At 41.2% G+C, this 144,179-nt stretch overlaps 5 protein-coding genes across 13 annotated transcripts in view; 4 read left to right on the top strand and 1 right to left on the bottom strand.

The window, feature by feature from the left end:
• The window catches only part of unc5db (unc-5 netrin receptor Db), an 87,258-nt gene extending 49,175 nt beyond the window's left edge, over positions 1–38,083 (top strand). The window contains exons 7-17 of the mRNA XM_030059180.1: positions 520–684; positions 1,467–1,499; positions 2,766–2,951; positions 5,816–6,178; positions 7,924–8,008; positions 19,706–19,877; positions 27,666–27,893; positions 31,959–32,108; positions 34,295–34,459; positions 35,542–35,720; positions 37,706–38,083. Of these exons, the coding sequence (XP_029915040.1) occupies positions 520–684; positions 1,467–1,499; positions 2,766–2,951; positions 5,816–6,178; positions 7,924–8,008; positions 19,706–19,877; positions 27,666–27,893; positions 31,959–32,108; positions 34,295–34,459; positions 35,542–35,720; positions 37,706–37,967 (1,988 nt within the window). The 3' untranslated portion in view covers positions 37,968–38,083. The remainder of the gene's footprint in view (positions 1–519; positions 685–1,466; positions 1,500–2,765; positions 2,952–5,815; positions 6,179–7,923; positions 8,009–19,705; positions 19,878–27,665; positions 27,894–31,958; positions 32,109–34,294; positions 34,460–35,541; positions 35,721–37,705) is intronic.
• Positions 38,084–49,864: 11,781 nt separating this feature from the next.
• Positions 49,865–58,481, top strand: hdr (hematopoietic death receptor). 3 transcript variants are annotated; one of them, XM_030059222.1, is made up of 10 exons: positions 49,865–49,991; positions 54,013–54,175; positions 54,402–54,530; positions 54,659–54,770; positions 54,943–55,040; positions 55,490–55,582; positions 56,203–56,243; positions 56,515–56,772; positions 57,694–57,730; positions 58,086–58,481. In XM_030059222.1, the coding sequence occupies exons 1-10, from the start codon at positions 49,971–49,973 to the stop codon at positions 58,376–58,378; spliced, it is 1,245 nt and encodes a 414-aa protein (XP_029915082.1). In that variant the 5' UTR covers positions 49,865–49,970; the 3' UTR covers positions 58,379–58,481. The 3 variants fall into 3 exon arrangements, with proteins under 3 accessions (XP_029915082.1, XP_029915081.1, XP_029915083.1); XM_030059221.1 differs by having other exon boundaries at positions 56,185–56,243; XM_030059223.1 differs by lacking the exon at positions 56,515–56,772 and having other exon boundaries at positions 56,185–56,243.
• A 12,080-nt stretch (positions 58,482–70,561) lies between these two features.
• On the top strand, positions 70,562–75,298 carry cyb561a3a (cytochrome b561 family, member A3a). 5 transcript variants are annotated; one of them, XM_030060579.1, is made up of 7 exons: positions 70,562–70,684; positions 71,851–71,977; positions 72,547–72,751; positions 74,150–74,358; positions 74,497–74,651; positions 74,775–74,937; positions 75,036–75,298. In XM_030060579.1, the coding sequence occupies exons 2-7, from the start codon at positions 71,858–71,860 to the stop codon at positions 75,057–75,059; spliced, it is 876 nt and encodes a 291-aa protein (XP_029916439.1). In that variant the 5' UTR covers positions 70,562–70,684; positions 71,851–71,857; the 3' UTR covers positions 75,060–75,298. The 5 variants fall into 5 exon arrangements, with proteins under 5 accessions (XP_029916439.1, XP_029916442.1, XP_029916440.1 ...); XM_030060582.1 differs by having other exon boundaries at positions 70,660–70,684; positions 71,887–71,977; XM_030060580.1 differs by having other exon boundaries at positions 70,666–70,789.
• A 4,627-nt stretch (positions 75,299–79,925) lies between these two features.
• Positions 79,926–123,124, top strand: loxl2b (lysyl oxidase-like 2b). The gene is made up of 14 exons (XM_030060577.1): positions 79,926–80,079; positions 82,594–82,966; positions 84,220–84,395; positions 96,715–96,926; positions 100,676–100,892; positions 104,995–105,178; positions 108,635–108,786; positions 110,227–110,394; positions 114,031–114,196; positions 117,042–117,282; positions 118,526–118,641; positions 118,942–119,078; positions 119,359–119,470; positions 120,891–123,124. Exons 2-14 carry the CDS (start codon positions 82,618–82,620, stop codon positions 120,959–120,961), a joined length of 2,301 nt encoding a protein of 766 aa, XP_029916437.1. The 5' UTR covers positions 79,926–80,079; positions 82,594–82,617; the 3' UTR covers positions 120,962–123,124.
• Positions 123,125–128,244: 5,120 nt separating this feature from the next.
• LOC115365513 (golgin subfamily A member 7) lies at positions 128,245–143,184 on the bottom strand. 3 transcript variants are annotated; one of them, XM_030060558.1, is made up of 6 exons: positions 143,108–143,184; positions 141,557–141,682; positions 137,082–137,234; positions 135,135–135,236; positions 132,967–133,019; positions 128,245–129,351 (listed from the first exon to the last, which is right to left on the bottom strand). In XM_030060558.1, the coding sequence occupies exons 1-5, from the start codon at positions 143,114–143,116 to the stop codon at positions 132,978–132,980; spliced, it is 432 nt and encodes a 143-aa protein (XP_029916418.1). In that variant the 5' UTR covers positions 143,117–143,184; the 3' UTR covers positions 128,245–129,351; positions 132,967–132,977. The 3 variants fall into 3 exon arrangements, with proteins under 3 accessions (XP_029916418.1, XP_029916417.1, XP_029916419.1); XM_030060557.1 differs by having other exon boundaries at positions 128,245–129,348; XM_030060559.1 differs by lacking the exon at positions 128,245–129,351 and adding an exon at positions 129,794–130,994.
• Between the last annotated feature and the right edge of the window lie 995 nt (positions 143,185–144,179).

Genomic DNA, 144,179 nt, shown 5'->3' with positions numbered 1-144,179 from the left:
CCCGCATCAAATCCCATTATATAAACAGGCTTGGGGGTTAATGGGGAGAAAATATCTCTCAAGCTGCACCACCTCATCACCCTGTGAGCTGTGGGTACGTGTGCGTGTGTGTGATTGCACGTGCACGTACGCCCAGCAGACATTCTGACGTTGCATTCGATGGGCTGCACGTGCGTTAAAAACCAAATATCACTCCAGAATGAAATTTATGACATCTGTAGTTATCCAGAGCTGCTACCTGCATTGTTTTGTAAAATTGGCACACAGATTTCCTCCTCAAATCTGTTCAAAGTTTCCTGTTTGCATATGATTTTTTACTGAGCCGTAATATAATATTGTGCTTGTCTGGGTTGCTGTTGAACTTGGCTTCCTGCTGCACCTCACCGTCTGTCGGACGCTCGCCACATGTCTTTTTGTATTTCTTTCCTGTGTGCATGTCTACATAGGCGTCTGCCAGTCTTTCTGTCCACATGTGTGTATATATATATGTTCATCCATGTGTTGCGCTTCTGTCCTCAGTTGACGGAGGCTGGGACGAGTGGAGTGAATGGACGGTGTGCAGCAGTCAATGCGAGAGGCAGCGCAGCAGGGAGTGCAATTCTCCAGCACCCAGACACCGAGGCAAGATGTGCGAGGGGAACAGCGAGGCCACCGAGAACTGCACCGATGGACTGTGCACCCAGAGTAAGGCCTTTCTCCCAGCTTGACATCATCATCGCCATCATCATAGTCATCATCATCATCATTTCACTGTCACCGTCACATTCGGTAACCCTACGCGGAACACACAGTAACATGGCAAGTCATCACAAGCATGTTTGAGCAGTAGGTATCTACTATATTGCAATCTGGATTGACATGGGTGCCCAATGCATGATAACGCCAATGCTAATCTCGCCTGCGTGCCGTTCACGTGACATATTATATGTCATTTCAAGTGAAATCTATCACAGAGTAAGAACTGCAGACTTTTTTTAGGAAAACTCTTGAATGATGCCTGAAGTTTGGAATGGAACATCATTACAGTGCTCACAGCCTCGATGTATTTCAAACTTCCTGACACAGACACCAGTTAAATCATGGCTAGAATATTCTCTAATTGTAATATTAATTTCAAAATGTAGTTTTTTTTTTTTGAGCCAGTGTGGAAAAGTCACTAACTTAATTCCTCCTAAATTATTTTCCTAATGCCTTTTCATCCAGTGGCAGGAGATGATAACCCCATTCAGAGGCATTTTCGAGTCATTGAGCAGTGTGCACCTTTTCACCTTTATGTATGGTGATGTGAGGACAGTAACAGTGCCTGCCTGGTATCATTATGTAGTCTATTGGCATAGTCAGCAGAAGTGCATCTCTCTCCACAGGGCGCTGGATCTGAGACCGAACTTGCTAGTCACTTCACATAGGCTTGGACTTTAATCACCACTTTCTCTCCTCTGTTTCATGCTATCTCTCTGTCTTTGCAGATCGAAAGCTGCTACATGATGTAAAACCTCAAAGTGAGTCTTCCTTTGTGGATTTCTTTCATCTTCAGCTCCCCCCACCTGTCACTAAAACTAGCGCCCTAAATTTTTGGGGGCAAGAAATGACAACTGTATTCTCAGTTCAAAGTTAACTGACAAGCGAGGGGAGCCAGACTCATGAGCATTTTCTCAGTGCATACTGTAAAGTTTATGTTTTCTGTAAGCAGTGAACACCATGAATTGCCACCTTTTAGTTCACCTTGAAACCCCATTTTAACCCAGCAAGTGATCATTATACATTTATGTCTTTACTCAGCACCCACCATTTATGACAACCGTGACATCACAGCTGCGGTCCCGCTCTGAGCCAAGATATATATTGGTTGTGACAAGTGAACATGTGCTATATTGCGGAAGATTAATGGGTCGTAATGGTTGCAAATGAGGTAATTTGACCAATTTGTGGCGCTGTCCTCACATTCCTGTGGTGGCTCTCAGTCACTCGCTGGCGTTAGCCAGGCTAAGTGATTGTCAGGTGCTAGCTTGCATGCTTTCAGTAGCCTGCCACATTGGTGTGAGGTGCCATTACCTTCTTTGTAAACTATGGCCAACCTGAATGACTCAGTGGAGAGCGCATTAAAAGAAAACCAAGCTGGCATGGTATCTGGCACCTGAACACTGTGGTAGGATTCCTCTAAATTAATTTGCTTCTGATCGTTCCTTGCAACTGTTGGTGACCACGGGTTACACAGCATGGACTCCGATTTCCTTCTCTGTGAGACATCCATCACTGCTATTGGATATAGACCGGGTGGGTCGAATGGCTGTTTTAGTATGTTAGCAGCTTGAGTGTGATGTGCAACAGTTTAGAGTAACTACTGGACATGATTTTATTCCTATCCATGGTGCAGAAGACTGCACAGGGGTGCATAGAGGGATAAGACTGACGGTCCACTCCATCCCACCTCATTCCATCTTTCTTATTTCATTTTCTAACATTTTCATGCCATAGCCAAAGTAAACACTGTTATTCTTGCCTACGTTTGCCCTTGAGTGTCTACATAATAACATTATCTCTGTTTCTTTTTGTTCCATCTCCTACTCAATGTCTTCTGGTTTGTTTTCACAAGAAGAAGACAAGGCTCTTTTATGTGCAAAACTTAAGAAACCTTTGCTTATTCCAAGTTTCAGTAAAGCTGTCTTCATCACAGTAAAAGTGAAAAGCCCATGTGCCTTACGTTTTTCCTGTCTCTGGAGAACACATTCAAATAGCCCCCCTTTCATGTGCTTTGTGTGCCTCAGGTATGGACAGCTCCAACGATGTGGCTCTGTATTCTGGCCTGGGAGCCGGCATCATCGCCGTGGCCATACTGGTGGTGGCGGTCATGCTGTACAGGAAGAACCAGAGCGAGTACGGCGTGGACGTCATCGACTCCTCGGCACTCACCGGGGGTTTCCAGTCTTTCAACTTCAAGACCACTAGACAAGGTGAGAGAGCGAGAGCGTGTTGTCAGCTTCGTGCAGACACGGGCCGACGCCCACAAGGCCAAAAGGCAGCGTCATCAAGGACCCCTCAGACAGGGCCACCCCGGTGATTGATGGCATTTGTTTGCATTGAGCAGCACGGTGCGTAGCCTCCCTATCTGCTTAGGATTTATACCCCCATAATCAGTGAAAGGACCTGTCCTTCTATTTTGACAGACCTGCTCGTCTGTTATTGTGAAGCTGGAGATAATCAATCTCTTATAGACACTGGCTATGTTCAGCCCCCCTCCCCGCGGACCACACATTTGACTGTCAGGCAACCAATCTCCTCCATCAGATTGCACTGGCTAAAGCCGCTGATGGATAAACGCGAGGGGTATGGAACAGTGAACATCAATTCCATTTTTGTTGTGCACAGCAATAACTTCTGTTGGTAAAGGCGTGCGGGGCTATGGCTGTCCCAGGCAGCCTTGCTACGGGCATTCATATTACTGTCACTGACACTTCTGGGTTAGCGCAAGTGATAGCCATCGTGGCGAGGGGTGATCCATCCTCGCCGCCGCGGTGACAGTGCTGTGAAAAGCCCCGTTTGAGCCCACACTGTGCTCGGACCACATCACTGGTCCCTCCAAGGCCTGGGGAGTCACTCATGCCCCACCATCGTCATTGAATTGAAGGAGGGTGGGGTTGTGTGTTGGGCGGGGGTTGAGCAAAGGGGGGCGAGCTGGGTCTTCATCCGGCAGGTCATCCATCCTATTTAAATAGGCCAGCTCTCCCCACAGCCCGCCTGCTGTGCCCTCCACCGGCCACAATCACTCCTTCCCATTTTCATCTCTATCAGCTGGGCCAAAGGTGCCCCTGAAATATGGAGCACTTCTTCTCCCTTATTATTCCAGCTCCAGTGTGTTTTAAAGGCAGTTGTTGTAGCATTTTATATTAACCTACTTTTGTGCTGATTGCATTATTACCATTTCACCATCAAATAGCATGGGGTGATAATTGTCTCTGGAGGGGGAACACCTTTAAAAGGTGTGTGTTTAATTGCAAATCAGTAGCTTTCCATGTCTAATAATTGACAGAAAAAAGCTCCTAAATACTTAAAGAAGTTCTTAAACGCTTTCGGATGGCTCTCCGCTGCAGGAGCCAGTGTATGGCAGGGTACTGAATGAGTCTTTGGACCTGACCCTGTCTCTCCACATTACTTCTGCTTCTGAGTGATTTTTAATCAGAGGCCCAATTCCAGACCTATCCCTCAAGGTATTCAACCTGAGGTCCATTTCATTAACTTCTCTCATCTCACCACCGCCATTCCATTTCGCGGGACCATTCTTAAAGATGCACACTCAAGCGATAATCAGATTATTCTCCACTCGACTGGAGGGGAGAGATGGGGGAAATTCTGCAGTGATCGAATGTCGGCACTGAGGGGCAATGTCCACTGGGCTGCCTTTTTGGCCAAATGCATACAAGGTGGAATATCCTTAAAGTCCCTTATGGTTTTGCTGAAAAATGAAAAATGCATGTTCATAGCATTCCTCTTCTGTGCAACATAAGCTTATCAGAGATTATCTGATTTTATTCCTTGTCCCCCCCCACCTGCTGATATTAAGTCACTCTGGATAACAGCTACAACCGAATGGCTATTGTGTCAATAAAGTGCTAGTTGTGTTGCATGCTTTAATGTGATGAATTTTGACGGAAAGATGAAACAGATGAGAAAAGTTGAAATTTGAAGAACAAGTCACAACAAACACACCCCAGAAAAGCTCATCATAGATTATGCCCCCGGTAATTAACGATTTCCCTAAAAATAAAACAACATTAGCCTCCTGCCTTGCACCCCTTGCCAGGCAACAGCTGGGCAGCAAGGACTCTGTGACTTCGCCGTTATCTTGGCACGATGAATTCAGGGGCACCGTGTGGCTGAGGCTGCCAGATCGATGCGGTGCATCCCTCGGTCCGTTTGGCAGCATTGTCAGATCTAATGGCCACAGATGAAGACCCCACTCCACGGTCTGCTGGGTCCACACTGGGAGCTGAAGGACTCCCCTCATTTACAGAGCAGTCACCTGGACCCCTTCAGGCCCTCCCTCTCTCTCCCTCTGTCCTTCAGGAGGACGACTCTGTGTCCAGAGGAGCTGACTCCAGCAGATGGATTATGGAGATCAAGCTGTGTGTGCTTGGTAATTAAATCCAATGCTCTGACCATGGCTCTGAGCCCTGGACCTTCTGTCCAGGTTGCGCTCCCTTACCTCTTATACACTGGTCACTTGCCCAGACATGTTGTTTTAATCAGTGCTGGAGTTTAACTTTACTGGTCAGGTGCATGGAAATTCAGTATAAGGGATCCAGGAATGGGGGATTTGCACAGAACTAATACTACCTGGGGACATCCAGTGATTTGTAATAATTCTGGGGATTGGAGCAGATTGACTATAGTCCCATACAAATGTGAATTTCCCTCAGGATGAATAAAGTACCTATCTATCTATCTATCTATCTATCTATCTATCTATCTATCTATCTATCTATCTATCTAAATCTGCTACATATGCAATTTGTAGAGTAAAAATCCTAGCACAAATTTATTTTTATTTTTCTAGGCATGATTTTTTCTGTCATGAAAACCGAAGGCAATAGTGGTGTCTACAGAGGAGCATGATGAAAGCATTATTGGTGCGTCTCCTTTGCTTAATCAGGAGCCTTATACAATTGTAATCAGGGCACCAGCAATTTCGGCAAATGCCATTATCCCGTGTGAATGTGTTTCACAAGATGTAGCTCCCCAAATAATGCTTGTCCCATGTGAATACAGGGCTCTAGATGACAGTATGACTGTGTGGCTGTGTATTTCTCCATCTCTGTAGGCAACCCGCTGCTTCTGAACTCCTCGATGCAGCCAGACTTAACAGTGGGACGGACATACAGCACTCCCCTCTGCTTCCAGGACACCACAGACAAAGAGCTCTTTGACCCTCTGCCAGACATCAAGGTCAAAGTTCAGAGCTCCTTTATGGTTTCACTAGGTGTGGCAGAGCGGGCAGAGTTCCATGCCAAAGCCCCTCCGGAGACCTTCCCTCGGGGCCTGGGTCGAGACTGCTGCAGCACTGTGGAGAGGCGCAAGAAGGGCCTGCTCACGCCCAACGGGCCCTTCACCCCCACTAAAGAGCTGCTGAGAACCACAGGCATGTTTGGCCACCCTGGAGGACGACTGGTAGTGCCAAATACAGGCAAGTAGACAGCAAATAGACAAAGGTGTGGGCTCAGGGTGTGTCTTTACTGTAGAAAAACCCTGCTGTATTCGTGAAGATTCACTCAAGTCTTCTTTGCTGTGTTTCATGGACTCAAAAAAGTAGTGCAGTGAACTTTTCGCAGCTTTAGAAAGTGTTCTGCTCTGCCTAAAAAACATATCCAAATCAGTTGCTTTCCATCTGCCTTGGAGGCACAGCCTTGCCCTCAGTGTAAAAAAAATGAAAAAGGTGTGAAAAAAGTATAACACAGTCTTAAGAGAGAAGTAAGAAAAAATAAGTTGAGCACAAATGTGTGTTCCCTCACCTTAAGACCCCCTAATTAGAGAATAACTCTGTGCTACAGTATGTGCTTTAAATTCAGTGAGAAGTCACGTTCTTACTATGTTGCCACTCTTAAACGTCATTAAGCCACCAATCTTATAATCCATGTAATTTATGTAAGCTGTTGCTAGGACCTGTCAGAGCTGTTGCCAAGGCAGGTAGCTGTTTGTTATTCCTCTACATTCTCACCAGCTCTCTCCAGCAAACAGGGGTCATCATGGCCCGCCAACACAAATGGAGCGATTGGAGGAGTTTGCGTGGACCGCTACAGTTGTCATGAGGTCAACAGTCTGTGTGAACCGTTGCACTTACATTCCTCTCCTGTGGTCCTTGTGTATGTAGCGGTGGCCTTCTGCTTGTATGGAGAGGTGAATTGAAATCAGCCTCCTCCAGTCTTCGTTCGGGCTGAGGGTCTAAGTGGAAGAGTCAGTGCTGTCAAGTACAGCACTCACGTATCCTCTCTGCGGTGGCCACTATTCATTAGTGTTGAATGGCTGGCCATACATAGCACTCCACTGCAGATTACTGAAGCTCTCTTTTCAAGTGATATTTAACCAAAGGAGTGAAGTAGAAATTCTCTGTAAGAGACCTCATGCAATTTCATCGTGCATACCATTTCAAAATTATGCTCTTTAAATTTTGGATAAACACCGGTTATAGCCCGCACCTATTTTACCCCATTTCCATGATAGAGATGTACAGTGCTATCGGATTGAATTGTTGTATCACATTCCTTTTTTTGTTCCACAAGGTACCAACAGAACAATCAGCACTAACATGCGAGACAGGATGGCAGATGTTTATTTAATGCAAGCTAACTGGTTGAAATGTGCAGTGTGGAGATGGCAGAGGCATTACAAAATATTCACTTTCCATAGACCTGCCAAAATCCTTGTTTATCTGTCATCTCCCACTGCTCTTGTAAACCTATTTTTTTTTTTTTTTTTTTTGTGTGTGTGTAAAGCAGAGCTTTTATATGCTCTTTGCTCTTCACTGCGAATGTCTTTCCATTCGCATAGTAGCAGATGAATAGTGTCAGGCAACAGTGTTGGTCCGGTATTGTTCTGTTGACACTCCGCAGAAATCTCCACTCACATCTTGAAAGATGTTGCATAAGCATAAGATTCATGAACATTGCCACTTAGGAGGTCAAAATGAAGAGAAAGACTGTCGCAGTTGCTCAGGAGTGACAGATGAAAGGGCCTCATTCACAACATGTCCTTGCAGACAAACTGTGCTCACAGAAGAATCCAAACCAAGTACTGATCTTAAATACCGGTCTTAAAAAAAAAGTGAATAAAATTACAAATCAGACCCCTGTGTATAATAGATAAGACATCAGTTTGCCCTATTCTGTCAGGCCGGTGTTGTTGTTGCTATTGACACGTGTGTTTGTTTTCCAGGGGTCAGTCTTCTGGTGCCCCATGGTGCGGTGGCTGAAGATATGTCCTGGGAGATGTACATGGTGATCAATCAGGGAGAGGCAAGGTGAGGCCACAGTTTACCCAAATATCATTTGAACCATCTATCCATCTGTCACTCTTCCTTTATCTTATCATTCATCTCCTCTGGCTTTGTCTCTTTTGTCCTTACTGTCCTGTTGTCTGTAATTTCTCTCATTCTCTCGTTGCGGGAGCATTTAGTCTTGTAAGCCCAGTAGGTTCTCAATAGCTCTTTCACTCCTGAACTCCTGATTGTCTTATAAGCACCAGTGAAGCAGATTACAAAGTTAGACGTTTAACAGGCTCTGCTCTTGGTGTCTTAATTACCGCAGAATTAGATTCAAGCAAATTGATGTCAAAGAAATATAGCTTTCCTTGTTTATGGTCTTTGCCGCAAAGTGCTTTCAGTTTAATGAGCCTGTGCTTGCTTTTCTATACAAACTTAGTCCTCTTTCTTTTTCAAGTGTTAATGAAGTGATATTAGGGCATAAAAGATATATGGCAGAGTGTTCTTTCAGCGTGGTTTTATTTAAACACTGCTGTAAAAGAAATTTGGAGGCAAGCTAAGCAGGAAAAACATGTTGCAGTATATATTCATTGTAGATTCCCATCCAAACCTTGTGTTTTCTGGATCATTAAGAATTTCCCCCCGTTGTGACATTTCCCATATGGCTTTTACTCATGCACATTTGGCTGTCTCTGCTGTCAGTAGCCTGCAAAATGAAAAGTATTTGTAATGCTAACAGGCAGAAAGAAGAATTGGTCGTGCCGCTGTTAGCTGTACCCCAGCAAGTGCTTCTGGCCAATGTGGATCTATGCAATTCTTACAAAGACCATGAAGATACACTTGAGCCTCATCAAAGTTTAACATTAGACAAGATTAGTGTGTATTTTCGTCTGTTAGAAATAGACAGGTATATCACTTTTTGATATATCTGTCTGTGTTGTGTTTTATGGGGTATTGCTCAGTTAGTGTCAGTATGTGTGATGGATGTGGTGCAGTTTATTTAATGACATATTATTTAGGCTTAGATTTACCAAAACCATTAGTGGGTGATAAAATGTTTTCAGTGTTCATCATTTGCATTTAAGGTTGTCACTGGTGCAAGGCAATCTTCTTTATCAATCAGAGGTTATGTTGCTGGTTTTGAACATGCTAATGCTTGTCCTTAGTGGATTTAGTGTAAAATTACACTTTTTGTTCGCCAGAAACACTGAATCTGAAGTGATTTTAATGCAGCATTTGACATCATTCCATGTAAGTATCGATGGAGGAAGCATATTATTATCTCCGCCAGGCAGCAGCCTAGAGGAGCTCATGTGTTTGCTCCTCTGGGTGTGTGTGTGTGTGTCTTTGTGTATGTCTGTCCACAACTAACCTTTGACTTGAATTTGGCTTCCTCTGTTCTCTCTCTTCATTCACTTTCTAGCTCGCTTGACCACCTCTGCTGTCTCTGTCTCTCTCTCTCTTTTCCAGGGTTGGGCTGTACCCCTCCCTCTCTACATTCTCTGTTTAGTTTGCTCATTTTTGTATCCTGTTGTTGCTGTGTTCACTTTGATCATGGGTAAAAAAAAAAAAAAAAAAAAAATCCAGGACATGCATTGAGTTTTGTGAGCGACTTTGCACACAACACACACAAAAATGCTGCTTCACAACTATAAAAAATGAAGAGTAAAACAGCTCTCAGTTTTATATGTCATCGGGTCTTTAGTGTGTGATTGTGTGTATGTATGTGTGTGTATGTGTGTGGTATAATGTGTGTAATAAAGTGAAACAGATAAAAACAGACCAAGAAAAGGCTAAACTTGAGAGGCTCTGGGAGTTTTGCTGTATATTTTCTATACTGTGCTGTATTATATTTGAATCATACAGCAAGTTAATTTGTAATTACAAAAGCGTTTGACAATACAGTTGGCTGCTGAGTCTCTGCCAAGTTTTGCTCAGCACATAGGGTAGCCTGATAATCTGGAAAAAGATACACCCGGCCAAGATCTGCACTCTACTGAGTACACTCTTTTAGTTGTTATTATTATTATTGTTATCATTATTAGTCATGTACTCATAATAGTAGCAGCAATGTAGCAGTAGTAGTAGTTACAATAGTGATATTAATAGTAACCTGGGTTTCAGTGGAGAGTTTTAGCATGGGCATGGGCATCTTTCAAAGCATCTTCTTCCAATCTTTTTCCTTTTTTTATCAAAAGATAAAATTCTGAACATTTGTTATGTAAAAAATGTCAGAAAAAGATAAAATTTTAAAATACTGAATACCATATTTCACCAATTAATTGCCGGGCCGCAAATAGCCGCCTGGTTCTTTTAATCACCTGGGGTCTGCACCCATTTTGCATAAACGCCCACCCGAATAACCGTCGGGGCGATTATTTGCATTATATTGAGGTAAACCCAAAATAAGGCTATTCACCTTATTTTTGCAGAAGTAAACAGTTAGCCGTACAATAACTGTGCGGCACTTAAGTTTTCTGTCAAAATAAGAGAGCTAGCTAACGTTAGAAAAAAGGGTGTACCGTAATATTAAATCGACCGACGGTAAATATGTTGGACAGTAACTGTCATCACAATAATGGCCTGGTGCAGGTCTGTGTAAAAATAAATAAAGGCCTGCAGCGAATAGCCGCCTGGTTCTTTTAAACGCCCGGGGTCCAAGTTGATTTTGCGTATTAAACGCCCGGGCGATTAATTGGGGAAATACGGTATCTGCCGAGAACATCAGCTATTGAAGGCTTTAACGTATTGGTACTGGCCTTCAGAAAAACCTAATCTGTCCAACCCTAGTATGTATACAAGGAAAGAGCATTGGAAATAGACTTACAAAGGGTAGATTTTTGTGACCCTCCCCATGGCCGTTCTCCCACCTCTTTCTGTTTACCACCGGCTCTGTGACAGATGGGCCCAGCGAGCACCGCAGCCTATCTCCTGCTCTCTATAGGAGTCCTCTAGGTGTCACGATATGGGTGTTCATTTCTAGAAACTCCTCGCAGGTGGTAGTCGGGGCTTTGATCTCCCAGCCACTGTGGAGAAAGTCAAGTTCATGCAGAGCGACCCTGGGGGGAGCGGGTGGGAGGTTGGTGGGGGGGGGGGATGTGCAATATACTCCTTAATTTAGCCAACGGACTCGGAGGAGGCAAAGTCAAACCTCCAATCTCTCTTTTGTCCCCGCTACTCTGCTGAGAGTCAATATGTAGTTATATACTCGGCATGCTGTCAACAATGCGACGCTCTGGGAGAGAGTCACGGCCTAGGGTGCTTGTTTAAGCAGTCATGAATGCTGTGATGAATGGAGCATGGTGCACTGATGGACACGCACTGCGGAGTAGAAAGCGTAGACGTCTCCCGAGGCCTTTCATCTTGGCAGTACGCGCATTATGCATTCCGATCACAACTAGGTAATGACCCTTCGATGGACTGAGCTTCTCCCCGTGGGGTGGGTTTGTACGCCCTTCCCCGCGGAGAGCCATGAGGGCTTCCAGTTTCTTCTGAAGTGTCACTGTTTATTCACACCGCTCCGCATGAACAAAGTCACAGAAGAAAGAGACCCCCAAAATGCGCGCATTAGTGGTGAAAATGACAGGACTGTGGATAATCTTGACAGGGCGGCGCAACGCCGCTGACTCAATGCTGAAATATTTCGCCGCAAAACAAGTGCCTGAAACGGTGAATCGCGCTTGTCGTGAAACTGAGTTGTATTGGAAGATGATTCAAAAAGCAGCTTTTTCTATATTACATTTAATTTAATAACATATTTTCTCACCGACCTAAAAGAAGTGCTTCTATCAGATAAGCTCTACTCTGAATTCACTGCGTTTGCAATATATATACTGTACAGTGAAATGGAAATCCATGACTCACACATTTTGCATTTGTAGGCAGCAAATCCTCTTTAGGCAATGTTGTTGAGATGTGTAGTGCATGTGTAAGCCATGATTTGCCCTTGTAACTCTTTACAAGCAAGCCGAGAGTTTATACTGTATGTACAGTATCACACCAGCTCGCCTCAGCTCCTTTTATAGATTCTTCCCTGGCAGTATAGGGGGTCTGGTTTCTCCCACTGCTTTATCTACCGCATTCACCTTTGAAATACTTGAAAATATTTCAGACCCAAACCCGACAGTGTTTGGTTTTGGCCACAGCGGTGCTTTTCAAGTGCTTATTTTTCCCCGTCGCTCTGTGTGAGTGAAAATATGTTTACTGTAGACACCTATTTCTCCCTGTGGTCTGCTGTGCTTGTCATCTTGCGAGCTGTCAATCACTGTCTATATCCTGGCAGAGCAGACGACCTGCAGAGAATTGTATCCTTTCTTCCATTGCATCCAGCCAATCCCTATCCAACCCACTTCTCCACACGCTGATAGAATCCCATTAAAGCTTATTTTTAAGATGTGTTCTTGAAGTTTTTCAAAGGCTCATCTAAATCTTTTGAAGGCACGATTTTGCTTAGGTCAGACATATTTTCCTTTGCCTCCAAGGTTTTATGAGCGCTTTGTGTTGTAAGATAAATCCCTCAACCTACTGAGGCAGAAACAGCTCTGTCCTGGTAGGAAATGAGCTTTTAAGGGTGAAACTGGAGTTTCAGTATGTGTATTTTATAAAAGAGGTGCAGACGAACATTTCAGGCATAATAGGTTATTTGTTGCTGTCTAGACGCCTCCCAGTGTGTGTTTTTTTTTTTTTTTTTTTTAATAGTGAAAAGGCGCTTCTACACAAATCAAGCACTCACAAAGTGAATCGAGGAATCAAATATAGAGTTGGAGGGCTTCTACGATAATCTCATATATGTGCTTGTCAGAAGAAGTGCAACAGTGCGTAGGTGTGACATGACTGTCTGTCTGGATGCTTCATCCTCTGGCCAGAGTCAAAACTGCCCACAGAGACGGGACTAGCCGGCCAGTTTTTCTGGATGGAAAGCTGTGGCTTTAAGCCCTCGGCTCTCATGGTCCATAGATCGCACAGCGGAACGTGCCGTTCTCTGGCAAGATACTTTGTTCATGGTTCTGGTCCAGAGCGCACAACTCCATGTTGCCTGGAAGGTGAAATTACAATCTGCAATAAAAGCTGTCAAAATTCAAACTGTTACTCATCTTCATCGAAGAGGTTTGATGTTCTCGTGGGGTAAGAGAGTCTATCCGTCCACAGTATCTTCACAGAAATTACACTGAGTTGTTTCAGGTCATCGTCGCATATCAGCCCTTCCTTTTCAGACTTGTTTTTCTGTTTAGATGAATGAATAAAACATAGTGGATAACGAGTAACTCAATCTAACGCAAAAAAATCTCAGAAATGAGTTATTTTGCTGCAGCGACTATAAATTGTCAGCTATTTTCACACTTCCCATTAGCGCTGACTTTTTCCTGTCAACTTAATAAAGGAGGATGTTGAGAAACTACTCAATCACATGCAAATACAGAGGCTACTTAGGCCTAATCATCAAGGACATTGCAGATCTGTAATTGAGTGATCATTATCAAAGAGCTCTGAAAAAAAAATATAAAAGGACTATACCGGTGTTTGTGCATTTTTCAGTCCATCTAGTATTCATATACTTTATACCACTACCGGCATGTTTCCTGCAGTTTGCCATTTGTTCCTATTAATTTCAGTACAGCATTAAACTCATAGAGACTTGATAGCTAATCCCTCACAAGTAATTTCATACCCAGATTTATTATTCTCAAAACTACTTATTTTGCTCTTTATTGTTGTTTGTTGTCATGCTTAACTTTGGTAGAGTGTTGGCTTGTATAGTTACCTGGATGCGATTTGAGTTCACATTGTGGTGAAGCATCCTCACTGGTTTCTCCACGCCCTGTTAATCCAGAATATTGGATTTGTGTCGCACCATTCACTTCTATAGTGCAGCAAACAGCAAACAGACAAAGCAGATTATGCCAGTATAAAAACAAGATTTTTCTGTAGTTAAAATTATTTGTGAAAGCACGAACAGGTTATTTCTACCTGGTGCGAGGCGACCATGCTGAAATTACCTGCGCACGCCACCTGCTGGATCTCTTTTCCAATTAAAAGAAGAAAATAACAAGAAAAGTTAAATCTTCTTCAAGAAATGCGTACCAGGACTTCTTGCATTTCATATTGGTTTAATCTGCTTAGTTCTGTTTCGTTTATGTGCTAAAAGTGTTATTTTGGGAGCTGTTTTGCTATGGAAGTGAATGGACAGACAGAAATATCTTAATCTAGATTAGCAGCTCAGACAGAAGAGCACAGAGCAGCTAATGAGGATGTTTCACCCAGGTAACCATATACAACCCAACACTCTTATCATAGTTCAATTTTGCTGTAACACATGCATTACTTTAAAATAATAATAATAATAATAATAATAATAATAATAATAATAATAAAGATGACAATAATAATAATTATGATCATAATGTATGATAAAGTGATCATAAATGATCATAAAGTGTTCTGGTGCGTTCACATGCCAGTGGGAAGCTCTGACATCCCAGCATTCATCCCAGCATTGCATTCATGGGATGTTTGTTCTGAAAATCAAACCTAGAGGACAAACTATAAGCAAACATGGATATCATAAAAAGGAAGCTGTCGATTTGAATGCCAACTAGGGCTACACTTATTTCTGTTTATTCAGTAGCACATGAATGCGCCATCCTTTTTTGTGGCAGCCGGAAACCCATGCAACATAATGTCCCCGGAGAAAAAGGCTGTTTTACAAACTAAATTCAAACATTCATGACTTCTAAACCCAGGTATGAATGTTAGCTGGAGCTGGGACAATTTTAGTAATTTACAGTTTATCACTTGAACAGCTAAATTAAGGAAACAATAGGGAAATGAATCAAACATTTGAATATCTAAAGCAGCATCGTACAAATGGTAATGAGAGGAGTAAATTGTGAGGGAGTGTCTTGACAGGTATAAGTGTGTTTTCTGTGATGACTGTCGTGAGTACAGACACCTCTGATCCTTTAATGGCACCTTGTGTTAACACACCAAAGAAGACGGAGTAGAAATATTTCACCCCCCTCAGACAGCTTCTCCAGCACGTCTCCTCATCACTTCCCACACCAGGTTGTGCACTGTGGAGGGCAGGTGGGGGTGGGGGTGGGGGGGGCAGAGCCTTTATTGCAGCTGCTTCTAGCCTCTGGAATGCCCTCTCTGCTTCCTTCTGCAATGCCGAGTCCATCTCTATTTTTATATCGAGACTGAAACCTCGCTTTTGCAGCCAGGCTGTTCTTGGAGAGAATTATTTAGACCTGCGCCTCGCTGGAATTCCCCTAGTTTGTTCTCTCTGCTAGGACTCTTGTGCCGTGGTACATGTTGTCTTGCATTTAATTATGTTCTCTTTTGTGTTGTATGGTGCCCTTGGGTTCCTTGAAGGGTGCGTTAAATAAAGTGCGGTGTTATTATTGTTCCTGTTACTCCATGTAGAGATGTACTGACTCACCTTTGGGTACTTGCCAATACCGAGAACCAAATTACCCACTTCATAAAACTTCAACACCACTGACATTTTAATCTCATTTGAATGTTCAGGGTTTTTTTTTTGTTTTTTTTTTTGTTTGTTTTGTTTTCATGCTCTGCACGCATGACAGTGCAACAATCTGTGTACATGTTAGTGTTTTGTCACTCACTCGGTGGCATAACATAGTGATATTCATAATGTTGGTTTTGATTTGGACATTGGAGTATTTTCATGTTAGATATCATTACTTAGTGGTCTTGCAAATTGAACCTTGAAATGTTATTTTTGACCAGTAATTTTAGCCGTGGACTGAAGAAGCAGCAAACCTACCGTACTCATGTGCTTACCTGATCTGGTAGTTGCCCAAATATGCTTAAATATCAGAAAACAAATAAACAAATATTTGCACAATTTCAGCTACAGCTACTAGGACTGGACCAACGAGGTGCTATAAAACACAACCTTTGATATGAAACCATTATTGATGACACGTGTTTACATTTTCAGTTTGAAGACTTCTATTGACCAGGTAATAGCCCTCCATGGTACCTGCTGGAATAATAATTCTTCTTTGTAATTTGCTTTTTTGGCTTGAGAATGGATTTCTTTAGCTGGCAAGGCTGAAATGTCTGAAGTGGCAGTAGCTTGTTTGTATCACTGGTCAGAAAACGTCCAAATAAAAAAGTAAATCTACATAAAACTTAATTTGGGTTTGACCAGTGTGACTTTTGACAGCCAGTACTGTATTTACAGTAAAAACTGAATCTGCCAGTAGCCCTTTTTTCTTTTACTTTTCTTTGCTGATGTTCAGTATCTTTACCTATTTCTTTGACCACTCAAATCTGTATTCATTTTTTAACCATCTCTACTGAACAATGTCATATCTCTGACCAAAACATTTTTATTGTACTCTAAGTAGTCAGTGTTTCCTTTTATGCAAAAACACCATGGAGCACAAAAAGTGGAAAAGATTAAAAGATCAGAAGACCTGGAAATGTTTATTCTGTTCATTTAAACCCATTATTAGTAGAAGTAGTTGAAGAAGTGGTAGTAGCAGTGACAGTAGTAGTATCAGATCTTGACTTTTATGTATTTTCTATATTAAACAGCCAATATAGGCCTTGTACACTCATATCAGATATGCGTCTCAACATATAATGTCTAGTTTTTATTTTTTTATTTTTTACTTTTAATTATTTTTTAAATGTCAAAAAATTTAAGAAGTAAATGCCTTTAGTACCAATGCAAAATAAATACATGAGGGGGGACGTCTCAGTGAATACAACTGTGTGTTTAATGGTAGACCTTTGCTTTTATTTATGTATATATGACTCCTAATGCTAAGTGAACAAGCAACATTTTTCAGGTGATTAGCTTTATTGCTTCCACTCACTTCCACTCAAGCCAAGTGCCCCGCAACACACCACAGCCCGGTGATCTGGAAGTTAGTTATATAGTCATTATGAAGGCATTATTAATCAAGGCGCTAAATGCAATTTGAAATATTTTCAAACTGATTAGTGACACTCCTAGTTTAGTGTGGATGTTTTACCAAGCTGTGCTTTGAGCTAATCAAGTAATTTTATTTGACAGTCCTTGATCACGGACGCTGTTCTGATGTATGTTTTACGCAGTTAGAGGGACAGGGAGGAAGAGATAGAGGGAGACAGTCAAGAGAGAATTTATTCCACGATTTGCATTTCTGTATAGAGTGAGAGAGAGAGAGAGAGAGAGAGATGGAGAGAGAGATGTTACAAAAGCATCAAAAGAGGAGCACTAAAATCACCAACACTGGATATGAAGCCTCACCTCTAGATGCCTGCCAGATTAATGTATCCATGCGGTGCGTGGGGCATCTGCATCGCCTTCAAAACGGACAAAAGCACAGTGGGACAAACAGGTGGGAGACTACAAGCAAATAAAGGTGAGGCTAATGGAGCGTATTAATGTGTGCATTTATTAAGCCCGCCGTCTCCTTCGCTGGCCCAATCTGCCACTTTGCGCGGCTCCCGGGTCCCCGAGGAGTGAGTCATCGCTCACTTTAAATAATGCACCTCATCTAGGGGCTCGGGAAGCTGCCGTATAGAGCCCTTCATCGTGATGACAAGTGGAATTGAGAAAGGAGGCCGGGAGCCGCGGATGCTTCTTTTAGGTCGCCGCCGGACTCTCATGCCGAGCGGCTGGCTACTTAAGGCGCGGGTAATCTGCTCCCTGCCTACACTCTGCATTAAACGTGTGATCAGCCTCAGCGTTGTCGGCGGCGGGATCGAGGGCTCTCGCTGGACCACTCCAGAGCCGGGCCACTGTTGACATAACAGAAAAACCCACCGTGAGCCAGGAGTCTTTATCTAAGTAGGGAAGAGGGCAAGGTGCGATGAGATGCTACCTGCAAGGCCCGGCAGTCAGAATAAATGAGAATATCATCCCCTCAGGTCAGATGTTGAGACAGTAATTGGGAAGTCTGGAGTGTGTGTCAGCACCTGGAGAGCGCATTTACCATTAAGGTGTTCCAAGAGACAGCAGCAGCCTTTAATACAGATAAGCAACTGTAATGGCTCAGAAGCTTACATAACGTGTCTCTTAAGAAGAAAAAAAAGACAGAAAACTTTCCACAAGCTGGGGGCGGGAATGAAAAAAAAAAAAAAAAAAAAAAAAAAAACACGACAACGCAGTTGGAGTGTCATTTGCAAGGCCACTCACACAGACAATTAAAAGTGTATGAATCATTGCACTTTACTCTCCAAGTAAACAATCGATCCTTATGCAGTAAAGCATATGCTGTTTGTTGGAGGCTTTTATCCAAATGCGGCGCCGTGAGAGCTGCATTTGTAGCGCTGGGTGGCCCCAGCAGGAAACAACGCCACCCCCAGCTTTGGTGATGCTGGTACCATGCTGTGGGGGAAAAAAAAATAACACCCAAATTCCAAGTGACTGTGTTAGATGTTGACATAAGAGAAGATGTGCGTGAGCTTAGTCCCATATTGAATAATGTGAAATATGAATTAGCATGCCGGTTCTGTTTACCAGCAGATTGTGTTGAATCACACATTAACAGGATGAAAAGTAAAAAAACAGCTGCCGCACTAATACGTCCGGGCATCATTAGCTATTCCTCCTGACTCTCTACCTGTTTGTTTAAAGTCACTGCGTACTGCACTGTACGCCAGAGCCGCAAACTTAAAGCCCCTGCTCCCTTGAGGACCATAAATCACTTCTCATTCTGGGGAGGAAATCTCGACAAATCAGCGTTCTCAGATCTCTGATCTGCGATGACTGATATGAGCTTAGAGAGCTTTGCCGAGGCGTCGCTCTGCACCGCCTTGATCTCGCCTGCCCTTTTTCCTACCGCCACAGCCAGCCGCCTCTGCCACTGTCCACGAGCAAGACTTGTTTGTTCTAATCCCACCTTAATGAGCACACTCCAACTGGAAGGGAAAATTGCACTGACGTTTTTTTACCTGCACTTGCGTCAAGTCCACCGTGCTGGCTTTGAGGCAGCACCTTGAACTTGACGAGCTCAAACTTGAACTGGAATCCGCAGCTGTAGCACTTCAAGGGAGTCAAACTCCTGTAAGCATGTGTTGTTTACATGGCAGCCCACCTAAGCTTTTTTTTTTTTTTTCCCTCATTCATTTGTTGTTTCATGCAGCAGCAGGAGCGCAAAGATGTTAAGTACATATAATGGCTCTGAGACAACAAACACCAAATGATAAATATGCAAAGTCATGCAGAGATCAATACCCTGCTTAAAGCATATACACAACAACAGGTTTACTGTGGATGATTTGAGATGTTCCCACTTGTTCCCCAGTTTGAGTTTTGAGACTTTGTTTTCTGCAGGTTACAGAATGTGCCAATGAGATAAAAAAAAAAAAAAGCAGGACTCATTAAAGCATCGCACCTCAGAACAAAGTGTTGTTTTTCACTCTTGCACCCTATTCTAATTCATTACACAGCGATTTAAAGTAATACAAAGAACACATTTGCACGCAGGACGCCGCAGTGCAGTTCCTACCGCACATATTAAAAATGAATGCATTTACGATGCTGTAAGGTGCAAGAAAAGAATAAAAGTATTCATCAAAAGGCCCATTTGCAGGACGTCTACACCAGGAGTCTTTCCGCTCGCATGTATCACAATGTGAAAGCACAGGCTGTATCTTTTCGCTGCAGGGGTACAATGTCTTTTATCTTGCCTTTTGCTATGTGTCAATTTCACTGTTTGTTCCTCTCTCTCTCTCTCTGTCTGTGTGTGTGTGTGTGTCCTCTGGTGTGTTTAGCGTTCAAACAGAGGAAGGCTGTGAAATCCTACTGGGCCCAGAGGTGACATACGGTCCTCCAGGGCTGGACCTCTTCAGCCCAGTGGCCATGACCATAGCTCACTGCGCTGAGATCGACGCCGAGAACTGGAACATCCAGCTCAAGAGAAAAACCCAGGACAGCAAATGGGAGGTGAGAGCTGCTGCCCCAGGCCTGTCAAGTGCAGTGCAACCCTTCAACATCTCGGCCCGGCCCAGACATGGCGTTTTCTCCTACCCGGTTGTCTTTTCCTAAATGGCTCTATTCTTTTTTTTTTTTTTTTTTTTTTTTTTCTTACTGGGTAAATGTCACCAGAGATGTAGTGCCGGGTAAGCCCACCTTACCTCAGTTTACTGGCCTTTTATATTTGCAGAACACGGGCTGTCACTCTGAAAGGGTTGTCCGTAAATACTGTTGAACTGCAGGCGCATCAGTTCAAAATACAGTGGCACAAGCCAGAAGCTGGATCACACCAGGAATAGTTGACAAACACATCGTGTAGAGGCATAGTACTAACTTTTGATTTAATTGCATCTTTGTCAGTGACACAATACCCCTGGTTCAGCCTTCACCGCATATAAGGAAAACGTTTTTTGCACACAATTAACGTCAGTTAGCATCAATTCTGCAAGTCACCGCCATCCATTCAGGCGAAGTGGTTAAGTATGATGTGTTTGATTAAGAAGAGCCTGGCTACACTCGGAAAGCCCGAGCCACTGCAGATGAGAAACAGCAGATTCATTCTATAACAGATGCCAGAGCAAGACTAGTGGTTGTTCAGCTGGCTGTTCAACTCATGACAATCACCGACTAGACGTCATAGTTAACCCATCATTTTATTTACCACTACATCACTAAATGTCACCCAGTGCAAACACTCCCTATGGGATTGTGGGTTTGTAAATGGTGAGAAAAGACATGTTCCTCAACGTAAGATGTCACAGGTCGTTGACTCTGTTTTTTTTTTCCCCCCGTTCACTGACCTCTATGTATTTGTTTTATGTGGTAAAAGGTCCAGTTAGTCACAGTGAGACGTGACCGGTGAGTTGTGTGTGAGCAGTAAGGGGGTATTGACGGCAGCGGGGGTGTTGTGATTGATCCAGCCTTGCAGCCTCTGTGGGTCCAGGAGGTGACATAAGGCCACCTAAAGGTAACACCGCTGGGTCCAGCTGGGGGGAAATAAAAAAACAATTACAGTGTGTAATAGAGAGGAAGAGGCATGGCCACTGTCAGTCAGTGGAGAGCGGTGGTGTTGGCGGATGGGAGTGTGTGTGTGGGGGTGTGGGGGTGGGGAGGGGCATAAGGGCCCCCGTTAGACAAGGGAAAGACAAGGGAAGTATCGATTAGTGGATCAGGATGGACACGGCACGATGAACGTCGACACAAGGCAATCAGGAACAGAGCCATGGAAAGGGTTTCTCTGCTGACCGCGACTCCCTATTTGCCTTATCTAACAACCCCCCACACACACACCTCAACACCACCACCATACACACCCCCCTCCACTGAACACACCGTTAAACACGACACAACCAAGCAGGGCAACGCTCACTCGATATTTTGCTTTCCTTGTTAGCCTCACTCTGATGCCTTTGAAGGGGGTTGCAGTGAAATGAAACAAACACATTTTATGTCATTCGGTATTTATGTAGTATACATGTTTTTTTCACTCCAACAATGTTTTTTTGTTTTTTGTTTTTTTTTTTTCAATTTTATTTTCTTCTGGTGAAAAGGGTTTTTTAGCTGGTCTGGATGTAGTCCCAAGAGCTTAATCCAAAACCCAAAGGCATAACAAACCCCATCGCTGACATCACTTTGCATTATTTGCTTCCGTTTTTGAATAGTAGCAGGAAAGGAGATGCTAATAAGAGAACAGGGGGGAGGATGCAGAGAATTTCCAGTCAGGCAATAATGTAAATGTAAATCTGATGTAAAGTTTTGGCAAGCAAAGCATAGGTCAGAATAATGAATACCGCAGGTTTGCCCCTGGCTGCTGTTGTAGTTGTCAGTGCTTAAAAGAGCTTGTTCTTTAAAGGAAGACCAGACAGATTTGCCTGCACCCTAGAATCCCTTCTTTGTCCTAAATAATGTTGTTCTAAGCGATGGGGATGGCTGGAAGATGGGCCTCTGGTATGGTGATTATACAAGTGGCATAGTAATGCATTAATGTCTTACCCTAAGCAAGGGGCACAATGAGATGCAACATCATAGACGTTCATCTGCAGTTAAATGGAAAATCCACCCTTGGATACACTGTATATTATCAATTTGTGATGCTCAGTGCATTCAGTATTATGTTTTTATTGTACCCACTTTCCTTCAGCCTGCTTTGTCTACGTCTTCTTAAGCTGTTGATTTCTAACATTAGCCAGAATGCCTTCAAAAATTCCCACAGAACATAAATGAACATTGAGGTGTGTTAGTGATCGCTCAAAACACAACATGCATGGCTGCATTGCAAGAGTGAGTTTTTTTCTGCTCTTAGACTCATTGTAGCTGAAAGTGTCTCCATGTTGCACCATGTCATCTGCAGTATATTTAACTACTTAGCTTAGGAATAAGACAAACTCACCACCAAACAAAAGAATGGACCCAGATATCCAAAAGCTGTATTTCAACAAAGAATCCATGTAGAACATGGGAACAATGGCACTCCACAATAGAGCAGTTTTACCATGTTTATTTATGGCCACATCAAGCATTTTTGGCAAGAGCCGTCATCAGAGAATCACAAAGTATGCTATATTGTCCAACATTTATATAGCACCACTCACACACAGTTGTGGATAATTGTAACCAAACATATCCATGTAAAAATATGGCTTTGTATCATGCCTCAAAGTCTTGAGCCTGAAAACATGTTTTGGAGTGTCATCATTCCCATGTTCTACCTGGAATCATTGTGAGGATTATTTGTAGCAGAGGGCCCAGCCAGGAGGCTGTGTGAGGAGGCGCCCCTGTTTGACAGCTGTTTTGTAACGTTAAAAGGATTTTAGGGTGGATTTGTCCTTTAAAGTAATAATCCATGACATTTCTGTGTAAATAAATGCACATTTACATATTACCTGTCACACCAGTTGACAAAATACAGTCAACCTATATCCAGTTAATGAAATATTTCACCTGTGTTATTCTAAATAGTCTTTCCTAGCCTTAGCCACCACAGCTGAACAGTCAAGAAAAGAGGACCGCATGCCGAAACCCAGTCCTTATCAACCCAAAAGGAAAATGCCACAGCACTGAACACACTGATTGATTGGCGATGTGTTGAATGCACAGTGCAGTGGCACCACAGCAAAAACAGGAGAAAATGAATTAAACAAGGGTCTTGCACATAACCACTTTAAGTGTCCGCCTCTCTTGACCCTTTTGTTCATTCTTCTCCCATGCCCATCTTTATAATCTCCTGCTGAGATGCCACCAGGTGCTGCCACAGATTAGAAACCCTGTCGACTCTCTTGAGGTCATTCAGTCAGAGATTAGTGTCGCTTTAAAGAGCTCTTCTACTGACACCTTGTTTGCTCAGACAACATTAGAGGGAGAGGTGTCACTGCTTCCCGTCAGTCCATTTTTCACCTTTTTTTTTTTTTGAGTTCAACCTCAGGTTTACCTAACCTTGTCTCTTAAAAGTGTTCTACGTTTGCTGTTGTGTGTCAAACAGATATCTATTGAGTGTTAGCGGGCAGTGTCTCAAGACAGGGGCGAGTGGTGTGAAGAAAATAACAAAGGAGACCAGAGGGGATATGAATGAAGACAAGATTCCTGTTGCTTTGAGATTTCACTCCAATATCAAAGAGGCTTGGAGATCATCATAGGTTCTTGGTTGGAAATAATAACTTAGCACTGAGGTTAACCAAAGAACAGATAGGGGGATTTTGAGGATGTATTATATCTTCAAGTGCATGGTCTTATTAAAATAACCCTATTTCATCGTTGAAGGTGCAAAAGGATTTATTGAAGTGAGAACCTTCTGACTCAACAGACAAAGAATGTCAATAAGCACATAATCTAACAGTGAGCCGGCCCGATGATGAGGACCACCTAGACTCAAACATCTACCTTTTTTGTCATTTGAGTCTAAGTGGTCTCAATTAAACTGACCTGTTGAGATACACTCTACCCAAAGAGAACTTAAAAACCACAGAAAACTGAAAGCTGGCATTTCTCTCTCCATTTGTGTTTTCTTACCTTTTGGGATTTAATAAAGACTGCTAAGGTTTGAAAAAGAAGCAGTATTTCTATATAGAAACATAGATTGGCCTGTAATTGGATGATTTTCCCTGAAACTGCCATCTCAGGTTCTCAGCCGGCAGGATACGTGGTATGAGTACACACAGAGCACACAATATCTTCCTTCATTATGTACTGAATACAGTAGCCACCCTTTGGAGCTGTCAGTCATCTACTGACTAGGTGATAGTTTTTTTTTTTTTTTATCCACATAGTGGTTCTTGCTCCTCCATACGAGTGTAACAGATCCTTAAAGTTTGACCTATCAGCTTCTTCCCTGTCACAAGAGTGAGTGTATCACCGGTGCTGTTTGTCTCAAAAATGAATGAAGTACATCTTGCAGTAAACAACACAATTTCGAGCGGTGACGCAAAGTTGAAATGTGTTTTGAAGGATGCACAGCAACACCTGTTTGTTGGGGATTCTTTACAATGCTCTTACTATCTTGTGGAACTACTTAGTTTCGGTATCACTACGCAACAGCTTTGTGTAGCGGGTGGGTGAACAAACATACAATGCTAATGGGAGCTGTTGCATAATGACACCAAAAAAAAGTAGTTCCACTTGTGGAACAAACTTGGATTATATATTACACTTGGATGGAGAAGCAAATACCACTACATAGGGAAAAAACCCAAACTATCACGTCAACCAAGATAGATTTATGAATATAACTAAAGCGCAACATCACTGGTTTGCAATATGAGTCAATGTTATATTATTCTACTATACTGCTTTTAACAGGAGGAATGTGTTCCACACTGAAATGCAGTAATTATAGTGGAACCACGAGACATTGCAAACAGCATTAAGTTTCAGTAGTGATGGGAATAAAACAATACAAGCACAAAAGTTTGCATGTCATTTCATCTCTGTCCTAAAAACAGAGAGCTGGGATTTGTTCATAGAGACTGAAATACTGAAACTGTATCAATATTGAATGCAAGCCACCACTATCAAGAATATGGTGAGGGGTTTACATATGATGGGTGCTTGGGTACCTCACTCAGGCTGCAGCTATAGTTCAGGTACTTCAGCTACCATCTACTTTGTTATCAGGAGAAAAAAAATGCTATTGAATTCCAGTTTCCCATGGCTTTATGCAGAGTTAGCCCACACCATTACAAATTAATCCATGTTTTATTTCCATTTAGTGTACTGTGTATTTACCTATAAAAAGAACTGTTAGTTGCTGATGTAGTAGTATGCAATAATACCCTATAATGACAAAGGTGTAGAAAAATGCGAGAACAAACCCTTACTATACATTATGAGGTATTAAAATCACAGAAAACCCGGCAGTAACACATGATATAAATGATGATAAATATTGATGAGCAGTGTTGCAATGTTTCTCACTTTTTTCTTAACTGGAAAAAAAAAACATCCCATTGAGCTATTAGATTCTGGAGTATAATGTATAAGAGGATAAATTATGTAAATTTTTGGCCAGCAGAAAATAAAGTAGGCCACATACTTGTATGTTTTCCATACAATCCATACCAAGTCTTTTTTTTTCCCTAATAAATTCTGATATAATACTGGGCAGCTGCCAACAAGCTAGTCAAAATAATTTATTACTGAAGAGTGCTGGAACATTTCTCTGAAAGTATTTATTTTAGCACATAGCACGTGTGCACTTCATACTTAACCTTGTGATGTTATATCCATTTAGGCATGTTGTGTATAAGTGAGGAAGGTTTCTACAGAATACTTGAGTTTTGACATGTTGTTACAAGACTTCCTCACAGGTTAAAACCTAGGTTGATACAGAAAAACAACACTGTTGACTACATATTACGTATTTAGCTGATGTTAAATAATAAGTGAGCAGGTATGCGTTGGGTGCTTTGATAGTCTGTCTATCCATGCAAAAAGAGAGAAATTAAAATATATCTGGATGCACATGGTAATCAGGACCAAATCTTATGTGCTGCTTTTTGCTGTTTATGAGTGAAAACGGTTTCATGTGGCTGGGTAATTACTGCTCTGTCTTGCAGACCTTCATCAAATGGTATTTTCCTACATGTATCATGGATTATTTGGCTTGCCAAGGAAGTTGTAAGAGTGTTAAGATAATCACAGGAAGGTATATGAAAGTCAGCGTAGTATACTTCTCTGTGGTTGACAGTGGAATTGTTCTCATGCAGTAGCCCATTCTTGTTAGTGTATTTGATCTTCTCTGAGCTTTTTTTTTTTTTACCTTCTGTGCAAGCGTGTTTCATTTAAGATAGTCTTTGCCTACTGTTTTCTTATGTTGCCGAGTGTCAAACCATCCTTCCAACAGGACTTAAATGCATGACACGTCGTATTTATGACCATCAAAGTCAAAACAAGGAGCTCTGCTAGAGCACTTGATAGCAGTATCAGAACCATGCAAGGGCTGGTCTCGGTTAAAACACACACTGAAGTTACCACTTTGAGGCGTTTCACTTGGCATGTCATTACTTCCTATTTGTATGATAAAACTCCCATTTTCAGTCGGCTTACTTATAATGTTTTCTTATTCTTTTCATTGGATAAAAGAAAAGGAAAGGGTAGGAAAGGGTGCATATAAAAGATACATTCCTTCATTTCAGTTGGAAATAATGAAGTGCTTTCCAGCTGCTGGTGTTGTTTCATAAATAAAACAATGTATTGTTCGTAATGACTATTTTGTGTCTTGCTATGTACTAACACCATAACTCATGTAGGAAATGGTTTTCCACGTTCTCGAGAGACTAGTCACAAACTGTGTAGTCTTAGCTTTGAGATTTAGACTTCTGTAACGTGGGCTACATCATTTTTCAACAGCAGCATACAACTTAGAGATTCAATACATAATGCATTCCATACAGTAGTTCATTTGCAGAATTTTCCAGGCATGCTTTCCAGGCAGTTGCAAGCATGAATATATTTCTTGCTTAAGCTTATTGTGCAAATACAATAAGCTTAAGAAACAACACTGTGTATTTTTGTGGGGTTGTGATTAAAACTACTACAGCCTCTCACTTGTTTTCCTAATAAACCGCAAAGAAATTAGGGATTTAGCGAATGGTATGTCAAGCCAAGCATAATGTAGTGTACACAAAACAGAATAAAACAACTTCAGCATCACAGGCAGCATGTTAAAGGGCTCTTATGCAGGTAAGAGAGGTCTTTGTTAACTTCCAGGACTCTGAATGTTCAAAAACTGCACCATTAAGTTTGGGAAAGCTATGAAAATGGCTGTTCAGTCCTGACACACATATCAACTACACTTGTTTTATAACTGTAGAACCTCTGTCTTTAACTATGAGATTATCACTCAACTATTATGGATCTCTCACAGAGTGATAGTGCTATATTTGACTGACACTGTTAATAGATGAAATTTTGTGTTGTATGCAGTATCTTTACATTTTGCCAATACCAAAAAATTATTATACACATATTTCTTCAACTTTTTGGTACCCTCCTCATGACATCTTAACAAAAGTAAACTTAGCAACATGACTTGTTTCAAGGCAGTACCAATATTGACACTAGATGTATTGAAACCAGTATTTTGTGTTGTCTTGAAATTTGACCGCTTTCATGCTTGATCAGTCTGCAAACAAGTATTCAGTGTTTCACCCAGTGGAAAAGCCACTGAAACAGCTTTTGGGACCGTGAGACACTCAGTGTCTCCGCGGTGTTCAACTAGAATTCTGATTGTGTCTTCAAGGGGACGGTGTCTGTCCTTCATTGCAGGAAGTGATGTCAGTGGAGGAGGAGTCCAGTTCCTGCTACTGCCTAATGGACTCGACGAGCTGCCACTTGCTGCTGGACCAGCCAGGCTCATACGCCCTGGTCGGCGAGCCGCTGACCCAGGCAGCCATCAAGAGGCTGAAGCTGGCTGTGTTTGGGAGCATGGAGGTCAGCTCCATGGACTACAGCCTGCGAGTCTACTGTGTGGACGACACACCACACGCCTTTCAGGTGAGGAAGGTGTTTTGATAGTATTATTTCCCCCTTTATTTACCCAGACAGGTTCACTGAGCATTCAGGACTTTTCCTAGCAACGCCACGCTTCACAGTCACAGTGGTTCATACATGCACACAGAGAAAGTGCCCAGTAACAATAATCTACAAGTAATTTTTGTCCATAGAGTACTTCCCACACAAGTACAAAACACAAAACAAAACCAACAAAATGACCGATAATCAAGTAAAGGATAGTTAGATATAGAGAAGCCAATAGAAACCTCTTGTTTTAAATCTAGACTATGGAAAAGCCAACATAAATTCTTGTTTTAAATACAGACTTTGGAAGAGCCAAATGAAACCTCATGTTTTTAATCTAGGCTGTAGAATCAGCTGATAGGAACCACAGGAACCTGTCACAGGCCACAGGTTTGGACATGGTTCATTTGAGGTGAAACGATTTGTGATCTAGCTTGGGGTCTCTAAAGTGCTCTGAAAAGTCTTAAAAATCAACCCTTAAACAGCCAACTAACCGATATAAAGATGCTACAGTTTGGGGAGATGTGATCTTTTCTTCCTCTATTGTTAACCACGGAGCTGCTCCAGTGGCACAAATGGAGATTATGTGCCTTGCTCATGGGTATTAGCCAGTAGCTATAGAGAGAGGGGTGAACTTTTCTCATTAACTTTCCCCACCATCTTGGAGTCAAACTGTCAAAACTCAAGCCACCAGCCTGCTTGTCAGCCACTGCCCATCACTATCTTTACTTGATTCTACGCTGTCAAAGGACATTGGAAAGACAGGAGAGGAGGGATAACAAAGGTCAGACAGCCCAGATTCAAACCTGCAACCTTGTATGTACAGTACATGGCATCTGCCTCAGCTCCCTGAGCCACTAGGCCACCACTAACACGTGTTCTGTACCAGTTAAACCATGTGAGTGATTGCAGATTCATTGCCCTTGTGAAACAATACAGCAGCGTTGATGGGGGGACTTTGTAACAGCCTGACAGATTCTCATCCAGTGTTTTTTATAGATGGAGACAAAGCTGATCGTACTGTAATCACTGCCATTCAAATGTTAACCAATCATTCTTTTTTATCGCGCTTGACTTGATTATCCTTCAGCGACCTATAGGGTATTTAGGCATTGAGATCTCATCAGCGAACATCAGGGAAATCAAGCTTCCTCTTCCCTGGAGAGACAAGCCTAACAGAATGGAGCTGAGCCTAGCTGAACAGAGCATAGTGAGCCTCGGGACTGACTCAGCCTCCCGACCGCCTTTCTGTCATGTAGCAGCCGTCAGCGGCAGCTGGCTTTAAAATGCATTCTGGATTTAGTTTATGAATTCCCAGCCTGCCGAGCAGATGCCAGACTTTTGTATGTCCCTTGGGCTCTGGTCTGCAAGCACCACATCACCACTGTGTGTTTTCCAAGCTCCGGCACAAAGTCAATCACAGGCCAAATTCTGGATCAACAGGAGGCCCTTTGCAACACAAACACTCACATGAGGAAGACATTTCCTCCAAATGCAGCCGTTACTGTGACAAAGTGGTAGCATTCGCTACAACACTGCGCAACACTGCTGTCGGATCCAGACCTTGTGTCTTCAAAAAGTGTGCTTTAAAAAAAAAGAAGAAGAAGAAGTCTGGTTTGAAAAAAAAAAAAAAAAAAACATTATTTCCACCCTGATGACCGTGTGCTTTTTAAATTCCATGGGCTTTGAATAGTTTTCGCTGGTCCCCATGTTTGTGACACTTTCCCCACCATTAAAGCACCATGTAAACATTTAGTTCAAGTGCAACGATTAAAATCACCAAAAGTGGAGTTAAGAGAATTTCCTGTGGCAGCTGTGATAAGAAATACAGGGAAAAGCTCTTTGCTTTCATATCAGATTGGACAGGAAATGTTGCTTCTGCAACAGCAAGTCTTTTTCCAAGGTCAGGCCTTTTGCTGCATTCAGGTCGTACGGGAAAGACAGTAGATGTGAGCTCCCTTCCTTAAAATACCATCCATGTCAGTTTTCTGATGGTAAACATTACAAGTAAATACCATTCACTTCAGCTTTCAGTGAGGAAATACTTGTGGAATATACTATTGCCATCACCTTTCAACAGGTAAATTCTACTTAGCAATTTTGGATATGATGAAGGATGCCCATTTCATTTACCGTCTAAATTCTGATGTTAGCAACAAGGAAATAGCTATGTTTTCATCAAATAAGTCATATTGTGGTAGCAGCATAAAATCTATAGCAGAAGGTTGCTGGATTTTTCATTTGTGGTTGACATTTGAAAAAATGCAAATCAGATGGACTGCATGCCCATAAGTATAAATATAATATCCTTGTGAAGGGATATTTGCAAGAATGACTCCGTGTCTTTTGCCCAGTGCATCCTGAGATAGACTCTTGTCCCTCATACCCCACAACCAGGATAAAACTATTAGCCAGATTTTTTGGCAGTGTTTGACATTGCAGTGTTTGGTTTTCTTTAAAACCTGAACAAAAATGCATCATTAATTGCATGTGTGTTAAGTGGGAAACAGCTGACCAGGAGCAAAACCGTCTAGAAAACTTCCTTCAGGCCTTTGATGACTGCTCTATTCTCATGGGACTAGTATTACCTGGGGACCATAAGTAATTTGTAATAACACGCGCAGGTCGTCTGTGATCCTTATCCCTTGTGAATCGGCCATGTCCATAATTTGTAAAGTAAAAATTCCAGCACACACTGCCTACCATAGTTCACCAAGCACAGAAGTCCTCTGGTAATCGTCCCATGAGAATCAACATCTCAGCAATTTGGAGCCGTATTTTTTTTTTTTTTAGCAAGGATTTTTTTTTTCCCTTCCTTTTTTCTGCCTCTTGAAATCTCAGAAGATGATGAGATGCCATGCGCGGCAGCATGCAGGAAGGAGCGTTTTTCTATCTTACAACAGGGTCAATACAAACACCTTTAGTTACTCAGAGCCTTGACATTTTCAATCATATCCGGGGGGATAATGTCAGTAAATTAGAGCAAAATGCAGACCTTGTTTGTCCCATGAGAATGCAGCGCAGGAAACACAGACATGAGGGGGTAATTTCTAAATCACATGAGGTCCCCAGGTAATACGAGTCCCATGTGGGCTTTAAAATGAGCAAGCATGTGCGATTCTTTTTTAATTGCCGAGTTGTTTTGACAGTTATTCCCATATGACCTGAATGCACTATTGTCATAGACTCAAGCTGATACAAGGGAAACCCAAAGAGAGCTTCTTAACTTTGGTACTGTCCAACTGCTTAGTGGCTAACAGATTTGAAAGATAAAGCCAGATGGCAGAGGAGGCTCATCATATTTCATCCAACAGGTTCCCTGCTGTCATATTTGTTTTTTCTACCAGCATCTTTCATCTGCATTTTACCAACAGTCGATTGTTTTCACACCTACAGTGATGACAGATATGCAGCACACCACAGACACACTTTTCTAAAAACACGTGCCCATGAGCGCGCGCACACACACACACACAGGCACATGCACACACCAACACTTAGTCAGAATCAATCAGTGTGGCCTGGCATTAGTCACAGCTCTGTTCCCTGTCTTTTCCTTTTGTGATTGAGATGGCTAAGGATAGACAGCCCAGACACTGAACCATCCCACTGGGACAGAGAACAATGATGACAGATGAATACCTGCGAGCGACAATCAAAGAGCTCTTTCATCATCACAAATTCAATTTGGGACATGGCCGTTAGCTCCCGATGCATGCTTTTCCAGTGCATTAAATTGAAACTTCAATCTGTCATGGTGAGGCTGCAAATGTGATGCTAATGGAGGACCCGAATTGTATGTTTTGTTCAATGGCGATTTGATGGCATTTCACACAGCGCTCTGTTTTTTGTGTTAATATTTGTGATGAGTCAATTAGTGGATGTGACAGAGGAAGACTTGGCACCAGGTGGAGAGGTGCGTTCAAAGGATTGGACTCTTGTTTTCTCTCTCATTTATCTCTTCTCTTTGCTGCCTCACCTTTCATCACATTCCTTTCCTCTCCTCTCCTCTCCTCTCCTTTCCTCTCCTCTCCTCCTCAGGGAGTGGTGGCCACAGAGAAGAGCAGAGGGGGTCAGCTCCTCGAGGAGCCAAAGATGTTGCCTTTCCGAGCGAACACCTTTAGCCTCCAGGTGTCCATCCAGGATGTTCCCCAGTTTCTGTGGAGCATCAAACCCTTTACCACATGTCAGGTACTGACGCCTTTAGCATTCCATGATGCAGATCAGACCTTAACCCTTTATAGGGCAAGTGACTATTTTTGGTAATTTCAGAAATTTTACATATCAGGCCCATCCCCTGTCTCAGTTAGTTCAATAATCATTTGGTCTTCACCCAGCCAATCAGCAAAGATGGCTCTACATCCCAGGTCACATGATTGTGGCATTTGACCAATCTCAATGGCTTTGATTTTCAATTACAAAATGAAAATTTTAGAAAAATTTTATAGAAGTAATAAAGTCCTGTCATGTTCTCTAATAACAATCTAGGGTTGATTTTTTGAATTTCAAAGTATTTCAATGAGTGCCCAATAAAGGGTTAAAGCAGTTTTTTTTTTTTTTTTTTCAATTTTGTTTCCGTCTTTGGCACCAAGTCTTTAGTGCTGTGGTGTTTCTGTGCTGCACTCCCCACAGATCACCTGTCAGTCAAACGGTGTGTGTGGGCCGTGATGTCTTTGTCCTTGGATGTTTTGCTGATGACATTTCGCTTCCTGTATGTGGCGCTCCCTTCTTTTTTTCTTTTTAGCCATGGTGGCTATCACTGCTCATGCTAACTGCCCAGTTCTTCTTCTTATTATTATTCCAAACAAAGTGGAGTTGGTCCTGCAGGAAATGTACATCTGGGCATTTTTTTTTCCCAGGAAAGAGCTACCAAATGCAAAAGCTTTCATAAACTAGATATCAGTTGAATCACAGTTGTCTTACATCAGTTGGCAAGCAGGAGTAGCAAAATGGACAGATGTTTTTGTGGAAATTTCAGGAGTATTTGAATTCATTTTGATGTCAAACCTCAAACGTCAATAGCAATGTAGCAACAGCAGTAGCAGCAATTTATTTGTCAGTGGATTGTTTACAGCACCGACTTACCAATATATAACCAAGATACACATTTCAGTAGAAAACAAGTTTGGAAAACAACATTCAGAGTTGGCGGCGTATTTGCTGTTTGCATTCATATGCTCCATTAATTTAAGGCAAATCTATCTTTATTATCCATAAGAGGGAGCTTTGTGGATTAATTTCTGTTTATTAATTAATTAATTAATTTACTTTTATGTTATTTTTTTTTCCCATCATGTGTAACATTTTGTTCTTCAAGACTGTTTTTTTCTGTTGTGAATCTTTTTTCAGCGATAAAGATGGACTTGACTTAACCCGAGATTAATATTTTTTTCTGTTTGTTTTGCTTTGTTTTGCTGCAGTAGCATATGGATGCAAGCAGCAATAAATCGAGTTACAGCCCAGCACTCAGTGAATGTCGTACAGGCTGTACACGCTGCTTTTTGCAGAGCGGTCCAGCCGCGTCCCCCCACCGCACAGCATTATGGTTTAAACATCTGAATGCAGTGTGAAGGCTCCACACTCCGGAGACATCCCCGTGCCTCCGCCCCTCCCCCCCCCCCCCCCCCCCCTCAGGCCTTATTTATGAGGGTCTTAGGAAGGAGACAGGCACTGTGAACCTCCTTCTATGGTGAAGCAGGTGTAGAATAATGGCTGCGTGCTGTGCCATACATCAAGTCAGCTTTTAGTGCTAAAAAGCATCCAGGCTCTCCACGTCCATCAGCAACAACCCCCCCCTCCCACACCCCCATTCCCCTGCTCCATTATCTGCTGTGTGCCGGCAAGATCAAAGCCACAAGGGTTAAGTCTTGGGTAGGCACGCCAGCCGTCACTTTTAATGCTGTGGTCTTTGCTCAGAATTGTTTACGGGTCACTTTTAATATGCAGATATGGCAGAGAAGGAGTCTGCCAGAGGTCAAGGACATTTCTCCACAGATGTGCCCGTTCCCCGGAAATTAATTATACATCAAAGGCTATCATTTTCCCCGTTCCTCCCATTCCCACATATATTGCCTACGCTACTTAGCCCGCAAGCAGCTTCTATTATCAGAATTAAGTGGGATTTGGGCTATATTTGTAAATGATTTCAGAGCTTCTTTCTTTCGCTCCTCTACAAATAGTTATTTCCATACATAAAGCTATCACGCTGCGGCATCGTCGAGACTTCAAAGCCAACTCTTACCTTTTATCTCGCTTTATGCGAATGCCTTCGCATGTGACAGTGTTGCCCCACATGAAGAACAGGAGCTGAACAGAGCACGCATTAAGATTACTGTACCGTGTGCCTCATCACCCTCTTCCTCCCCGTGCCTCCGCAGGAATTCTCCTTCCCCCAAGTGTGGTGCAGCAACCAGCAGCCCCTGCACTGTGCCTTCTCTCTGGAGAGATACAGCCCTGCCACCACCCAGCTCTCCTGCAAAATCAGCGTCCGCCAGGTCAAAGGCCACGAGCAGATTCTGCAGGTCTACACGGCTGTGGCCGAGGTGAGGCTTGGCAGGCGGAGGACATTTTACTTTCTCACGCGACCTTTATCTAACCTTCCTGCAGTGTGTCCACTGACAGCAGGGCCAACTCTCCTGAGCTTGCATTCTGTATTAATAGAGAGAGGAGGACACGCACTCTAAAGTGCACACAGACCTATACTTAGCTTGTATTGTGCTGCTAGACATCAGACATCCACCTGTATTGTGCCACATTATGTGTGTGACATATTATGTGTGTGTATATATATATATATGTATATATACATACACACACACACACACACACACACATATATATATATAGAGAGAGAGAGAGAGAGAGAGAGAGAGAGAATCATAGATAGTGATAGATATTGATATAGATATAAAGATATATATTTATGCAGGGAAACATGCTCTTTTGCAGCAAATACTGCTGCACTTCACACATATCCACACTTGGAAGATTCTCAATACAATCACAGTCATGTACTTGTTGAGCGGCGCCATTGAGGTGGCTGGGGATTGAATGCCTTGCTCAAGAGTACCTTGAAAGTAGTTGTTAAGGTAGAGGAAAGCATCAGTCGATGACTTCATACAACCAGTTTCTCACAGCCATTTGTGATTAAATAATATCCACAGTTACTTTTAATGGTGTGTTTTTTCTTCCTTAAGTGCTACATTGTTAGGATTTGTCAGCTTTCACAGTTTCAAAGTGAAGGCTCAGTGGGAAAATCATATCTACTGTGTTGATCCTGTTAAGTACCAAAAGACGCCGCGGAGGCAGAAATGGGATAGAAAGCAACAGGGTTTGTGGGAAACGCTTTCAATGTTGAGAAACAACAAGTCATCTTCACCAATACCTAATTTGTTTACAGTAATTATTTTAAGATATTATGATTCATTTTCTTGTAATGATTTGATTTTTTAAAATGTTAACGTTCGACTTCAAAATTCTGATTGACTTTTATCACTTACTTGGCACCGTCTGAATTGTGGGGATGCATTACACCATCTGGTCCGCAAAGCAGGTTCGAAGAATTATTTGCAAATAATATTCGACCCAGGTCTGATTGCAGTCTGTCTCTGTTTTGTTCTTTCAGACTGAAAAAGAGTCAGTCCCATTTTTTATGCAGACAGACTGCACCATCACGTCCCAGACGGGGCCCAAGGCCTTCAAAATCCCCCTGTCCATCCGCCAGAGGATCTGTGCCACCTTCGACACTGCCAACGCCAAGGGCAAGGACTGGCAGCTCTTAGCCCAGAAACTCCACTTAGATCGGTGAGCTTCCTCTCTGAGCGTATGATGTGCATCCTATCTAAGAGTGCATGATGTGCACCATATTCTCTGTACTGGCTTCCCCGTGAGCACGGGCTGACCAGAATGATAACAATACCGTGAATGTTGTTAACCTCATGAATGTCACTTTATATGCAGCTCACTGCTGAGTACCTTTTATACTCGGCAGTGGGAGACTGACAGGATTGATTATTTAACTTTATACAAGTGAATGCTTTGTCTGCTGACCGCTGTTGCATATGATGTGCACTGTTATTTTCTGCTGGCCTTGAAAACTCCATTTCCCTCAGGACAATAAATAGTATAATTTCATATTCTCCTCTAACATTACCACCTATGTCAGACAGTTAGCAAACACCAGTCAGTCTAATGTATATGCGGTGACTTATTCATGCAGGGTGTGGGTGGCTTATGCTTTTATCTTTACAAACAAAAAGTGTGCATTTATTATGAGACATTAAACTGATATTTACTTGATCCACTCGTTGTCTTCGCTTTGGTATTGGCTCGTGGCAACCATAATCTCCAGTTAAGTGCATGATTCATGCGAAGTTGGTATCTAAGAGTCCTTTGGGGTTCCAAATTACCCAGATAAGCTTTCCTCTCTAAGTTGGGTTGCTTTGAACTGAGCCTGATGTGACCAATGGCTGCAGCCTTTTATGTTGGGTGGGTTATTTCTCTTGTGCCAGATAAAGCACCATAGAGAGGCAGTGAAATACTGCCCCCCACTGGACTCAGCCCCCCGTGATGTGTCCCATGTTTGCATGACAGCAAGCTCTCCTGGACTTTGACAGCATCTGAAAATTGAATCACACTCAAATTATTGATAATTTGTGAGGATAATTTATTCTTGATTCGATTTTGGATTGTCTTAAAGGGTCATAATTTTGGTTTTAACCGTGTTTCCTGCGCTGGCACTACTCAGTTAGTGTCAAATAAATTTTCAGTCACAGAGATGTATACTAAGCAGACTTCCAAATTGTGGGCTTCAGGGCTTCTCAAACAGACACACACCAGAGCAAGAACTGCATTAAGAATTCACCCTAGGGACAAATATTGGAAGATTTGTGTTGTTTTTGGTTTAGTATTGAATTGCAGTGTCATGAGCTGTGTACACTTACGGAAACAGTAGCGCTGAAAGTTGAGAGTCATTCTTATACATCCTCTAATCCGTGTAATCTCTAGTAAATTAAATTATTGTAAATATTAAAAGTGTCCTAATTTTATATGAGACCACATGAAAATATAGAACCCTTGCCTGGAGGTTTCTGGACTCCACTTTGGGAACCGTTGGTCTAGTTATGTCCTTTGTAGCCTATATGTATTATCCTGTTTGAAAAAAAAAAAAAAAAAAAAAAAAACACCCAGCACACTCAAACCAGGTTACAAAAATTCTGCTCACACTTTCTTTAAATAATCCACTATAGGTATTCAACAGAAGGTCAGTTCATATATTTATATGTTAAATATATGTTATATCTTAAATATCAGCAAGAGTTCAATAGAATATCAATAAGCTATAAGTTATATTTCAACCTTTCTGTAAAGCGTTGTTGTGGATCCCCCCAGAGTTCTGGGCAAGATAGTGCTAAGACTGGTCATAAACTTTGTTGGCCTGTTGCCCATTTGATAAAACAGGCTTGATATACACTAGCCCTCAAGCACCAAAACCTTATTCTTAACACTGTGGGTGGCTCTTGCCTAATAGATATGTCAATAGACAATTGATATGCCAATATGTTGTTGATCAACTGATAATCTGTTGAACATTTATAGAGGACAGTCCAAAGTGTGACCAAAATGCTCCAAATTATTCACAGATACTGTCTGACCTATGTCTGATTTCAAGGCAAACCTCTGAGGATCAATCCGGAGGCCCCTCACTGCATTACTCTGACCTGTTTTCTCTTACTGAGTGTGAGCTCTTGCTGCATTGTGCATTGACATGGCTTTGCCCCCTCCCACAGAAACCTGTGTTATTTTGCAAAGCAGCGGAGTCCATCAGCAGTCATATTGAGCCTGTGGGAGGCTCGTCACCAGGACACTGGTGACCTTGACTCTCTGGCCAGCGCCCTAGAGGAGATTGGCAAGATCCACTCCAAAAGCTCCCCCAAGAGCCAGGATGAGCCAGAGTCTGACTTCAATCATATACAAGCAGGCAGCCTGTGCGGAACGGGCAAACTAACAAGTCACGAGACAGAGGACACAGCTCCGGAGTACACAGGCTGAAATCAAAGGGACACTGCTGGAAGTCTGAAAATGATGAACTAAGCGTAAGGAGTATCCGTGTATGCCCACAGCCAGTGACAGACAACACACTGTGGCGGTGCATTGAAAGGTCACGAGGGTGTCGGTGAGTCGACGGAGCCGTCGACATGCCGACCAATCACAACTGCTAGAAGAGATGAGCCGCTGCCTGGTATGGATCTACCCCTCTCTTTCAAGAATTTGTCTGAGGATTGACTGTAAATCTCTTTCTGCCTTTCCACTCTGTTTCTTCGGGGGGGGATTTTTTTTTCCCCTTTAAGGTCAGGCTGCCCTTCATCTGAGTGGTGCACTGTGTATTCTTTCCTCCCCTAGCTCTGTGGGTGAGTGCTGGGGTATTTTCTGCACTGTTGTGTCAATTATTTTCTGAACAATATGCTCTTTAAGAGATGGGGACTCCTCTCCTCGCTCCCCCCTCGGGGTCTTCCCTCCCTCTCCCTGTCGGTTTTTGCGGCATCTGGACATATTTGCATATTAGTTCTGATATGCAAATAGGGCGATACAATGGTGGCACCATTTCGGTGGAAAGTGCAAATGAGACACATCTTTCATCTACTTTTGGGTTGTTTGGAAATGATATCCTTGCTTCAGCGATAGGTATCTTGAGAGTAGTCATGCGAGTGAGGAGAGTGTGCAGCTTTTTGGAAGGCGGATGCAGATATTTGTGATTGATGCTGGTATTTTGTGCTGGTTTTCTGCTTTAAATTTGACTATTATCATCCCTGAAAATAAAAAAAAGAGTATTAAACATTTTCCCTTGAATTTTATTCTTGGCAAAGTGGGAAAAAAACACCTCTGAAACAGGATAAGATGAATAAGAATGACTGTCCAAAATGTGATTTCAGAAAGGCCAGTGTCAGCCCCATCTAATGGTCCAACCCGAGCGGATGGAGAGGCCAGTCAGAGGCTGACTCACCTACATACTGTCAGGAAAACTGTGGTTTTTGGTGTAATGTGCTGGTGTGAGATTTCCAACCGTGGCGTTACAGTTCTGGTGTGGCTTCCTCTGCGCAGTGATAGAAGGAGAGGAAGCGGTAAAACATCATTTCCTGGCACCGCGGGGAAACCATCACAGTGTCTTATCACCCAATTCCAACCATTAACACCCATCACATAGCTTCGTATCTGGCCTCAGCACACCCGATGCCCCCCATCACACACACACACACACACACATACACACACACACACACACATACAACAGAAGCACGCCATTTCATAGCTATACAAGATATCTGTAAATGGAATGGAAGTTGGCTTACATGAAAAAAGAGATATCAAGGGTAACAGTGTCAACAGTAAAAATATGCAGTGACATTTCTGGGCAAAACAACACGGAGCATGCTCTGTGTTGAAAATAAAGACAAGAGAATGATGCCGTGGACATGTTAGGCTTGCAAACATATCAAGATGTCATATGTCAGCCAGCAATATAGTTAAAAATAATAATAAAAAAAAAAGAAGTAGGTAAACAAACACCAGTATCAAACAAAGAAAAAAAAGATATTGTCAAGAAAAATGTTAATTTATACTTTTTTTTTTTAAACCATAAAAGTCCATATCCTCATACAACTCACATCAGTTTGGCACTTCTTACCATGATACTATCAGTTACAATACACCAGGCTGAAAAATGCAGGTAAAGTCAATCTGTCGAATAAAAACACCGGAAAACAGTCGGAGTGAAACCTCCCCGCCATCAGCCGAGTAAATAGTTCCCAGCTTTGACCCATGATTCTTTTTTTTTTTTTTTTTCTCACCTTCAAATTAAAATCTTGGGGATCACAGTATCTCTCGCCTATGCTGATTTCAGTTCCGTCGACTTGTTTTTTAAGATAAGAAGGCTAAATGTGTTGTGAGAATGCCCTTCAAAGATATGGTGACATTTAACTCAGTGGATGGTGTTGTACACGGCGCCGGGGCTAAGTATTGCTGACCTGACACGTGGATGTTTTTATGCTGCTGTGATTAAAAAAAAAAAAAAAAAAAAAAAAAAGCCCCTGTTTTTTTCCCTCTGTGCATCATCTCCATGCACTTCTAATCAAATTATCCTCATCTTTAACGTAATTTCAGCTGGTAAGTGAAGAATGCGAAAGGTAATGTTTTTTCTCTTTTTTTTCCCCCCCAATATGATTGTTTCCTTAATTGTGACTAATGGGATTCTCGTTTTTCATTCCTGCAAGCAAAAGAGTGTCAAAAATGGAAATGTGTGCTTTTGTAATGCTTAGCGGTGGCTTATGTTGCATCGAGTGCATCCTGTCTGTGCAACACACTCACCATCTCACCCGAGACCCGCCATCCTTTTCGATATATTTCAGCTATGTCTATTTTCCATAATCAAACGTGTTGAAGTTCTGTTCTTAAATGTGAAGTCAGAAACACACGCACACACACACACACACACACAAACATATACACACTATGTATAATGCTTTGGTGTAAGACTAATCCTGTTTCATGAGCTAAAGAAGTTTACTGTTGCGTCCATGATTTTCTCTCACCTGAGTTGGTCCCATGCTCTTTTTTGCTTCACGCATGGCCTTTGGCTTCATATCACTATTCTTGTGCCTTGTTTAACTACTGTAAATGGTGAATGTTGTAAAGTACAGATGGGACTGAAAAAAAAAACAAAAAAACTTAATCATACTGACATACATTTAAAGGTATTAGTTGAAAAAGTATTAAAGATTATAATATTGAATAGGCTGCAGAGCTTTTCTAGTGCTGAACATCTATGTTTGGTAATGCCAGGGCAGCTTTGTGGTATATTGTATCTATAATTATGGACATTTTGGATGTTTTCTGTACAGTAGAATTTGCAAATGTATATGCAGCCTTTTGGAAATAAATGTACAGTTGAAAGATCTCAACTTGTCACGTTGCATCTTGTACAGGCGGTCGATTCAAAATTGGTTCATAATTGTGTGAGCTGCGTCTTTACCACTGCCGAGGCTGAGCAATTATTCCCAGTGGAGGCCCTCATGCTAAAAATGTACAGTATGCTCTCAAGACACAGTGGAAATGAACGCATCCATCACACATTATCATTTATGATAACACTAAGGAATACTTTATTGCAAAAGTGGAAGTAAGAGATTATATTTGCTCTTAGTGTGACTGAATAACTTTTATCAACTTGTGCTTGAGGATTTTTTTTTCTCTCAGCCATTTAATTTTAACAGCTTTCACTACTTCAGCTGCTTCTACCCTGTTGGTCCCATGGGTGGGTTTATCGTTGCAGCGCAGCCTAGCTTTATTTTTTCTTTATTTTAAATTCTAGCGGAGATTCCAAAGTTTTCACGTCCTGCTGAATCCCAGGGAAATATGTCTAAAATGATGCACAAGACATCTAGATATTTTCTATTTGATGTAGCTGCAGCCGTAAAACGATGGCATCTCGGCTTGGAATATTTCACTCAATGTAAGTGTGATGGAGCTTCAGTGAAACTGCAATCAGCAGATGTGTGACATCATTGTATAAAACAATTTATAGTTCATGACATTTTAAATCACATCTGCTATTACCACATGTTATGACCCTGGCTCGTGGGCAGCAACATGAAGTGGAGACAGACGGCAGATCAGACATCATTTTATTTCCACAGATAAATAACTAAAGTTAAAATCAAATCTAGGGGAGCAGTGCAAAAGGCAAAGCACCAAGGAGAGCATGGGGAGAGTGCAGCCTCACTCAGGAGACAGGTGTACAGGTAATTCTGAGCCTGAAAAAAATCAACACTGTAGAGGGTAATAAAGAGGAGAGAGCTCATATTGAAGAACATGAATCAGCATTAGTCTAGAAACGTTAAGGCTTAAGCAATACCTCCGCCCGCCATGCCTAAATGCCGCTCACTAATCAACGGCCAGAGTCCAAGATCTACAAACCCAAGGTAAATTGGGCCCAATTAAAAACTGTTATCTCAACAGCAAGCCTAACACTGGCACTGCTACTCTTGTGATCATGTATGATCTCTTTGTTATGAACACAATCGCTGACATGATAGTTGGGAGGACATAAAACAAGTGCACAAACTAAGAATGTCAATCGTCTTCCTTTGTGATCGACTCACTGTTTGTTTCCATTTGAGATCTCGAACGAAAATAAACCTGCCTGCTTGAGACTCTGCCTGGTTTTTTAGTCTTAATTGTGAAGCCTCCAAGCCTTATTTTATTGGTGTTTTTGGTACCAAGTCTGAGAAGTTTTTTGAAGTCAATCTGGCCTGACTTGGACCCAAGTTTCCACATCACAGGCTCCCTGGCTTTTGTCCACACCCTCTCAGGTGAGGACAATTGAGACAGTTTAGCCCATGCACCACCCCGAGACTGCCACTGGGGGGCCAGCAGGGGGTCAGAGGGGCGTAAGAGTGCGCAAATGTTGATGGTGCTTCATTAGCAATGCATCAGAAACTGGCTTAAATGGACACGCATCAAACTTGCACAAGCAGTGGGGGCAGAGTTACAAGATGGGAATGACTAAACTGTGGAACCAGAGGCTTAAAACTGTTGCATTCTGAAGAAAATTATCATACAAAATTGAATGAAGAAAAACCACAGGTGGAGGTGTGAAATGTCACAAAAAAGTGTATGTATTGTGTCTGACGCTGTATACTCACATACTGTAGCCCAGGGGTCGGTGACCTTTTTGTTAATCAGTGTGCCATATCAACATTACCATTACGTTTAATTATGACACCAGCTGGAAATCAAAATCTCCAACCGATCTGTAATTTCATTCCGTCCATATAGGCAGCATTAGACTTTGAGGGTTGAATGAAGACAAATTGTGACGTGCTCATTGGCTGAGTAACACTTTGAGGACGCTGCCTTGTTTCCTGTGCCTGGACACAGCATGTCTGATGGACTCTGCCTCATCTGCCTCATCTTTAAATGTTTTCTCACGTTTTGTCTCAAAATGGTGTTTCACATGAGAGTGTAGATTGGGCTTTTTTTTTTTTTTTTTTTCTTTTTTTTTTTTTCCAAACCTGACTCGAGTCTGAAAGCATAATAACTGAGCACGACCCAGACAGGCATTCATTTTTTGTGTCTGAACCCGACCCGAGCCCCAGATTTTGCTTGTCCTCCATCATTAACTAGTTTACATTTACCGCCTGAAATAGCATAAAATACATGTTGCCTTCAGCGTCATCATGTAAACTCCAGCACTATACAGGAAGCTGCCCAGAGCAGACAGTGAGTCCATCACTTTATTTATTTTATCCTAGAGTTTCACTAAAATAACGCTGACGTGACCCGAGCTGAGCAGGATATTATACCAGCAGTCTCACTAAATAACACAGACCAGATAACAGCTGATGGCTGTGTGAGAGGTAGGCACTGTGATGTGTGGATGAGAGGGCACTTCAGGAAATTCATCTCCTAAAAAAAATCATCTCTTGCACACTGTTGGTGTGCCAATGCTTAATCTACCGTGTGCCAGTGGTGGCACACGTGCCTAAGGTCGCTGACCCCTGGTCTGTCCAACTGGAAGAGCCACACAGCAGGAGAAAACATTTCACTGGCTCACAGCATTGGACTGTGGGAGCCTGACATGCTCTCACTGCCATGGCTGTGCACACGTCAAGCAGCAACAAGGATAAAAGATTCACTGAATACTTAATAGATGTGATTTTGAATGTCTTGTCCCGTGAGCACAGATCTAGGATCAGATTTCTCTAACGCTATACACTCTCAGTGTCCACCTCCTCAGCTCCACCTGTCCAGTCTAATGCAGTTCAGGTCAGCAGCTCTGCCATAAATTCTACCTTTTAAAAAAAGTTTATAATTTTTTTAGTTTTTGTTGACATTGTGCAGAATGTGTAAATTTAATTCTATGTTTATTATTAAGGTTGTAGTTTGCAGAGGTCTTGTGCTGGATTACATTATGCTGACAGGTGTTTCTAATTTTTTTGTCCTCTCTACCGGACCCGCTGCATCCGGAGGGCTAAGGGCATCATTAAAGACAGCACACACCCTGGGCACTACCTTTTCACCCCCCTCCCCTCAGGTAGGCGCTAGAGAGTACTGAGCGCCCGCACAACAAGACTAAAAAACAGCTTCTACAATAGAGCTGTGATTCTACTAAACTCTACCCCCCTCCCACACTGATGCCCCCCCTCCCCTCTCTCAGGAATCCTCCCCACCCACCTGGTCATACACATGTATACATAATAAACATTTTGGTTTGTTATAAGCAGATATGCATGCAAACATGTTACATTATAATGAATTTCCAGGGAATTTTCCAGGGGGTGGGGGGCAATTACTTTTTCAAATAGGGCCAGGTAGGTTTTGATAGCCTTTTTCCCTTAATAAACGAAATCATCATTTAAAAACTGTATTTTGTATTTACTCGGGTTATCTTTGTCTAATATCAGAATTTGTTTGATGATCTGAAACATTTAAGTGTGACAAATATGCAAAAAAATAAGAAATCAGGAATGGGGCAAATACTTTTTCACAGCACTGTATGTCCCCCTCAGCAACTAAAAAAAGTGGTGATATTGATGCTGACATTCATTTTACTGATTATTGTTTATTTTTTTCCCATTCACCTTAAGTTAACAACAACAAAAAAGAAAATTTCCAAAATTCCCAAGCTTAAATTTCCATGGAAATTTTTTAAACACCTCATTCTAATGGATAACAAGAAAAAAAAAAAAAAAAAAAACGAAAATTCCCAAAATTCCCGAGCCGAATATTCCTGGGAATTTTCGGAAAAATTGGAGAAAGGGTGAAAGCAAAAATCTCCTGAAAATTTCCAATATTCCAGAGTGAAAATTCTCATGGGGATTTTCGGAAACTTTCCGGGAAATTTACCGGAAACTTTCCACCCCTTTGCAACATTAGCGATGACAATAAAGATTATCTTATCTTATCTTATCTGTTTATATACATGAGGGCATTGCGGGTGGACAGAATAGTAGAAACAACTCTCAATAAAATGCAGCCCAGTCCAACAGCAGCACTAACTATGGGCTCAATGCCAAACATAGTAACTGAATTATCACCTCTGTTACTGTGACAACAAGAAAACCTGAGCATTATAGTGTAAGTGGCCAATGAGTGCATGATAAAAAGAAAAACTGATCATTAATGAGCATCCAGGGATTTAAGTTAATTCATGCATGCTTGGCATGGTGAAATTATCATGCCTTTGGCCACTTTTTGGCATTATTAATTGTACATTGTACAAAGAAGGAAAATCTACCATACAAATACAATAATTATCATACATCAGGCAGCACTGAGTGGAGGAAACATCAGCAAACGTTTGAAATTTGTCACGAGAATGACTCAGTCAGTGTTAACCAAAAATAACCCCAGCTACAGTTTTACAGGTTTGTATCAACCTGTTCTTTGTTCAGCTCGTTCACAACACGACAGACATGAACTTCATAACCTTTCATGCTCAGCCTAGTTTATAAAGATGTGTAGTATTACATAATCAATTATCTGTATTTGACTTTTTGCACTTTTAACTCTGTAAGTTGTGCTTTTCCAGCTGTAGTGGCACAAAGTAACAGTTCTTCTACACACTTAAGAAAATCCAGTCTTTCCACCACTGTTTGGTTCATGCAGCGATGACTATAAACTGTTCCTCTAAACTCTGTGAAGCTGACGTTAGGGTTGTTTTACTCAAAAGAACCTTACTACTCGGAGGTTTTGGGCTTGTATTATTTCTCTAATCTCAGTACAATGAGACACTGGCCCGCTCTGAGCATACCACAGCTCAGGAATTAAGACTGACACTCCCTGGCCAAACAAAATACCTGGCAACTGTGTACATGCCGATAGCATTAATATGGTTCAAAAAAAAAAAAAAAAAAAAAAAAATGAACAATGGGCTGGAGCCGCTCTTCCTGAGAAGTGACAGGTGTTAACTTGTCTGCAGCGCGGTGCCATTTTATGTTTTGCTCGTCTCAAAGTGACAAACATTATAAAAATGCTAATGAAACGCTTGGGTATAGTGCTGGTGGCCTGATAAGTGAGTTTGCAGCAGGAGAGTCATTAGTCTAAATCCCCCTCAAGAAACTGCCGATGAAACCGTGAGCAGGGACTTCCCCCGGCCGCTGCTGCCAAAGTGCCCTCGAGCAAGGTATCCAACCTCAGCGACTAACTGTCACTGCGACTCAGCTGCTTAAGCCCCTGAGCTGCTGCTGAAGCCAGACGCTGAATTCAAAGTTTCTCGGTAAAAGCAGGGGGGGCTCTCCTGAGATGACGAGCACATCAGTGGAGAGAGTCAGGTTGCTTTTGGAGGCTGACCATAAGTGAGGAAATCATTGCGTGAAACAACTCTCTTTTATGCAAATCCCCATTTTTCATCCTTGAGAGAAGATCAAGCAAACAATAACGGCAGTGGAGAGCCTGTCTCGCTGCTAAAGATACGGATTGATGTGGATTCAGAGGCATTTGACACATTTTTGTGGGCCTAATTTTTTTTTTTTTTTTGCTTGCTTGCTGTTTCTGCTCCTTAATATCATTTTTGAGGCATGATGGCCTGACCATCTGGCACACTTTGCCCTTTTCCTTTTTGCCGGTGTCCCTCTGTCCTACAAATTTTTTAAAAATGATCAAAAAATTTGCAACACAAGTCATTTTTGTCCTCATTTTATTTTGTTTTGTTTTATTTTATTTTGCAGCATATCAAATAGGCTTTTTTTGCTCGCTGCTTCTGTTGTCATGATGGTGCACTTTACCCCTTTTTCCTTTTAATGGGGTTTTTACACAAATAAAAAAATAGACCAAAAAATGAAATACAACTCTTTTTTGTCTTCATTTACTTTATTTATTTGTTTATTTTGCCCCATATCAAATAACCTTTGTTTGCTTGCAGTTTCTGCTCCTTAACATTGTATTTGAGGTGTGGTGGCCCAACCGTCTGGTGCACTTTCCCCTTTTCCCTTCCGATGGTGTTCTTACCCTCTATTCCACAAGTTAAAAAAGCCGGATAGCCTGGCTTTGAGTGGGTAAACATTCCCGCTGGCACTTTATGTGAAAAAAGACTCTGTGGATGAAGAAAAAAAATAATTCCTTATCAGTGGAATTGATCTTGACCTCAATGCAGCAGATGAGCAGAAAGCAGTGCAGTCAGCCTGAATGCAAAGTTTGCGGCCTTATCTAGGAATAAGTGGCTTAGGGACTTTAGCCTCCTCCCCTGCCTTATCACCAAAAACACAAGTTCCAGTAGTATAAGCCACACAGTAGTAAACATGGTGGAAACTCCCGAATCGCCCGTGCAGAGGCAGAGTCCGCCACACAGACTATGCAAATATCGATGCAATCTGCTAATAAGATGTTAATGAGCTGGTCCAGTGCACGGCGGCATCGCACACACACGGCTCCTCCGTGCAGTAAATCCCGTCCCTGTCCCACAGTCTGCCTGGCAGGCCGTGAGAGCAGCAGCCGTCCAGACGTAGCTATTAGTCACAGGTACGACCACGGCCGCGTGCTCACGGCCTACCTCTCCCAAAACTCAGATCTCACTCTCAGAGACGGGCCGCCATTTCTGCTTCTGCATGGGGAAGAGCTGCCACTGCCAAACTGCATTTGTTTCAACTCCACCGTGTGTTCTCCAGCCCGCTCCAACATTAGTCAGGGATTTATACAACGACATTTACACAAAATCTTGCAAGGATGTTGAGTTTGAACCCAGCCCTTCCTGTTTGACAGGATATCTGTCTCCTGCAGACAACTGTTCACCAGATAATGTTAAGCTGGCCCACCCGGGAGAATGATGCATACTTCACCTTACTACAGCAATAGTAATAACAGCACTAATAACCACTGACTTCATGTAGGTTCATATGAGAGGCTTTAAATCAAACATTTTCCCCAGAACACTGACAGCACAGAGGAGCCATTCAGAACTGTTAGCAGAATTTGTCCCTACTCTGCTTCAGACTGAGGTTTTTGAGGGTTTAGTTACTGCTCCTATCACAATGATGTGCAACGTGTGCAACAACAGAATATTTATTTGACTTGAACTTATTGGAGTCATATTTTTGCTCTGGCCGGGGGACAACACCATTTCAGAATGGAGAGCTTCAACAACAAATTCAAGCTCAGAATAATAGTTGAACACTTCAAAATTAAATATTCAGTTATAAATGCCTTTATAAGTATAGATTAACATAATAAATTGGAATTTAATTTGCAATAAGAGAATATCTTAAAAAAAAAAAAAAAAAAAAAAAAAAAGGCAGATCAGTGAGCATTTACAAGGATATCACACTGGTTTACAGCCAAACAGCTTTTGTTATTGCTGTTTATGCATGCACGAGTCACCCAGTTAGGCAAATTCCAATTCAAATGAGAGAATTTGGGGTGTATAGCAGTTTAAAATTTACATTTATGCGTCTAAAACTTGCTTATGAATATCATCAACTAACAACGAATTGAAAAGACCACACTTTACAGTTAGAATAAAAATGAACATTGTTACTGCTCAAAGTAATATTGTGACCAGTAGAAAGTAAAATTAGATGTTTTTTTTTTTTTCATTTGAAGAGTTCAAATGTTACATTTTGTCAACATCAGTGCATCTAGAGCTAAACATATTGATAGAGTAATATTGTTATTTTGATGGGAGCTTCACTTGCTTCATTTGTAGTACAGTTTCATAACATTTATATAGCTGATTTTTTAAAAAAATATTATTATTCTATTTAATTCTATTTTTATACGGTTTACCTTCACTTTTGTTGGACATTATATCTTATTTTATTGTATATTTATCTTTGATATGATTTGATATGCTGTTGTGTCACTTTGAATTTTCTTTTCAGGGGATCAATAAAGCTGAATCTAAAAAGGTGAGGAAACTTTTTACCTTGTCATAAGTTACATCAGTGTATTAAAACATACTACTTATCAATAGGCCTACTATTTAATTCAGCCAAAAAAGGTGGGTGCATTCTAACTGGCAGATAAAATGTGGGGAAGTTGCTCCTAATGAGTTTGTAAATAACTGAGTAATTTGCAATCCGGACCTGTTCAAACATTTGCACTGTGTTATGACTCGAGCGATCTTTCAGAAACTGGATCAGCAACAACAACAACAACAACAACAACAACAACAACAACAACAACAACAACAACAACAACTCCAATTTCTTTTGTTTATCAGGGAAATTATGTTTGTACACACAGATAAGCTCTAGTGCCGCTCATTGACACGAGCAGTGTTACTGAGTGAGACAGGACAGGCTCCTCATGTGGAAAGATAGAAGACCAAGAGACAGCTCCCCCCTTGCTGCCTTCACGTGCTCCTGGCTGGCACGCAACCCGCACTTGCAAACTGTAAATAGGCTATGACTTCTTGCTGTATGCTACGACTTTTGCTGTCATGTTTTATAAAATAAAGTAGACAGTGGCAAAAGAAAAGTCTTATGGTGTCTGTTGTTTAATATTGGAAGTAAGCCGGCTCAGAGATTATGACAGGATGTGCATCAGCCACGCTGTGTGCTGTTTGTTATATAAATTCAACACCTTTAACATCAGCTGTTCACATAGGGGCATTCTATGATCCCTAAATGAAACATCTCGGCAGCTCTACTAATCATAAAAAAAACACTTTCCCAGATATTTTTAAGGATTTGTTGTGTCATCAATGAGTAACTTTAATAAATTCCTAATAAAATCCTACAGGAAGTGAAGGCAGCACAGAGCGGTGCCTTTCCTCTGCAGGGCGCACTCGTTTAAAAAAGCGGCGCCTGCACTGCACGTGACGGTCGGACAGCGGCAGTGGCTCACAGCTTGTGTTGGTAAGGCGGGGGAGGCTAACTAAACAAGCGGAAACCCCGCCCGGCAGGTGCACCTCCGGCGTTAATGCGAATGCGCCAAACGTCCAAGCAACTTGTTGAGAGGAAGTCAAGCGGAGTGTGGACTCATTCGCCACAAACTTGATTTGGGATGAGTTGAGTTGTCAGGGTTGTCAGCTTTGACAGTCGGCTACTCCACTGTGAAAGTATGACCAACACGTCGTACATGGTAAGTGTACGTTTCTACTTTAAACTGTTTAAAGCAAGGGCCTGATATTAATAAAACTGGATACTTTATTTTACTTTGACTCAACTTCAAATTCGCACGGAGAGGTGCCGGGGTTCCCGTGTGGAGAAAACATTTTGTCAAACTTAATTAGCCTGGCAGTGCCTTTTAACAGCAACGCTGTGTCCCAAAACATATTTTAAGCACTGAGGGTTTCTTTTTGGTTTGGTGTATATATACATAAACCCCCAGCCAGCACATTATTCCAATGAAATCCTACCTTAAAGCCTCAAAGGTCTTATCTCAGTTGGTTGACATGGTGTATTTTGGTAGAATGAAGTTGTATATGGGCTACGTTTGTGAAAAAATTTTAATTAATTGAATCATTAGTTTGGCGTTTTTTCCATATGACTCTACTTGGTTCCTTTGGGAAAACGTGTTTGGAGCTTCAACTCGAAGTGGCACAGAAAGTCACGTTTACTTGTCAAACTGTGAGCCACCGTCTCGGAGCGACGTGCGAAATTCTTCAGCGAATTAGCAAAAGTGCCCTCAAGTTTGTTCGTCAGCGGGTCATTTCTTAGAAGTAACACTGAGCTGTCGGAAACGTTCACTGTTAACAAGTGACGGAGTTCAATGAATTAATGAATGAGTGACGCTAACACACCTCAGTAGGTGTGTGCGGTGCGAACGTCTCGCCAAGCCCTATTAAAAAATGTGCCCATTTCCTGTGGCGTGAGCACGGAGGGTTGCCTACAGTATCAGAGCTTTGAATGAACTTTTAGCTGTTAAGGTACACAGGCCACCCACCAGTGAGCCTTTAGTTAACCTTCACAAGCCTCCTCCACCTTCAAAAGTTATAATTTTGTTGAAGTAAAGTGCTGCTTGGTGGATTATATCCATGCCGATTTGAGGAAGCACTGCCAGGGACTCAGAAGAGGTCTTGAGTCAAACTGCTTCAAGTATGTATCCATGCCGATAAGCGTGGTCACATTAAATAACTACGTTTCTGAACGGCGTTTTGTATGGCGTTCTGTACATGCCAGATACAAGGGCTTACACTGACCCACACAACCGATGGAATAATGGGTGACTGGAGGTCAAGCAAAATAAAATTATCTTTTGTACTCAAGGCCATTTTAATTTAAGCTGAAGGTTGAGACCAAGGGAGGGAAAAAAGCCTGTATTTGTAATAGCTTTCACCCAGTAACAGGGAGTGAAGTGTGTGTGGGTGTGCATTGCCAGGGAGTGGCTGAAGCATGTGGGGTGAGCCTCTGGTAATGTAGGACAGGTAGAATGAGGTTAAGAAACATTTGGGCGTGTCAAAAGTCTTGTGACTTTAACCCCTGATGCCTTATTTGGTTATTATGATGAATCACTGAGCCTGTACAGGACTTGACGTTTACAGTCACCTGAGCATTATGCCAATGTGATAGGTGTAATGTTCAGACAGCATTATTAAACATTTATTAATTTCTTTTTAGGTAGGATGGTACACTCATGTTGATGCCGACTTTTGATTGATTGATGAATGAAGGAAATCCCCCGCAATTCCCATGTCCTAGCAGGCCATATTTTATGCAACTACCCACAGCATTGCATCATAACCACTGGCAACTTGTTAAAAATAAGGAAGCTCATGCAGAGAAAATCATTCCACCTACAAGTAGTCATCCTTTCATCTTTGCCTACCTAGTTAGCCATTAAGGTATTCCCCTGTAAACAAGTCATTTCCTGTGAGGCAATCACTTCACCTCCATCATAAACAGACAACACTCAGCTTGGACTGATTTCCTTAGTAGCTTCAAGGGGTATCAAATATAAACGATATAAACACAGAGGGGGGAAAAAAAACAGGAAAGTGAGATGAAAGGTGTTGCATACCACATTTTTAATCATCAGTATACTGTCAAATTAACTGTGATACCATGTATGCCAAATTCATTGCTGTAAACAAATCAAACAATGGTCAAGGTGATAACTAGTGGGTCTCATGCCAATGGTATTTTTATTGGCATGTGTTTCTCAAAATGAAGTCCACATTTGCCACAAACGCCATTGCATTCCATCCCACTCTTCCTCCCTGGCATTCTTAGCTTTGCCGAAGAGGACAGAGAAAGAACGTAGGCATGCACACATCCTGTGGGTGCTGGACTGAGGCAGAAATAAAGTCCTGAGAATGAGTCCACACAGCAAGTACACAGTCTGCTTACACCCTTTTTATTATGAGAGCAAGAGGATTTTTGCCAGGTTACATGTTATAGCCTTTTATTGGTCATGTGTTGATCACACCCGATTCACCAAGGCAACAGCCTCAAGGCACAGAGACAGATGATTAGCCAATCATCAGATGCATCAGATGCAGGCCATCCCAACAATACACATCAATAGAAATACAAATGAGCGTGGCACATGACAAAAATAATGATATAAAATTTACATGTACTTATTTATTTACTTGAAAATTTGACTTGCCAGTAGCCATTGTGCATTTACTTTTGAGACACGTGTAGCAGACAAAACACTGCTTTGTGCGCAGCAGCCACACATCTCATTTCCATCTGGTAGCCTATGGGGTCAAGGAAAGTGGTTTTTTCTTAGGGCTCCAAGTCAGATATCATGACTGTTTGTTTAATACTGGGTGGATTAGGGCTGGAGTATATGATAAAATAATCATATTGCTGTTAATTTTACATTTATATATGTAATATGATTCACGATCTTAGTAGGAATGATAATTTTTGCATTAAGATTTTGACGTACAGCTGAAAAGACGTAACATGATCATGAATCTGTACCCAACAAACATGTTTTCTTACATGTGGAAAATACAGTTTGTAGGACAGGGCATCTCTGTAGCACCATAACACTTCATTTACAACCTTGTTTTGATAATATTTTTGATTGTTCAGCCCAAGGGAGATTTTTGGGTTTTTTTTTTTTTTTGAGAAAATCCCCTGCAATATTTTTTCAGTTGATCATTTTTCCCATTTAAGAATACCGATTGGTGTTGTCTTTTATACCGTTAGAAAGCCTGATTAGTCCCCTTTTCAATGAGAAATAAGTTGTAAGTATTGTCAATCGATTGGTATGACCAACATGGCTAAACATGTCCCCTCCCCCTGTTTTTGAGGGGAGCAAAATCCCATTCAGTGTCCTTTCAGTCAATCAAAATTCCCTTCTTCTAACCCTAACCCTTCGTTGGTCACACAATTACCGGTGTCACTCATTCCAGAAATGCAGGATCCTTACAAGTTGTATCTCATTGGAAAGAGGACAAATCAGGCTTTACAACGGTATAAGATACAACACTATTGGTTATAAATAAAGGGGAGAAATTATAGACTGAAAAAGCAGTGCAGAACTTTTTGTGCCTAGTATATATACATAGCTGTGGGAAACTCACAAAACAAAGGAGGCACTGATGAATTTGAACTCAAGTTTTCCCAAGAATGAATACTGCAAAAGAAGAAGAATACATTTGAGTCTTTTTTATTTTTATTTTATTTTTTATGAAAAAGAAGCTTCCTAACAACTTTTATCAAAATCACCTTATAGCCCCACTCCCCGAATCTGTTCCTTTTAAAAATTTTCAGCAGATTCTATGAAACTGTCTCAGAGGAACAGGATGAAAACTATGAAAGTGTGTAAGTGAAGGTAAACATATTGGCAGTGATATTTTGTCCCCATTAGGCTTTCACTTCTTCCTGTTTTGTGTTTTGAAGTAATTTCCTGTTGTGTTGTAAAGCAACCCAACAGATTTCTCACCAAAATCACCCTCAAGGTAACATGCAGTAATCCAGCGGAAGTCTTGTCTGGTCACAGAAATCATACCACATGTCTCAAAATGAATAAAACAACAGTTTCTTGATTTTTTTTTTTTTTTTTTTTTTTTTTTAACTCTACATGTAGCAACTAAAAAAGTAGCAAACATATCCACAAAGCTCTTCTGAAGTGAAGCCAAATGAACAAACAATGTAAATACAGTATTTCATTTTAAATGTTTGCGGATTTCTCTCACCTAAAGGTTGTCTCCATACTGATGTGGCTCCTCAAAGCCACCGTGGCTCTCCAGCAGTCTGGCCTTGAGTTGGGCGGCAGAGGGGGAAACAGGACACAGCGGGACGTCTCCTGCACAGACAACATGGAGTACTTGCACATCAACATCTGCTGTTTAAAATGTCCAGCTGGTGAGCCACATGGAGCCTCACTTGATGCAGTCCACTGAGACTGAAGCTTTGTCACAAGCTCAAATCCAGAAATCAATCATAAGAGCTATGCGGCAAGTTGAGCCTGATAATGATGGGTTATTATTCAGCTAAAGTGACAGGCTCAGTTGAGTTTGTGTCAGGGTTTTTTGGGGGTTAATGTGTTTTGGAGAGTGCCCTATAAATGTGTGTGTGTGTGTTTTAACAGGTACATATGTGAAATCACCTTGCACAAAAGCAGGGCAAAGTGGGAAGTGCGAGGAATGTGACTACGAGATGTACACGGAGCACGACAACGGGCTGCATCAGTGTTTGAGGTGCACCAAGTGTCGCTTCGGTAATTCTGCTTGATGGCTTTACACTATTGATTGGAATGACTGGAAGAAAAATCAATATTCAACCTTTTTAAAGCGCTCCAAGCATAAACTCAGACTTAACAAGGTCCTTTTCATGTTGCCGTTTCAGATCAGGAAATTGTAAGGCCGTGTTTGTCAACTCAAAACACTGAATGCCAGTGTAGATCGGGATGGTTCTGTGCCCCTGACCAAGCGTGCGAGGTGTGCAAGAAGTGTTCAAGGTGAGCCGACACAAACAAAACAGAGAACATCCCTGATATTTGGCTCATTCAGAACAAATAAAGGGAGACGAGTCCTTCATTTCATTTCTTGACTGAACGCTGTTCCTAAGACATCATTCATTTGAATTATTTTGTGCTTTCCATGTGTCTTTTCACCGCACTTCTAAAACAGATGTGAAGAAGATGAGGTGAAAGTGAGGAACTGCACCGCTGTCTCCGACACACAATGCAAGAAAGGCCGGTCCGGCTCTGGCTTTGCATCTGCCTCAGGTACAGTCCTCACTGGAAGCTGATATGCTACCTGCATATTTCTAAAAACATTATAGACATGGCAATCATTAAAATGGCAATCATTAAAATCTCATCACGTTTACTTGTAGTGAAAAGCAGAAAGAAAAGTCAGAAAACATAACCAACCAAACATGACCACATTTTTCCACACATTTGATATCACCATCACTGTCATTTCACTTATTTGCTGGTGTGCAGAATAATCCTCAGCCCAGTCACAATCATCATGCATCATGTTGAGATCTGGCCAAAATAAATCCTGTCAATACATTAAATTTGAATTTTTACCCAGACTTCCTGCGCGATCCGGTGCCTCCTGAAGGCCTGTAGGGGAACTCAAGCAGCTGGAAATTGATCCAAGTTATGACCTTATTATTGCCATCATGTGGTGCTAATAGTTGCTAATTATGTTTCATTTCAATCAACAGTTGCTGCCGTGATTGTGCCAGTTGTGATATCTGCGGTAATTTTTGGAATAATAGTTGCTTTTGTGTGCCGGCGGAGATGTCGCAGACCAACAGGTAATTGTAGTTTATATATCAGCCCAGATGATAAGCAGGAATTTTATGTTTCAAATAGGATCAATACAAATCTGTGCAAATATTTAAAATGAATTTATTAATTTGCAGTAAATAGTAAAATGCAGAATAAGACACAACAGCAATAGTATTTTTATCCCTGACGGGCAATATGTGGAGTATCATGGAATTTGTTTTTTTGCTGAAGTTAGAAGGAACTCTTTAAGTTTCTGAAAGCCACTTTTCTATAGCAGCGAATCATGGAGCTCCTCAGCCTGAGGCTCAAATTTGAGAAATTGATTCTTTTCATGGGAGTTGATCTTTAAATGAAATTACAAATCATATTCTGCACCCACAAGAGACAGGGATGTGAACCATTCGGGTCCGGATGCATTATTTAAGAAATGTTGCTCTGTTGGAACCATATAGAAACTTAAGGTGACATCAAAGTGCAAAACACTTATCTTGTGCCAAGACTGATTCTTGTGTTAAATGTAAAAGCAAGAGAAATGTAATAACAGAGGAGCTGAAGTACTGGGTTTTTTTGGGGTTTTTTTTTTTTTTGGTGTTTTGTTAACTCCTTAATGTGCTTTCATCCATTCCAGACATATTTTTCTTTCCAGACCCTGAAAGCAATCCACCTAACAGACTGAAGGAAGTGCTGGTGAGTCACACAGTGTTTTCAGGTGCACTTCCACATTTTAGGCATTCAGCTGACACTCTTATTCAGATTGATTTAAAATAAGTGCAGCAGTAGAGTAAGCCTAGATTTCTGAATAGCCAACATTAAATCTCTCCACGAATTTTATTATGCAAGACGACAAATATGACAACCACTGCCGAATACAGACCAGGAAAAAAATGTGTTTTAAGATTATTCCCATTCTAAACGGATGTGATCGGCTGCTGTTAAAGCATGTCGTCATCCTCTCTAGGACTGTAGGGACAGCCGGTCCTCAGAGGAAAGGCAGAACAGAGAGAACCGAAGGGTGAGCCGCTCGCATCTGATCCAGTGCCGGCCAGTGATGAGAGCCAAATCCTCAGCCAGTACAGAGGATGAGTGCGCAGAGCTATGGGACAGCCCGGACAGCTCTGCCAGTAACTCCCAGTGCAGTCTAGCTGACCTTGTGCCTCCCCTCCCCACATGCTCTCCCCACTGCAGCCCTGTAGTCCCCAGGCAGCACAGCGTGAGGGTGAGAGCAGCAGCTCATCTGCTCCCTTCTTCCTACCTGCTTTACTCTCTGCTTCTTCCCATTCAGAGGCTTGGCTCTCTTTTCCCTCCGCTTACACTGGTCGGACTGTCCAAACACTCAAGCTCCTCTCCTCCATTTTCCCACTTTAGTGTTTCTCATAAGACAGTGCATGTGCCATGTCTGAAAATTTTCATTACTTTACCAGCCATGCATGGGGCTGTTAACAAGATGATGGCAATGTACTACTTTTAACTGTGATTAGACCAATCAATTGTTTGATTACATATTTATTGTCAGATTGACCACCATCATTGTCTCTCCTATTGATTGATGATTAGCTCTTCATCTTATAATTGCTGCATGGCTCAGCCTTTTTTTATGTCCTGCTGAATTACGGAGAAATGTATGGAAAATGATGCACAAAACATGTAGATATTTTCTGTTTGATCTAATGTTGCAGCCAGAAAACAGTGGCATTTTGCATTCAATATTACACTCAATGTAAGGGAGAAGTAGCTTCATAAAAGCATTGCGACCAGCAGATATAAAGCATATGTGAAATGTGAAAATCAGAGTTCAAGGGCTTAAACATGACATTTCCAATTACTACTTTTCTCAGTCAAACCCAGAAAATAGTTCAACATCCGAGTCGTTTCTGATGTCAGAGACAAATATGCCCGTCGAACCATTTTCATTTTAGTATAGTGGAACAGCTGCCTGATCAGCAGGGAGTACATGGCTTTTGGACATGCCAAGTAATTAAATAAGAGATATGAGTTGCATTCAGCAGAGGTTACAATTCAGGACTCATGAAGAATTTCAATCGACTGCAAGAGCCCAGCAGTCGGATTTGTTTGGATGTTGCTAAAGTTTACATTTCTCTTCCTTTCTCTCTCTCTCTCTTTTTTTTTTTTTTTTAAGGAAAATGAGCCATTTCCAAATCTTGTTCCTGTGAATGGTACAGTACTGTTTTCTCTTCATTCCCTCTCTGTTCTGAAAAGTTACAGTATATGTTACTCATTGTATAGCTGCAGTGTAACACTGCTCTCTTACTGCCTTTTTAGTGCTACAAAGTCAGTGTTTTGGTTTGGTCTCTATAGATTCAGCTTAATATCTATGTTTACATGGCTACTATCCTGACAGTTAACAGAACTACAAAACTGAAGTTCAGATTTGGTCACAGACCCCTTCAAAGAAAAAAAAGCCTTGCCTTGTACAGCTTCAATGTTAGAAATGAACTCTGTTACTTTGGTGAAGGCTCCATGCCTGAGTTTGGTAGGGATGCCTAAATGAATGTGTCTCTCTGTGCTCAGGTGAGGAGTCTCTAAGAAATTGCTTTGAATATTTCGAGGAGATGGACTTCGACTACCACAAGAGGTTCTTCAGACAACTTGGAATTAAAGACAATGTGATCAAAAGCAAAGACCACCTTCAGCATGAAGACCGCATCCATGAGCTGCTCAACAGTTGGATAGAAAAAGTGGGCAAGGAAGCCAGCTTAAATGACCTGCTGAAAGTACTACTTACTTTGAATCAAAGGTTAACAGCCGAGAACATCATGGTCAACGCCACTAGCAATGGTCATTATGTCTTTGAGAAGGAATGAATGCAGAATTGCTTTCGGAAAAGAGAGGGCATGAGTAATGTGGGTGTATGAATCACGCTTACGGTCTCAGGTAGTGGCGTTGGGAAGCCTCTGAATCATTCCCTAAAATGTAGGGAGGAGGCAGCTCGCAGGGCTTCCAGCCAGAGACCCCTTTGATGTGAATAGTGAATCTGTTCTGCTGGCTGGAAAAACAGGTCTCATGCACCGGAGGAAGGTGTGTATTACTGTGACCTTATGACTGTTGCAGTAAGGGCATGTAATGGTACTGTACAGCTCCGATCTGGAAACGCACTGAGTCTTGTCGAGACTAACCCAGCTCAGCCTGTCTGTACACTCCTACATGGCAGCAGATATGCAGCTGTTTCATTTCTCTTTCTGGAATGTATTTATTTATTTTCCTCAGGCCCATACAGGCTGCTGCGCGCAAAATATTACGAACACTTACTTTGCTGAGTGTTATGCGCGCCGCCGGTATAAAGGCAAAAGCCACTGAATGTCAGGGCAGGTTGATGCAGTCAAACAATTACTGGAGTGCCTTAGACGTTATTTCTCATTGTGTTGAAGATGCATTGATTTATTTATTTTGGAGACATTAATATATATTAATAGTGTCCTTGACTGAGAAAGGGAATGTGAATATTTAGAAACACCTCTGCCCAGAGATATAGTGGTTTGTGCTGTAAATACTGGAATGTACACTTATGATTTGGGGCAGCAGTGAAAACAAAATAAATCATGATTCAGACTAAGACAGCAGCCACTTATTCATGTTTCTACTTTGTTGTTAAACTGCTAAAAGGACATCATAGAACATGCAACCATTGTTTCTTGCCCCTGTTTACATCATGTCCACTTGTTACAATCCTCAACAACACAACAGGGACATCTTGGACGTTTATGGAAAATGGGCAACAGGATCCTGTTTTCTTCCTAGATCTGTCTGTTATGTGTTTATACTGACATGTTTTTTTTTTATTCATTGCTTTTCATTTTCTTTCATTTCCTGTAATGTTTATTTGCCTCATTCCAATATTTTTAGCTGTTTAATTTCCACAAATGAGCTTTCAATTGCCTTTTTTACTTTCAACATGAGAAATAAAGAGATATGGCCTTGAATTATGAAATTTTGTCATGCTTGAGCTTGTATGAATATTAAAAACATCTTTTTGCATTTTTTTTCTCTCTGAATCCATTCATTGAAAATCTGCATGCATTATATATGTCCTGTGCACTATTTTAACCCGTATTTGGTTTGAGCAGGAGTAAGTTCCAACATTTACTTCTCGCCCACATATACTGTACTGAAGTATCGAGAAAACATCCTAAAATGAAGCAGTGGTCAAGCTTGTGGCAAGTTCTCGACTCTTGGCCTTGAATTTAATGTGGTTTAAATCTGCTCTCCCAGGTCTCTCCTACTCAGTATCCTTGTTAAGTTTTATTCAGTTTTCTGTGATTGCGGAGACCTTGGACCATATTACATCCTATGGAGCTTGCCCGGAAGCAGCATATGAATGTTTCAAGCTGCGAACCAGTTTTATAGCTGTAACCATTTCCATTGAGACCATGTGCAAATTAGGAGACGAAATGCACAAATTTTGTGTAGTGCAACATGACAAACCCAATTATCAGTTTATGTGAAAGTGGTCTCAGCTCTTTGGCTCCCTAGTTGATCTGTTGCCTTCATCTCTTCTATGGAGAATACAAAAATATTGGTAAACATTGCTTCTAACACATACATGCACAGACGAGCTGCTGACACACTAATTGGATTTACTAAAAATGCCGCAGCATGTGTCATGAAAAGATTTATTCACACATATGCATTCCAACACATATAAAGAAACTGCAAGAAAGCTGGGTAATGTCATGTGAGGCCATGTGAAGGTCATTACAAGACTGAAAACTTGTAATCATCCAACTTATGCTATCTTTTATCATTAGATAGTGCTCAGTAGACAATGATTTTTGTAAGTGCTAACCTTAATTTACCCCTTTGTGACCACAGTGTCAAGATTACCAATAGCAATATTCTTACTTCACCTGTCATTGTCCATGGATGAATTAAAATCGGCAATCATAAGTTGCACATCTTTAAATCAATTTGTGCACACAAATCAATATACTGTAGCTTGGTGTCACAGTTGTCAATCAGTGCTATGTGAATTGGCTTCTTGCATTTATTTTCCACATTCAGTGGGCTAAGGAGCACGTGGCATGACTCTCTGTTCATTTATAGCCATGACAAGTGTCTTTTCATTATATGACCATTAATGCTGATGGGATTACCGTGTCGGTCAATCCGAATACCGCAGTGTGTACTCAGAACTGGAACATTAAAGCGCAGCAGGAATATTTAATGTTATGATTCAGCTTTCTGTGTCTCATGCATCAAACCAACCAAATTACCATTCCCTCTAAAAATCTGTGATCTTGACATAAAATGGTAAAATGCTGCTGAGCAATGTTACTCTTTGTTCACATGAGATGAGAAGTTGTTTGATAATGAAACTAAATTCAGTCTGCTGCTTTCAGCCCTAGTTAACCCACTCCAACACAGACCCCATATACTGTATAAAAAAGTAGCAACTAACCTGGAGGGGCACATCTTCTCAAAGTATTTCCAAGACTGTAAATAAAGCTATCAATCAACCAGATACTGGTCCTGGCCAATTATTGAGCCAATATTCAGAAATTTTGAGTAATTGGTAACATTGTCTTTAGGTGTCTTTTACAAGCATTTTAATTCAAGAAATCTAATGCTGACCCAACATCACTGCTCTGACACTGAAATGTATCATTTTAATAATTATCAATAGAATTTTCTATTTTTCTGTCAAATTTTCAGGTGATTTTTTTCTTTATTATTATTATTATTTTTTAATTTTCTGTTTTTTTTTTTTATTTTATTGTATTTTATTTTTTTAAACTAATACAATACTGTTCATTCAAATATTTGTCCGTTCAACGCAAAGTTTGTGTTGGCATTCCTAATATTATAAATTTTGACAAATCAGTTTTCAACTCACAAGATCAGTATTGGCTTCAAAAAAAAAAAATCAATATTGGCCAGTTAGTCTGGATTACAACTCACCTGGAATCCAAATCCATGTAACTCCATCACCCCAGGAAAAAAAAGAATCATACACACAAAATGCTTTGGTTCTTTGCTCTCTGTATGACTCAGTGAGAACTCAAGCGGATTACATTCACACAAACCTGCCAAACTAAAGATGAACCTCACTGTGGAAAAATACTAGAGGCCAAATCCAAGCTATGGGACCTGAGTTTCAGCAGGGATTCACACACATGACTTGAGCATCACCAAAACAACCTCTGAAAAGGTGGACGCAGGATCAGATCCTTCCAGAATAACAAAAGGTAAAACAAATGCTATTGAGACTGACACAGTAAGTTCATGATATCTGAATAAGGCAGTTACCCAAAATTTGGCAATATCTTCCGTGTGCCAAAAGCATCTTCAGCTGGCAAAGTACTTCAGATTTGAAACTCTTGAACCTCAGCAGTTCTATGACAATCACCTCAACACAGTCCAATCAGCTGCAAATACTAATGTGGCTGTCGGGCTTTAGTGAGACTTCAATCAGACACATTCGCCAGTCTCTTTAAGATGTCTGAATCCAGAACATCTGATGCAGTGCGTAATGAGGATGTGGCGTTTCTTAACCCTGAGGTTCCTCACTCTTGCAACAGAGGCATTGTCTTCCTCCACATCAAAAACCATAATTAGCTGAAGACGTTGCCTCAGCCTCATGTGACAGATAGGCACCTCAGGGCTCAATCTTCTTCAAGACAGACTACCTAAAGGAGTACCTCCATCACCTTTCTTTCTTCTTCATCTCTCATAAAAAAAGCATGTTGATTATACTTTGGTTTCTTTTGTGGAAGTTTCAAGACAACAGCTAGATACTGCATGCACAGAAAATAAAGGTGACAGCTGGAACTGAAAATGAGATGTGATGTCATTAGTGGAACTAAGGTTCCACAAAGAACCTTTCAGAACATGAGTCTTTAAAGAACCATGTCCCTAAATGGTTCAAAGATGCCTAAAAGAACTATTAAAAAAAAAGTTCTTTGGGGATCGAGCAATGGTTCTTCAAAGAAGACAGAAAAGGAAAGGTACATGGAAGTAGCGGTTAACTCTCATTTCTTAAAGGAAAAATAAAGGTAGCAAGCAGGACCTAAAATAGTTCTTCATGATGGTGCTATAAGAGAACTATTTCTAATTCTACAAAGAACATTCCAGATCACAAAAAAGACCAACAACATTTATTTTAAAAAAGAATTTCTGTAGATGGTTCTTCAAAGAATCCCCAAAGGTTCTTCAAAGACCCAACAGAAAAGTTCCTTGATGTGGTGCTGAAAAGAGTTTTAACTCTAAACCCTTGGTGGAGCAAGCTGGTTCAATGTAGAAATCTTTCCAAAAGTTTTATTATTATTATTATTATTATTATTATTGCTATTATCATCATCATCATATATTTTTTTCAGCTGAGGAACCATCCACAAAATAAAGAGGTTCTTTAGTAGTTGATGGTTCTTCATGGAGGTATTACAGAACTTTTGTCACCTCACAACAAGAAGGTCCTGGGTTTGATTCCCGGCTGGCTGTCCAGGGTCATTTCTGTGTGGAGTTTGCATGTTCTCCCCGTGTCTGCGAGGGTTTCCGCTGGGGGCGCCGGTTTCCTCCCACAGTCCCACATGCAAGATAGGGGAACTGGGCACACTAAATTGCCCCTAGGTGTGAATGTGTGTGTGAAAGTACGTGTTTGTCTGTCTGTCCTGTGATGAACCAGCGACCTGTCCAGGGAGCTTCCTCTGCCTTCCACTCAGTGAGCACTGGGATAGGCTCCAGCACACTCCGTGACCCTGAAAATGAATGAATGAATGAATACATGATCAGTCAATACAGTTGGCATTCATTATAAAGCATACCTCGATTCTGCCTGTGAATTATGTTCATATACTCCTAGGTTTATCTGTTACATCTTTCTAATTGACTAATACTTTACTAATACTACTACAATTATCATTGCTGGTAACATCTGTAAGTAACTTACAATTTCTGCCCATACCTGTAAGTAATCCGTACTTTGGCATCCACACAATCTACTTCCAACGTATTTAATTGTCACTAACATATGTTTATTTAACCCCAAAATACAGTATGTATTCTGCTTTATTACTGTACGTCTTTGTTGTTTTCCTGTTCAGTTGCTTATTTTATGTTCTATTTTATGGTAAAGTTCCTGATCTAATCCTCTCCCTGGGATCAGTAAGGATTCATCTCATCTTATTTCACCCACCTCGTCACATGGACCACACTGTCTAAAAAGACTCTGCAGCTTTTTTGACTCTTTCCGCTGTCACTCTGGACCAATTTGACTGCCATTTTCCTGTCATTATTGGTAAGGCCCCAACAAGCCCAGCTGCCACTCCAGAGAATTCATTCATTCTCTGTGATTACAGCTCCACTGGCTAGCTCCAGCTGCCCAGGGCTTTATAGTGCTCAAGGCAGAAGCCCAGCCTTCAGTGTGTGTGATCCTGAGCCAACACCCCTCTGAGATTACACAGACATCCAGTGGTGTTATTATTATTGGTTACCTATGAGGAAAGGACAAATAGTCTCACATTGTCTCAACCTGTAGTATTGCTTTTCATTTTCACATCATTATTTATTTGTGTTTGCATTTATTTGGAATCATAACTCAATCACTATACTGTGTGTATTACTGTGTAATGGGTCTGGGATATTGCCTTTTCATGTGGAAACTGGGTGTTATTTTGGTATTGATGAGCTGACTGAAATGAAATTGAGTATAGGATGCATTTTGTTTTATTTTAACAGGGAAGACCTTGATCATTTTTCAATGCAAGAAAGAAAGTTTGAGAAGAAACATTTGCAGAAAGTTTGGATAAAGGGTGATCAATAAAATATATGTTCAATTAGCAATTATGTTGTCTGATAGCATTATAAGTAGGTATTGTTGTGTGACCTAGAAGTCTGCATCTTATGCTGTTGTGAAATTTCAATCCTTCATTCATTCATTCATTCATTCATTCATTCATTCATTCATTCATTCAGTCATTCATTCATTCATTAGCAACAGACCTAACAGCAGCAGCAGTAGTAGTAAAAGCAGCTGGACTAGTGGCTGTGAATTGTTTGCATTGTGCTTAAAGTTGGTCTGAATTAGATTTTCATGATCATTACACTTGTACAGAACATAGACATGCAGGAATAATAATTTGGAATCAGTATCTGATGCAATTCACCTGACATCTATATAACCCCTGCAGCAAAAAGCTGCTGGATATGTAGAATTTCTAGTGATTTGATTTTAATGAAGGTTTTGATGATGACTACATCAAAGCCAAGTAAGGAGGGGGTAGAACTCAGTCCTCATACCAAGAACTTTGGTGATCAATTTTGAGGGAAAAAAAAAAAAAAACATTCAGCCTGGTATAGTGGCTTGTCAGTGCTATGGTACTCTACAGGACTTAACCCTTTATTTTCAAGAAATTCACTTGATTTACTTCAAAAACATTGGAAAAAGATAATTAACAGAATAGCAAGAAATAACCTGAAAATTTGCATGAAGTTATACAAATTATACACAAATTAAAAGGTAAAAATGACACATACATTACCCCCACTACACACACACACACACAAATAAAGAAAGAAAGAAAGAAAGAAAGAAAGAAAGAAATTAAAACCCAGACTCTTGGGATTAAAGGGTTACATGGCACTCCAAGAATTCCTGACCTAAAACATGAAGCTATGGGAGAGAGTTTATAATTTATCGTCTCCCAAAGTGAGAAACAAGTGAAAATCTGCCCTGTTCCTTAATCTGAAATTGTTATAATGATGCGCCATTCCACTGAGGATGAATTGTACAAGAGAGAAAAGGTCACAGTGACAGGGTGCCGGATGACTCTCTTAGGATGCGGGGCTATCTTCTGAATTACAAAGTCAGGCCCCTAATTCATTTCCGAGAGAGTGGCTCTGTGCCGTACATCAGTATGACATCACAGCTTTCAGACCCCAGTCTTTCATTTGCTTTAGGACGGACTTATTCATTCTATTTATGCTGCAAAATAACAATCACTGAGGACTTTGCCCTGACCTGCTGCACGGTCTGGGCATTTTTGCACCCCATGGAAACGATAAACCATATCCACATCATACCATACCATATCATATCCTCAGTTGTGCAAAGCTACACTATGGTTCACTATGGTAATGTCTTTGGTATGATGAATTTTTACACTTTAGAGTAGGAGATGTAAAATCACTTGTAAATGACTTCTAAATAATTCAGTAATACATTTACACATTATGTATGACAGGCAAGGAACAAGCCTCATTCATAATATATGCCTACAATTCATTAGATATTTTTACTAATGATTTTTTCATTAGTATGCCATAATTAACTAATCATTTTAATGTTTTGTTCATGATTTGTTCATTATTAACTAATATCTCATAAATGACTTACTAATGAACATTACTATATTATTCATAATATAACAACAAATCATTAAGTTCCATTTACTAATGATTGTTCTTGAATATTTCACAGTTAACGTTTCATTTATAGATGATTTACAACATATTTGTGATATGTTTACATACTATTAACTAATAATTTACCAAGGTGTGTTGATGTTTTGTTTATGATCTGCTGATGATTAACTAATGTCTTATACATGACTTACTACAGATCATTATTACAAAGTGTTGCCAACACTTTCCAGCTGCATGGTGAAGACAGATTTGAATGGTGATATATCTCAGCTGTCCGCTTGTGTGCAGATCACCCAAAATGTGTGTTAAAAATCAAGTGTAACCAGAGTGTTTGAGTCAAGATCAAAGGTTCAAAACTAAGTCAAGACCAAGACAAGTTGATCTCATGGGAAAAAGTGAAATGACCATAACTTTTTCAAAACAATGCATTACGTGGTGGTAGCGCGAAATGGGTTAAAATTACATGCCGGTACCACAAAAACAGCAGTGCAAAAATGAATTAAGACAAATTGCGTGACAGCACCAACAAACATTAGCAAGCTAACAAAGTTTAGGCACCAAAAATACTTGGTTAAGGTTAGGGAAAGGTCATGGTTGATGTTAGCAAGCAAACTTTACCTGGGAGAGGAACACGGAAAACAAACAAACTTACTGGCTTTTTCATTCTTTTTATTGTGGTAATTTGTCCAACTCAGCTGATCCTAATTGACTTTGCATTGGCGTTGTTTTCGTGGTACCGGTGCATAACTTTAATCCATTTTGTGCCACCACCACATAATGCATTAAGAAAGTCATGCACATTTCACAAATTCCTGTGAAATCCATTAATGCTAGAAATAAACAGTGTACTTTTTTTTTTTTTTCAAATGTAAAAATAATGACAAAAGAGTTTTCTTAAGGACCAACAGAGATGTCGATCTATCTGCAGGAGTTCTGTGCTAAACTCCTCACCATCCAACAAATCAAAGCATGGAGCTGACAAATCAATGCATTGAAGTTTGAGGGATATAACAAATTAGACCCAGGTGGCTGCTGCACTGGGAAGAAAGTCAACCAAGATGTACCAGATGGGGGAAAAAACCTGTCTTTGAAAATTTTTAAGATTAAAAAAAAAACAAAAAAAACTTCAGTCAACATAGGCTCGAAAACAAGACAAGTCCAAGATTAGAGAGTGCACTCACTCGCAGCCTCGGCTTCAGGAAGCACCAAAGGAGGTGGAGCCACAGGACTGTAATGATGAAACAAAGGCCAGGCCATGACGATTTAGGAGCAAGGAGCAAACAGAGGGAAAAACAGCACATTAACTCAGATGTTCCCCTAAAGAAAGCCTTCTCTCACTCTGTCACAGAGCCAGCTACTGCGCTGCCCGACCTGACAGAAACATAACGAGAGACATGCTTCTCCCAAACATCCTCACAACACTGTGCTGTCGAGACAGTTGCCACCGAGCAGGGAGTAAGAGGAGCATTTTAAAACATCAGTTCAATGAGACTGTCAGAGGATCTGAGGCACTTTGATAATGTAAAGCAGAGGCTTGCATCCAGTCACAGCTTCATTCTTGTCTGTTTTAGGGCACCCAAGAGAACACAGCTTGAGGACGGGAGCTCAGGCCCTCTATTTAAGAAACATATTGATGCACCTTCCCTCAGATGAAGTCCTCGCCAAAAGCAAGTGCAAAGGCTATAAAGTTCAGAGAGACCTGTGATGAACTGCTGTGACTTTTATTCTTCACTCACTGGCAGGGAATCTCTACTCCCAACTCCCTGCCCTGAACACTATGAACTGTTCCCTGCCGGGCAGGCAAAGTGTCTGCTGTGGAGACTAAATGCGGCTGGTTCTCATGAATAAAGGCACACATTTATGGAGAAAACAAAGTGCTGCATTGGCTTTGGCCTCCAGTGTGAACAAGCTTGCTAGAGTGGAAATGCAAGCCTTCAGTGTCTGGTCAGTTGGTCTTCTCCAAGCTGAATGCAGATGGATATTCTGTTTAAGGAGAGTGCAGCCTTGGGGGCTCAGTGAAACTCTGCCTCTGCAGGGTTTTTTGTTACATGCATCTTGGAACTGTCCCTTGACTATGATTTTATATTTTGAAAGGATGTTTTTAGACTGTATGTTCTGTATAGTATATGGTATAATATATGTTGAATATACCATAGATGATATCGTTGTTTTTCCTGGCATGTGCTGTATATGGGATGCATTGTCCATATATTGGACTTAAAAGCTATTTTTCTGGTACATCTTCTCTATATATTGTGTATTATTTATTTTAATATTTCTATATATCACAGGCCTATTGGTTGTACTTTGATATACATTAGTGGATTCGTGTTTTTGCATTGGTTAAACTTGTCATTTTGGATTGTTTAGAGGAGTTCCAGGTAGAGAATGCCCTGTAATTGCGACACTGCTCCTCTAATTTACTAATTAGTATTTCCCTGTGTCCCATTTCCTCCTTATAAATAGAGGTGACATCACATCGATGATGATCCTATGATCAAAACGCTTGCCATTTGAATCTCACCGAGCACTTTTTTTTTTATATACTTTTCTTCTGAGCATTGGGTTATAAATACATTTCTATTTTTGTAGCTCAACTTTTGTCAACATTTTTGTTTCCCTACTAAATATAGGGTGCGGGTGTTCCTTGTACCTGATCTGATGAATTGGTCTGAAATATCATGATTGAAATGTTGCCTTGTGGGAAGGCAACTTCATTTCCTCTTCCGATTTGATTGCCTCTGTTTATACCTCCATGCTTACATCTCTAAATATGCATTCATACTGTGAGCATCAATCACCAGAGGTCCGCTTATTTCTGATTGAGCTGAACAAAGAGGGAAGCTCGCCAGTGTGTGGAAGTGCAACAAGCTTGTTGGCCACAAGTGAACTTTTCCTGCTCATCTGTCATCAGCAGCCAGATTTCCATTCTTCCTTATCCATTTTAAGAACAAGGACATGACAGATGGGGTGCAAAAATGCCAACTCAGATTCTATCACCTGTGTCAAATCATTAAAAAAAAAAAAAAACAATCCCAGAATGAAAACACGTCACACAGGACGATGTGGTGACCAGTCGACTGGTTTGATCTGGGTGAAGTCTGCCTTGCCTTTGTTGGAAGTGCACCACCACCTTTACTGCTGACACTGAAGAGTCTTCAGCAAATGCCAGCCATTTAAGCTTGCACCATCTGCTGCATCAGCATCCGTTGGTAAAGGACTTTGTGAGGAAAATATCACTGAAGCTCCCACAGAACAGGATAAAGCATGAGACATGAAGACATGCAGCAAAAATATACAGCTATAGATGCTATGTCATGTCATTCTGTCATGTTTGAAGCAATTTACAAATCAGTTATTATTATGTCCCCAGGGTCCTGTGTGGTTTGGGTTAAGGTTAGGGATAGAGTGAATTAAAGGTTTAGAGTTAATGCGTAAAATATTGAACTGGGGAGCATAGGACCCTGGGAACACAGATACACTGTGAATCACCTATGAATCCATTTGAACCCAGTAAATGTCAATAAACATGCTTTTTTAATGGCACCTGCTAATGGATGTATTAACATGCATTTCGACCTTCCCTCAATTAAACTTTTAATTGTTCTGTATTATCGTGCACATTTGTAAATTCTCCTCTAAGTGCTAAAAAGACAACGGCTGCAAATATTATTGAGCTGTAAATTGTTTAATTTTGCAGCAAAAGATGTAACAAATATACAATACAATTTGGCTGATAAAATAATCCAAATATAAATTACATACTGTGTATCTGATATGCATTTTTTTTATCCTTATTCAGGCGCTGAAGCATAAAATGATCTCTGTGCCGATGGATTTCTAAAATAACACAACAGCGACTGATCAGTGTCAGTCAACCATTATTCATCAAATGCATGAGATGCTGCATTATTACCACTGTGATACGAGACTATATGTTACAGCATAACATATGCGCTGTGGTAATTATTATATTGTGATATCCATGTTTTTGGTGTCGATGGATTAATTTACACTCTTTTATCCCAGGCTTAAAAAAAACGTCTTAAGTTCTTTTCCCCAGAAAAAGGAGTGAATAGGAAAACAGCCCTGATTGATAAATCTGGTGCATTTAAGTAATGTTTATTTATTTGCACTGTGCCTGTTACAATAAGCCAAATAAATACATACAGAAAAAGAGCGTTTGAGTCAAACACACTAGGGAACAGGGCTGCTACAGAGCAAATCCTGACTGATACTGCCTCTAGGTGGAGCCATAAGACAAAACATCTCCAAAGCACATTTGCAGCTCTATTCATTCAATATGGTTGGCCATTCATCCTAAGGTTTTTCCAGTTCAGCCTGCTTGCGATATGGATTGTCACTAAAGCAAACTAGCACTCAAGCTGCAAGGCAGAGCAGCTCTGTAAGTTAAGCCATACATATTTATTATTCCGTCCTTCCCCCTCCAGGCCCACTTCCCACGTAGTCTACTTAACGTGATGAAATTGTCCGCTGCAAATGTCTATACAAAACCCATAATTGTCTATATTCAGTTTGACTGCTCTGTCATTATATTTATTCACTTTCCCCGTCGTCGTATTACTTTTGCTGCTGCAACGACCTAGTTTCTCCGCGGGGCTCAATATCGTTTCATCCCATCTTATCTTAAAATTGGAGCGACAGTGGAAAATAGGCTCTGAGGGACTGGAGGGCTATAAAACTAGACTACATTTCCCAGCAAACCTTGCGCCGTCAATAAGGAAATGCTTCAGGTAAACACAACAACGTACTGGATGTTTTGAATGTATTTCACCTGTAAAACATTGTGCCGAGCTCCATGTTACACTTCAGTCTTCTATGGAGGCTCAGTGAATAAGGTAAATAACTTCAACTCTTGGAAATGTGGGTCGGTGTTGAAGCAAGGTAACTCCGTCTGGACGTCCAAGGAAGAGACCTCTGTCATGCCAAACTTCATTAGAAAAACTGTCATGTGACTAGCTTAGAGACAAACCTACAGTACATATATCACAACACAAGAGTGAGACCTTTCCCGAATTGTTCTGATACACTGCTCAATTCGCCATACACATAATACATCAGTATGTTATTTCAATGAAATGTCAGCTTTTACAGGTGTGTAAATGCTCCTTCGTGTGTATTTTATGGTTCAGGCAATTTGTGTGGGAACCGAAAGCAGACCGAACTCAGAAGTAGAAATTTGATTGAAATACTAGATGTTTGGTCGATAATACGCATGCCGAACTGAAGAATAGACCTTCTTACTCCGTTTGTCGTCTTGAGTCGTACTTAAAATATATACCATTTTGTTGTTGAGCAGGGCTTCATTAAATTACCTAAATTTCCAAAGACATTTGGCGTGACCTTCAGGTTACGTCAACACTTGTTTGAGTCCGTGAGAATCAGCCTTTATCGCACTGCAGAAGGTAGCAAAAGGTGCCCACTGAGCAACATTACATTTATTGGCCATGAACATGTTCATATGTTGAAGAAGTCTGGGCTATGAAGGGTTCAAAGGTCAAATAAGGTTAAAGCATTACATACTGACTTTTATGGTGCATTTTAAAACATTTATAGCTACGGATGTTACATTGTTTGAATATGTTGGCTGGTTATTTATTTACTTTTTTATCTAGACATGTTCTCTACATAGCCAAAAAGAGCCTGGACTTTATGTAGAGCTAATGCCACCGGTGCAACATTATGTCTAGTCATTCACCTTCATAGAAATTGAGAAATGTTAACTTGCGATATTAGATCATTTTTCCTAATATGGCCCATGTTGTTGAAAAGGGACATTTAAAAGAGCTGTGATGTTGACTAGAGGATTTACTGTTGGCTATGATGCTGTGCCGCTCTAGTTAACACTACATGGGAACTGATTACTGTGTACCATTCACATTTTCAACCTTATTTATAGACAGCAGATGCAGCCGGGTGTCTGTTCTTCTCCCAGGTGTCCGTCTGCCTCTGACAGCTTTCCACTCAGCCACCTAGACCCAGCTGAATGTGGAAGTGAGACCTCGGTTGATCAACAGAAACAAGAAGTGAGAACATATATCATTGTTTCAAGCAGTGAAAGATGCGGTCTTCCGTGGAAGATCATGAGATGCATAACCACTCCCATACAGGGTGCAGTAAGAGTTGCAATCAGTTTTGTGTAGCACAGAGTAGGTGTTACAGTGGCTGTGGGCAAGGTAAGGCACGCAAGGCACACACTTCTCCAGCTTGCTTGTGAATGTGATGACATTGAAATTGATCTGAAATGGGTTAGTGTAAATTATTAGTAATGATTCACCCATTTTTCAGTAGCAGTTTTTTTGAAGGACATGTTGGGGACATTTTGATGAATTTACTTCTTCCCACATTGTGCACTTTCTGTTTTTTCTTTTAATAAGTTCAATTCCGTTTTAAGTAAGGCATTTAACTACTGTTTTATACACAGGGACTTATATCGGTTAACCTCTAGTGTTTAGTGTTTTGCTCATGGCTGATAGCAGACACTATCGGCTGCTGGGATTGAATCTGAGACTTTTCAGTAACAGGAAGCTTTGTTTAACCAGCAGGCCACCGTGTTGCCACATTCATTCATAGGTAAATCTTTATATTGTTTCAGCGAGCCGAATTCTCCACGATGAGCTCTGTCGTGAGCTTCTACTTTTCTTACCTGCTATGCCTGTGCCTGGGATTCGTCTGTGTGGCGTGTGTGTGTTACTGGAACAGCCAGTGGAGAGGTGGCTTCGCCTGGGATGGCTCAACCCTCCAGTTCAACTGGCACCCCGTCCTGATGGTGTCCGGCCTGGTGGTGCTGTACGGCTACGGTGAGCGGCCCTTCAGATAGCGTGCTGCACAGTTCCACTTCCATCTCTCACATCTCTCTGCTCCCTCTCGTTCATTCATGTTTCATGAATCATCACATCACGTTGCCGTTTACTATGCATATAATTTCCTGCATCTTTTCAACTTAAGTATTTATTGATGGTGTCTTTAGAATATGTAAATAAAGCCATAGTATCAGAGACCTGCTGCTTTACTTAATTTGCCAGATCTTGAGGATTTCAGTCACTCTTCTTTTGTTGAAAAATAAAAATTGATCAAGTTAAAGTATGACTAATGTTGCGGTCACACCCGATTCAGCAAAATTCAGATCCAGGTTGTCCAGGTTGGCAACCATGGCAACCATGTGCCATAGTGAGCCGAGAGGCCCAGGTTTTCATTCCAACCAAAAACTCCACCAGGGGATTTCACTGCTTAGTCCCTCCTCTCTGCTTGAAAGTGAAGTGATCAGTGAAATCCCCTGGTGGAGTTTTTGGTTGGAATGAAAACCTGCAGCCTCTGCTCACTATGGCACATGGTTGCCTACCCCTGGTCCAAACCACCATAAGCCATTGTTAATGCCAAGGAGGAGGTCAGGGGCCATATCTACTAGCCAATCAACATACATTTTGCAGGACAGGCTGTCTCTAAAGCACCACAATACTTTATTTACAATGTTTTACATTTTACCTTTATCAAAAAAATTGCAGCCTCTGTGATTTGGGTATTGCGCTTGGCCATATTGCAGTTTTAATAATATTTCAGTCAGTTGTTCAGTCTTAAAATTCAGTTAAATCAATTATTTCCTCGTAGTTGCTTTTTTTTTTTTTGAAATGTTGCAAGTTGTGTTTTCAGACATAAGCACATAAATCACTTACACTTAAGCATTTACATTTTTTTTTTTTTCAGTTTATGCCAGTTGTATTAGTTTTCCCTCTCCTTTCCGTCAAGCTGGTTGTGTTTGTACTCAGTGTAGCTGGAGATTTCTCCAAGAAATTAGCCCTGTAAAATATGTCTCATTTCAGAATTTATTGCCACATGCATGTGTTTTATTTAGGCTGTCGTTGTTAGCCAGGACACAGTTTGACACTGCAAACTAACAAAACAGCTAGTAAATGTAAAAAAAAGAAAACCTAATTCTATACAATGTGTATTGAAAAATGAGTGGACAAAATGTAAATTAGACATAGACAGTAGTAAATGGGTCAAATGTAAATGAAACTGGTAATCATTTTCTTTGAACCCCAAATTATCCCAGGGGAAAGCTGAGTGGCCATCAGCAGTATAAAACTGTGATTGTGCTGGGAAGCAGTTTGAAAAATGTGCAGCTGTGTAAATGAATGGATTAAAAAAAAAAAAAAAAAGCTCAGCCTCTTTGCTTTGGATGTCTCTCTTTCCTGCAGGAGCGGTGTTGTACCGTGTCCCGCTGACCTGGGGTCAGAACAAGCTTCCCTGGAAGCTGCTGCATGCTGGAGTGATGCTGCTGTGCCTGGTTCTGTCTGTTCTGGGGCTTTGCGCTGTGTTTAACTTTCACAACGCCAAACACACTCCCAATCTCTACTCCTTGCACAGCTGGATCGGAATTTGCACTACAGCTCTTTTCGCCATGCAGGTAAAGCATTTGAATGACACTTAAGAACACCAACTTAATTCCTGTATTTGTCAAGCACAGGACACAGGAATTTTTCTTGGAGGTATTTCGTCAATTTTATCTTCATGTATCTGTCTCTCTGGCCATTGATCTGTTTAGTGGGCGGTGGGTGTGGCTGGCTTCCTCCTGCCCTGCTCTCCCATGGCACTACGTAAGCTGCTGAAACCCGTCCATGTGTGGATGGGAGCCAGCATACTGTCTCTTAGCATTGTGGCTTGCATCTCTGGGATCAATGAGAAACTCTTTTTCGTTCTGTAAGTACCATTTTTTATTTGTTAATTCTTGCCAGTTCTTCCAAGAAACAAATGGTCAAATTGAAATTGATAGGTTGAATTGGAAAAAATACATCTTCAATATTTTTTTCTCTTTTTCCAAAGGCGTGGAAACACCACTCAGGCATACGCCTCACTTCCGTCTGAGGCTTTGTTTGGAAATTCACTGGGAGTTCTGCTGGTGGTCTTTGGCTTGGTTGTCTTAATGATTTTATCCAATCAGAAATGGCAGAGACCAGAGTCTAGACCTGAGGATATGACTTACAGGGTGAGAACATTCAGTCCAGTTATTATGTATGAAATGAGTTGCAGGATTTTTTAAAATTCAGAAGCATTGAAGTAACTTGTGTGTCCTCTTTTCCACAGCCATTGCTTCAAGAAGACAATTAATGACAGCAATGAAAGAAATCTCAGAAATGCTTGCAGCCTCAAACTTCTCATTGCATTCATGCTCAGGAACATAAGTTGCCTAAAAAGCTGAAAAGTGAAATCCTGAATGTAAAAGCCTTTGTCCGTCCATTGCTTTAAGAAATGAAATATCTATGTCACTTTTGGATGTAAATATTAATTGTATATTCTATTTAAAATTGCTGTCTTTGTTGCACAAAAATAAAAATGTGCTCAATGTCCGACGTATTTGATTTTTTCCACATATTTAGAAACTTCCCTGAATAAAACTGTAGGTATATAAACTGAAGATAATAAATTATTGATTGCCTGATATAAACTTGTATTAGCACTGTAGCCTAAACATTTTGAAGTAGATAACAATTATTCCTTTGCCTCATATTTTTTGATTTTATTCTAAAGATGTCTCTGGACACAGCCGTCAGTATCAAAAGAAACTTATCAACTATTGCCCTTCTCTCCAAAGGACTTTTTTTCAAGTGGTTTTCCATAACCATCACGTTATGAATGCACTTTGATTAATAAGTCATCTGAGGTCCACATAAAAGATTGTGTCAAAATGCCTCCCGTCAGCATCGTGGCATCTGCTGGAAGCCAGCTGTGTTCAAGATTTTCTGAAAAGCCACGCAAAGGCCTTTCATCTTATCCCCGAAACTCTAATGAAAGCAGACAATCCTCGTGTCTGAGCAAACTTCCATCTTTCACTGGGTGGTGTATATAAGCTGTAAAGCCAAGAGTTCAGCAGCAAGTACTCTTTGATTTATGGTGGTAAAAAAAGACTTTTACCTTGGTCCTTTGCAATAGAAATAGCTAAATAAAAAAGGCCAATTACCAAGGACACTGAGAAAACTCATCTCCTAAAACTTCCTTACACTATAGTGAAGTTTCTTCTCACACAGGACCTCAGCCATCAGAGTGTTTGCGCCAAAGTTTCAGTTTCGCCTCTGTGTATTTTGCCTTGTGTCACCCCACAGACGACTTTCAGGACAGCAACGTAATATCAGCTCATGTCTTTGTCACTGGACTCTTGAATTACATGTGGAAATGAGTGTTTGGAGGTATGGACTCTGGTTGATTTATAAGTACTGTGCTTATAGGCCACCAAAAAAATTGCTGGAATTCACTGTTTCCTAACATCTCACAACTCAGAAACACAGAAATCTGGCATTGAAGGCAAATACAAAAGGCTAGTGTGCTAAATCGGGCCAACCAAACTACACAGACACATCCAAGGTTTCACATACACATAAGTCATGGGCAGTGTGGGTTTAAGCTTAGAGAAGGGCATCTTTCAATGGAAAATTAAGAAAGGTAGTCAGAGGCAGATAAGGACTGCCATTATTACTGAAAGTGTCTCAAAAACCTTGGCCTCCTCTCCAAAGGGGCTCTTTAAAGAAAAAATCCATTGATTTTAGAAAGCAGCATTCATCTAACCATACCTTTATTAATGGGGAACCGACACAGTCTGTCACAGATTTCAAATACCACGCCATTGCTCGATTCCAAGCTTAAAAGGGACCTGTGGTCTGACCTTGTATGCACCAAGACAGCAAAGAATCTACTTGAGGAAGCTGTCCTTCAGTGTCAACCACAAAATGCTTCACATGCTCTAGTGTGCTTTCACTGAAAGTGTGGTGTCCTTCTGCATTATGTGATGGTTCAGAAATGCCACTGCGGCACAGAAAAAGCCTTTTAGAAAAATAACAACCAATAAAATGTTGGGGATCACGTTACCAAGAGTAGAATGCATCTCCAGAGATAGATGGGTGACTAAGACAAACATTTTGGGCAACAACAGGCACCCTCTTGCCTCTTCATTTGAGCTGTTGCCACCTGGACAAAGATCTTGCCTCCATTCACTAAAAACAGATCAAAATTTTGATTTGTCCAAAAAGCCATCAAGCTTTTGCAGGATGGCCTGCTGGTCTGTGTAGGAGTCTGTCCCATCCAAGTATGGCTGTCTTTTTTCTTTCCTGTTTTGCATCTAACCTGTGTGAGGTATCATACAGATGTGTGTATGAGTCCTGACTGTCTGTGACTCTGTGATGTTGCCACGAAATGCTTTAATGATATGCTGCAAACCAATTTATCCACAGGGATGAATAAATTATCTATCTTTCTATCGTCATTCTTGTCTCTGAGTCTTGGAGGTATTTTTGAAAGCCCTGAAAGTGACTCATTACCCACTGCTTTGAGGTGATCCTGCAAATCTGCTTCTGAATTATGAGAAAGATCCATTTGCAGGTGATACTAATAATCACTCATTTCCTTTTACTGCTTATTCTGGGTCATGCAGGGCTGGAGGCTGTCCCGGTATCCATGGTGCAGATTCTGCAGAAGGCAGGAAAACACCCTGTAGGGTCCATCACAGATACATAAACAAACCCTTTCCCACCTCTGAGCCAGTTAAAGTATTTAGTCTACCTGATTTGCATGCATGTTGACTGTGGAGCTGCTGTGGAAAGAATTGAATATAAAAGTTCCACATAAAGGACAAGGAATCCAACACTGAGCTGCCATGCCACCCGATGTATGTACAGTATGTATTTCTGGAGGCTGAAGACCTCCAAATGAGAACGTCCCTAAAACTGGAGGCTTTACACTGGACAATTTGACTGTTTGAGTATTCTCAAAGACACATAATTCCAGTGTTGGTTTGGGCTACAGTTGTGGTTATTGCTCCCATATGGAGCTAGCTCCACTCTACTGAGATATGATGATTAAGATGTGGACGCTTATCAAAGAAGAGCGTAGGTGTGATTTGGGCTCGCGTCACTTGCAATCCATGCTAGCATCCAGGACTTTGTGCCAGTTCAGCTGCACAGCAATAAAGGAGCTGAAGATGAAGAGGGTCCATGCAATGTTACTCATAATCAGAACTGCTTGATGTGTCATCATCGTCTCATAGTTGAAGAGGCTGGAAATGACCAAACAACAATCCATACTGATGATGCACAAGATGAGAAGCCACCCATACCCTGCAGAAACTTCCAAATGGCCAGAAGCCAGACGCCTTCAAAAGCATGATCACTGCTGGAGACATTGCAAATGGAGCAAGGAGCCAAAATGAACTTCACCAAACCAAAATAAGGGTTCCCCTGGCTGGACAGTGCTGAAGAGAAAGAGCATCCAGGCAGTCATAGACTGAGTTACCTGCATGAAAAATTCACCCTCTTCCTCAGGGAAATTGCCCATGTTCTTCATATCTCTTCCTTGTCTATAAGTGCTCCAAATAAACTTGGCCAGACAGTCAGCTCAGGCCATAAGGGTGGTGTGATTCCCAGGCAGCTTGTGAGTGAACGCTCAGATGTTCAGCTGCTGGTAAATGGTCTGTAACCTTGATCTATTTTGTCCTGTTTCAGACAGGCACTGTTTTACACCACACACGGATGCCCTCTTCACAAGACATACACTGACAAGGCTGCACTGAACAGTCACTAATGATCTCACTAGTTTGTACTGAGAGCAAACAAGAGGCAACAACAGGAGAGGAAGCGAGAGGAGTACAAGTTACAGAAAGCCCAAATGGGATGTGGTGTGTTTAGTGTGTCTCCACATTAGACAGAAAAACATCAAGAGGAAAGTTTTACAGGGGCTGTGCTCCAACAGAGGCATGATGGTGTAGAAGCTGTGACAACTGAATGAGCTTTTCATTCATTTACATACTGTATGTGCCTCTGTATGTTAGATAGGGATGCACGGATGAGCAGTGAATGCCATGTATCATGTATAACCTGCGCAAACAGTAAGACACATGGCAGCAAAGTATGTCAAATCTAATCCCATTATTTTATTTAGCAGTAAAGTAAAACAGCTGAGGTTGTGGTAGTTGGCTAAAATGTGCAATTATTTGCTGCTTTATGAAGAGAGCAGGGCAATCTCATGTCCTGTTCTACACAAGGTGGCAGCAAAGTGGAGTCCAGTTTAGTTTAAAGTTGAAACATTTGCACCAGCTTGGTTTAGAAACTGAAGTCATGAGGTCACTTGTGAACAGTTCCTATTGGTTGTTTCTAATTGCCTAACTGAGGATTGGCTGCATTATGCACATGTGTTTTAACAAGTTTCCAACCAAAAATAATCAAAGGTATGAGGGACGCCCAGTGAAAACCCCACCTACCCCCTGACCAACCAAGTGGCACTAATGCTGCCTTCAAGTGCTGCTGCGGATCCCTGAGCTGCACGCATGCGACGTTCAGGGGCTTAGAGTATAAACGCCAAGTGAAGGGTTTCATGTCAAATGTTGTTATTTGGCGTTCTGTATAAACAATTAGGATTGCTATACACTTCTGTAATAACGGATTTACATTGTAGTTCGTATATAGGTTAGATTAAAATAAATTAAACCAGAGAAAGCATGCCTGATGCGCATCTTCATCCCGCAGTGGAGCACAAATCTGTACCCCATAGTTATAAAATTAAAGAAAAGCAACCATAAAGCAATTTGGTTTGGTTTAGGGTGTGTTTAATTTTTATTTAGTCTCGTACAAATGCCCTGACTTCATTGCCACATCATAAGGAAAGCATTAAGCTGATGTTAATGGCGTCCTTTTTTAGACAGGGGAAGCATAAATAAATGTTAATATAGCTAAATTGAGTTTGTTTTATTCTGATGGTTTGTTATGTTCTGGTGGTGGTTTGCCTCTTGTTTACCACTTGTGCCTTAAATATGTAATTATTTCCGACGGCGCGTGAAAGCAGCACCAGTTTGTCGCTCCAAAAAAGTGATCAGCTCTCCTTGGGATCCGCTGTTTCCAGGTCTTGGGCCATCGGTGAAGTCACTGTAGGGGTGGGCGTCAGTGGGCAGATCCAGTGCAACTCTGGGCGAGAGCCGGACTGAAATTTGCATGGGAGGGAGTGAAAGTTGCGGGAGCCACTCAGAGACACGCAGCTGACTTTGGGCTTTGGTCGACAGACTTTGCTGGGCTGCGCTCTGCCTGTTGCCGCAGCCAGGAGCGCACAGATTTGTTTTGTCGGGAGACAGATTCCAGGGGCGAGAAGTAAAGTAAGTAGAAGTTTTGTCAGCTGCTCGACATTGTGTAAGAATCAATGAGATAAATATTTTGGGAAATGGAAAGTCACACTGTAGCTGCATGATATTCTAAACTTTTGTCTTTTGAACTTTAGGATGGATTTACTGTATTTCTCTTTCGTGCTGAAGGACAGTGAAATGGCATACAAGCCAGATTAACATGCAATCATATTTTTGCATTTTTAACAGCCTTGTGAAAGAGATGATTATGACATTATCAGGCCAAAGAGGCAACACTGGCCATGTTTGATGCATTGATGTTATTCTCATGGGAGAGCTCCTTTGGGGTAGCTTTTGCTTTTCCTCTTTCCTCTCTCAGTTGGCTAAATGCTCAGTTATGAAGGGTGTTATCCATGCAGTTATCACAGAGGATGGTTGGCAGCAGAGAAAGTAGTTAATGTATTTTTTCCTCTTTGGTCCATGTCTTATTATGTTCTTACCTTCAACACTTCTGCCACTGACTCAACCTTTTTGGAGCCCATGCAGACTAAGTGCTCCATATTAGTGATCCTGACCTTTTTCTCCATACATTACGCCTTCAGTTTGCAGTTAAGCTTTATAGTGGGGGAGAGCCATTGACATTCTTATGAGCTGACATTCTGACCTTTGAACCTATGCACTGATCCCCCTCAACAATAACTATTGTACAGTATGAGTTGCTTTCTATTCCTGCGAAGGTGCAGCCTGAGTATAGGGCATAAATTACCTTTTTTCTTCCACCATAGTGGCACTGACATTAAGATAATGGCTTTTTAAAATGGGGTTTTAGCCATATTTTTAAACCTTTCTCAACCTCCCCTCCCTCCATAATGCATGATAACATTTGCACAGCATATGCTTGGGAAGAATCATAATGCAAGATCCAGAGCCATTCTTTATGTTATATTTGAGGATTGCCATCTGTTGATGTGTTTTGAAATAGAGGGTGCCAAAGGTTTGAAATTTCAAGGCTTCTGCCTGCAGCGAGGTTCTTGGTATCTTGTTTTCTGCTTAAAGTGAAGGAGAGCCAGAGTTTCTTGGATACCCTCGTGTTTTTGATGGGATGTTGCTACTCTAAGAGGCTGCAGCTCTATCCAACTGGTCATCCCTACCTTATACTGTCTTTATTCTTTGCCTCAAGAAACCCAAGAAAGAAATAATTGAGTTTAGTGATAGTGGAACATGGTGTGTTCAAGCAGAGCTGCTGATTTAGAGGAAAACTTGATGCTGTGAAAAGATTACAAGCTATATTACAAGATAATTACAAGATAACAGTCAGCTTCTGCTCATTGCCTTTGTTGAACTTTTATGTGAATGCAGCCAGTGCTTTTTGTAACGACATGATTACTGCATAGAATTTACACAGTATGGGCAGACCCAGAGCCCATGGGCTTCATTCCAGCAGCTCGCTGTTCATTTTGTAATGTCTATGTTTTCAGGCTTGTGTAACCACTGCCACGTTACAATGGGGGAAAGTGGAGATCCTGGAGTTGGAAGATCTATTGGCTTCTGTCCGATGTGTTACACAAATGCAAAGGCTCTCGGTTATTTAACATTTCATTGCTTGAAACATACAGCTGTTGTTAGGCAAAGAGATAACGTCACCATGCAGACTTTTTTTAACCATGTTTGCAGATTGGTTCAGATTAATGCCACCTCATCTTGGTTATGCCAGATTTTGGCCCTCACTAGTGATTTACTCATCTCTTTAAAGGCTTCAAGGGAGATGAAGGAGAAGTGGCTGGACCACCTATCTGTGTTTTCCTGGGAGAGTTTGATATTATGTAACTCTGCAGGTGTCTGCACTTTAAGGCTTAGCGCTGTCAATTCCTGAGTTTCTTTTTTTATTCAATCTGAACTTAATTGAAAGAAAGCTATTTGCTGTCTTCTACTGAGACAAAGCAGCTAGTTAAAGTGATAATCTGCAAATTTAAAAATATTTCAGTTTTCCGACTGTGTTGCCTTTCGATGCCATACAGATGTCATCCAGCATAACCAGTTCTTGAAAGGATTTATGTTTGTTCTTCTAAACATCAAAGAGCGGGCCTTTGCTTTCCAGGAGAAGATTCATGATGTCATGTGTTTTATGTTTTTGGAAGCAACAGCAGTGCTAGTTTGGAAAAAATTGCAAAAGAAATATAAGAAGCCACCGTTTACAGTGAGTGTCTTTATTATTACAATTTGTTAGGCTAGTTTATACATTGAGTGTAAGTGTAAAACATCAAAGCATTGAGCGCTCATCACCAAAGGTGTCACCAAAATCAAGAAAAGCCGAAATCTGTGTATACCTGCTTTGATGTTTCAAGAGTGACTAAACTCTTTTTACCCAGAGCACAATTTCCTTCCATTTGAGACACCAGACAAACAGCCCTCATGTGCTCTAATTCCACTAAAATGAACAACCAGAATCGCAGCGGAAAAGTATCTGAAACAGCAGCCAAAGAATTTTAATGAGTTCTCTTCCCTTTGTGTATTCTCTTTTGCCCTCCCAACATGTCTGATCTACAGTCAGTTCTGTGACCTCCGACCATCATGCCGGCCAGCCAGTATCTGCCCTGCTGCACAGCCATCCTGTTAGTGCTGTTGGAGCTTGTCCTCGCCCAGTATGAGCACCTTGGTTACCCGCCGGGCTACCCAGAGCCAGAGCAGGAAATGTACACCGCCCCGCAGCTGCCGCCAGACACGCCCAGGATTCAGCTGCGATTGGCGGGAGAGAAGCGCAAACACAACGAGGGCCGCGTAGAGGTTTTCTACGATGGCGAGTGGGGTACTGTCTGCGATGATGACTTCTCTATCCACGCCGCCCAGGTGGTGTGCCGGGAACTTGGCTACCTAGAAGCCATCTCATGGTCGCCCTCTTCTAAATATGGGAAAGGACAAGGTAGGTTATTATTCACAGAGCTCACGATTGAGTTTGACTGATGTTGGATTTTGATGGCCACCACTGATCCCTCAGAACATAATGTCTTGGGGGAAACTTCTGAAGCAACATTTAGACCATCATAGGACACTAATACCCCATGGTTGTTTCATGCATCTTTAGCATCTGTATTATATTTGCATAGGGTTTATCCACATAAAAATGATATAATCTGATAGCTGAAACCACTTCTAGAGATGCTTTGAGACGCATTAGGTCTTTGTCAGGGTAAAAGACCCATCAAAGGAAATTGCTTGAAGAAGTACCTTTGACTCTAAAGAAGTACCTTTCCCTCTTCAGGCTGTTGCCTTGATGGATCAGGTGTGTTCGGATAGAATACTGAGATAGATTACATATAATTTGGATGAAAATCCCAAACTGGGATTGAAATGTTCTATTTATAGGGCCTAATATAGGCTTTATGTCATGTCGTGTTTGATAATTACTCATCCCTTCCTCATTGAAAGTGAGCAACATGATCTATTCCCACCAATCTTTGCTGTGTTCTCTTGTCCAAACTGACTGATGGACAGTAATAAAGTTTTTTTCTGCCAGAATAGCAATTGGGTTTCGATCTAGCTAACTGGAGACACATTTGACTATGAGGTGTAAAGTCATTGTGATTAAATTGATCAACTGACATAGACGTTGCAGTCCCGATACAAGTTATATGAAATGACTAGATGTAGATGGAACCTTTAACTCTCCATCCAGTCCTCTCGTAAACTACCAAAGAAGTATTGATCAGTTGATCAAACTCAGTCATAATCATCTCAGTACAGTTGGAAGACACTGACTGGATGATGTCTGACTTTTGATAAAAGGTCCCTAGCATCCCAGTACAGCGGCAAATTCATGTTTTGGTGGAACACTAGTTCGGCATAACTCAGTACATGAGTCATAAGATAATTAACTAGTGGAAACCATGTCGATGTTCTTCAGTTTTCCTTTGGAAGCTCATCATGGGGAGTCCCTTGAAGGCCTCTAAATTATTGTGACTCACGTTTGGCAAGGCAGGCTCTTTGAAGAACTTCTTTTTGTTATGGTGGGATGACAACACAAGTGAGGCTGTTAGCTGTCAGTTCTCTTGTTACCAGTGTGACCTTCCAGGGAAATCTTTTCATTCTCTCTCGCCGCCATTAAAATGAAATATTCCTCCCTATGGAAGTTCTGATGCATTAACGGTGAACTGAGCTCATTCTGTGCTCTTTCAGGACGCATCTGGTTTGACAATGTCCACTGCACCGGTAAAGAGAAGACCTTAGCGCTGTGCGAGTCCAATGGGATCGGCGTGTCCGACTGCAAACACACTGAAGATGTGGGAGTGGTGTGCAGTGACAAGAGGATCCCAGGGTTTAAATTTGTCAACACCCTGCCTAACCACGTGGAGGTAAGCCATGAGCGCCTTTTACCAGCCATACTTTTGCTCTCATTTCGTACCATCCATCCGTTTAACAAAAAGCAGCATCCGTATTATAAAGGTGTACCATGTTCTAAGATAGGATTTTTAAAACTTTCTTGTGCTCTGGATCCCTGGATTGGAAGTTGACTTCCAACGGCGCCCTATAGGGACTCTTGTATCAGAGATACTTTTTAAACAAGAATTTAAACACAATGAATCTGATGTTGATCCAACATCAGTGAGCTGATGTTTAAGTATATCATTTTAAGAATTATAAATATAGTTTTTTTGGATTTTTTTTACATTTCAAATTAAAAAAAAAAAAAAAAAAAAAAAAAAAAACTGCTAATTTTCTTTTCTTTCTTTTTTCCGATTTTTAACTCATTCTTAACTTACAATGATATAATGATATATCTCGTCAGATTTCTTGTGGGAAATCGTTTCATCCATTCCATTCCTCATTTTGCGCTGAGGACTTCCCTGGAAGACCCTCAGGAATCTCTTGGGGTACTCGGACCTGAGATGCAACATTTCCTCTGTTTGTCTCATCCTCTGGTGTTGAGAAGTATTTGAAATGATATTCAGAGTACAGCAAAGACGGTGTAGCAGCCAGTGTCGCTCATGCGTCGTCAGCTCATCCAAACCTTGGGAAAGATGGCGGACCGCGTCATTTGACTTCCAGTGACGGTAACTATTGAAATGTAGTGTATGCCACTGACATCGCAATCAGGTTGGCCAAAAATGATTGTCGGAATAATTTCTTTGGCCAGGCCAGTATGGCAGCTAGCGGCACTCAGCTGTACCCAGCCCACATTCTTCCTACCTGGACAAACTTTTCAGTCACGGCCTATGGAGAGCGTCTCTAACCATGGTAATACTGCCAGTTGGTGCTGTGTAACTTGACTCTGCCGCCCAGATAAATAAAGCAACTTTAAGCACATTTTAGCCCAACACAAATACCCATGTACAGCTTTTGACGCATGCTGTCGCAGATGGATGCCTTTTTACTGTTGGCCACAAAAAACATTTGTTTCTTGACACCTTGTCAAGACACATGGTGACAGCTGGGCTCTTCTGTTGGTTTTTCTTTTCCTATTTTTGTGTTTGTTTTTGTTATTTTGTTCAGACAATGCTCAGTACCTGGTTTTGAAAAGTCTCTTGACAGTAAAATCTCAGCCTACAAGCTAGTGAGGTAGTGGATTTATTATTATTTAAATAAAAATCTTTCTTACAGTTGGAGTCAATGAACCACTCCAGCTGTCTTAATGATAGTCCTCAGTAAATAGCCTGCAGTTGGAGAGTGTCAGGGAAAGTGAAGTTAAACTGGTAATTGTGAGGCGGTACACTCATAACTGTCAGTGCTGTCTCGCTGGACTTTTTCGAGACCCCGCTGAGTGTGTCTTTGTGGGCTGGCCAATAAGCCCTAAGCTAATTGCCACCAAAGGCAGAATGTTATCTTTTTGCTCACTGTGCAGGCCTCATGAATTCACATTCCAATGTTATGAGCAAACTGCAGACCAGAGCTAACTCTCTCTTTCTCTCTCTCTCTCTCTCTCTTGCTCTGTCTGTCTCTCCCACCCTTTCCCCTCTTTCTCTAGAGAGTTTGAAAACTCACATCTTATTCTCCATTTTTAGAATGCCTTCAAAACATGTGTGGACAGCTCAGCAGTGTTTTTTTTTTTTTTCCTCTCCAAAGGACTGGCAGGGCTTAGGGTGGCTATGGTTGGCTCGAGTTGAAAAGCAATCCATTTAATCACTGAGCTTGTCAGATGTACTGCTTGTGACAGCAGAGCGGTACGAGTTTGATCCAAATCTTCCCACAGCTATAGAACTGCATGGTGGGGACGGATGCATCCAGTCGACTTCAGCTGCAGAGGTAACGGCTGTGATCTTCCAGAGTGCTCAGCTGGATGGGGTCTAGACGTCTGGACTTGTGACTCCAGCTGGGATAGTAACTGAAAAAAAAAAAAAAAAAAAAAAAATCAGACTCAGCTTTTCCATTCACTAAGAGGGGACACATGGGCTCCCTTCGTGTAAAACACTGCCAGACCTGCTGCCACACAGCGCAGGCCTGGCCTTATCATCTGGAAGTGGTAATCCAGTGACTCACCCACGCAGGATTTTGGTGTGCGACGGCAGCCATGATGACATTTTGTGGGCGTTTTGCGGTTCACGATGATTAGGGGGCTTTGGAGCGCTAAGGGTTACAACACAGGGATCAAGAGGCGCTGTTGCCCTCTCATACTGTGGTACAGGTGATGATAACTTGAGCACAATGGCTAGCCAGTCTGCCACAAAGAAAATACCCAGAGAGTGAGCTAAGACAGAGGTGAAACATGAAGCCTTGCATACATGTGTCGCTGACCTTTGACATTTGAGTCCGGATTCTTCTGTGAGGGCTTTGTCTTCTGGCATTGTTGAAATGAAAGAGGAGGTGTTGCCTTTTTTTTTTTTTTTTTTTTTTTTTAGGGGGTGCTGGACTTTCCGTTTCATCATCCACATTGGCCAAGAATTCCAAGAAGAACTTGGAAAACTGCTCGCTTCATACTAGCTTCATGTGAAGTTGTTCTTTTGTGGTCAGCGGAGTTGGGTTTGTATGCATTTCAGATTATATTTAGCATTGTGTTGCAGTCAACCGGACAGTGAACAACACTGAGTGACCTCAAGTCTTCAGTTTGGTGCCCTGGAATGTTTACTGTGCCATTTCCCCCGTGTTTATTCATATTTTTGTCATGCCTGGAGGAAATCTGTCTTCCCTCCACATTTCAGTTTATGTGGTAGTGGGCATGGAGCATTTCTGAGGTCTGACCTCTGATCACGCACATGCATTTACATTCCATCTTGAACCAGTTTCAACATTAAGAAATTCCTGGGTTTATGAAATGTGGTGTTTGGCACTGTCCGCTTCCGTGTTGATATAACCGCTCGTCTCATTTATCAATGCGTACTTTATGCGAACAGCGGCGCGGTCACATTTTCTTGATGAAGTATCACCAATTCATTCAAGTCAACAGTCAACGAGGGGCAAAAGCACAAGTTGAGAGCGTTTGAAGTGCAGCTTATGAAAGAGGCACATTCTTGTTTGCCTTTTTGGGAAAATGTCAACTGTAGTGGAGCATTATAGCAATCATCTGCACAGTGGAGGATTATACAAGTGACTATCAGCTGTGTGGCACGTCTGTGGAGGGCTGGGTGTTTATAATGAAAATGATAATGATACGAGTTGCTGCTACAGCCATTTTTGGCATCAATATCGTAAACTTTAAGTGATCAAAAGCTCTGATTTTTGATTATGTGTTGTGAAATCTTTAGTACTGTGTGATTCTCAGAATGGTTTATTGAAGTGTAAAATGTGGTTAAATTGTAGTAAATGGGCCAAACATTAAAAATCACTGGTGTGGTCCTTAAAGAAGAGAAGCCGCATCGTGAAATATACTATCATTCTATGTAGCCTCAGCCTCAAATTGTAATCATAGTTTCATTATCAAGGATTTGGACAGCAGCTCTGCTGTGTTTATGAAGATCTAGGTGATAGCAGATGTCTGTAGGCCTGGTCTCGTCTGCTTTTCTGTATTTATCCCCAACGCTTTGTTCTCTTTTTCTGAGTGTTCTTCCAGGGGCGTCATGCTGGGACAGGTAATGATGAACAAGACTGATTGTGGCTATTAACCGAGCCAAAGCTCCTCTCTCTCTCTTCCCCCTTTAGATTCCTCTCTTCTTTCTGTTACCCTCATTTTCCCCTCCATTTTTCTCTCCCTTCTTCATCTTTTCCTTTCCTCTGTCTCGCTTTTTTCTCATAAGTATTTTACAAGGAGCCATGAAGTCACCCCAAGCAGAGTTTACAGCTCCCATTTTCTCTCTCCTTAGTCATTTTTTCCTCTGAGGCCCAAAGGTCAAATCAGCCACTTTCTCCTGCATAAGCCTCCACCCATGTCGTGGTAGGATGCCATAAATTGCCTTGTCAGCCCTCAGCATGCTGGCATCATGTACTTGGTTTAATATATGGCTGTCATTTGCCCCATGATCTCCAATTGATTCTCAGCTATTTAATTAGCGTTCACATAGCCGGTGTATTTCTGCGGCTGTGTAACAGTTTCCACCCCGAGGCACCGAGGCATTCCCACAGTCGGATGTTTATCCTATGGAAAGTCACATTCTAAAATTAAGCACTTCACATGTGACAGCAGTGTGAACGCAGGATCTCACTGGAGGCAGAGGCTGCTTCGACAACCGTGACATTATTACAGCTTCACAGCGCTGGGACAAACACATGGAGGTCTACTTCACTAGGGGCAGACTGCACCCGAATTTAATTTGTTTTATTAAATCTGGTCTTAAAGATTGTTCACATTCCATCACAGTTTGCTGCCATCGTGACCCTGGTTGTCATAGCAGCAGTGCAGACGGGCACAAGCTGATCAAGTATCCATTTTCTGTCGAGTAACACAGTTTAAGGAAAGGTTGGCCATTGCTCATTCTTTCATGCGGCATTTTCCAATCATGGTACAGGACACATTTGTTCCACAAGACAACATTAGTGATGCCATGTTGTTGCCAATGCATCAAACCTCCTTATTTCTTCATCTCTTATTATAGCAATATTCTAATCTTTTTCAGTAGCAAGTAATGTAACAAATTACAATTTCAAATTCATTAATTACATTAGAGCTATATTCAGTAAGGCATGTTACTGCTTTACTTATTATACTCAACTTATCTTTCCTCTCCATCCTCCCTGCTCAGGGTGTGATGGGCAGCTTACATAACTGAGGCTATGGAGCCTACGTAGCTGCGACTCAAACCAAATGATGGCCAACAGAGATGACATGCTTACTTGGAGGTGTTCCATTTACTTGGACCACAGAATTTTTTTCTGTACGGCCATCTTTTTAGACTGTTAGCCAGGATAATATTCACAGTTGTGCCAAACAGTTTGTGTCAATCTTGGCTTTTTTTGGCAGCGTGCCCTGGTGGCTCACTGAGCAGAGTGTGTACCATGTACTATTGAGGCTACCTTAGCTGCAGCGCTCTGGGTTTGAGTCCGGCCCAGGCCCTTTGCTGCATGTTATCACCTACCTCTGCTCAGTCGTTGCTGTCTCTCTCCACCGTGCCTGTCTAATAAAGCAAGAAATGCCCAAAAATAATCTTTATTTAGATTATTTATTTAACTGCATTTCAGAATGCCCATGAATGTGGACTGGATTCGATATTTTGCTGTTTAAACTTTGGAAAAATCATATTGGATTTCTCCTGCTTGCCTGAACAGTAATGCAGCTACACTTTGTGTTGCAATAGTTTTATCATACAGTTTGTGCATAGGGGATATTTCACCTTGCTCAGGGACATTTCAACAGATTTGGGGTGTGTCTGCACCTACAGCTGCCCTCTGACGGCTAGATGCTTGTCTAACCTTGCAGTAGAAGTAGTGGGAGAATGGGGTTTGTAAATTTTGACCTGATGGTGGTGCTAAAGGAAAGGTCATGAGGTCACTGAGGCTGACAGGGTTCATCCTCTGGGTAGCATGAACGTGCTTTCCAAATTTCATGGCAATCCATACAACAGATTTTGAGAATTTTTCGAGATATTTCTTGTATGAAGAGTGACTTGCTACAGGAAAGATCACAGCATCATCAAAATGAAGAGGAATCTTCCTTTGGGAGTATGAATGTGCTCACCAAATATCAATCCGCTAACTGGATGCCGTGATATCTTGTGTGCAAGTTTGAAATTCTGGCCTAAAGGTAGCACTACAAGGTCATTAGGTCACATTAGTGAGAGGGTTCATCCTCTGGGGAGCGTGAACGTGCTCATCAAATTTCATGGCAATCTGCCCAATGCATTTTGACATATGTTGCCTTGGAGTAAAGTGTTGAACCCACAGACGGAAGGACAGATGGACTGATACAGGCCCCACCTGCTACTGGGACAAGCACACCACTGGGGTTTTTGGCACATAGATGACCATTTAGATCATATGATTTTACAACATTGATAAATCAAATCTAAACATCGGTTTTGCATTTTTGTTGTGTTATTGTATAAGCTTTGCTGCTCCAACATATTGGGTCATCTTTCCTGTCAGCAGACTGCACTGTGAACACTAGCCAGTTCGTTGTGTCCTGAAACTGAAAGCCCCCGTGGGCGTATCTTTATAGTGGATGTTGTGATGTCAGTTTAGCTTCTTATGCCATATAAAAGTGGTTTGTTTCTGTTTAATCATTGCCCTCTCTGCAAAGTAAGCTCAAATGGCATTTCACGCTTTGTCATGGCCCTGCGAAACATCTGTTTCCAATTTGTTAACAAAGGCTCTTTTAATGGATTTCAAAGGAGCAATTGCACAGTTCTGTGCAGCACATGACGTTCACTCCGTTCTGTTAGCAGTATCTCAGGAAACAGATAATCATTAATTTGTGTTGTGGCTTGTGGAATATTCAAGTCTGAAGTAGTGCTGGTTAGGGGTACGAATTGAGCGTGTTGTCAAATTACATGGTCGAAGTTCAAATAGGGCGTGGAAACGAGGATAAAGAAATTCCACTAAATGTATACCTGCAAACAACGAGCTTCTCAGAATTCACTTTGGTTGCTCGAGGACGACTGGCTTCTGTGGCCCAGTTTGTCGCTATTTTCTTCAGATTTGGATTTCTGCTGGAATACGGAGTTGTTCAAGATCTCTATTGAAACCACATGTCTCTGAGTCCATGCACTTGTGTTTTTGCTGGCACAAACACACTAAAGGGCTGTTCTGTGCGGAGGAGTTATGAAGTCACAATCTGGCCAAATTTTGTAAATTTCTGTGGACACGCAGACAAATCCTAATTGTCATCTGAAAGAAATGTCACACTCTGGCTTAGCCTTTCTTCCATACTCTGGTAGTACAAAGCAATCAAACCTATATCCTAATATGCTCGGCGTCAGATGGCGCTCTTACCCGGAGGGAGTTCGAATGAGTCAGCAGGAAAGGGTTTAGTGCTTAAGCATAAGTCAGATCACAGCTGATGGATTGTTGCAGGAAACTGGTGACCTTACATTTAAAGGGTGCACCAAGTTTTGTTTTACCTTGATAAAAATGAGATATAAAGAGTAATGTGCATGAAGGTGTGTTTGTCAAGTAAAAGCACTCTGTGATTAATTATAAACTCTCTGGTTAATTATAAACACTCTCTGGTCGAGGACAGTCTTAACTCGATGTGGTTAAATGTCATTTGACTTGATTTATAGTTTATTCACCAGCATAAGTTTTTAGTTTTAGTTTTATTTATGCCTTGTGGGCTGCAGTCAAACTGGCGTTAAATCACTGTAGGACAACCAGATTTGAGTCGTAAATAATGGCAGCCAATATTTTTGTCATAGCTAAGCCTAGATGCTGAAACTCATTTATGTGTGATTCCAATGAATAACATTCGACACAAAATCCTCATCTGGTTCTGATCAGTGACTTTAAGCTGCCATGTACCGAATTCTCTCTTTGACCCGCTGCATACTTATTTCAAAACACGACCAGGGAAAAGTTATGTCAGAACTCTCTTTTCCATGGGAAGACTAATCACGTTTAATGCTAATCACTACTTTTCTCGTGTGAATTTAAAGTCATTCCCAGTCGGTAGACCTACTGCCCTTGCCATTTGTGACTGTTAATTTGATGTTATGCGACAGATGCAGTGTTTTCCAGTGGAAAACAAATAATTTACCTCTTGCACTCGGGGAAAAGTCACTAAAAGGGTGGGGAAATATTTGCTGGTCTCAGGAAGTTTGAGAATTTCACAAATGCATATCTGAAGGATTTCATTTATAAAATGTGGTGGCATAGCAAATAATCGTAATTAAAAAAAAAACAAAACTAAAATATCAGTGACTTGGTCCAGCGATAAGAACCATGCGCATGCTTACTCCACTCTTATTTTTGACAGTTCAGTCTTATCTGTCCTCACTCCATTCAGTCCTGGGCTATTTTGTGTAGTACACACAAACCATTTTTTTTGCAATATTTGTTCACACTGAGAAGAAGCCCCAAAGACACAATAAAACACAAAACTTGTATAGAAGTGTGCCATGAAATGTATCATAGGAATGTAAAAATACACCCATAATATAGCCAACTAAACTATAAAGAGAACATTTTTGTATTTGTTCTCATGGTTATTATTTGATTATTCAAATATGACAGTATGTCTCAATACACAGATAGATTGATATATCAATATGCTTTTTTCCAGTGGTGGAAAAAAGTTTTCGGACACCCTTAAAATTTTACACAATCTCAAATATTATCATGAAATATTTGTGGAAAAATCTTTTTTGTGTTTCAAAAGGTGTGGCTGCATTAGACAGATACAAACAAATACCAATTATATTTTTTTGTTTATTGAAAAACTAGCAGAATCTTCTTCCAATTCCTGGCTGTCCAGTTCTTGTGTGCCTGGGCCCAACGACGCCGGGCTAGCCTCTGTCTCTCATTGATCAGGGGCTTCTTGATAGCCTTGTAGGACCTTAAGCCATGATCTAAAAGTCGGCCATGTACAGTGTGGGTGGAACACTGGACACCAGTTTGGTTTGACCACTGCTGCTGAAGCTCCTGTGATGTCATTCGGCGGTTTTGCCTGCACATGCAGATCACGATACAGTTGTTTCTTGCTGAAGAAACCCTCGGACGCCCAGATCTTGGTTTGTCTTCCAAGCTGTTGGTTCGTCTGTATTTCTGCAGAGTTGATCCAACTGCTGAAGGACTGCATCTGCACTTCCTGGCTATCTGGCGGCAGCTGTACCCTTCCTGGCTGGGAATCTTTATCTTCAGGCGTGTTTCCTGCATCAGGTTCCTTGTTTTAGCCATTTTTGTGTCTGAAGAACTTTCAGATGAGCTGGCTTTATATAGACACCAAGCTTGGCAACAAAAATTGTGTCTTTTAATAAAAAGAACGACCTTCATCACTGGTACCAAAATGACCCAATACTCAAAATGTCTTATGTATTTTTATGGAACCAATCAATTTTAAGATTTTAATGGCTTTTTTGGGATTTGTTTAGTATTTTGGCTGCGACTGTAACTAAAAGAAATTGCACTTGAAGACCTAAGAGTGATTCTTAATGCAATATTTCACAATGAATGGGGTGTCCGAAAACGTTTTCCCACCACTGTATCTTTGATTGTTGATTTTTTGTGCTGTTTTTTTTTTTTATATGCAATAACTGCCTCCAGGTGCTTGAGGTCAGGGGAAACCGTGGAGTTTTCCACCAGAAAATGTGTAGCAAGCTTGAGAGTATTCTTTGTGAGTAAAGCGGTGCGTTGCAGCAGGGCCAGGGCCTTTTCACCTCCTCAGAACAACTCATCCCCCTAATAGCTTTTCCATCTGCTCCATCTTCCTCTCCTAGACAAGCAAAGCAGGAAAGGCCCCTTCCCCGGAGTGCACCAAAAAGAGAGGCACATGTTAGGAAACTTTACTTTTCGGCAGCCGCACTGCAAGCCAATGGCCACTTTTGCCAGTAAACAGGCACGTAAAGAACATTTGAACCCTAAACGGGGAATAAATGAAGAGAATTTAAAGTGAACAGGAGGGAGACAGAGGAGCAGGAGTTGGCACGTGAGCCGCAAAAGGTAAAAGCACAGAGCAGTGGCTGTTTAAGATATATGTATACGTAAGCACGCCAGAGGTATTTTGGCAGGAATATTGTTTATGTCACATAGAGTCGGGGTCATTCTGTGAGGTTGAAACGGTACAGGCAGTATGTTTTTCTGTGTTTATCAGGCACTCAATCTGAATTTTTGAGTGCAGTCATGTTCACAGTGATCTTTGTCTTGTTTTGGTTCGCAGGAGGTAATAAGTCGATCTGGACTGACTCGCATTTCCAACTCTCTTCCTTTTGGCTCTGACTTGTTTTTTTGCATGTCTGCTACCGGAACATGTACATTATTTCCAGACAACGTCATTTTCACCGCGTCTCCTGTCATTACTATGTTCCATGATTTCAGCCCATATTCAGTTTTACATCCTCTTCAATTCGGACCTCCCCGCTTCTGACCAGAATGGGTAATGTGGTTATCTTTAGGAGAAAATAGTCCAGAGAGAGACTGATGCTGTTTTTTTTTTTTTTTTTTTCCTGTGGTGGCATCTGCCCTTTCCTGGAGGAAATGCCAATTTAGGAAACCCTCCCTTTTCATTATTTGATGTCTAGGGCTGTGCGTTGTTTTGGCTCAATATGATATGCGTCTGTAGCGCCCCATCTGCTGAGCGAAACGACACAATCCCCCCAGCCAGACTGAGCTCCCTCCCCTCAGCCGGCACTGTCACGTAGCACAAGAATGTGGGTTTGGTCTATGGGAGAGAAAACTGTTTATTTAATCCCTGCAAAGAGTTAGAGAGGAAAGTCTCTGAGTCCGTTTTTGACAGCCTGACACTGAGCCCTGCGAGCTAGTATTGATCGAATTACACGCAGACGCTCCGAGGATGTGTTCAGATTAACAAGAGTTTATAAACTCAGCTCTTCTGTGCATGTATTGATGTGCTAGTGAGAGGCTCTTATCAAGGATTAGTTTATTTATTTGACATCTCACTTTAAAAAAGACAAGGGGTGACTATGTTATGTTATGTGTGTGGTTAGGCTAAATGTATGCTTGCATTTTATCTTAATTTTTTTGCCTTTTTGCGATGTTACAAATGGAGCTACTGTAATGCAAGAAAAAAATCAGACTTGATCTGACATTAAAGGATTATCATATCACAGACAGTGAACTATAACCATCCACTGTCTATTTTAAAATGATAAGTCAAATAAATAAAACTATACTAACCCTTGATAAGAGCTTTTGAATACACAGATTGAAGAAATATAGCAGCACAAAGTTTTTTTTTTGAACTAGCAGTGACTACTTTCCTTTTTTATAGGATGCAAATACTACTACACAGTGGATGAATACATGGATGCTCACCTGAAATAGTTTCAAAAATACATGTTGAGTTAATATATGTTTAAAGGGATAGTTCACTGTTTTGTAAAATGTGATATCATTCTTCCTCTCAGTGTTACTGAGTGCTGGATACTGGCTGGATGCTGGATGCATGTCATAGTTTTGGAAAGCAACATTGTAAAGTGATGTCAAGGTTACAGTTAGCACAGTTAGCATGTGGAGCATCCAGCCAGTATCCAGCAGATACTGAGAGGAAGATAGCAGCACCACTGTCCTACAGAACAGCTGGGGGGCAGAGAAATAATATCACATTTTACAAAATGGGTGAGCTATCATTTAAGAAAACACTCATGTGCATACACACACACAACACTGACATTTCAGTCCTCTTACTTTGGATAAGGCCAGTTCCTGCTGTTACTCAATGTGGTGTATAAACACATGGGCGACTGGAGGCAATGATGGGATGATTTTGGTCTTTTATGTTATCATCACTAAGCTCCGGACAATCTCCCAAGATCATGGCGCGTTTTTCTTTTGCAGGGACCGTTTAAAAAAAACAAGAAAAGAAAAAATGTCGGCCTGTTAAGGCAGTTGTCAGCTATGAAAGAGTTTTTCTCTATGTGCATGAAGGCCAGTTGGAACGTTTGGGGAAAAAAAAAAAAAGGTAGTGGGTTTAAAGGCCTCCCACTGCACGTGCCCTCACAATGCTGTGTTTGTGTGTTTTCCTCTACCGACTGCCTTCCAGCAGCACCCCTGAAAACATTTTGCATGGGTTACCATGGAAACCATTTTGAGACTTCCAGCTCCAAAACAGTTGCAGGGCAGGCGGTCAAGATATTTGGTATTAATGAGGTGATTCACTGTAAAAATGTTTGGGTAAACTGGAGGTTTACTAGCGGTGCATGCTGAGCGCAGCGGCTGTGGTTGCAGTTTGGACTTGTGGGAGGGTTATGGTGTTTGATTGCACATTACATAACACGGGAAATGCACATTCCAGACAGATGTGATGTATAGCCTGTTGGCCCTTTGCAACGTGGAAGTCAGTCCGTAAAGGATGTGAACACAAGGTCTTCCATGACACCATGCAAAACGAATGCATTTTCACGTCTACATATGTGGAAAAAAGTGAAACAGGCCCAAAACAATATTTAAATATTTTCCATATTTCCTTATAGTATTCCAATAAACAATACACATTTAAATAAAAAATTGAAATAATGGTAGTAATGAATTTTTCAGAAATACATGGATGTCAATCCAAAAATGAGGCTGTTTTCTCGGTTATGACAAAGACGTCTTTTTGAAGAATATTCATACACATATAGTGTACAAAAGGGTGTGTGTTGAAAAGTACCTCCCTCCAGACTTCTAACCTGGTACTGCTCCTTATTTTCTTGCTGACAGAATCTCAATATTCAAGTTGAAGACGTGCGCATACGGGCCATCCTGTCAACGTACCGTAAGCGGATCCCCGTGACGGAGGGCTACGTGGAGGTCAAGGATGGCGGCAAATGGAAGCAGATCTGCAACAACGAGTGGAGCCAGCTGAACAGCAGGGTCATCTGTGGCATGTTTGGCTTCCCGGGAGAGAGGAAGTACAATGCCAGAGTCTACAAGTGAGTGTCCCTGTATGTGTGGTCGTGTGTAGCTTTTAAAGTTTGACTCCCTCGGGTTCCACTTATTCTGTATTGCAAGGTGTTTTTTTAGGACTCCGTGCACCAAATGAAAGTTGCGACTCGGCGGGTGCTTTATGTGGTAATGGCAAAGCCTTCTTTCTCTCCAGAACTGGCAGACAGTCAAGTCCGATCTGTTTTTCCCCATCTCTTTACACACCGACAAAGTTGTACCTGCATCTTCAGCAGTAACCTGTCATCCTGTGTTGGTGCATCACTAAACTGAAGTGACCTGAGTGAAGCGAAAGATCTGGCTAAGTTCCAACTATAGTCAGACTTATTATGTCAGCATGGAGCAAGACTACATGTTTACAGGACTGTGATCTTGGATTTCTAAGGTTCCAAGTGGGTAAAAATTTTCAACAATACATTTTGCAAACATATTTATGTATGGCTAAATTGTAAGTGGGTAAACATTTTTAAAAAGAGCTGTATTAGTCATACTTTATGGGATTTGGGAACTTAAATACAGTATTCCTAAAGCCACCCTGGATGCAGAGAGAACCTTATACTCCCACAGTCATGAGCTCTTAACTTAATGTCTACTTTTTGAGCATGGTCAGGTCCAGCAGCTCATTAATTGTCTGTGAAGGTCAAATCTGCATGGCTACAGCTCTGTCGGGGCAGGTCAGTAACATGCCTTAAACAGGATCATGTCAGTCTGCTGGAAATGAAACCTTGACATCTGAACTCTACCGTGGGCTGTCAAGCTCCGTAGTGGAAATTATGCGAGTTTGTGGCGGGTTATTTTTCCGACCTCAAGGCGATACTCAAAACTTGAGAATTCTTTGTCAGCTCATCGGGGGCCATGACCTAAAATTTCCTGTCTTCGAGGTACATGTCTCATGGAATCTATAACGACAAGCTGAAATGGAACGTCTTCCTATACGTGGATTACATGCTTCCCATCACAAGCCTGGCTGCTGAAACCCAACCTGCCTCCCAGATCACTGCATTCCACAAAGCAGCTGTAATGGACTAGCGGCTAATGAGGGATCTGATTCTTTCTTACATGAGGTAGCCCGTGGTCATATAGCCGCAGGTTAACCATGGCGAGCCATAACACTCGCATTGCTGAAGTTAACCTTGAATTTACTGTCTGGCCGGCTGGGACGTTTCCTCTGCTTTAGTAACCACAGTAGAGTGGGACGGCTTTCTATTTTCCATCGACGTGTCCCTTCTCCCCTGCTTTGGACTTACGAAACTTGCAGTCTGTTTTTACAGGCTGTCCTTCGAGCTGGCATGGTCCCCATCCAAGAGCTGCTGCCGTTCTGTCATAATCCTGGGCTTGCGTCTGTGCTGCTGTTTTATTCAGAGTCCCATTGAGACCACAGGACTTGTATTTAAAGTCTTTTTGAATAGGAGGCACTCATGGCTCTCTGTGATGTGTGTATGGCTGCACTAGAGTTTGACTGGTGCTGTTGTAGATTTAAATCTAACCACTACTTAGCGTTTCCCCTTGAGTGTTATTAGTTTTAATACCAGCAATTACAAAACGTTACATTAGAATCAATGCAGGTCAAGAGCTTCCCTTAGACCAGTGGCTCCCTTTGGCTTGTGAGCCTTTAAAACAAAGCAATGCCCACCCCCTGTTGTGGGCTGCACATGCAGAGGGGTGAACACTCCACCTCAAGAAGGACCACCTTTTCGAGTTGATGCATGCGCTTCATTATCAGAGGAGGCCTTGAGTTTCAAAACTATTCAGTATTTCACACAAAAACAGACAAAAAAGAGTGAAATGAAATGAAATGAAAAAATGATAATCTGACCCCCTGATTGAAAACCACTGCCTTGGGCAACCAGTGAAATATGAATTACTTCTACAATAATTATCTATTAACACTGACATGTAAAAGGCCCAGTTTCACCCTGGTGTGCATTGCTTTTAATTTGAAACAGAAAGTCAGCATCAGGGCTAGGTAACTTTCGAGTTGACCAGCGGTAACAACAACCCACAGCTTTAGAGGACATGTGCAGCTGCATCTTCAGCTAGTTTAAAGGATTTTTGCAAAAAGCCTTTTTTTCACAGCTTCTCAGACTGTCAATTTATTCAGTCACTGCTCACTTTGAACAACACTGATTTTTATCACTTCTCTGTTGGAAGGGCATTTAAGGAGATAGCGATGCCCGTCCTCTGGCAGTGGCTTAAAACATTAGCTCTGGATAGTTTCCAGTTTGCAGCGCTCCTGTCTTGAGGTCCAGACTGAAAAACAAATGCTGTCTATCTCCAGCTTAATCAGTTTTTCATGTACACCTCAGACAGGTCATACAAGGACGAGAGGACATGCCATTTTGCTAGTAAGGCTCATTAAACCCATAATACAGTCTGACTCTTAAATGGAGAGGAAGGGATTAGTAACCCAGCAGGCCTGAGACATTAACCTCACTTTGTTACATCCCTCGCAAAATGAAGTTCATATGTAGCAATTACTGATAATAACCAAGGCTAGCATGGATTGCCATGTGCACTCAAAATGCTGGGCTAAAAACAAGTCCAGACATTTTAACCAATTCTCCCAGAACATCTTTGTTTCTCAGTCATTTTCAGATTTTTACACATGGAAAGCATCGCATCTGTTTGGACCAAAGTGAATTCCTCAGTCTTCATTTCAAAAGCAGATGATTCTACACTTCAGAAAGAGAAATATTTTGTCACCAACAGTCTTCAAATGACTCAAAGCTCATAATGTTCTATACCTCTGTGACCACAGTCCTATAGGAGACTCATGTAGGAGTCTCCACCTGTCTACTGAACTGACCATATTCACATGGTGGCCAATTTGGTGACCAACATTCAAGGTGGGAAACTGGCCCTGGAAGACTGCCGTAGACCCTCTAAAACTAGCATTTCCTCAACACAACATTTGCATACAGTACATCTTACATACCTCCAACACTTACCTCAAAGGAACAACTGGAACAATAAGGTTGGGAGTGTATCTATGTTCCCAGGGTCCTAAGTTCTCAAAATCCTATGTTCCCAGGGTCCTGTGTTCTCAAGGTTCAATGTTTCCAGGGTCCTATGTTCCCCGATCCTCTGTTTCTAGGGTCCTATGTTCCCTAGTTAACAAGGTTAACACATGTTAACACAAACTTTAACACCTAACCCTAACCGTATCCCCAAATACAGAGCTGGGGAACATCTTTTTCAGGTTCCCATTATGTCCATATAAAGCTGGGAAACATAGGGCCCTGGGAATGTAGGACCCTGGGAACATAGGAGCCTTTGTCATGTTCCCATTATCTGTCATTTAATCCTTTGATGCATGAATTATGAAAGCCTGAGTCAAGATTTTTTTCTTATGTGTTTTTACTCTTCTTAGGGCATGAACTCTTTTGTGAGTCTCCATACTTCTTTAAGGATGCAGGACTGGTATTACCATGTCATGATACTAGTATTAATATGTTTCCAGCAACAAGAATTGACAGTCTCTGCATAAACCTCAATGGAGGGGAGCAGCAGAGAGCATTCTAACAGCTGATACGCAATTCCACCATAGAAACCATTGCATTTAGGAGAAAATGACTTTTAAACAGCTGTCCACTGGAGTGACCGCTATGCGCCAAAGGGTTAAATCTGGGCAATCTAGAACATAGGAATGACTCAATAAGGTCTATACCGTCAATAAAAACCGACCTTACATCCACAAAGACTTTGCTTATCCTCCCGCTCCCTTTACTCCCTTTTCCAGGATGTTTGCTCGCAGGAAGAAGCCCACATACTGGGACTACTCTATCAACTGCACTGGTAATGAGGCCCACCTGTCTGGCTGTAAACTGGGTGAGATTTTATCGAAGAAGACCAATGGGACCTGCAATGGAGGTATGCCTGTGGTGGTGAGCTGCGTTCCTGGCAGAGCCTTTTCCCCGTCTCCCATGGCTGGATTCAGGAAGGCCTTTCGACAAGAGGTAGGTCGCCATGGACCCATCACTCATCACCTCCAAAAAACTGTTCATTCACTACATCTGCAATCCTCACTGTAAGTGCTATTAGACTAATAGCAGAGTATAGCATGGCTGGAGATGTGGTAAATAAAAATGTGGTTAAACCTTGACCTCCAGTCACTGATCATCATAAGCCAAACGAACAACAGTACATAAAAGTCAGTAAAATCTTCACAAAATAATTAATTCCTACTTTTTCCAATGCATGACAGTTTCATCACACTGCATCCAGATCATTCTGAAGCCAAAGCATCGGCACACCAGTATTGTCACATTTTTTTCCATGATTAATTTTACACTCACTTGTAGAGACCCATGGAAAGTTTTTCATTCTTTCCAACTTTTCTGACCATTACTCAGCAAGACATTCAAAATAATTTAATAAACTGGCATTTTCGATGCACTGATATACTAAAATAACTGTCTTAATGAAGTATTTATATTCAGCGTCTTGAACAATCTTACTAATTAGTAGGCTCTGTGCAGGTTTTTAAACAGGCTGTCTGCTGTCAGTGATGAGAAATATTTCCTAAGTCCACCAAAGAGGTCTACAAACTGAAATGGTAAACAAAGTTCACAAAAGAAATGAGTGCCTTGGTTGAACTCTCTTCCGTCCAGTTCAGTGACTTTAATCTAGAGGGTGGGTGATGAAATGTTTTGGTTAGACACATTGGCCAACATTGACATTCAGTCCTCAACGCCCCTCTGTGAACCAGGCAGCTGCTCACGCTTTGGATGTTTCTCATCAAAATGATTAATCATCATCTCTAGGTTTGTGGGAGGGACACGACTGATGCAGATACAGTGAAAATCTCTTGGGAGAGAGGGAGGAAGGAAACGCTGTCGCCAGATGAAAAACGTCTGTTCTGAGAGCAACATATATTTTCCACAAAGTAAGCTTGGGTGGCAGAGTGAAGTAGTGGTGAAAGAAACCAAAAATCCAGTTGGAGACAGCCTGCAAACCCTTCTGAAGTGTCCTTGAACAAGACAATGATGTCCAAGATTGCATTATGAGGGCAATTTTGCAATTTCTTTTTTTTTTTTTTTTACATGTCATGTACTTGAACTAAGTGCTGTGATGCAAACAAGCCCCTAAAAAGAGTATTGTCCAGCAAATGGCCCCCTTCATCACCAAGTGCAAGAGCAAATAGCTTCAGCTGCAAGACTAATTCACCAAAGCTGGCACCCTCAGCCCCCTAAAGCCCATTTATAATTGGAGTGTTTTCTGGTCTGATCTGAGAATATAGGATGAAAATCCTCTTGACTTGCTGGCTGTGCTGCTGGTGTCTTGCAGCAATAATAGCAAGTTTGTCCAAATGGACAAACTCATTGCACAAATTCTTCACACCATCTTTCAAACGGTCTTATGCACCGCAGTAATTTGTGAGAATTGGTGTTGCAAATAACGAGTTTGTCAGGCGTGCTTGTTGTAGTTTCAGATCATTATGTTTTAATCATATTGTAATGCCACTGAAATAATGTGTATCAGATTTGATGCTGTAGGCTTTAGAGGCAAATGTGTGCCATTTCCTTTGTGTAGTGCATTACCTAGAATTGTCGTGAGGCGGTCAAATAAGTCCACCTGCCGGTGAGCATGTCTCAGCTGAGCTCAGCATCACTATTCAGTGCTCCATGGAGGTGTGCATTGAATCAGCATAATAAACAGAGGGACTGCATTTTACCTAATTTTTTAGTTTTGTTTTTTGCAGAAAAACTGATTCATTAATTAATCAATGTAATTTTCCATGGGCGAATATTTTATGGCGAGTATTTAAAAATATTTTAGGATACTCTGCACAAAATGCCAAGATTTAATTGTGGAATTAGTGCTGGGTAATAATTGTAAAAAAAAAAAAAAATATGTATATATATATATATCATGTGCATACCTCCTTGTCCTGTCAATAATAGAAAAAAGATGTCACCATCATACAATAGAAATGTCAAGAGAAAATGGTAAAAGAAGTAGCAATATATTCAACATACTTATTTAGTAATTTCACTATGTACTTTTTTCTGCCAGTGTATTGAAAAGACTTGACACTGTTGAGTGAATGATAGTGAAAAAGCTGTGTAAGAAGGAAAACGGTGTTTTTTATCATAGTTTTGAAAAATTGTTTTTCACATTTCAGGCTGAATAGGGTTGAACTTAGGTCAAGTGTTGGGCTGCATAGTTACCTGGGGGTTATATAAGGTTTCTAATAAGCAATGTTCCTAACTAGGTACCGAGGTGATCGGAAGCTTCCTTTCAAATAAAACATGGCCTGTTTTTTTGTCCGGCGCTGCAAGGCAGTGTTCCATCACTGCACACCATTAGTGAATAACACGATGTGGTCGTTCTGGTCATATGGTGTCTTGTTTACACACATCTTTAATGAGTGGGCTTGAATCCCAACCAGCTGTTGCTGTTCTGAGGCTGATCTCCCTGGAGGGTGACTAAGGAAAAAGAAGGTATTTTGCTATTGGAATCAATAAAGACTGACATGACAAGACAAGAATGCTGATTTTCTCACTGACACCCATGGAGGTTTTACAATGGCTTCTTCATGGCTCCCAGGAACTCAGCGGTTATGAACTCAACCCACCATTCAGCCCACAAATGACCATGGAAACTCTGAATTCAACTAAAAAGAGAAAAAAAAAACACCATAAAGGCAGTTTCAAGGTGTTTTTTTCCCCAGTGACAGCTCCAGTAAGCTGGCAGGAGTTTGTCTCTGAGTCCATCCACATGTCCCGATGTGAGGTATGAGCTGCCTGCTCTCTGTCACGTTCCACAGCTTAGTGCTGGGCTGGGTGTGGCCGTGCTGACAGCACAGATCCTCTCACTGCATCTCCAGCAAACAGCACAGGAGTTTGAAGAGTTGCATTCTGAAACGAGATATTCACCATGTGAGAAAAAGTCAACATGTCCTCTCTTATCACATGAAAAAGATCAAAAATACTTAAAAAAAAAAAACTTTTGCTTTAAAATTTGCACGTTATATATCCTCTATATCCTCTCACATTTTCCACATAATTTCCTGTTCTCTCATTTCTTATCTATTGCATTTCCCATTTATGTATTTTTGTATTTATGTTTGCTTTTTTTTTTTTATTTATTTCACACTTTTTTGTTGATTTTCACATCCTGCAGAGTTTTGTTCTATTGCTGTTATTTTGCTCATCCTCATATTGTTTTGATTTATTTATTTATTCATACTTTTCCAATTTACATATTCTCAGTATGTTGAACTTGTCGGTTATAGGTTACCAATTTATTTATTTATTTATTTATTTTAATATATATATATATTTTTTAGAACAGTTACAGTAGTATCTTAACTGAACATCTAACTTTTTAATAACTTAATAACTAGTACGCCTTCATGAACAGGATGCAAACATTCACCATTATTATGCAGTGCTGAAGGCTTCATAGTTTAGTTGGTATTGGACATCTTCAGTGTTAGCATACACTTTAATCATGCTGTATATTAAGAGTTATATTTCAAAATACAATATAACCATCATGATGGAAATCATTAAATTTCAGTATCCTGTAATATTCACAGTCCATTTACTATTAGTTTTTTTTAATTTTGCCAACTTTTTTTTTTTGATAATTTTTGTAAGAGAAAATGTTATGTTTTTCAATTTATGATTTTTTTCCAAAAAAAAAAAAAAAAAAAAAAAAAAAAGTTAATACCAGCATTTGGCAGAGGCATATAGTTGGTGGAAAGTCCTGTTCCTGGTTCCAAAGCCCACACAAAATCATATCTGGACCGTGCTTTGTGAATACAAATGGTTGTAAATCAGATTAAACCATGCTACTAATGTGTTTACTTGTAAAATTAAACACTTCCAATATATCTAAACAGTTAACAGGAGAACCACATAAGTAGCATGCACTATAAACACAGAGCCGCCCAGTCTGTTGCCTCCCAGAGAACAGTTTGAGGTTGCAAGCCTTCAGCTGACTATATTATTTTTGGAAGATGGCTTACTTGAACTAGAATGACCTAAATCTGTGGTTTCGTATTTGTACATTGCAGCCTTTACAGTGATCTCTGTCTCTGTTCCCCTTCAGCAACCGTTGGTCCGTCTTCGTGGTGGGGCCATCGTGGGCGAGGGCAGGGTGGAGGTGTTGAAGAACGGCGAGTGGGGCACCATATGTGATGACAACTGGAATCTAATGTCAGCCACCGTGGTGTGTCGAGAGCTGGGCTTCGGTACCGCCAAAGAGGCCCTGTCTGGAGGCCAGCTTGGACAAGGTACACCATTTTTATGTATATTTCTATCTTTATTTGTCCAGGGAAAGTCAACTGACTGTTTTCCTGCCCCACCCTGCCTCACATCAACATCATATTCACTAAACCAAGTAGTTGGAGGGTTAAGTACTTTTCTCTAAGGCACCTTGATAATAGTCCATTCCTCTTTCACTTTCCCCACTCATAGTTTCCCATGGGGATTCAACAGTGACAAGTCACAAGTGCACTTGTCTCGTTTCCCAGGTTACTGCCACCCCTCACCATCAACCATACTGGAAACATGAGGTTTTATCCCAAAACGCGATATCCATTTTGATTCTCTTAAGATTTTAATATCACTGAGTGAGGTGTTATGGTCAAACAAAGCTACCTAGCACCCAGAATAATTTATTTTTATTTTGTGCTGTTGATCATTTTGAACTAAAGCTTGTTATTAACTGGAGGATATCTTATTTTGGAACAAAACCTGTCATGTTTCATTCAAAATCTGCCACATCTTGTGGGAAGCGTTCATAGTGGATGTTACATCATCACAGCCCAGTGTCCTCAGAGCGTTTTGATGTGCTTTAACAGAGAACACACTCATTTATTTTTAACATAATTTGGGATGACTGAGAGAGACTTGATACTCAGGTAAGCAGGCGTAATGTTTGATGTGTTTGAATGAATGTGGCTGATGTAAGAGTAAAGAGCATTATAGTATTTTATGTTTGCGCATCCCCCAAGAGAAAGAGAAGGATGGACAAATGATGTATGTGAGATTCAGCCTGTGCAGAAACTTTCAAAGGCATGGACAGACTGGCCCGATGGATCTGGAACACACACATGCCAATGAGCTCAGAATTACAGACTTCACTGCTGGAACAACCTCTGATATACAGAGTCTACATGGCATGGGATGAAAGGTTATGATTGTGTAGCAAGAGTACATCTGCTAAGCAAATGCTTAGGTAGGAAGATATCCCAAACATTTCACAGTCATACTGCCCTTCCCTTCGCCTCAGTTCACAGTCCAAATGACCAGAGCAACGTGAACCCCAGGCGCCTGATGGTGCATGTGGTTTAGCTAAGTGGAAAAGGAGTTGCACTGAGCGGGAAGCTGTGAACACAGCACAAACTCATGTACCTGAAGCAGAATTCACCAAGTGTTGGATTGTTCACCCACTACGAGGGAACGTTAGACCGCTGTGAGACGCGTAATGACTGTTATAATCCAGACGCACATGTATAGATAGATTTTTTTTTTTTTTTTGGAAAGAACAGCATCACCTGAAACTCATCTTTATTTCTTGTTTTTTTTTTTTTTTTTTTTTTTTTTTTTTAAATGAGAACTATCTTCGTGGTAGGTCCTTGCTTGCTGGCTGTGAGCATCCAAACTGAAGTGGCCAGATTTTTGGGAGCAAATCTGTTGGTTGGCTGACAGATATTCAACACAGTTCCAGAATCTGACAGAAATGATAAGTCCCATTAATCAGTTATGGGCAAAATAAAGTAATACATTGGCTTTACTCTGTCCAGACTGCATTCAAATCATTGATGTGCGGTGTACCAAAACTGCAAGACTAACCCCGTTGAAACAGCCAGACAGGCCCGATCTCCATTCAGTCTGAACTGGAGATACAAGTCCATTAGCAATCCAGGCCTGAGGCTGCTAACACACCTAGTTTCCAGTTGTCCTCCCGGCAGTACTTAATTGGCCTTTTTAACTTGTCTGTACATTAAGGAGGTGTCTTCCAGTGCTGAAGCACTCGCAATTTATTTAACAGAGGAAAAGATGTGACTTCCCTTTTCCACAGCAGCATCCCATTTGCCACACACATAGTTCACCTTCAGTCTAACCGACTGTGACAGCAGTTACAAACAAAACCTAACACTTCCTGTAACACAAGTTCTTTATGTGCTATACCCTTAATTTTGAACTTATGGACTGGGCTCCATGTATCTGTTTTCTGAGATTCTGTTTTGGACAAAACCTTTTTTTGGGGGGGATGATGGGTTTTGACACCGAGGTCCAGCATTTTGAATATAAAGCTGACCACATCGTCGCCCACAGGGCCCTAGTCTGCATCTCAATATCTCAGGCAATGCTAGGTCAAATTGATGAGTGCGTAACTCCAATCGGGGACTGGGGAATGATGTGTTTTTATTTTGATTCCCAGTGTCTTCAAAGTGAAACTAATTGGCCCAATCACAGTGCCACCAACAGAGCAAAATGTCCCCAACCTTCAAGCTGCAATAAACAATAAAAAAAATAATTGCAACAAGGGCAGTGTGGGGGGTCTCATGATTACTGCCAACTTGCTTTTGTGATCTTCAAAAATAAAAAATTACAGATCATAAAAACCCACCCGGGTAATACCAATGCTGTCTGGATAGGGGGTCCAGGGACAGTGGACAGTGCTAGACAGGGACAAAGCATAATATCGGCGGGGGACATTGAGTCACTCTAGTCTAGGCAGAGAGAAACTATAACTAAAGAATAATGACAATCAGCAGTAATTGCTCAGTACTACAAGCAAACATACACTTTGATAACTAGCAGGCAATAATACAGTGATGATCCAATGTATGTATCATTACCATTTTGTCTGAGAGTTTGTCACTTTTTGAAAATGGTACACACACACACACACACACACACACACACACACACACACACACACACACACACACTGAATGCGTCAATGGCCCGCCTCTAACTCCACACTCAGCAGAAATCTTGTAACCTTGTTATAAAAGGTTTTAAAGCCTCAGCTCACCTGTTATCAGGATATACTGAGGAAAATGGTCGGTTTTCCTTTAATTAGACGTTTGCCTAACCTTCCATAACTGGTAGAAAGAATTCCACACTGCATGGCATTTCTGCATAGGAAATATTTTCCACCTCACATCCCCAATGAGAGTTCACACTGAGATGTAGTACATTCCAAAATAATGGCGCATTGGACATGGAAACAGTTGAGACACACAGCAAATGCCATTGAGTCCCATTTGGAAAATTCATCATTCTTCTTCATGGTTTCCTGTCAACAGTTCTCAGTAACACTGTGTTCTGACAGAAGAAAAAAAAATCATGTGGTAATAATAATAATAATAATAATAATAATGTACTTTTTAAAACACAGGACAAAGCAGTTCACAACAGAGTAAAAAAGCAGTGAAACAAAACATCATCCAAAGGAATTAAAGCCATGTAAGGAATATAAAAGTATTCACAACAGGAAGACAAAAGCAATTAAGGGCATGTCTTCATAGCTCGGAGCAGATATGAATATGCATACTGATGTGGATTACCATTTATCCCTGCAACTCCTGTTGAATCCTCCACTGGCTTCATTCTGCGTCTTCAACATGGATATTTTCCCAAAACCACTATTACCTCTCAAAGTTGCTTTCACGTCTCTGTTTCACTCCTGGCAGGCCTGTCCAAAAATGTCTTTTTGTGTGTTTTTTTTCAAGGTATGGGCCCGGTGCATATGAATGAGGTGGAGTGCTCTGGGTTCGAGAAGTCTATCACAGAGTGTTTCTTCAACAAGGAGTCTCTTGGTTGCAGCCACGAGGAGGATGCAGCTGTCAGATGCAACGTCCCTGCTATGGGCTTCGAGGAGAGAGTGAGTCTCAGGCTCGCTTAAATAAAACACTGCAACATGTTCACAAATACTGCACATTCCAAATGCAAACGCTAATACTCCCTCCTACACACACAGCCAGCTGTTCCTTCTGTTTTCATGGCCACGAATCATCGCATGCACATAGTTACAATAATCTACATTATGTAAACTGAATTTATTTGATAGACACTTCCTGCACATAGAGAGATCTGGTAATGTGAGTGCGTGTGAGCCCATTTTACACATCATGTACATGAGTATCGACAAGTACTACAAAATAAACTGATCAGAGTGGGATTTTGCATGGCTAACCCAAGCCTAGAGCTAATCCTTAACCCAACCAAGGTAGCTCTGGTGTCAGGATTCACTCTTGAAAATCAAAGCCCAGGGTCAATGTCCTTAGAACACTTTGTAGTAGCACAGTTTTGATTGGACAACAAACATTCTGTTGCTGTTCTATTCTTCATTCTGATCTCAAATCACACTGCAGACCTTAACCCTGACATTTTGGGTATATCCCCAGAAAATCAGGGATAAACTGCTCTGGAGCGGGGTTTACTTAGCCCTGGTATAAGAGAGGCAATATTCCACATTCTAATTTGCATGTGTGAAATCACAGTTAAGTCAGGGCTAACTGGGGACTCGGCTGGCAGTAAACTTCGAAAAACACAGACAAAAGGGCACAAGAGCAGGCCAGTGGACACATCCTGGAATGGCAGCAGTGATAGACGTTGGCAGTGGCTGTGGTGTATGTAGCAATGAAAAGAAGATATTTTGATTTTTTTGGCTGGCAAGACAGCGTGATGGAACACGGTCTCAATACTGGCCTATGACGGTAACGCCACAAGGCTCAAAAAAATATCCTCTCATCTTGTACTAGATAGATAGATAGGTAGATAGATACTTTATTCATCCCGAAGGAAATTTGCAGTTTTTCAGCAGTATCCACAGATTACAGATTAAATAAATAAAAAATAAAGAATAAGATCTAAGTACAACAGAATAAGATCTAAATACTATACCACTGCTGTGTTGTGGACTGGGTGTTTTACAAATATTTATATCTGTATTTAAGTACTTAAATGTGCTGTTGATGACCAAAATTATTTCTATTGATATGAAGGAATTTCTGTGTTGTTTATGCAATGCACCATGCGTCGCATGCCGCCATCATCTCACCACTGCTGGCCTCGTAACATCAAGGACCACAGTGGAAAAAGTTTATAAAACTTAATAGCAGCTGCCTTGATGACTCTTTACAAGTGCAATTGCATTTAAAAATATGTTGTTTAAGTAACTAAATTTACACATTTGATTTGCAAATATTCCCACATTTTGTTTAATTTGTCACCATGTTTCTCCACCACGATCATTATAGTTGCTTTCTTGCTTTTTTTCGTGGTTTAAGTCCACGTCTGTGTTGGGTTTATGTTCATGTAGCTGCGTCTGAGTGGAGGTCGTAACCCGTACGAGGGCCGAGTGGAGGTGCTGGTGGAGAGGAACGGCTCTCTGGTTTGGGGGACGGTGTGCAGCGACGGCTGGGGAACCATGGAGGCCATGGTGGTGTGCAGACAGCTGGGCCTGGGCTTTGCCAGCAATGCTTTCCAGGTAAGAGACCGCAGCGGCACAACCCTCCTCTGCTCAGCAGGGGGCAGCCTAGTGTTTGCAGAAAACACCATTCACAGTCATACTCTGGACATTCAGAAGATGTTCCTCTCCAGAGTGACTTAGAGTGAGTTGACAAAAATTGACGCGTTACCAAAATGAGGAAGTCTTCATGGCCTTACAATATTCTTAAAGAAATAGAATAAGGAAAAGAAATAGAATAAGCTCTAAGTAGAGAGATGTGGGGCATGTTTTTTTTTTTTGTTTGAGAATGATTTTTCAGACCACAACAGCACAAGCAGAGTAGCCCTGCTGTTCTGACCAGACTGGGAAGGTCATTCCACCATTAGGGAGCCAAAGCAGAGAAGACAGCATAGTGAGAGCCATCGCATATCCTAATCCGTATTCAGAAGGTCACCAGTTCCATCCGGTCCACATTAGCCAACCCTGTTAAAATGCCCTTGAGCGAGTCACGGAAAGTTCCTAATTATGCTGTGTGTGGTGAAGGATTGAAGCGCTCCAAAAATAATCCTGCAGCATCCATTTCTTAATTTCAGAGTCCTCTGCTGCTTTGATCCGGCAAGGTCTCACACCATATTCATGTGGACTCAGCGAGGATTAAGTTGACAACTACCCACTAAGTGGCGTCTCCCTTCTCCTCCTTTTTTTCATTCTTTGATGTCAGCTGCAATGAATTCCATCTTTATTCTTGGCTTTGGCGGCGCTCGACTTTTGAATCCTGGGGCGAGCAAACGTACATTTCCCTCAGGTGTCAATATTTAAACGGACTTTGAAAACCTCACCCTCGCTGCCATCCATTTATGATTTGGCATTTTGTTGTTATGCAGCTCCGCAGACAACAAAGTAAGTCGTTATGTGATGAAATGGGCCACTTTAATGAGTCGAGGTACCGTCTTTGACCAGTAGATGTCTCTGCGTTCAAGATAAAATGGAACAGACATTTCTAAAGCTAATACTAAAAACTGCTTGTCCCTTATGGGTGTAAATATCTAGACAGTGCAGTAAGATATTTGGTGCTAGTTCCTCCAAGGGCATGTCTCAAGGTTTCTTTTATGTTTTATGAACACGCCACCAACGTCACATAGCCTGCAGCAGTGCACTGAGTCAAAGGCAGACTCAGAAAATTTGTGTTGTTCTTGGCCGCTTGGATGCCAAATACTGCACGGTGACTCCTTGGCATTTTATTTACCGTGCAGCTGAAGTTTCCCCAGCCCTAAGCACACGAGATCCCTTGAAAAATGGCCAGCTAGGTACAAGAGCATCCTTTTTTTTTTTTTTTTTTTTTTTTTTTTAAATGAAAAACTCCAACCAGCAGCTTTTGGACCATCTACAGTGGTCAGAATACTTAGGACAGGCAAGATGAATGTAGAATTTTCACATGGGGATGTGGGAATTTTCCAATTTCAGCATTGGATTAGCAGGTTTGGCATACCTCTTTGTCCACAGATGCATTCATGTTGATTTGATGTTCCTGCTGCTAAGTGCTTAAAAAATATCTGACACTCATCATTTGAATGTACAGGAATCTGCCTTGGCGGCATTGGAATATACTGACATCTGGTATAGCAATAATAAAAAAGAATATCTGATGTGTACCTTCCATTTGTTCCATGTTTTTACCTTTTACCTCATGCCTTTCCTAAATAATACATGGCATGTCTCTGGCCATTTGGTGCTGATGCCTTGTGTTTCTGTGTGTGTGTGTAGTTGCTAGGATTGACAAACACCCCTCTGGTGCTGAGGGCTGTTACCTTGGTTAACTGTTTACACCTGTAAAACATTAAGATAAATGGCTGCTCTCCTCCAGCAGGCATGAATTGGGCGTTTCAAACACCGCTTACAGTGCAGCATGATAACAGTAATAGTAGGGGACCTGCATACTAACGGCTTCTGAAAGTGTTTGCAGAGCTGTGGAATGAAGACCAGAGCTTTATGAGTGGAAATTGTCAAATAATGATTTCTGTATGATTATAGGTTGTCAAAGCTATCTCAAGCCAGGGAAGAGAAATGCTGTCTATTATAATGGGAGTGCCTTTTAATTATGAAATAAATCAGCATGGAACGTGCTATTGCTACGTTACATTATCATTAATCATTTTCTCCCAGGCTCATTTCTTTACACAGTAGCTCCATTATCCATAAATGTTTTAGAGACGCAGGAGCATTTGTTAGTGTTGTTGTCAGGGCAGTGTCGTTTTGATCTTTGCAGACCAGTCATTATTATTGGCTGCTTGTTATGTTGCCTGTTTGGGAATTGAAGCTTATTCTCCGGGTGCACTCACTGTAAGTCACTCTGGATAAGAAGAATATACCGATAAACAGCGTATCTAATCGCCATTTGACACAGCTGGCTCAAATAGGGAATTTTCATCAACACATTATCACATATTTGTCTCGTCCACTGTGCTCTAAGTGGACAGGGTGTACCCTCTAGTGGTCAGTTTGGCAAATCTCACTTTTCTCTCTAGCAGCTTATGGTATTCCTTGTGTACCTCCCACAATGTTTTCTTCTAAAAAGGCACCAAAATGGTTGCTGTGCATCAGGACACTAAATTATACATTGGGAACAAGGTGGGGGATACCACCATAAATATGCTCAGTGGTTTTCTTCTGTGGGTTTTCTTCTAAAAATGTATTTGGATGGTGGAATAGGGACAGTGACTGCTGAATTCTACAGTTTCCCATTCACTTCCGCTGGAGGACAGAAAAGCTAGTTTCCTACCCCATGCTGTGGATCTTGACCAATACAAGTTTGTGAAGGTTAAAAACAATACTGCTGAAAATATTTTGGCTGAGATTTTGTGCGAGTATTCAGAATATTTAAAACAAACCATGTCCATGCTCATTTTTTTTTTTTTTTGAAACGTCAGCATTTCCTTCAAAATGTATTTTTTTTTTGTCTAAAACAATAGACAATGCGCTGTCGTTAAAAAATACTGACGCCATCTGTAAAAGGATTTCTTCTTTTCAGGCTAGTTGTACAGTGATGACTTTGTTGTACAGAAACTTTGAGTCTGTTGTAACTTTTTGCTTGGTAGCCTGGTTTGGAGACAGACTTGCCAGCGTCGTAAAAGTAGCTAGCAAGGTCACTGGTGAGAAGCAGAAACAACGGAATCAGATATATATGAAAAGCAGGAAGGCTAAGGCCATCCTGAGCTGTCCCGGGTCACCCACTACAGGCTGCCTTCAGGACGGTGCCTCAAAATGCCAATCATTGGAACAAAGAGAATGAGAAACTCTTCTGTTCCTATGGGCATTTACTTCCTCAGTTTGCACATGAAACATTGTTAAGCTCTTTGACTCGTGCTGTATATTTGCACAGGAAACTTCTCTTTGTGCCCCATGCTTGACTTATTGATTGTCTGTTATGTGAATCTTTGCCACATTTTATGCATTGTCATGACTTGTTTGTGTTTAATATGTTTTTAACACCTGGCTGCAGATGAAATTTCTCTTAGGGGACAGTAAAGTTTGAATTGAATTGAATGACCCCAATGGAAAAACCTCTGACCTCATATTATATTGAAGGCCACTGTCTGTCTGGTCTATCTGCAAACTGATATATCAAACTAACCCACGTCAGCTTTGTGTAAAGCATGGGTGCTGTCTCCTCAACAGGAGACGCTGTACTGGGCCGGGGAGGTGAGTGCAGACGCTGTAGTGATGAGTGGGGTTCGCTGCTCCGGCACTGAGATGTCACTGTCCCACTGCCTGCACCATGGAGCCCACATCACCTGCCCGAGAGGAGGGGGGCCCTATTCTGCCGGAGTCTCCTGTTCAGAGAGTAAGACACCAAAACTCACAGTATTAAAGGGGAACGATGATGCTCTTCTTGTCATATATATAATGTTATAATGCCAGACATTCATAATAAGATAAGATAAGATAAGATAAGATATTCCTTTATTAGTCCCACGGTGGGGAAATTTCACGTATTACAGCAGCAAAGTGGATAGCAAAATATGAAGCATAATTTACACTATAAACAGTATAAACAGATAATAAGTACCAAAGAGCAATATAAACATTATAAACAAGGAATGTAGAAAAATACTACAATTAAAAAAAAATAAATAAATAAAAATACTACAATTAAACGTGGCCAAAGTTTTAAATAATGAGGTAAACTCATATTTGCAGTCCAGTGGAAACCACTCATCTCCAATGAAGAAAACAGTCCTGTTCTTAGCTTGTCAGCAAATGTGCAATTTTCAGTTTATCAAATTAGTTTTGAAAACATTAATAAACCCACCAGTTGTGGAACTTCAAGAACCCATCAAGGAATAGGTACATTCTCAAGTTCAGTAAAAACATGAAAATCACCAAAATTGGAGATAAATGGCTTTCATTGGACAGTGACGACATGTGCAAGTAATCCCTGTGAGTATTAAGGTCAGACTTAACACTGCTCTGGATACTAGGTTTCCAACATTTTTTTCGGCTTTCGTGACAAGCTGACGTCAGCGCGAAACATATTTCTCGATATGATCATCTGCTCCAGGGCCAGCACGACAGCGAACTGAGGCCACAAGCAAGAGAGAGCGAGACAGAGAGAGAGAGCAGCGCTGGTCGAGCGAATGAAGAGAGGGAGCGGCGGTAGCGAGAACAAAGCAGTTGAATTAGAGAAATGAGACATGATGTTCTGATTCACTCAGTTTCATTCTAGAGCACAAATAAACACGGCCTTTGCACACCTCGGCTCAATGCTGTGGGAAGGTGCAGTGTAAACAAACCAGAAATTGGGGCTCAAAAGAGACAAGATCGAAATAATCTTGTTTCAGACAGAGGATGAACTGAGAGGCTGCATAAAGGGTCGATATAAGATAAATCAGTATCTTTTTGGCCTGTGAATCATGCAGGGAATAAAAACTTAGAGCTGGAAAAGAACATAACTGCCCCCCTTCACAGCTGCACCAGGAAATGTTTTCAGCTCCAAGTTGTAGTGAGAGGTGGCTGAAAAATATAAGATTAGACAATGGATTAAAACCAAATAAAAGTCAAAGGTTATAGAAAGGTTTTATGATAAAGGCGGGGTTTTAAGAAGAGAATTAAAAGATGATACGGACTTTGGCAGCCTTCCTCGAGCAGATTGTTTAAAAGCTGTGGAGCCCCCCGTGACAGAAGCCCGGTCACCTTCGGTCTTAAGCCTGGACAAGATAACAGTCAGGACGCTGCTGCCTGAGGATCTTAGGCTGCACACAGGCTCAGAAGGGATCAAAGATTTGGAATCTTGAGTTAAATGTAATCTCTGAAATCTCTAAATCAATTCTAAAATGAACAGACAAACAGCAGGGAGACGCTGAAACTGGGCAGATCCGGTGCCTCTCGCCGCAGCATTCCAATCACACTGCAGCACTTTCCCTTCTTTTTGCTCAAGGACTTTGCAGAAGTCAAAGCAAGAGGAAATAAAACAGTGTATAATCCTGTCTATATCACTGAAATTTAATCTGGCTATGATTTCAGCAACAATCCTTGAATGGAAAAATTGCATCACTGGGCAAGCTTTTTCTTGTAAGTTTCCCAGAATTAAGGCTTGGACTCAACTTGGACTCCTGGTTTGATTTGGTGATTTTGTGGACCCAAGAGCAGGTTGAATATGGCTGCACACACACTCATGGTCTGTCACAAGGACTTCCCTTTTGTCTAAGGTCTACTGCAAAAAACAGCGGCTACACATCCAGTCCTTAACCCTCCTATTATGTTTGGGGTCAATTTGACCCCAGCCAATGTTTAACGTCTCTAAATAAATGATTAACATCATTTTTTTTGCTTCATATTTAATGAGTGTTCCTAATGTAATGGGCACTACCGGGTAAAGATGAAATTGACATGATGATATGTTTTCAATGTCCTGTACACACTTAATATAACATAACATAAACTTAATAACAATTTTAGTTATAATAATTTCGTGGAAGTTTAAACTACAGGGGTCAAATTGACCCCAAACATAAAAGATGTTCAAAAATGTCAACATAACAGGAGGGCTAAGATCCTTGAAAGCTCCATGCAGAAGTCAAGTAATTGAGTCCATTGTCTACATTAGTTAAAATTGGACTTTCCTCTCTATAACAGCCCCACTTTTTCATTTATCTTACATCAGAATCTTGCCTTGTGCAGCGTCACCACCGATGACTGCTTAATACAGCATCACAAGTCCCCTGGAGGCCATATCACAGTTGACTTGGTGGTTCAAAGAAGACATTTCTTCCAGTTTTGAATTGTCAAGATCAAGAAAAATAATGAAACATCACTTTACTGCATTACCAGACAGGACTAAAAAGACATTTTTATGGTGACTAACTTTCCAAGACCAATAAAGCATGCAGATTTATGCAAAAGGAAATGCCCTGTTCTAATATTGTTTGATATAGGCAGGGGAACATGGCTTTTCTTAATAAAAATGTCTGCCAGTAATTACATTTTCCTTGATCTTAAGCATTCAGGGCTCAAATCCCATAATGCAGAAAATCAGAATTCCCCTTTAAAGATTTAGCACCCTCCCTGCATTGTAGCAGGGCTCTATCATTTGAATATGAGCCTGCTCGTTTATTTTGGCATGTATTTCCTCATATTTCTAAATGTGCCATGTCTCTGTCTGTGTCTCCCTGGTCCTCCTCCCCTCCCAGCGGCTCCTGACCTGGTGCTGAACCCCCAGGTGGTGGAACAGACGACCTACATGGAGGACAGGCCCATGCTGATGCTGCAGTGCGCCTATGAGGAGAACTGCCTGGCCACCACCTCCAACCAAGTGCCGGCTAACTCCTATCGCCGCCTGCTGCGCTTCTCCTCCCAGATCCACAACAACGGCCAGTCCGACTTCCGTCCCAAAGCCGGCCGCCATGCCTGGGTGTGGCATGACTGTCACAGGTTGGCGCCACAGTTTGCAAGGCCTCATGTAGATGTCCTTGGGTTTTATTTGATGAAAATGAAGGCTATTGTATTCACTGCGTGGACACCAGGGTTAAACGAACACATCCATTTGCTGATTTAACTGTCTGATACTGATGTTTATTAAAAACTGGGTATTGGACAGTCAGCGTTCCCCACCTCCGATATGATGGAGGTGCCTGCTTTTTTGATTCAACAGCCTCAGGGGCGTCAGTGTGTAAAACCTGCAATGAAACCTGCCTCAACTTGCCCTCAGGTGCTGCTAACCCTCCTGAAAATGGGTTTTTGTGGAGAGGTTTTTTTTTTTTTTTTTTTTTTTTTTTTGTCCCATGAGGGCCTAAATGCTGTTTCAGAGACTTTTCCACCCTGACTAGAATGAAACTCTGGGTGAAAAAGCTGAGTAGTTGTTATTTCTGGGATTCTTTTTACATGAAAATGATCAAATTTATTTAAGATATTGAATATTGACAGTCACTGATTGTATATTGGTGTGCATTCAGGTGCAGAATCATAGAAATGATAGAAAGATCATTGCCTTTGATATATTGCAGAGAATTTGGGCAAGATCAGTGCAGCTCAGAGACTGATGAATCACAGTTCACTTCAAACTTTATGTAAAAAAATGTTTATGAACAGCCCATAGTCTCAATGATTTTATGTGTCAGCGGTTGAATTTGCGCATGGTTTCAGGTTATTTTATGACATTGTAATGATTTGGGGGGGAAAACTCAAATGATGTCAGGGAAAAGGTGATTGGTCCCCTTTGATGACCTGCTCCTGGGGCCGTCTCTCTGTTCTATATGTTCTGCTGCCCTGTAATCAGCCATGTGCTCTAAGCTAAAGCTAGCCTTGAAAAAAGTCCCGGATTTTTGTGGTTCCTGTGTTAGCTGAAGGGGCAGAGCTCCGCTGGCAGCTTTACATGGTTCCCAGCTCAGTTCCACACATCAAACCTTTGGCACCTTCCCATGAATGTCACAACCTGACAGGCCATACTGAGGCCAAATCAAAACGTCTTCAAGAATGCTGTGGGATCTACACATAGCATCGCACAACAATTTGCGGTCAGAAAAAGTTTTTTGGACTTGTGGGTATGTTAGGACAAGCTATAGCTGCAGTATAAGACTGTACCACTGTGTGATGTATGGGTACATGTATTTTGTGGTGTAGTTTTTAGCTTGAGTGTGTTTGTGAGAATATGTTGTCTTCTCCGGTGTGTCTGCAGGCATTATCACAGCATGGAGGTGTTTACCCATTATGACCTGTTCAGCCTCAACGGCACCAAGGTGGCAGAAGGACACAAAGCTAGTTTTTGCCTGGAGGACTCCGAGTGTGATGAGGGTGAGGACCAACAGCACCAATTCCTTGTTCAATTTCAGGAAAATATAATGTTGAAAACCTGTATTGTTTCATGAAACAATACAGGTTTAAAAAAAAAAAAAAAAGAAAGAAAGAAAAAAAAAAACAGCCTCATTTTCACATGGACAAATGCGTACTTCTCAAATTTTAGCATTGCTCTGAAGCTGCTTCATTAGCCATATAGGACATTTTCATCTACAACAGGGATGTTGCATTTCATGTATACAACGGGGTTCTACGAGTTTCATCTAGTATTCCGGCTCATGATACATTTGTTTGCAGGGATTGAGAAGAAATACGAATGTGCCAACTTCGGAGAGCAGGGCATCACCGTGGGTTGCTGGGATACCTACAGGCATGACATCGACTGCCAGTGGGTCGATATCACTGACATCAAACCTGGGGATTACATTTTCCAGGTGATCCTTCCCCTGCCACGTTGTTCTTCCCTCCATAATTGAAGAGTCAGATATTCAATATTTGAAAATCTGCCATGCCATGATAGAAGTCAAAGGCTGAAATATAAGATATTAGCTGTACTGAGGCCTTTGGTTGCAAAGGAGTCGCATTTTTGAAGCTGCAAGCATCTGTAGCTGTGCACCATGTGCTCTTCATTTGTCCTATCCTTAGGTAGTTTGATATGTCTTTCTTTGTAATTGTGGTGTTGTCACATAATCCTCCATATCTTCTCCCTCACAGATTATCATCAATCCAAACTATGAAGTGCCAGAGTCGGACTACACCAATAACATCATGAAATGCAGATGTCGATATGACGGCCATCGTGTATGGATGTACAGCTGCCATAATGGTAAGATTTCAAGATCATATGGAGGACTCAGGAATATTTATTACATTTACTGACATTGTATCCTTTACTGTTTGTTCAGTGTAGTGGCAGTTTAGCAAAAGAAGCTCATTCTGCTGCTGCACTCCTTGCAGGTTGTTCTAAATTGTAATTTTGAAATGAAAACACAACAGCTTATATTGGATAGAATTACATGGGCGCACACAGAAATATACTAATCATATAGCAACCGCATGGCAACGCCCTTTCCACCACACAGGACTCCACAGCAGCCGCCTAGCAACACATCAGCAGCCATGCCGAATACCATAACATCCCTAAAACACACCCTAAAACCCGCCTTGCAGCGCGTTTGCACCCACCCAGGACACAATAGTAACACCCTGGCAACCATGCAGAACACCATAGCAACATCTTAGCAACACATTATCAACCAGCCAGAACACCATAGTAACACCTTGGCAACCATGCAGAACACCATAACAAGTGCCTAGCAACCCATTATCAACCACCCAGAACACCATAGTAACACCCTGGCAACCATGCAGAACGCCATAGCAACATCTTAGTAAAAACTCAGCAATGACCCAGAACACCATAGCAGCACCATAAATTAGATGTAATTATAATGCACTCATAATGTGGTACCAATACATATAGTTTTTGATGCATATCATCAGCCTGCGCATAAAATATTATTGTAATATAACTTAAAATCAATTCTCAGCGCAAGCATCTTATGAATGTTTAAGACTAGTTAATTGTGAAATGTGGTCATATAAGATTTGGAGTTAACTACTTATGAACATTCATGAGCACTTGTACTTATGCCATTATGTTAAAAATGTGACATTATTTATTGACTGATTTATTTATTTATTTTTTGACAGCTCAGATGAGGCGTCGGTAATAATTATGTGTTCTTCTAATCATGATCATTGACAATGATTGCATTATGGAGCCTCATTACGCTCCTTTCTTGAATCCTCAAGCCTGGCTGGCTTTGAGGGCATTCTGAGGGCTTCTGTATCTGAAAATAAATCATGATCACATAATGATACTGCCAAGGAGCACGGCTCATTTTGTTTGTTTTGTTGATTGTCAAATTAACTGGCAACACTGTGTGTCAAATAGGTCGAGCTTGTAAATCACTTTAGCTCGGTTATTGATTATTGAGCTTATTGACTGAAAAGCCCTTTTAAATCAGTGTTGTGCGTCAGATGATTAATGTCTTTGGTGAGGCGCTGGGTAATAAGCAGCTTTCCTTTGGGCTATTGAATCAGCCTGTTAGAACTCTTGGGGTTGAACAATGATAGATAAAACTCAAGATTCATATCAGACGTCAAACAAGGACAAAGCGGGTTCGTGGTCTGAATTTTCCCCCCGCAAGTTGCTAACTCTGTCTCTGCTCCCGGTCTCCTAGGTGGCTCATTAAGCACTGAAACAGAGCAGACGTTCCCTGGCCTCCTCAGCAACCAGGTGACCCATAGGTAAAAGGAAGGAGAGGAGCCGACTGGTCATTCCCCACGGAGAGACTGTCTGAAGTCCACCAATCACTGCACATCTCCGTCTGTGGTGGATTTCCTGTGCCAGCCTTGCCTGGGTCAAAACCCCCTCTTTTATGTTCCCTCATACACAAGGCAGCAGCTTTCTTTGAATGAAACCCCCGTCCCTACCGTTCCCCCTTTTCTCCTCACAGAAAGAATATTTGATGTGTCGATATGTCATCATGATCCCCCCTCCCGATTCCTAACAGAGGCAGCTAGAGCCTTACCAAGCCTTCCAACCTCCCTGGTTAAGATTAAGAGAACGGCGAAGCTCCCTGTGTCCCCTCTGACTTATAGACCTTTTTTGGAATAAGTGATGATGAAATAAACCTGCTGGGAAACGGCAGGCATATTTCAGCAGGTACAGCATTGGAGAATGTCATCACGAGTGTGTCTTCTTTGAAGTGCAGTACTTAAAGTGAACTCTGCTGCAGTTTTTTCTTCTTCTTTTTTTTTTGTCTTAAATAAGACTTTGCTCAAAGCTCACGCTGGAGAGTTTGGATGTCTGCGGATTGCCTGAGGATTGCAAGGAATTGTACTGACAAAGGCAGCGGTCTGTATATGGAAATAATTGGACTTACAGTACAGATGCATTCTTCCATATGCATTAGTTTGAGTAGTTTGATAAGTGCTTTTTACATAGCGAGGTCCAGATTCACCAAGTTTCAGTCACGATAGCAGTCTGAGCATTTCCCTGCCAATCATTTGCTTGAGTTCACATCTTAAGTAATTTATGCAAATCAAGAAGTGGCACAGACAAGCCATCATAAGGAGCGCTGCGCAAGCAAAATAGCTCCTTCATCACCAAATGCATACTCCCACGGCATTACGCTTAGACAACCAAGGCTGAAATTTTACATGCAAAAGTCCCTTCTCATTTGAAGTGCACCCTAATCTAACCTATTTTAGTGCTACCGAATTGGGCACAATCTCAATTTGCATGGCTTTGTCTACAGAACTATCAGATTTGATAAAAACTTGCATACACATGACAGTGACAGATACGAAGAGACTTTATCTCTTTCTCCAACTTTTTATTCGTTGTGTTAGAGTTATTTTGGAGTTCCTGTGCGCTCGTTAGTGTATCTGGGCCTGGATAGGTTAGTCAAGATGAGGATCAATATGTAACTTCTCAGATATCGCCTTATTGTTCTGTTCAGGATTGTTTTCTGTTTATGATGTGTAGCATGTTTCACCTCCGAAGCTAATATGTGACCTCATTTTTCTTTGCTTTTCTCCCCAGTTGAATGCCTTTAGCAAATGTCCACATTCGTAGCTAGTGCGTTACATGTCTTACGTCTCCAATCACTAGTCTTTATTTCAATGTTTTCGTTGCTGTTATGTTTGGAATATTTTGGGGGGAGGTTATCATGGGATCTCCCATCTCCTAACCAGTCCCCAATAATTTCCTTTGCAGCTAGTCCCTCGTGTCTCAGTGCTTTGTGCAGAAATGTGACTGTGACCACATAGCAGACAAGAGTATCACTCACCACCTGTGCTGACCCTAGGACAGTGTAGTCTAGATATTATTGGAAATCCACCTCTGTCTTCCACAGCCAGTGGCACCCTGACGGCTCCTCCTGTGCGCTGATACTCAGTGGACTCTCCTGCACCATAGCAACAGCATCTAGTTCATGACTTTGTACGGTTTGAAATAAAAGGACAGTTTCAGCCGTTTCCTCTCACTGCTTCATGTCCCGCTCTAACATTTACATGGTACAGATGAGCAAGCACATGGAAATATGATTTCTCCCTGTTTTAGACAGCCATAGTTGTAGAATTTATCCAACGTGCATTAGGCTAAATCTCCTCTTTCTCACCATTTCCAACAAACAAACACATTAGTAACTTATTGTCATAAAAGTCAGGGATTTTAGAATTTTATGCCTTTTTAAAAAATTTTACTTTTGTACAATAATAAGTGTGAATCCTATTTTATTGTACGTTTTTATAATGGTGCTATCAAACTGATCCTCTGTTTTCTGAGGGTACAGTTCATGTCGGTCAGCTGAACAGCTACATTATGTATACTAACAGTATACTTGAACAAAGTGTAAGGAAACAGTGTACTTTGTGTGTTAACCATAAATAAAGGTCTGAAGCAAGCAAATCTTTGCTGTCGCATGGACTTCATTGTAGATTTGTATTGTTGTGTTTATCCACATGAACATGGTACACTTTACTTTCATAGACACACTTTCACATCATTATTTTTAAGTGCATCCATCCATCGTCATTAGGCCTTTAAGGGAAGGATTCATTGGCAAAAAAAAAAAAAAGAAAAGAAAAAAAAACATTCAGTGTTCAAATTTATTTCTCCCAGATGAATGACTGGTTTTGAAGCGTGGTACAGTTAAGACAAAACTGAACAACTGATTAAATAGATAAGATGTGCAAATAGATAAATAATCTAATTCTAAATTCGAATTTACTGTCCGATTGGAGCAAATTGCATCATATCAGCAGTAGATGACACTGACTGGCCCATATCTGATATTTGGTAAAAGGCCACTAGGGGCCCCGTGTATCAGTCTAGCCCAAGTCAGAGGCTCGCTTCTCATTTCCACACTATAATGCCATGGCTGATGCCTGCCTGATAGGAGGGTATGAGAGACATTTTCAAGTCACAGAATAAATGCCACTTATCTCCTGCTGTACGCTGCCATCCCCTGCTCTGTAAACCTCAGAATGTGGGTCAACAAAAACACTCTCCTTTGGTACAGCAAATCCCCAAAAGGCTGGGTAAGACTGGATAAATACAAAAAAACCTAATAATAATAATAGCAATAATGATAATAATCAGCTATTTATCTGCATTTACACATCAACAGAACTTCTGATTTCCATCCCTTTTGTGGAATGTGTCTGATTTTCTCAATGTGCATTCCTCAGATCAGATCATCTGTTCAGGTGTAAATGCAGCTGTACATGTTTCTCATGAATAGAGAGCAAAACTAATTTATTGGATTGTGTGGTAAACACATGAGCAACATACAAAGCACACACTCACATTCTGCCTGACTGTCTGTGGCATGAATATGTGTTTGGATCCACACGATGGTATGGCATTGCCCCCCTGTGGCCAGAAGCACACATTACAGTTTTTTTTTTTTCCCTCTTGAGAAATCCAGTTGAAGAGGAACTGCTGGCTGGTACTTGTAAGCATATTTCACCAAAAGATACCAAAAGATCTTCCTTCCTTCCTCATCTGACATAGATAGACCTCATTTCAAAGTCAACCAGCACAGAGGGGGGGAGGTGTTTACAGTAAAGTCAAATTATATTTTTTAAGCCTGAGTACATCCAATAGGCCATAAAGCCGATGAATTACAGCTGTCATAAGTACAGTAATTTAGCATTGAGGGACTAAGCTACCCCAAAGCTTTGTGCGGTCTTTAAATTATGGCTGTTTCTCTGTGGGAGAAGACTAGCTGTGGATGCTGGAGTGAAGCCAGACATTGTGTGTTTGGGCAATCTGTTGCGCTACAGTGTAAACGGAGCTGATTTACACAAGAGGAGGACCCATAAGGTGAATCTCCCTAACGCGGCTGTTTCCGAGAAAGCCGTGAAGACCGTCAGGTTCAGACAATCCCGTGTCTCCTGCAAAGCTCGGCTGCGTTTATTCAGGGACAGAAGAGCTGATTTCTGATCTTCTGGCTACATAAACATGGAGAAACCACATGTAATCCATGTATAGACAGCCAGAGGTACAAATTCAGGTCCAGCCATGCATGCCTTGTTAGGACAGATTCATCAATCAACCTTTATTTTTATACCTGCCTCATACTGACACTTACAGATTTTATGCCTTCTGACTGATAGTTGGTGTAATTATTCTGCCGAGCACCACTGATACTGGGATTACTTTTTCATGTCAGCGATCTGCAATTAAATACATAAGGCCAAGAATTTCCAAATCTGAGAATTTTATGACATGATTTTGTGTCAAATTACCTTGCTTACTTGTGGGTTAACAGTGAGAGAAGGTATGTTTAAAATAAAGCTTTAAAGACACAGCATTTAGAGTAGACCAACATGGGACACTAAAATTCTCTACTGAAAGCCAGGCTAATGAAATCCACCTAGTTGGGTTAGGATCCTCCACTGCCAGGTAGAAACAATGACTGGCCAGTAGTAAGTGTCCAATTTTACTAATAGTGGAGTCAAATATTCACAAATCCTAACTACATTCTCTCATGTTGCCAAGTTCCATCAAAGATGTGTTACAGTAAATGAAACAAGTCTTTGTTCTGTTGTGGGACCCAAGGCATTGCTTCATGAACGCCCACTGTCCCTGAACTGTAAAACCCACTCATGTCTTATAAAGGATCAAAAAGAGCAAAGGCGAGCAGAGCAGGGCGGGAAACATTACATTAAGTCTGCGGTCTTTTCATATAAGTAAGCGCTCCTGTCTGTTGCTGACTGCTCTAACACAACCTATATCGAGTTCCTGAGACCTTTCACATTTGCTGTTCTAAACACCTGTTGGGTCTTTTCCAGCGCATAGGAAGTGATGTGTTTACCATTTTCTTAATTGAAGAAGCTGATAGGCACTATGGGAACTGATTGACAAGGGATCTCTGGCACGTGCAGTCCAGAAACACCACAGCAAAGAGCGAAACTCAAATGGATCTTGCTCTCACGGATTACCATCATAAGCAGGGGACCACCATGTCTTCATCCTCAGAACCAGACCCTGAGACTCAAGATGCAGTCCTCACATGGCTGAAGGTCTGTCTTGCTTTCGCAGGCAGAGACCACCAACTATGCTATGCCACTGGGAGGGAAGGGAGAGGAAGGGGCGAGGGGGGCGTTGTCACGTGAAACCCAAGAAGACTCTCCCTCCACCAACAGTCAGTTCAGTTGACCAGGCACACTTTGAGAACTGCATCGTCCTGCTCTGTGAGAGCTGCTTTCATGTGATACATGTGTGAGGTTGGCTGAAAAAGGAGGGGCTCCCACTGGGGCCCTGATGTAAAACTCTCTAACTGTTTCATGACTCTTCCTAACAGAGTGAGAGCGCTTCCGTGAAAGCTGCGAAGGGGAAAACATTGTGGCTTCCACTACTGAAGGACTTTGGGGACAAAAACAGCTGGAAACCATTTAATGCAATGAACGTGTGAAACAATGTGTAAAGTACATTCTGCTATATTCCTGTAACGTGACCAATTTGTAAAATCCGCTGATATTCCCTCACTTCCCCAGAGAACTGATCAAATTCCATGTGTGGAATACAGATCTCTAAATTCCATGATGTTCCATAAGTTCCATGACAAGTGGACAACTATGAAAAAGGGGTATACAGTTGAGTAGGTTTGTTTATCTTTTTCTTGTCCCCGCAACCTGTGATATTCTATTCCAGGTTCAAGCTGCAACCAGTTATTTGGGTCTGTAGGTTAACTGCAACTAAAAATGGCACTAAAAATCATTAATCTTTAACAATAAAAATGCTTCACAAAACAAGGACACAAACAAACACTGAGATCACCAAGAGGATGGACTACCTCCACTGGCTCTACACTGCCACTGAGTTGAATTTGATGGGAAATCTGCTGTTTTGCTTTATGGCACAAGATAGAAAAAGCTGACTGTTCTTTCAACCGAAACAGAGCGAAAGCTAGCACACTTTATCGCTGTGGCAGATGTTGTATTTAGTGCAAAGCTGGGGAAAAATCATTTCCAACATCTTTGTCCTCTTTGGTAAGGACAAAGAGAAAACCTGAAAAAGCTTTTTCCTCTTTGCAACAGAAAGCAATAACGTTTATGGAAATGTGGCCTCAATTTTGAGGACATAGACCATTAATACCACTGGCACAAGATAAAACCAGTAACTCCAAAAAGGACAGCGTTGTTTTGATCTCATAGGATCATCAGCGTTGGAAACACAGAGAATCTTTTTGTTGTTTGCACTTCATTATTAAATTGTAGGTCTTTTGTGCAAATCAAATGCAGGTCGTGTCACTCTTCCATAGACACACAACGCCTAGTTTTTGTTTTTCTCATGCAAGGTAATGTAAGGAAGGTAATGTAAGGAAACTTTCAGAGGTCAGAGATCAGGGTCAGAGACAGATCTGCAGCTCTGGACCTGGCAGGGATTCAATGTCTTGCTCAAGGACACCTCTGCATGGTGGGCGCTATGAGAACACGTCATCTGGTCACGATTCCCCCGAGTTGGGAGAAATACTGCTACTTTGGCGGATTTAGCAACACTTCTGCTCTATAATTCTCACAGACAAGAGAAAGTACCGTCATTGAGATCGACCCAACTTGAAGAGAAGCCCTGGAGTTCATCCAGCACTTGGTTCTAACTTTTCATCTCTAAATCATATTGAGTAAGTACTACGAATGCTCTGTGTTTTTGGGTTTGCTCTTGGTGCGAGTGTGTGGGACCGGGTGATATCTGAAATTTACATTAACCCTGGAAAACAACATGCAAACTGCAAGCAATGAAAACCAGAGGCCACCATGGGGTAAAAGATGTACACATTCTCTTTATTACCGTACAATTTTGAGAATAAGAAAAACAGTCTGCATTTGAAATAAAAAGAAAAATAAAACATAGAAAAGTTCCATCAATTTATCAAACTCAACAGATAAAGTTAAAAAGGCATAGTTAAATCAAAAACTGTACAGTAAAAATCAATGACAAAATTCTATTTAAATAATAATAATAATAAAAAAAAATCTAAATAATAAATGTTAATGCTTTCACTATGGCATCCAAAGACCTTGCCAAGAAAGCTATACCTCTACATACTTGATGTGTAGTGTTACTTCATTATTAATGAATGTTTCAAAGGAATTTCTGGCAGACCACATTCAAGAGAAGTCTGAGACGGTTCAAGCTTAAGATAATCAGCCATACTTACTATATTGAACCTTTTACAAAGCTTCAATAACATAAGGTCCTGCAGGTGCTTAATACAGTCAGTACAGAGCTGTCATATGGGATCATCATCTTAGGTTTTGTTTGCTAACAAGAACTAAACAAAGCCAAGACACAGTGACCATGATCTCACTCCTAGACTTAAAGGCAATATTCCAAGCCATCACAGGGCACTGTCTACTAACAAGAGCACTTTTTATACTTCAGTCAAAGGCAATCTCACAAGTTTAAGATATGCTTATCAGACATGAATCCACTGATGACACAAGGGAATTTAAAAAAAAAAAAAAAAAAAGACACGGTTTGAGAGCATTATTAACGTAACATGCAAAATCGTAGGGCCATTTTTTTTTTTTTTTTAAACAAAACAAAACAAAAAAAAAACCAAAAGAACAATCTCTGTACAGGCCAAAAGTAATCATCTTAAGTTAATACACAGAGAAAATACATTAATACATTAATATAATCATATGTAATGGTTTGACTGGAATGCCTGGGTTCCAGTCAGGTCTCAGCCTGACAAAATAAGTTTGGTCAGTTAATTACAAGGTCAAACCCTACAGAGACACATGCATTAAAAGTGATACACTCTCTAGCAAGGACCCTTGCAATAATGTATGAAAAATAAAGCAAATCAAATTGAAGCCACAGCACATGCGACAAATCCCACAAATCAATGACTGTTTTCTGTTCGCGGTTCATCCAAAATAATCAATTAATGCACGAGTGTGGGGGAGTTCCACAGTCACTGGAGAATCCAACAGTAACATAAATTACCCTCTGTGTTTTCTTAATTGCTCATACAAGTATATCCAGTGTGCATGAAAAAATAAAACTATAAATTCAACAGTCAACAGTTCCACAGAGACAAATAGTCCAAAAGATTTTCACCCCAAAGTAAACAAATGATAATTACTCCCAGTTTTACTCTTACTGGAGAGATCTGTGAATGTGAATAAATTGTCAGTCAGTCTTCTTATCCCCCCCAACCCAATATGGAAATCCCCAGGCTGATCAAGCCTCGGCTCATAAACAACGGCAGCTCCAGTCCTGACTTCCCCACAAGGAGCGTTCACTATCTAACAGACTCTGGATTCGACCCTGGACAGTTTAACGAAGGCTGGCATTGTTACGGTTAATATGAACAAAAATCACAACAGGCTGGACTGAGCTGTGGCGAGTAAGCAGGCGTTTGTAGCCACAATGGAAAAAGTAGTTAGAGAGCGACATGAGGACAGTAGATGACAGTAGGCATGTCTGTATGTGACTAAAACTTGGTTGTCATAAATAAAAATGTATACTGTACATACATGAGTTAGTTTGTGGGGTAACCTCTATGGGAGATTGGGGGACACAGTATCAAGGGTGTAGCGCGTGGTGGTCCTCTGAGGGAGGTGGGCACTGGTGCTGTGCTGCTGCAGACCCTGCGGCTCCGCTCAGCCTGGCCTCTGCAGAGGAAACAGCCGTGTTAGTTGAAATGCAACACGTCACCGCTTGAGAAACCTGTGGCCACGGATCACCAAACACCTGATGGGTGTCAACATGTGTACCGCAAACATCAGGCCAACTCAATCTACACAAGTAGTGCAAGATAAATGCAGGTAATATTTCTACACTCACAGGACTCAGCAGAAAATTTGAAATATATCAATAAAATAAAATCAAATACAAGACAGTGTCACCATAACAATACAACAAAACAGCCCCAAAAACTTCAGGTGATTTCATTTGTTTTATAACCTTTTTTCAGTAGTTTTGTAGCAGTTTCACTGACAGTTTTTTTGCCATTTATTTTTTAAAAAAGGTAAATTTTGTGGTCACTTTATGGTGATTTTTTGTCAATTCAATTTAAATTGATATTTTTTTTTTTCCCTGAAAGAATTCAAGTGAATTTGCTTGGGTTTCAAGGTGTTCTCAAAACTCAAGAACAGTTCTACTGATGAAAACTCATTTTCATGAGGCAGGCAGCCGGCCTGGCTTACATAACTAATCCAGTTGCATGCATTACAAAGCACCAGCCAAACTCCAGGTGCTGGTGGTCAAAGTTATCACTGACAGAAACATCAGTAATGGTCACCCACCACACGGGCCAGTAGAGACAGTAGAGACAAGGCCAGTTGGACACCTCAAATATATACAGACTTCTGCCTTGGCCTGTTTTCAAACTTCAAAATCAAAAAGCAAAATCAAAGTTCAGTTCAATTTATTTAATCCATTTTTATCAGGGACCTTGTACAAAACCCATTAATCTCAAACAATGAGAAGAGATGCTCCTTCATGGAAAACAATATCTCTAAACAGGCTGCTGATTGGCTGCTTATTGTGCTGCTCCACACAATGTAGAACCTGGATAGTTAACCAATGGCTGACTGACCAAACTTATAAAGGCAATGAAGACTGTGAAAAAAAAAAGAAAATGGAAAAACAACACTGAATAAGTGAGTGAACATGGTGTGAAATCTGCTCATATTTTTGAATATTTTTGTTTCTAAACATGAAATATATAATTGAAAATAAAAATATTGGGAAACATGTTTCTGGGAAAAAGTTGTATTAATTATTTTGGCAAATAAAATATGCTCTTCACAGGTGAGCTAAAAGCTAACGTCAGACATTGAAAAGAAACTCACAGAACAAATGATGAACGGATTTCTTCATATACCTTCTCCAACAACCCCCACTGACAGAGAATACTGTCGTATGTCTAGCCTAATTTACAGGTTTGTTGGCCTGCTGTGGCCAGGCGGTGAGCTGGTTCTCGGAGCCAAACGGCGCCTTATAGGGGGCAGAAAGTCTTTTGGAAGAGAAGCCAGGACACCGACTTGGCACCATCTGCTTCTAAATGACTTCTCAGCAGCCGGGAGCTGTGCAAGGCCAGGTCTGTTTTTCCTGCAGTGCCGTCTGAAGTCATCTCACTAGAGGCTGATCCATCATACTGTTCAGCCGCTCACCTGGGAGCCTCCCAGACAAATGCAAAGCCCCTCGGAGACGAACCAGGCCTTCAGCCACGATGGGGGCCAAAAGGGGATAGGAGAAGGAGGCTTCCATGGATGTGGGCTTTTAAAAGGCAAACAGCAGTATTCTTGCCCTGGCGCTGCCAACAGATGATGGTTTGTCTTAATTCTCAATAAAAATCATGTTTTCCTCAGAATTCTTTGTCTGAAGCAGCAATTAGACAATAAAACTCCCCATTCAAACCATGAAGTGGTTTTCAATGGATTTACAGCTCTTTGAGGCGCGGCGAGGCGCGTTTTGCTTAAGATTTTACATTTTTGACGCCCCTGAAGATGCTGAATTTTCTAAAAAAAAAAAAAAAAAAAAAAAGAAAAGAAAAAGAGGAGGCACCACCACCACCGTGACCATGGCAAGCAGAGCTTAATGGCAACTACGTTTTTAACAAATGTCAGGCCCATACGCTGGCAAACAGATGCATGGGTTTGAGCCTGGAGACACGAGAAGCAGCACTCGCAGCTTAAACCTTGGGAAAGATGGATTGGCTGTATGAGTGTGCTTGCTGCCTGTGGTTTACCCTTCCTTTGACCATGGCAACGCTCCAATGCACTCCTCTCTCAACAGCTACTTATAAAATACCTGGGTTTACATTCCTCACCAGGACATATATATGTACAGAGGTGCTCAGCAGGAATTTCAAATAAGAAGATTAATCCCTGTATGGCTCTGTTCAGTAGGTGGGCAGTGTCTTATCCGTCCACTGGGGCCTATGATCTTAAAAAATGTTTGCCAAACATAACATACCCCATAGGTAAAATATTTATGGAGTATGTCTTATTTGGACTGACTGCAGTGTCTATGCTACAATGCAGACTCAAAAGACCATAACAGGAGTCTGCGCAGGGCACTCCACAGTGCGATACGAGCCCAGCGTGCAGAGCACCCCGGGACCGGAGAGCACACCCTGGGATCCTAATGAGAAAATTACGATCTTTGTCAAATGTAATAACTTCCACAAGTGGAAAAGATTGGACTGAGCGGGGTTGACACAATTTATACGACGATATGTGGTGCTCCCGAGGCAACAACCTTACTCCATCTGCCAGGGAGAATGATGTGTGGGTGCGTAAATTCCATCTGTGGTTGATGGTCGTACTTTGCCATCTCATAGAGTTTTACTAATCAAATAAAAAAAAAAATGCTGCAGGACAGTAAATGACTCCTGTGGAAAACTGTTGAAGAACGCTCTTAAAGCCAACAAAAGAAAAAAAAAATATTAAAATGGAGCAAATAAGGGAGATGATGACTTCTTAACTAGGCAACATTTATCAGAAAATGTCACAGTTAAAATTGATGACATCCCCTTTTACTTTGTCATATTTCTGGCAAACCGCTCCATCGCTTGGTTCTTGAAGAGCTATCAAGCAGCGGTGCGTGAGGAAACACTTTCCGATGTGATAAATTCACAGATGGAGAAGAAACATCTGACACGGGAGAGTAATGCTGGATGTTTATGTTGGCTGTTCATTAATAGTGCATCAGGGTGACCGCGGACGTTTTTCAAACCAATCAAATGAGCAGCAAACAAAATGTGTTCCTGTAGCTCTGTGATTTGAAGGCGGCATAGGGCTTAGAGAAATAGAGTGAGATATTTACACACAGGAGATTTTTGATAAACAATCATTAGTGATGTGGATATGATGATGAAGCAGGAGGAGGCAGATAACAGAACAGCTACAAGTTCAGAAAACTGCATCCCTTTAAAGCAGCCTTTAAAACAAGGAAAACACTTGCTATGCTATGACATTATGATATCCCAGATCCCTAGTCTTATATCACAATGTTGAGATAATATCTATATATATTGCCCAGCCCTGGCATTTATATTGTTGGTGTAAAGGGTTTGATTCCTACTAAGGTTAACCCTCGCTGCATGTATTCATACTGTAAGGTGCTAATTTGTTTTTAAAATACTGAAAAGTAATTTCTACTCAATACTAATTGTAATGAATTATAATGACCAGTAGTGCTGTATCAAAGCTGTACTATTGGATGACTGTGTTCAAAGTCTTAAGAATACCTACATACTTATAGTGTAATATGATGAGACTCACCATGGCGGCTTTTATCTACCCAGGCTCCTGTCTTCAAAGATGGTGATTTCGATCTTGGTAGCATCTAGTTAAGGAACATCTGAAGCAAACCTGGGATCATTTCGCGTTCAAATCAATTTCAATCCAATCTGCAGGGGCATTTTCTTCAAACATTCCCAAACTAGACGTAAGGCAGGAAATAAAAGCTTTTCATATTCAGTCTTAATAGCAGACAGAAACCGATTTCAAGAATATTTCAGTTTCTCAGACCCATTTTTCAGCAGAGGAAATTAATACTGAGAATTCAGATGGTAACAGTTTTAGACGTCTCATCGTCAGACAAGCACGCCTGTCAGGCTTTTCTGGCTTGAAGGGTAGAGCGGCGCAGGTGAGACGTTCCTGTCAATCTCCACGCTTCAGCCCTGAGTGCTCCCATGCCAAAGTCAGCACGGCAGCTTGGCAGCGCTGGAGAAATAAGCCAGATCACTGTGAATCTTATAAAATTATGGCCGAAAGGAGATCGAAGCTCAGCTGTGAACAATTTCAGTCATATTTTGTTATCCCTAATTCCCCATTGCCGCCCAGTTACAATTAATTGGGATGTTGAGTCACCACTGACACACACACACAAACTTGGAAAAGCAGAGATGTTTCTGCACCCGCTGATTTCACGCAGATGCTATGGATTACATACAAACTTTTATCTGGTGTTATTACAGGGTATCCCTACATAGCACTTGGTTTCCTGTAAGCTGCCCAGACTGCTGCTTTCCATTTGCAGGCGGCAGCCTCCCGGAAAAGAGGGAGTGGGTGGGGGGGTGGGGGGAGTCCACTTGGTTTGAGTTTTGATTTTCACATTGGGTCAATGTGAAAGCTTATTGTTTTAATTAGAGGGCCGATGCGATGAGAGTTACCTTTCCCAAACTCGTAACCACAAAGGCTACATTAGTGCAAATTTACTCCATAGATTACAGAAATACAACATCTACTTCCCAGTATAAATGATGTTACCACTGTGCCAATTCTAAAAGCTGCTCTGACTGGTTAACAGCATATGTTGTTAATGAGGTTCCTTCCAATCAGCTAGCTGCTTGTTCAAGTATCCAAAACCACCATGACTTCATTATGTATTGTTTATGGATGATGAAGTTCCAATGTTGGGTATTCACTTCCCGAAGAAAAAAAATACTGGTATGCACGTAAGATAAATTAAAAGGTAAGCTTAGCCTGCAACTGGCATTAAAAAAAATAAATAAATAAATTAAATACACTGACTTCATTATAAACTGATGTAAAACAAAGGAGCAGTACGGTCACTTTTTATGGACCAGGAACAAAGTCAAAGCTAAGTGACAGAAAATGGCAAGCCTAGTTAACTAGCTTGACAAGTGTTGAAGAGGTGGTAAACTAAAATTTGTGATTTTTCACTAAAATGTTTAATAGTTATCATCATCAGGAAAACATCATGAAACTGTGAGAGTCTGAAGTCCTTTCTGTGCAGAAAGAGGCCTATCAATCATTTCTCTTCACTCAAACTCAAACCAGGCGGAGGTCCAATCAATTCAAGACTTCAGTTTTTATTCGTTTTTATCGCCATATTAAATGGGTTTACCGTCCCTTTCAGCATCACGGTACCACCACATCCGAATACTGAGCACTGATGAGCCACCAAAAACTGGGAAAAAAAACACACTTCTCATATTAGAATTCCAGAGAACACGTTTCCTAGCTCAATTAAAATCATTGCACTGAATTTTTTATGCATCAACATGGTGCTGGGCCTGACTCACTGATTCACATCATCACTCATGCGATGTCATGTTTTTTACAGTAGCTCCATCCAACATCTCCTGCATCTTCCTCCTCCACCAGGTTTGAAACACACACGTTGAAATTTTAACTCATCTCCTTAGCTCTTACGTCTCAACCATCATTCCGAGAATATATGTTCAATTTTTCAAGGGACTACGATTCTGCCAACTCACCTCATTACTGGTGGCTGCTTGTAATATTGATGATCTAAAAAATTCAGTTTATTCTCGACCAAGACACCTTTGCAAAAGATCAACAGTGGCAGCCTTGAAAAACTCCACCTCTACCTGAATGCCCTCACACAAATTTGACAGCGGAGCGAGCGGCGAGAGAACAAAAGCTTCCCCGGCTGCAGCAGACACTGAGGGGGAGGATACGACTCGCAGGCCTCTCTCTATGGGATCGGTGAGCAGGAGGCCTCGTGGGGCGTAGATCTTGTCGTTCTGCTCCTGGATGTACTTTGCAATCTTCTTCAAAACCTGAAAGGGCACAGCAACCACACTTTCAAATACATTCCCAATGAATACCAATTCCCCTGGTTCAACTCTTTCACACAGAATGGGTGTGCGTGATTACCACCTTCCTAAGGCCCGCTTCAGTTTTTCATGCAAATTTCTTCGCTTTGCCTTTGCACAAAGCACAGGCAGCCCTGGTGGATGGCTGCATTTTTAAAACATCTAAAAAAAATACCCAAAATAAAGTAATAAAAAAGACATAAAAAGAAAAACTGCAAATACAAACTGTCACAAACCCATGGAAATAATGGTTCGCAAGGCAGTGCTCAAGTGCAAGTTTTTTTTACTTCCCTGCCATTTCAACACTTCTCAAAAATTAGATGACTGTTACATTTGTCCACTGAGACAGTGAACACCATCAAAACAGTGAAAACTACATACATATTTAAGTGCGTACACATTAGGGATGGGAATCCATGAAAAGATACAATTCACAATACTCGGGTGCCGATTCACTGTGTACTGTGGTTCTGTATTTTTTGCAACATAGAAACCGAGCAGCAAAACAAAACACGTGGCGTTTGTTCTGGAGTAACCTTTTCCATGGCTTGGTTCCGTAGTTTGCGCCCGACAGCGCTCGTGTCTAACTCATCTTTACCTTCTAAATGATTGAAGCCAAAATGATTTAAAGTGTGAAGGTGTTTTTTTTCTTTCACGCTGTAATTCCTGTGATGACTGGCTTGATTCCCACAAAGCTGCACCAGAACCCTGGAAGTAAATATTTGTTTGAACAGGTCACACCTTCATCGGCCTGCATTCTAAGTGGCAATAATAAAATAAAAATATTTCTAAAATAAGGACAAAGTATTGATTCACGGTCATGGTGGTGATATAAAAATTGTCAAAAAACAAAACAAAACAAAACAAAAATAAAAAAAAAATGACAAGTGAAAATGTGACTTTTTGAAGAGACAGGCGATGTGTGACTGCTTCTCCAATAATCTTCTCATGAAGCCTGAAAGTGAGACTCTTAATGAAAGACGATTTTGTCCAGTAGCTTCACCATTCCTGTTTCCTTTTTGCAACTGGGACATTTTAACACAGATGGACTGATTATTCGAAACAAGGAATTACATGAAATTCCACTGACTCGTGAGATTTGCACTTACAAACCTCTGAAGCGCCGATACTTAACCAATGTTATTTGTTTTTTCGATGGCCGAGACAACTTGGAAGAAAAACATCGTGCGGTATGAGGCTGCCGTGCTTTAGAGTGGCAGCCGTGGAAAATGTTGGTACCTGGCATTGCACAAATCGTTGGCTGTCTGCTAGGCATCCATGGTAAAAACAAGTGGCCAACCCACCACATTCTTGAGCTCAACGGCTGAACAGTAGACTACGTTTTTACTTTCACGACGACCAGTCAATTCAAATCGTATATCTTTACGAGCGCTCATAAAACCCAAACCAAGCCAAACGTTTTTCATCCTGGATCGATCCTGTTCACTAACAGACAAATCTGTTGGAGAGGAAAAGTTACTGACAAATTGATTCATTTACATTCCGTGTGGCGTGGGCCAAAAAAAGGTTCACCAAAGCCCCTTTTGGCCCAATCCAAAACGGACATAAATCAGACACATTTGCAAGCTTTTGTATAGGTGATAAAAATGCTGATTTACAGCCAAGCTACGAGGTTTTCACACAGCAGCAACACGGCTTCTTCTGGTCGTAACACATTTCAGTCATCTCCAATTTAAAGCACAAACTGTTTCAAGTATGTGTGCACCAGTCAAGCCAAGACGCCTCTTCACGTTGTCTAGCTGTATTTGAAATGGTGTGCGAGCTGTATTCAGGCGCAATGCCTCCCACCTTCTCATAGTGAGTCTCCATGCACAGGAAGATGGTGTACGCCGTGAGGCAAGCCAGACAACCCTCCAGGTAAGACTGGCTGCCCAGCTTCTCAGCCTCAGCGTACAGGTTATTCAGAGTCCGTACTGTCTCCTCAAACTGCTGTTTGTCAATCTGAAACACATGTAATCAGAAAGGAAGGTCAGATGGTAAAAGGTGAGGAACGGTCCACATTGCACAAGTTTCAGAGCCAGTGCCATGGCGCAATCAAGACAGTAACTTGTATGCGAGTGCTTTCTTTTCTGTATTCCCAACCCAACTCAACTCAGCTTTATTTATAGAGCACTTTAAAAACAACCACAGCTGAAACAAAGTGCTGTACAAAAATGATAATAAAACAGCAAAACAGAAAGAAAAGAAGAAAGAATAAAAACAATCAAACAAATTAAAACAGAGCAATAAAACAATAGAAAGAATAAAAACAATCAAACAAATTAAAACAGAGCAATAAAACAATAGAAAGAATAAAAACAATCAAACAAATTAAAACAGAGCCAGGTCTGATGCTGGAATTTAAAATCAATGTGCATAAATGATCATAAAACAACAAAACAGTAAAAGCAATAAAACAGTGAAAAGGAATATAAACAATAGAACAAATAAAACAGAGTGACGTCTCATGCTTGGTTAAAAGCCAATGAGTAAAAATGGGTTTTGAGACTGGTTTTAAAGTGAAGAGGCTTGTCTAATGTGCACAGGTAAGTCATTCCAGAGTTTGGGGGCAGCAACAGAAAAAGCTCGATCCCCTCTCAGCATTCGCTTTGACCTCGGTACCTCCAGGAGCAGCTGCTCAGTTGACCTGAGGCACCGGGCAGGAGCGTAAGGTTTGAGTAACGCAGAGACGTAGGGCGGGGCGAGGCCATTTAAAGATGTAAAAACAAATAAAAGAATCTTAAAATGAACCCTAAAGTGCACAGGAAGCCATTCTGGACTAACTGGAGACGTGACATTCATACAGTGATACATTCAAATAGAAAAGCTGTATCCTCATTGCCAGATCACTGACCATCTCCAGGTAAATGATTGGGTGAATTTTCTCAGATTTGTAAGTCATCAAGGGAACACTGAGCTTCTTTCCTGATTTGGAGATGCCTCCTGAAATGATCAGAGTGCCTTGGCTGTGTGCTCTGCAAATGTTTTCCCTTATTACCCAGCAGCATGTATAATGGTCTTATACAACACAAACCTCTATTTAACATTAAAACTGCAGAGAGTGTTAGAAAAAATGAAGAAATGCTTCACAGCTCTGACAGCTGATGCAGTCTTCCCTATCTCCCAATTATAAATAGGACTGGCTTACAATCACAATCAACAGTAACAAGCTTTTCCCCAAGAACTCTTCAAATCACAGCCAGCTCCATGGCGGTGGAGAACTCTGCAATCAGATTGGGGTGTCGGCACTAATCTCCATGTTAGTCTCCATGCTGGACCTGCTGATCTCCCAGTTAAACAGAGGGGCTGCAGAAAAGAAGGAGGCAGCAGACCAGACAAGGAGCCAGGCGGGGGCCTCTGAAAATCCTCCAATGTTCTGGTCCTATGTGCCCGAGGAATGCAACAACAAGCTCCAACAGATCAGTGGTCTTAGGCGTGTTTGGTGCCCGCCGTCAAGAGCCTTTGTTCTCCTTCTAATTTTCCAATTCGGAGGCTGCGATTCAAACCACATTTCTCTGCCTGAGCATCTTTCCATTACGTCTGACACAGGCATTTTAGCATTCCAAAAATGTTGCTCCTAGCTAGATGAGTGTGCAAACTCCCAAGACTGAACTGGGCTTGCACATAGACTGTGAAAGAGAATATCCTCCTGCCTGTGACTGTCACTATACATGCTATGACCTTAGGATGTAACCACGGGCCAGAGACACGTCTGTAAATGTGAATAAGGAAAATAGTGGAAACAGGTTAAGAAAACTTGACAGTAAACAATTAATTCAACTGTCTTGGCTGGTTTGGCAAACTAGCTGCCAAATACATTTAAAATATTGAGTGCTTTCCCAGTTCTTTGGCCTGATTCCCCGAAAGTATTAAAACAGAAAAGGGCTACCAAAAATAATAAATCCTAAGGCTCAGATAATCATCTGCAAGAATGTGCTGCTCCAACATGCAGACCCCTGTAGAGGACGATAAGCTACATGGCAAAATCAGATGTTGGAATAAAAAAAAATGTTGGTTGGAGAATATCAGGAATTTTTTCGACATCAAGTTTTGCAAGCATCCTCGCAAAGTGACGCAAATAGCGATCCATAAAAAGAAGCCCACTTAACAGCTTGGCAGAACACTGCAAATCTGATAGACGGGGCTTACAGCAAATAATAAAAAAGATATGTGGGAAGCAATTTTCATAATAGGGGAGTATAGCTGTTACCTCCCATTCTTTATTTGTCAAGTCATTCGGTGTGTGTGTGAATTTGTATGTGCTTTGCATCCTACAGGAAAACAAGAGAGTCAGAGACCACCCAATCAAGGGGGAAGTGCCATTAAACCACCAGTAAGTGGTTAAGTGCTATGAAACAGCTCTTTTCATGTGGTACATGTGTTGCAAAACTGCTGCTTTTTGTCCTGCGAACTCTGAACCGTTCAGCTGGCACTTTCTTTCATGTGGTGTGAAGCCTGTTCGATCTGAGCGACCTGCTCTTCCTTCTTTGGATCATTACTGAAGCCTGCTCTCAAACCAACTTCCATACAAGTTCAAACAAGGACAGAGTCCGCCACCATCCCCTCTGAGATTGTTTTGCAGCAGCAGCAACAGCTACTATTTTTTAGTTTTGATTCCATGTCAACAACAATTTCAATCCCAGTTTTACTTCTAGTGCCACAACCATTCCGATATGCATAGTTTATTATGATACAAGCACCATTACAGCTGTAGGGCTAGTATTTATTTGAACTTTTTGAGGGGAATTAAATTACAATGTTTTGTTAAAGACCCTGGGAAACTGAAATCGAATAGGCTTTATTTTCCCCCTGATGTAACAGTTGATTGTTTTTTAGAAATTCGCCAATGTTTAAAAGAACAAACAGACCATTGACTGGATCTAGACATTTTTTGGAGTTGTGGCTTAAGCGGTAGCTGTGTACATGGACTGGCATTTAGCAGTTTTACCCTGAAAGCCTTAAGTGGCCATATGACACTGGAGCACATCACACGCGTGGATTTGACATTGTTGAAACAATGGGTTTGCTCCATTGGAATGTGTCGCTACAACAGTTTGGACCTGCGGTTTCCGCTCCATTTAAAAATAGAATACCTGGGGACTCAGCTAAGCAAGAACAACAAGGACATGTAGCAACCATTTATTTTTCTGTCCAGTGTGCTGAAAACAACTTGTCTGTTGCTGTCAGCTGAGAGAGAACTCTCTGTGTAAGTGGTTTTCAGGGCCCTTGCCAATATGAAGTGAGCGGTCCATCTATAGTTCCAAAGGCAAACATATCCTGATGAACCAGAGAATGACAGTTTGGAGATCATGAGGTTTTTTTTTTTTTCCAACAGACAAATAGAAACAAGAACTAACCCAAATGGGAAGAAACAGGAAGTGGCACTAGATCCAGTTCTAGTCATCATTTGTGTTTCAACCGACTTCAAGGGAAACTGTAAAGACTGAAGCGGCAACAGAAGTGAAGCGGACATGTCTGTCTGCATCACTGTGTTGTGATCCTAAAGTTTCTTCTTAAAGTTCAAGTTGTTCAATTTACTCAACACTAGACAACAGTGAGAGCGTGACTCTGTCCAGAATATACAGTATTTTCCTGTATTACCTCTTGTTTCTTCATTCCCACAGCTCCCACTGACTCATCCTGTGAACTAATGATTTCAACAGGGTGGCTGTAAATTGTATAGTGGAAAGAAGATCAACAGTGACCATTCTAACACGGAAATCGATCATTTTACTGTAAAAAACACATGTAATATGTCTTAATATAGCTTTCATTGTTTTCTAAATACAAATTAAGGCAGCTTTGTCATCTCCAGTGGCAGTACAATCAGAGACTGCGGACTCATAGTTAAGTGCAACGGTTATTTGCCACTGCCACCTGACGTCAAGTATGTTCTACTTTGCCAGCTTGCCCCCTCTCCTCAGTCAGAGTTTCTCCATTATCATGGCAAGAACACAAGACTAAACCATGGAGGAGCTAAATTTACTGGTTTCAGAATAGCCTGCATTGTGTGACGCCTCTTTACCAGTCACTTTTGTTTACTGTTTGTTGGCGAGCCTCTTTGTCTCTATTGTCTGCACTGTGGTTTCACACCAAGGACCCCATACAAATGTCGGCTACTGCTTGCTGTAGCAGCAATGTTGCACCTCCTGGTCAAAACCCAAAACATCAACATCACTGCACTCCCTGTCTTAAAGATGGTTTTAGAATAGTCAGAGCCCCGATGTGATGGTTATTCGACCTGTCTCAGGTTATTCTGAGCACAGCGACATGGTGCATCTTACCCTGGTCTCCAGCTCGGAGGGAAACTTGGTTTGGAACTGGCAAACGGTGCCGTTGGTATAATCCCTCTGGATGAAGACTTTGGCAGCAATGGCCGCCTGCTGCCTCATGTCCTGCAAGCTGTGAGTCTGAACAAACACAAGGGAAATGAAATAACAAAAACAGGCAAAATGTTAAAAGGTAAGGAGTGTATTTGCATCTGTGGCAGTGAGAGCTACGAGAATAAGCCTAATTGGAATTAGGGTTATTCAAATACTGTTACATATTGTCTATATATTTGTAAAAATAAATTTAAAAAAAGATAACAAAAACCTTCAAAAATGATTTAACCTAACAAACTCAGCAAACTGAATAACTCTTGATTTTTTTTTTTTTTTTTTTTGGTCAAATGTTATGCCGTTGATTTAATACACAATGTTTCTAAGTGCAATACCCATTCGTTTTATGGTATTTCTTTTAGTGTCATATTCATTGGATGTGTGCTTGTTGTCTGTTTTGAATTCTCTTATTAACTGAATTAATCAGTAGAAGCATAAGCAACCACAGATTTCTAAATCTATGGTTTCATCATACAGGAATATAAGTCATAATCTTTATCAATCACAAGCATTTACTAGCCATATTTTAGCAATAAATGTGACTGCAGACACTTACATTGAAGAAATTCCATCAAGATGATTGTTTGGTATAAAGAGAAAAACAGTTCATGGAATAACCAGGACATCTGACCGTTACTTGGAAGTAACCTAACTTCAGTTAACTTAGGTTTTTAACAGTCAAAATAAGTTGAAAACCTGGATATGGTTTATAAATGTTATAGCTGATAAAGTACTGAAAGCCTCCTTCAGCTGCAGATCTGATACTGTATAAAACACATTAGCCCATAGTCAAACATCTTAGTACTACATGACTGTAATTTCTAGTGGATAACACAAAAGACTAGAATTGTCATCAATGATATGATTGCATCAAGAACTGCCTGAACATGATTAAAACTAGTCATATACTGATATCTTTTGCCATTTGGTATTTGTTTCCTCTTCCCTCTGTCTCTAAATTATGTCACATTCAAATACTGGGTCAACTAAACTGTTACAGCGATAAAACCTAAAAACTCCTAAAACCTCGACCTTCAGAAGCTGCTGGTCACACTTGTGTTGTGAGTGTGTGGATGTGCAGCACAAGTTAAATGTCCTCGTTAGTGACTATCAGATGTAGCTGGCTGCTGAGCTCTGCTACTTGCTCCTCATAGCGAGCTGAAGCGTGTAGTTTGGCTCCCAGCTGCTGCTGAGCAGTGAGCTGCCGCTGCCGCATGCCTGCACTGCCTCAGCCACGGAGGATGTACATAACACAAGCAGCCAAGTTACCGAGTTAGCCCACAGGCTAACGCTGGCCAACTTTATTTCATTTTTCCAGAAGAAATGAGGCACACACAGACAACGCACGTACAAATCAGGATAGCAGGAATAACACGCTGCCGGCCCAACAACACACACCCGGCGTTTGAACTGCAGCGTTACAGATAAAAGGTGATGTCGCTGTGGTTAGCTTACCTCTGCCATGTTCAAAAGGCTTCTGTTTTTCTTCCGCTAGCAGCGCCTAGCATGTACTGCGGAGTAATCCTTCCGGGGGGAACAACGTTTTCTTAAGGCTTCGTTCCGGAGGGGTAACGATATTATTACTACATCTTGGAAAGGCGAGAAAACACACATCTATCTATCTATCTATCTATCTATCTATCTATCTATACACAAAAAGAAAGGTAAAATCAACTCGTGACAAAAAGAGGAAATAATTATGAACACAACAAATACAAAATAAAAGTCAGAAGGAACACCGATCCATGTACTGTACTCTGGTTTAGCCTATAAGAGTGTGAAAAGCTTTAGAGCATCAGTTAGTTTAAGGAATATCTCATTCACATGCAACGATTATGTGCGATCAAGTTTTGCTTACAAACGCTTTCATATTACAGATAATATAGGGTGCATTTTAACTAAGGTTTTGGTCTTTTCTCCTTTTCAAAATATATTATGAAAAACAAAATCATAGAGATGGATATTATTGATGAGTATTAGTATTATTTTTAAGTCTATCTTCCAATCTACCCAGACAGCACAAAACAAAAACACTGTGCAAACATCTGGGGTGTGAAAGCCGGTTATAAAGAAACAAGAGCAGTGAGGAAAACTGAGGTGGAGCTTCAGGGTACATACTTGATGAATTAAAGGGAGTAAAAATCCATCCCAAAGACCGTTAAAAACAGGAGACACCTTGAGCCGCCTCATATCCTGCCATAATCTCCATGATACAGTAAACACAGTCAATTGCGCTAATGAAGCTGCTCATTAATGCCTTAAGCAACAAACATTTCTCAGTCAACATGCTTGTCTTACATATGAGCAGTATTGTCTTACTGGCTTATAAAATGTGTAAAGGCAAAATACTTTTAAGAGTTTTCCCTTAAAAGTGTGGAGATTTACTTTTATTTAACTGTGTCTTTTAAATCTGGGTTTATGTCTTCGTAAATTTTATGTAACACACTTGAATGGCCTTGTGTTTGAAAGGTGCCATACAAATAAACCTCCCTCGCCTCTCCTAGCATTACTCATATGAACTTCATAG

This window comes from Myripristis murdjan, chromosome 9, assembly GCF_902150065.1.
Source record: "Myripristis murdjan chromosome 9, fMyrMur1.1, whole genome shotgun sequence".
NCBI classification, from domain to species: domain Eukaryota; kingdom Metazoa; phylum Chordata; class Actinopteri; order Holocentriformes; family Holocentridae; genus Myripristis; species Myripristis murdjan.
This window is presented reverse-complemented; position numbering and strand designations above follow the sequence as displayed.

Excerpts from the sequence above, each read along its gene's own strand:
- cyb561a3a (XM_030060579.1), top strand. The coding sequence starts at position 71,858 with ATGCAGCCGGGTGTCTGTTCTTCTCCCAGGTGTCCGTCTGCCTCTGAC. Across the intron at positions 71,978-72,546 it reads TTGATCAACAGAAACAAGAA|CGAGCCGAATTCTCCACGAT; the intron begins GTGAGAACATAT and ends ATATTGTTTCAG. Across the intron at positions 72,752-74,149 it reads GGTGGTGCTGTACGGCTACG|GAGCGGTGTTGTACCGTGTC; the intron begins GTGAGCGGCCCT and ends TCTTTCCTGCAG.
- loxl2b (XM_030060577.1), top strand. The coding sequence starts at position 82,618 with ATGCCGGCCAGCCAGTATCTGCCCTGCTGCACAGCCATCCTGTTAGTG. Across the intron at positions 100,893-104,994 it reads GGAAGGCCTTTCGACAAGAG|CAACCGTTGGTCCGTCTTCG; the intron begins GTAGGTCGCCAT and ends GTTCCCCTTCAG. Across the intron at positions 110,395-114,030 it reads TTGCCAGCAATGCTTTCCAG|GAGACGCTGTACTGGGCCGG; the intron begins GTAAGAGACCGC and ends TCTCCTCAACAG.
- hdr (XM_030059221.1), top strand. The coding sequence starts at position 49,971 with ATGACCAACACGTCGTACATG. Across the intron at positions 56,244-56,514 it reads ACAGACTGAAGGAAGTGCTG|GACTGTAGGGACAGCCGGTC; the intron begins GTGAGTCACACA and ends CATCCTCTCTAG. Across the intron at positions 56,773-57,693 it reads CCAGGCAGCACAGCGTGAGG|GAAAATGAGCCATTTCCAAA; the intron begins GTGAGAGCAGCA and ends TTTTTTTTTAAG.
- LOC115365513 (XM_030060558.1), bottom strand. Across the intron at positions 137,235-141,556 it reads CCTCCGAGCTGGAGACCAGG|ATTGACAAACAGCAGTTTGA; the intron begins GTAAGATGCACC and ends CATGTGTTTCAG. Across the intron at positions 135,237-137,081 it reads TGGAGACTCACTATGAGAAG|GTTTTGAAGAAGATTGCAAA; the intron begins GTGGGAGGCATT and ends GTGCCCTTTCAG.